The 138248-nt window shown below is 39.2% G+C and overlaps 1 protein-coding gene and 1 long non-coding RNA gene across 2 annotated transcripts; both read right to left on the bottom strand.

The window, feature by feature from the left end:
- Positions 1-15792: 15792 nt before the first annotated feature.
- SLC15A5 (solute carrier family 15 member 5) lies at positions 15793-105186 on the bottom strand. Its single transcript, XM_043882313.1, has 9 exons — positions 104826-105186; positions 101947-102169; positions 91548-91717; positions 79100-79320; positions 73126-73312; positions 58441-58629; positions 49149-49277; positions 22807-22915; positions 15793-15950 (listed from the first exon to the last, which is right to left on the bottom strand). Exons 1-9 carry the CDS (start codon positions 105184-105186, stop codon positions 15803-15805), a joined length of 1737 nt encoding a protein of 578 aa, XP_043738248.1. The 3' UTR covers positions 15793-15802.
- On the bottom strand, positions 26434-35863 carry LOC122680687. The gene is made up of 3 exons (XR_006336754.1): positions 35731-35863; positions 32992-32997; positions 26434-26446 (listed from the first exon to the last, which is right to left on the bottom strand). It is a non-coding gene; the product is annotated as an uncharacterized LOC122680687 (long non-coding RNA).
- Positions 105187-138248: the final 33062 nt, after the last annotated feature.

Here is a 138248-nt window from a genome sequence, read left to right on the forward strand (position 1 = left end):
TTGAAACTAATCCTAGAATGAGAGTGGAGAGAAGAACATGAGGCCCCTTCTAAGAGACTTTGTAAAAATAATTCTAGATCTCCAAGGACTTACTGTATGAACACAGTCACTTGAGGGCTGCCAAGTGTCCCCCTTGTTTGATTAAGTTATATTCATCTTTCAGCTTCCCTGATAGCTCAGTTGGTAAAGAATCCACCTGCAATGCTGGAGATGCTGGTTCAATTCCTGGGTCAGGAAGATCTGCTGGAGAAGGGATAGGCTACCCCACTCCAGTATTCTTGGGCTTCCTTTGTGGCTCAGCTGGTAAAGAATCCTGCAGTGTGGGAGACCTGGTTTTAATCCCTGGGTTGGGAAGATCCCCTGGAGGAGGGAAAGGCTACCCACTTCAGTATTCTGGCCTGGAGAATTCCATGGACTGGATAGTCCATGGGGTTGCAAAGAGTCAGACACGACTGAGCGACTTTGATTTCACTACATGTCTTTCAGCATTTAGATGAAATCTACCTCTTGATTCTTCCCTAGACCGTTTGCCCTGTGAGGAATCTTCTCTGTCTTCCTCACCTTTGTATTACTAGGTACTATACAGGCAGAGCAGCAGCCAATACATATCTTTGAAATAATTAATGTGAGCATGAACAGTCGAACAATTTGAACCAGGCTATTTTGACATTTCAGAGGGTTGCTGGTGTTTTCTAGATTTTACTAGTTGTTATCTCAGAAGAATTGAAGCATTCTTTTAGCCCTGGCTGCACTTTTGCAAATCTGGATATAGTGGGTTAAGAGGGAAATGTTACTGTTCTCAAGTAAGCATCCCTTACACAGCCCCAAATTTAAGGAAATAGTTGGCTTTTAAAATGTTATTTATCTAAATTTTCAGATAGTTGGTTAAAAATTTTTTTTTTTTTGCGCATTCTTTAAGGTCTTATTAGAGTGCTTTGGGACAACTTGAGATCTGACAAAGTCAGTAATCACATGTAAAATTTTGGTTATATGATGAACAGTCCCTTTCTTACCATTCAGACTCCTCAGTGACCATAAATGACTTTGAAAGGAAGAATAATTCTCACCAACTAGTACAGGGAAATCTCCCAAGGACACTTTGCATAGCGAAGATTAGGAATGGCTGGTAAATCTTTAATGGACAATTGGCTCCACTTTTCATGGGTTTATGAGAACAGCTGCACCAAACTTACTAAATTGAAATGTTCTGCACTCTGTGGAGAAGGGTCAACTTCTCTCTTCCTTCCTTCTTTCCTCCCTCTCCCTCCCCTTCCCCTTTCTCCTTATTTCATTTCATCCTTTCTTTCCATTACATTTATAGCTACCATGTCTTTAGTTAACTAGTTCTGCGCAGAAGTAACTTTACTTATGATCGGCACATGTGAGGGTGAGAAGAGTGTGCCTTTCCACTTGTTTTTTTCTCATTCATATCCAATTCAGCTGTACATAGGAGCTAAATTGTTTTTAGCGATGAATAATAAAGTCCAAGGAAGATACTAGCTGTTTGGGATTTTCTTTGGACATATGCCTTCTTATATCAGATACCAAAGACAGAGAGTTATTGTATATCCTCAAAGTCAAGACAAAAATTTAGCATGTCTGTGATATCTGATCTTTATTAACTTGGGTTCATCACAAGGAGTGGCACAGCCAATGGGAAGGTGGGAGTTAGAAGATGTTAGTCCTTTTCTTAGATTTAGGGCAAACTGTTTAACCATAGCTTTGAAATTTTAAATTTTAGATAGATTGCCTTTTCATTTTGTTGTTCATTCCTTTGGTGTGCAGACACTTTTTAGTTTTATGTAGTCTTACTTGTATATTTGTGTGTTTGTTGCTTCTGCTTTTGATGTTGTATCCATACAATTATTGCCAAGAGCAATGTCATGAAGCATTTTTTGTTTTATGCTAGGAATTTTACAGACAGGTCTTATGTTTAAAATGTTTAATCCATTTTGAGTTGATATTTGTGTATAGGGTAAGACAAGGGTCCAGCTTCATTCTTTTCTATGTGGAGATCCAGTTTTTCCAACACTGTTTTCTGAACAGACTACCTTTTATCCATGTGTGTTCTTGGCATCTTTATTGAGGATCAGTTAACCCAATAAGTGTGAGCTTATTTCTGGGCTTTCTACTCCACTTCATTGGTCTCTTTGACTTTATGCCAAAACCATACTGTTTTGGATACTACAGCTTTGTATTATATTTTAAAATCAGGAGATTTGATTCCGTCAGCTTTGTTCTTTCTCAAGATTGATTTGGCTATTCATGGTCTTTTGTGGTTTCAATGAATTCTAGGTTTTTAAAAATTTCTGTAAAAATTGCTGTTGGGATTTTGATATGGATGAAATTGAATCTGCAGATTGCTTTGGGCAGGCAGTATGGATATTTTTAAAATATTAAATCTTTCTATCCATGAACATGGAATGTCTTTTATTTGATTTTTTTCTAATAAATAAATGTTTTTGTCTATTTAGAAAAATTTCTTCCATCAATGATTTGTAGTTTTAAGTGTGCAAATTTTTCACCTGTTTGGTTATTCCTAAGTATTTTATTATTTTCCATGCCAGACAGTAAATGGATTTTCCTAATTTTGGATAGTCCATTCTTTTTGTATAGAAATGCAGCTGATTTTTATATGTTGATTGTATATCCTGAAATTTAATGAATTTATTTATTAGTTCTAAAATTAGAAAAAATGGAGTTGTTGGGGTTTTCCATATACAAGATCATGCCATTTGCAAAGAAGGACAGTTTTACTTCTTTCTGATTGGGATGCCTTTTATTTTTTCTTATCATTTTGTTCTGGTGAGGATGTCCAATGCCATGTTGAATAGAAGGGGTGAGACTGGACATCCTTGCTTTGTTCTGATCTTAGAGGAAAAGTTTTCACTTTTTCACCATTGAGTTGATGTTATCTGTGGGCTTTTCATATATAGTCTAGGGCTTCACTGATAGCTCAGTGGGTAAAGAATCTGCCTGCAATGCGGGAGACCCTGTTTCAATTCCTGGGTCGGGAAGATCTGCTGCAGAAGGATAGGCTACCCACTCCAGTATTCTTGGGCTTCCCTTGTGGCTCAGCTGGTAAAGAATCAGTCTGCAATGCGGGAGACCTGAGTTTGATCCCTGGGTTAGGAAGATCCCTTGGAGGAGGGAAGGGCTACCCACTCCAGTATGCTGGCTTGAAGAATTTCATGGACTGTATAGTCCATGGAATTTTCAAATATAGTCTTAATTATATTAAAAAAGACTTTTCATATATAGTCTTAATTGTGTTGGGATGATTTCTTTCTATTCCTACTTTGTTGAGGATTTTTATCATGATATGGTGTTGAATTCTGTCAAATACTTTTTTCTGCATCTACTGAGATAATCACGTGATTTTTTCATCATTTATTCTATAATGTGTTGTATCAAATTAACTCATTTTCATTGAATAATCCTGACATCCTAGGAGTAAATTCCATTTGGTTATGGTAATCCCTTTAATGTGCTGTTGGGTTTCAGTGTTTGTGTCAAACCTACAGTGAGTTTCTTATAGATAGCATAATGTTTGATTTTTTTTTCAGTCCATTCAGCCACTCTATGTGTTTTGATTGGGGAATTCAAACCATTTACACTAAAAAAAATTACTGATTGGGAAGGATTTATTTTTGCCACTTTTTTGTTACCTGTTAGTTTTATAGTTACTTGGTCCCTCCTTTCTTTTCTTGCTGTCTTCTTTTGTATTTTGTTGGTATTTTTTTTTTATTGATACCTGTCCTTTTCACAGGTCAAATAGGAGACTTAAATGAGGTTTGATGGAAATCACCAGACCTGCATCTTTCAAGCTCTTGATGGTGGTACTAACTTCTGTAATCTCTCCAGAAATACAGTATTGCTTTTGGTTTACTGTTTTCCTATGTAGAGGCTATTCTAATGTGTTCCAGTGGCCTTTCCAACCATAATACATTAAGTTCCCTACATATGAACAAGTTCCATTCTGACAGTGCATTCATAAATCCAACAATGTTAACCTAGCTACTCAACACCATTGGCTATACAGTACAGTCCCAGTTACATCACCACTGCTTTTATGCTTGCTTCCAGACGTCCTGGGCTGGAATAAAGATACTCCACTACTGTACTCATTCAGTACTACAGAGTACTGTGAAATACACGAACGCATAAGCGCTTGTAGCGGATGCACACACGTGACAATGTATGTCAGATAGCTGAACCAACTTGTGTGACTGGACATGTGAACACCCAATCACATCTTTGAAAGTTCACAACTTGAAGGTTCTTCTGTAGGGGTCTTACTGTTACCCTCAGTCTACAAGGAGAGGGAGTCAATGTGGAAACTGTGCCAGCTGCTAAGTATGTCTATTCCAATTACACATTCTGGAACTAGAGAAATAACCACAAGGCGGGTCTGGGAACATACTGGGCCCACTGTGAATTAGACTTAAGCCAGAACTCCACTGGTCATCTGGTCTTTATAAGTCCCTACTCTAACCTGTGTACCATAGTGATGTTCCGGGTCTCATGGAATCAGTGTCAGTTCAGAGCCTGAATCCAGTAATTCCCAAATGGTATGATCGTTTCCTTATGCACAGTGTACAGATACTCTAGTAAAAGGCAGTAGGTCCCTTTTGGGGAGGCCTGGGAGAAAAAATTGACAGTATATTTTTGCAGTGTACTGGGGTGTTTTCTCAAGGGGACCTGGTTCCCTTTCATCCAAATTGTTCTGGAAGGAGGCTCAAAATTGATTAAGCAGCTGCAACTCTCTATTTTTATGATCAGGTTAAACTTGCCTTCATTTGATCTAGAACTTTTTCTGCCAGTACAGATTAAATAAGAATTTAGCATCTTACTTCTGGGAACACCATGGTCAACTAGTCAGTGCTATAGGTCTGCATGAGTCAGGCTATTCTGCTTTGATTCTGCTGTCCAGTATAGTAAGAAGGCTCACTTTGCCTTTGGTGGTTGAGTGCTGCCATTGGCCTCTGCCACTCTGGGGTCCAATCACTCCCATTGCATTTAGGTTTCCCAATTCAGTGACTGCCATTCCCACTGTAAGGTCTGGCCTACAGAGAACCTACCAGCATCTCTGATGTACAGCAAAGAATATCAGTGCTGAGAAGTATTCTCTGAGTAAAGGACTGAGTGGTCACATGAATTTAGAAAACACTAAATAGCAAATCCATTTCTTAGAAATTCCCAGTATATATAATAAAACTTCTGAGAAGTCCTGAAGACATCAAACTAAATTGCTTGTTAAATCCAGCATTTGATGATGGACACTTCTTCCCTAATAATTCTTTTGAGAATTTATATTCTACTGAGCCAGACTGAGTGTCAGAACTCTTGGAAGCTTTCACAATGAAATAGGGGTTTCTATATGGGCAAATTGCATCACCTCTCTGAGCCTAGATTTCTTCATTTATAAAATAAAAAACTTGATTAGATGTTCCTTAAGGTCCTTTTCAAGTATAACTGCTTGATGATTCAGATTCATTTTTATGTGAACAAAATCCATTATGCCTTGTATAGATCACCAACAGGGTTTTAGAAATTTCCACTCAATTCGCTCAGTTGTGTCCAACTCTTTGCCACCCCATAGACTACAGCACATCAGCCTTCTCTGTCCATCACCAATTCCTGGAGCTTGCTCAAACTCATGTCTGCCCAATTGGTGATGCCATCCAAGCATCTCATCCTCTGTTGCGCCCTTCTCCTCCTGCTTTCAGTCTTGCCCAGCATCAGGGTCTTTTCCAGTGAGTCACTTCTTTGCATCAGGTGGTCAAATTACTGTAGCGTACAGCTTCAGCATCACTCCTTCTGATGAATATTCAGGATTGATTTCCTTTAGGATTGACTGGTTTGATCTCCTTGCATTCCAAGGGACTCTCAAGAGTCTTCTCCAACACCACAGTTCAAAAGCATCAATTCTTTGGCACTCAGCCTTCTTTATGGTCCAACTCCCACATCTATTGACTAGACATTGACATTGACATCCATTGACTAGATGGACCTTTGCTGGCAAAGTAACCTCTCTGCTTTTTAATATGCTGTCTAGGTTGGTCAATTCCCTACAGATACCTCAAACTCATTTTGTACAAACACGTTTGCATCCTTTCCACTATCTTGGTCCCCCATCCTCCTGTATTTCTTTCTTTAGACGAGTGGCATCAACACTTTGTTGTTTGAATCAGAAACCTGGTGATGATCTTGAACTCTTTTTCCTTTGTCCCCACCACATCCAATTAGTATAGCTTAGTGATTAAATGTATGGGATTCCATGTTGGACTCTATGATCCAAGTCCTAATTGTGCGGAAAATGGGCAAGCAGCTTGGCTTCTCTCTGTTTCAGTTTCTTTATGTACAAAATGAAGACAAGAACAATTCCTAGATCATAGAGAGGTTGTGAGAGTTACATAAGATTATTCAGTCCCAGTGGAAATCCAATAGTTTCTTCCTATTATTCTGCCTTTGAATCTCTGATATTCTTCCCATCTCCCATCCACATCTTGCTACTCTAACCTCAGGTCTCTTTATCTTTTATAAAAAATTAATTTATTTTTCATTGCTCTGAGTCTTCATTTCTGGGCATGAGTTTTCTCTAGTTGCGGCGAGCAGGGGCTGCGTTTTGTTGCAGTTCACTGGTTTCTCATTGCGGTGGCTTTTCTTGTTGTGGCTCCCAGGCTCGAGGCTTGTGAACTCAGTAGTTGTGGCAGACAGGTTTCATTGCTCTGCAGCATGCTGGATCTTCCCGGACCAGGGATCGAACCTGTGTCCCCCGCATTGGCAGGTGGAGTCTTAACCACCGGACCACCAGGGAAGTCTGGATCTCATTATCTCTTACCAATATTCACTTACACATAATGACTATCCTGAGTTAACTTTTGTCTAGCCCCTACCAATTGATCCTCTACATTTTTGGACTGAGTGTTCTTTTTGAAGCACAAATCTGTCATGTTATTCTGCCCTCGAATCTTGTGCTCCAAACAACTGCTCTTGTCAAAAGTCCAAATGACTTGCAGTTTTCAGAATAAGCTGTGCTGTTTTGTACTTTTCCATGTTGCTTATGTTACTTCCCAATGTTACCTGAAATGCTCCTGCTTCTGCCCTTTGTCTAATAGATATCTGTTCCTCTGTAGACAAAAAAATGTCCATATTGACATTTGGGGTCCCATGTGCATTTCTAGAATCTTGCTACTTCTTCTGAAGAGTTGGATCCAGTTTCCCCTCTTCACATCTAGACAGGGTTCTCTGATTACTTCAACAAACAGAAAGCAGTAGAAGTGATGCTGTGTAGCCCCTGGCAAGGTCAAAAAAGATGATACTGTTTCTGCCTGGCTTTATTTCTTTTTGGCGATACTTGCCATAGGCCACCAGCCATCAGCTTTCAAAGAAGTCCAAAGGAGCCCCATGTAGAAAGACATGGAGAAGCCGACATGGAGAGGCACAGTAGCATCAGCTACTAACTGGAATGCTCCTTCTGTACATGGGTGTAACTATATGTATTTGCGTATAATTGCTCAGTTGTGTCCTACTCTTTGCAACTCCGTGGACTATAGCCTGCCAGGCTCCTCTGTCCATGGGATTTCCCAGGCAATAATACTGGAGTGGTTTGCCATTTTCTACTCCAGAGGATCTTCCCAACCTAGGGACTAAGCCCACTTCTCCTGCTTGAAAGGCAGATTCTTTACCACTGAGCCACCTGGGAAGCAAGAATATGTATATGTATATGTATATGTATATGTATATGTATGTGTATGTGTATGTGGAAGTATATGTATATGTATAAGTATGTGTATACGTATGTGTATATGTATATGTATGTGTGTAAGTATATGTATATGTATGTGTATGTGTATATGTATATGTGTATGTATATGTGTATATGTATAAGTATGTGTATGTGTATATGTGTGTATGTGTATAAGTATATATGTGTGTGTATGTGTATATGTATGTGTATGTGTATATGTATATGTGTGTGTATATAAGTATATGTGTGTGTATGTATGTGTATGTGTATATGTATATGTATAAGTATGTGTATGTGTATATGTATATGTGTGTATATGTATATGTATGTGTATATGTGTGTATGTGTATATGTATATGTATGTGCATGTGTATATGTGTGTATGTGTATATGTATATGTATGTGTATATGTATATGTATGCACATGTGTATATGTGTGTATGAATATGTGTAAAAGTATGTGTATGTGTATATGTATGTGTGTATATGTATATGTATGTGTATATGTGTGTATGTGTATAAGTATATGTGTGTGTATATGTATAAGTATATGTGTGTGTATGTGTATATGTGTGTATATGTATATGTATGTGTATGTGTATATATGTGTGTGTACATGCATGTGTATATGTGTGTATATGTATGTGTATGTGTATGTGTGTGTATATGTATGTGTATACATGTGTGTATATGTATATGTATGTGTATATGTATATGTGTATGTATGTATATATGTATGTGTATATGTGTGTATATGTATGTGTATGTGTATATGTGTGTGTATGTGTATATGTATGTGTATATGTCTGTGTATAAGTATATGTATGTGTGCTCAGTCTCTTCACTTGTGTCTGACTCTTTGTGACCCTGTGGACCACAGCCCACCAGGCTCCTCTGTCCCTGGGACTCTCCAGGCAAGAATACTGGAGTGGACTGCCATGCCTTCCTCTAGGGGATCTTCCTGACTCAAGGACTGAACCTGCATCTCCTGTGGCTCCTGCACTGCGGGCAGATTCTTTATCACTGAGCCACCGGGGAAGCCCATGTGAATATGTGTATGTATATGTATGGGTGGAGATGCAGTTCTCCACAAACATTTCTGTTTTCATGGACCACATATTCTCTATAATCTTATGGCCACATGTAGAAAATAAAGATCTTGTAATAAAATAGGTATCTTCAATGAGGCAAATACCCTTTTAGCTAGACTAACTCATTAATGTGAAAAATCATTTACGATGTAGCATGGATTAGCAGAGAAAGCTGGAAGGAGAGAAGCCCTTGGATTTTTTGCACCTGCTCATCTAGCCAGTGAACTTCATGGACAGTTACGCACGTCAGCTCCTTGGTAATTTAAGCCTGCTCTTGTGTGCTGCACACGGTGATCTGGGCCGGCCGTCTGGGATGTGACTCCTGCTTTGAGAGTGATGATAACGTTTCTAGCACTCACTGTTGTTGTGGGAGGCAGACTGTCGTGGAAGTGTTATTATTAATGAGCATTACTACTGGACAGCTTGAATGAGGGGATAATTTATTCTCCGTGAACTTCTAATTGCAGTAAAACGGTTCATTCACTGCCACACTTGTCCATCTTGTTTGTTCCCGTCTTTCAGGCACGGTTGGCTGCAAAGAAAGTAGGCAGAACTGTGCAAGCTGCATGAAGACAGAAGTCTGCATTTCTGGAGATACCGTAGAAACCAGTCAGGAAGGTTTAACCCATGTGAGTGAGGCGTGGGAATGCATTAAGAAGCATTCTGTTATGTTCAAGGGGGCCCTCATCAATTCAGGGAAATTAAGGCACTTACCCTGTGCAATGCATCCCACCCCCGAATGGAAGTTCAAGTTTTCCAGTAGTAATGCTCATTAATAATAACACTTCCATGACAGTCTGCCTCCCACAACAACAGTGAGTGCTAGAAACGTTATCATCACTCTCAAAGCAGGAGTCACATCCCAGACGGCCGGCCCAGATCACCGTGTGCAGCACACAAGAGAAGACTTAAATTACCAGGAAGCTTACGTGCATAACTGTCCATGAAGTTCACAGGCTAGATGAGCAGGTGCAGAAAATCTAAGGGCTTCTCTCCTTCCAGCTTTCTCTGCTAATCCATGCTACATTGTAAATGATTTTTCACATTAATGAGTTAGTCTAGCTAAAAGGGTATTTGCCTCATTGAAGATACCTGTTTTATTACACAGGGAAATCAGTGTCTTCAGATGATGTCTTACTGCTCTGGCTTCTAAAGCTCACCCTTTCTCTCCAGCATTTCTGACTGAGAGCTCTTTCTCTTCCTTAAAAATCCAGCATGGTCTCTTGACTCTCATTTTGTTTACAGAGATGGCTTTGGGAAGATGAAAACTGTTCATGATGATGGCGCGTGTGATTTCCTGATAGTTTCTTCGATGTTCTGGTGACTTCCCCCTGCTTCTTGCCAAATTTCTGCCTCCCACTGATTCCATTTTTTTTTTTTTTGCCTTCTTTTATCCCTATTAGCAGTGTTGTCTCGCTCTCGGCATCAGTGTCTTGAAATGTGATTCCGACTTGCTGCTCCCATGGTAATAGACACTTGTCATCAGCTATTGACTCGTTAGTCTGTTTAGACAAGGTTTGGTCACTTGTAGTTTAGCAGGCTTAAGTATTATAACAATGTGATTCCCAGCCAGTACGTGGATTCAAACCTGTCTAAGGTGGATGATAGATTAAAGTTTGGGTGCTGTTATGTTATTTAATAATTAGTAAGGTCTCTGAGTAGACTTATGACAATGTATCACTTGGGGAGAAGATCTTGGCTGTCAAATAGCATACATTCAACCATAGACAATGGATGCTAGACCACAGACCATAGTCCACCTCAGTTGAACACACAGCCAGAGACAGGGAGCAAGATAGATACAGAGAGAGAGAATGAGTGTGTGTGTGTGTGTGTGTGTGTGTGTGTGTGTGTGTGTGTGTGTGTGTGTGTATGAGAGAGAGATAGGCAGAGTGAGACAGAGAGACTGGGTCTTGACATCACAGTGCTCGATTATCTTTGACACTTTTACTAAATTTACTGGAGGAATCCCAGGAATGTCCTGTAGAGGCTAAGGAAGTGGAGACTAGTTGGCCTAACGTTCCATCTTGATCTAACAATGACTGTCAATTGAGGAACTGACAGCTTATGTTATAAATCAAGGAACACCACAAAAGGACCCCTACAGCGATTGCCACAGAGCCCGAAATTCTGCCCTTAGAGTCAAACCTTTGGGTTTAAGTGGAAGAACAATAATTATTCACAAAAGAGAGGGAGGGGCATTCCCTGGGGTTTCTAAGAGTTGATATTGTTTGCATCCAACAATTACTGATGGAAGAAGTCCTGTTCTTTTGTTCTGGGACAGAGGATACTGATGTGCCTTGGGCCAAGGCACTGTCTTCCCTGGAATTGCCCTTAGAATATATAAAAATCTACTGTAGGCAACAGCTTTACTGAGGGGCAGTTCCATATAAAGGGCTTGCCCCTGAAATTTGTAATCAGGCTCTGTGGGTCCAAATTTCCACTCTGTCCATGCCGCTTGTACAACCTCTGTAAAGTTATTAACTCCTCTGTTTCACGTTTTTTTTTTTTGTTTCACGTTTTATATCTGTAAAATGGGATTTACTGTTGTACTTATAGAGGTAATTGTACTTATAGAGTATTTATTGTGATGACCAAATGCTTGTGCACATCCTCAGTTGCTTCAGTCCTGTCTGATTCTTTGTGATCCTTTGGATGGAAGCCTTCCAGGCTTCTCTGTCCATGAGATTCTCCAGGCAGGAATAATGGAATGGGTTGCCATGCCCTCCTCCAGGGGATCTTCCCAACCTAGGGATCAAACCCACCTCTCTTATTTCTCCTGCATTGGCAGGTAGGTTGTTTACCACTAATGCCATGTGGGAAGCTGATGATTAAATGAACTAATATTTTTAAAAAACACAACAGAGCCTTGTATTTAGCAGTACTACAGGAGTCTTCACCATTATTAATAATATTTTGGAGGGTACATTTGCTTTCCTTAACCTGTTCTTTCCAAAGGCAGTTTGGAATTGACTATAGCACATCTGAGGGCATTTTGTTGCAAGGGGAAGGAAAGGATGCTTTTGAGCCCAAGACCCTCTTTCCCAACCCCAGGGTGGCCAGTCTGGGGGCGTCTTTTCAGTGCATTGCTCCTGAAAGCCTAAGATCCACACAAGGACAGTGGCTGGCTCCATAGAGGGAGCTAAGGGCTGGGGAAGAGATGTTAGAACAATACTGTTCTGGGTAACCATTCTGTCAGGGCCTCTAACCCCAGTGGGGCTTCCCAGGTGGCTCCATGGTAAAGAATCTGTCTGCCTATACAGGAGACATGAGTTCAATCCCTGGGTCAGGAAGATCCCCTGGAGAAGGAAATGGCAGCACAATCCAGTGTTCCTGCCTGGAAAATCCCATAGATGGAGGAGCCTGGCGGGCTACAGTCTACGGGGTCACAAAAGCGTTGGACACGACTTTGCGACTAAACAACAGCAAACCCCCATGTGGTCTTTCCTTTCATTCTTGTTCCCTTTGGAATGATGTGGAGAGTGTTTCACCCAAGTGGCTGGGAATCATCTGGTGTTGGTGACTATTTATGAGTGTCTTTTGTAGAAAGGGCTGGCACTTTAAAAACAGACAGACCAAATGAACGTCTTGAGACATCCACTGTCTCTGGGACTCTCGATTGCTCGCTATGTCTCAGAGCTGCAATGTCTCCTGTATGAAATGGGCTTGCCAAAATGTGTCTACTTCCCAGGGTGGTGCCAACCAAACGTGATGATACATGTGACAGCAGCTTGTAAGCTACAAAGGGTGACACAGATATGAGCTGTTGTTGTGAGTGGTTCCTCTCATTTCCCCGCTCTCTACAAGCAGACCTGAATGGTAGCGGCACCTGTGTGCTGTCCTCACTCAGCTGCGGGTTTCATTTAAGGACCTTATTTATGAGTCTGTGGCTGGTGACTTACGCCAGCTTTTCGAGCAGTGGTGATGGGCTATGCCCACCACCGGACTGGTTCAAGATGCTAAGGCTGCAGCTCTTTTGTCATACAGCAAAGGGATCCTGTGGTTTTTAGTTGTCTCCCTCCTTCAATTTGTAAATCATGTAATATTAATAGGAAGCATTTTGGAATCATGAGCTGTTTTTTGGTGATACGGTTAACTCTGATAGTCGATAAAACGCTTTCAGAAACCAAGAGAATTAGATTTTGGCCAGGGTGGAATGAATGTTATAAATCAAGATTACCTGAAAGGGATATGAGAAAGGATTAAGGTGAGCCCAAGAGATAATGAGGGGAGGGACTTCCCTGGTAGTCCAGCGGCTAAGACTTAGGGGGCCCAGGTTCAATCCCTGGTAGGGCAACTAGATTCCACATAACCCAGCTAAAAATCTGGCATGATGCAACTAAAAACATCACGGGTTTTTAGCAACTAATACCTGATTGATTAATTAATTAACAATTAATTAATAAAAAACGAGAGAGACAATGAGGGGACTATCCAAGAAGCTTAAAAAATTTACCAACTTCCAGGAGCAGATTTCTAAGTGTTATTTAAAAAGTCACTGATGGGAACATTTTCACTGGCAGATTTTCGCATCATGAGAATGTGGTTTTCTTAATTTCGTATATTGTTCAATGCAGGGACTTTTGGCTGCATTGGATTGAAGTGCTACGAGAAGAAAAGAAAGAGGAAAGAGATGTAGCTGTCAGTTGTGGACAGAGTCAGCTGGTGTCAGCTGGGTGCTCTGCAGGTCACAGAAAACATTTTCAAGTACCTCACCTTTGCAGGTCTCGGTCGTGGACAGAAATAGAGCACAGAAGGTGATTCTTAGGAAACACTTCATCTTCCCGATCTTTTACAACTGAAAAATGGAACAAGCAAGTGTCTGGGTTCAGACCCTTGGCAACAAGTGACTGGGAGTCAATGCAACACGGCAGGGACACAGAACTTTGCCTGCCACTGAGCATATTACTGGAGAAATACTGTACCGAACCCAGCAGGCTTCTGCAAACAACACATCCCTTTAAGTTAATTGGTGTTATAGAGAAGCTGAAATGCTCTGCTTATTTACAAAGCTACAGATTTATGTAAAGCAAAACCAATTACACTTAATGCCTAAACTATTCCAGGTGCTCAGCGATAATGTTGCTAAGCACTAGACAAGAAACTAGTGTGTGAATGCCGCCTGTTTCCAATGCAAGTGTGTATAGTCCCCGCAATTTAGCTAATCACGAGTGTCATCCCCGTGTGAGAATTCTAAACTCTTTTGGTGTTTGCTTGGGGTCATCTTTATAATTCTGTAGATCTTTTTTCATCTCTAATGACGAGTGAAAGCATAATGAGCACTTCTTCCTCTCATGATGTAGAAATTAAGGAGACAAAGGCAAATTTGGAGGTGGGGGGAACAACAAAATAAAGCAGACCTTATTTCTAACAGTGAGAGGGACTGTTGGAGCTTCTGACTTGTTCTGAGATGAGGTGTGTTTAAGGTTTTTTGATTTTTGGAGCATTGATTAAACCCAAATCACAAACTCAGCCTTTAACCTTTTACAACAAAGAAAGATTCTAAGGCAGATCAGGGATCGGCCTCACTGCTTCATCAGAGAACAAATGCCAAAAAAATAGAAGGATTCGAAAAAGTTACAGGGCAAGAATTTTTGTCTGCAAGGGTTTGTCTTTTCACTGTCCTCAGAACAAATGAAAAATAGTTTGAGTAAGAGAAACACCTGGCGCTTTACAGCTGCTCTTTTGCAATTAAAAATGCATATCACACTTCATCAAGATGTAGAAATCTTTTATTCTGCAGATCTAAAACATTTTAGATATACACAAGGGAGGTGCTTTAATTGCAGAATCATTTCAATCAACTGATAAAACCTACCTCTCCTATCCAGCTTGAACTGTCCCAGAAAAGAGTGGTGCTCAGATTTGAGAAAGCATAATAATGGTTTGGGTGGGTTTGTTAGAACTGCCAATTCCTGCGAAAAGTTTTGCCTTAAAGCAGTCTGTGGTTGGGGCCAGAAAAATCTGCCTGAAACTAGGGGTCTTCAGCAAAACCTTGATAAGCACTACTACAAAGATGTGGGACCCTAGTTGTATTTGATTTTTTTTAATGAATTTCTTCACATTTATTTGCTTATACTGGTAAAATCTCTTTTGGAAAACAGTTTTCTGAATGCATCTGAACTGGTACCAGTGAAGACCAGGTTAGGGAATCTCTTTAAGCATCTCTTCGATTTGATCACTTGTCCTTCCCCCAACACTCATTTAACCTCCTTTATTTTCTTCTTTCCTTTAATCTCAATAATTCCACCACTTATATTTATTTTACAATTTCTTCAGTATGTGAATATTCATTCATTAAGGGTTAAGGGCCTCTATTTTTGTAATGCTGTTTTTATAAAAAAAATTTTTTTTAAGATTTTTTTTTAATGTGGACCATTTTTTTAAAGTTTTTATTAAATTTGTTACCATACTGCTTGTGTTTTGGCTTTTTGGCTGTGGCTGGGATCTTACTTAGCTCCTTAACCAGGGATCAAACCTGCACCCCCTGCGATGGAAGGCAAAGTCTTAATCACTGGACCCAGTAATGCTGCTGTTTAATTCAGAGAAAATTTCCTTCACTCATAACTTGATAGTGTAATAGCAAGATGAAGTACAGTAAAACTATATAGGCTTATTATTTATGTATAAGATATAGGTTATTTGTGTTTAGGTTTATTATTTGCTCTGACATAAACTGTGTATGATTATTATGCCTGGCATGTAATAAGTGCTCAATAAATGTACTGAAAGGAAGAATACAGACATACTATTATTTCAATTCTAAGGACTTAAAACTATGACAACTAACAAGTGTCATATACATTGCTTTAAACGGCTGAACCATTAAAGTACACAGATGGTGTTCATAAGGCCACTCTCATACTAATACATAGTAGCTCTTAAACTAACAGGCATAGCATCCAGCTGAAGAAAACAGTGAATATTCTGCTCATACGATGGGTTGAGTCGAATAGTTTCACAGGGCTGTTTCCCAAAGATCAATACTCGAAGAAAATTCCTGTGTACTGCCATAAAATTTCAGAGACTTTTCCTGGAGGGGAAGGGTTTCTTCGAGATTACTTCCACTGGTGTTCTGAGCATTAAAATGATTTAAATTACAATACCTAAAAAAGAAAGAAAGAAAGGTTTTTTTTTAAAGCCAGATGTAGATGACTTGATAAATCATTTGCTTTCTCCCCGTGCTTGCCTCCCTTTTATTACAGTCCCGTAGATACTGGCACAACGGTGATGATTATTTAAGAGCCCTGCTCCCCAGAAGAGTCTGGATAAAATGACAAAGGGAGTTTTAGGACATGTGAAGGTGTCTCACAAGGACCTTTAGATGGTGCTGTTTTACAGTCTGCCATGAGTCTGATGGTGAGAAACATTAAAGTCTGGAATTATCAACTTTGTAGATTTAATGGTGGTAGGACTGGAGAGATTTATCAGATGTACTGTGTGTGTTAAGTCACTTCAGTCATGTCCGACTCTCTGCAACCTTATGGTCTGTAGTCCGCTAGGCTCATCTGTCCATGAAATTTCTCAGGCAAGAATCCTGGAGTGGGTTTGCCATTTCCTTCTCCAGGGGATCTTCCTGACCCAGGGATCGAACCCGTGTCTCTTATGTCTCCTGCATTGGCAGGTGGGTTCTTTACCACCAGCGCCACTTTAGAGTGGTCAGATGCACTAGGGGTTTGTAGATTCAGTGCTGAGTCTGTGTGGAAAACACCACTGTCGAAGAAGAAATCCACAAGTGTGTTTCTAAAATGTGTCCCCTTATCCCTGACTTAACGCAAAATCTGGATTCCCCACCTTCTAAATGCCAGACAGTAAGCCAGGGCCCAGTATTCACCCTAACTTACCAAATTCTCCCTACAACTTGGGGAGGATGGGATGGAATCATTCCCATTTCACAGGCAAAAAGGTTGATGTTTTAAGAGGTTACATAACTTGCTTAGGTTCACATGAGTAATAGTTGACAGAGCTTGGGTTTGAAACCAGAACTCTCTGAGTCCTGATCGTTTTCCTCTATGCTGCCTTCAGAGACAAATTGTTTCCTAAACATTTTGAAGAAGCTCCAGGAGGAGAGGAATTTCAGGCTGTTTTATTCACTGCTGTATGCCTACTGCTTTGACCAGTGCCTGGTACATGTTGTTGTTTGGTCGCTAAGTCATGCTCGATCCTTTTGTGAATCCACGGACCGTAGCCAGCCACGCTCCTGTCTTTGGGATTTCCCAGGGAAGAATACTGGAGTGGGTTGCCATTTCCTTCTCCAGGGTACATAGCAGATGTCCAGTAAATATTGGTTCAATGAACAAATGAATAAGAACCATAAGTTCAATTTTATCAAAGACACATAAGTCTCCAAGGTTAGGCTTTTTCTTTTTTTTAAATTTGCGAAGGTTTCTGATGTTAACTTTGCCTTTTTTCCCTTCTCAACATTGCTAAAAATACTTGTAAGGATATGCTTTGAATAACTGGTCCTTTGTCTCTGATTTAGGTCTCTTTTGCTAATTGTTACAGGTTATGTACAAAAGATTACTGGCATCATTAACAAATTAAGCAAAATGATATTAACGTCATGTGTTTACAGTATTGGAGGGATGATGGTGTCAAGCTGTAGTAATAAATACCCTTCTATTCTTCAACCGCCATAAACATCCATGCTAAGTCGGTTCAGTCATGTCCAACTCTTCGACCCCATGGACTGTAGCCCGCCAGGCTCCTCTGTCCATGGGATTCTCCAGTCAAGAATACTGGAGTGGGTTACCATGCCCTCCTCCAGGGGATCTCCTCAACCCAGGGACTGAACCCATGTCTCTTATGTCTCCTGCATTGGCAGGGGAGTTCTTTACCACTAGTGCCACCTGGGAAGCCCAATAAACATCTATAATATCCTTTTATTAATATCTTAGCATCTGATGTAGGATGCATATTTATATTAAGGTGTATGGAGATATTCGTATAATACTTTCCAGCAAGGAAAAACATTTCACCCACCTACTTCCTTCATCCCCAACCTGGAGAGCCTCAGGTGCGTCATGTCACCAGGGCCCCATTTCAGATATGATTGAGGAGGACTCTAATACAGACAGAGGCAGGGGACTGTCAACTTTTGTTTCTTCTTAGAAATGGAAGGTACACCTGGTCTGACATTCTGCTGCTGCTTCTGCTGCTAAGTTTCTTCAGTCATGTCCAACTCTGTGCGACCCCATAGATGGAAGTCCACCAGGCTCCCCTGTCCCTGGGATTCTCCAGGCAAGAACACTGGAGTGGGTTGCCATTTCCTTCTCCAACACATGAAAGTGAAAAGTGAAAGGGAAGTCGCTCAGTCGTGTCCAACTCTTAGCGACCCCATGAACTGCAGCCCACCAGGCTCCTCTGTCCATGGGATTTTCCAGGCAAGAGTACTGGAGTGGGGTGCCATTGCCTTCTCCGTTGACATTCTGGAATATTCCTAACTATACTTAGCTAGGGCTTTCCTGGTGTTTCAGAAGTAAAGAATTCCCCTGCCATTGCAGAAGATACAGGTTCGATCTCCTTGGGTTGGGAAGATCCTCTGGAGAGGGAAATTGCAACCCACTCCAATATTCTTGCCTGGGAAATCCCACAGACGGAGGAGCCTGGTGGGCTACAGTCCATGGAATTGCAAAAGAGTTGGACACAACTTAGTGACTAAACAGCAACATACCCAGTTAAGTGATTTTCCACTGACCTTAACAAGATTAGTTTGGTTCTAGGACTTACACCAGGATTGTAGCACAGTAATATAAACTTGATGGTGGGGTGCCCTTGGATGCTAACACAGATCCAATTGCACTTGTATATTAGTGAGGGTACTATTTCATCATTAACCCACTGGCCTCAGGATTTTTAGGACAAGAATAACTTGGGACTCTCCTTGATACTTGTGACTGACATTGATAGATTTATCACCAATATCTGGCTCTGAAAAGATATACCTTTGGGTTTGGTAAGAACTAGATTGTGTTTAGAAGGGTACTGAGATAAAACATCATCTGTCTCATAAATAATACGTTTTAATAATACTATCCCTGGGACATCTGTTTTCTCCTGTTTCCATCCTTATTGTTTGTTGTTGTTTAGTTGCTAAGTCGTCTCTGAAAGTTTTGCAACCCAATGAAGTGTAGCCCACCAGGCTCCTCTGTCCATAGGATTGTCCAGGCAAGAATATTAGAGTAGGTTGCCATTTCCTACTCCAGGGGATCTTCCTGACCCAGGGATTGAACCCTTGTCTCCTGTTTGGCAGGCAGGTTCTTTATTACCAAGCCACCAGGGAAGCCCTTTATTGTTTGTCAGTGTTTGACAAAAGCAATGAGTATAGAAATAAGCTGGAATCCTGCACTTCTCACTGCAGACACTCATCTAATCACTTAGATTCTATGCAGTTTCTCACTTAATGGTTTTGGTTTGGCCTCTCCAATCCCAACTGGGAATAGATACCCAAGGCAATGTGTTCCTTTGAACTAATGTAGTTGGTTCTAGCTATTTAATCTCTATGGGCAAATTTTTCAGACTCTCCTTTCTTCTGAAATGGGACAGGCATTCTTTTCTTGTGGAGGCTGATCAACAGGCGGTGCTGAGTACAGTTACTTGAGCTGAAGGGACAGTTTCCATCCCTGTAGAATTAAGGGGTCATCAGAGCAGGAAGAGGGCTCCTCCATGGCCCTTAGAAGCAGCACAATTTACTCAACTAGGTTTTCACTTCAGTGTTCTCATGTATTCAGTTAGTTCAGTCACTCAGTCATGTCCGTGGACTGACACCCAGTCACTCTTTGTGACCCCATGGACTGCAGCACACCAGGCTTCCCTGTCCATCACCAACTCTCAGAGCTTGCTCAAACTTAGGTCCATTGAGTCAGTGATGACATCCAGCCATCTCATCCTCTGTTGTCCCCTTCTCCTCCTGCCTTTAATCTTTCCCAGCATCAGGATCTTTTCCAATGAGTCTCTTCTTCACATCAGGTGGCCAAAGTATTGGAGTTTCAGCTTTAGCATCAGTCCTTCCAACGAAGGACTTGAATTCCAATTCAGGGTTGATTTCCTTTAGGATTGACTGGTTTGATCTTGCAGTCCAAGGGACTCTCAGGAGTCTTCTCCAGCACCACAGTTCTCATGTACAGAGTGATAAGATCAGAGAGGTGGACAAACACGCTGCTTAAGATGGAAATGCTCAACATATGGAAAATTAATTTCTTCTCACCCTGTTTTATTTCATCCTTTCTGTGTTTCCTTCCCTCATAAAGGATGCAAGATGAAAGAAAGCATACAGGAGATGGAGAAGATTTGGTAAGAATCAGATTTCTTTCTAAATAAGCCCTATATTGGGGCTTCCTCGATGGCTCAGTGGTAAAGACTCTACTTGCAATGCAGGAGCCGCAGGAGACATGCCTGGGGTTTTGAAGATCCCCTGGAGGAGGGTATGGCGACCCACTCCAGTATTCTTGCCTGGAGAATCCCATGGACAGAGGAGCCTAGCGGGCTATAGGCCATAGTGTTGCAAAGAGTCAGACACGACTGAAGTGACTTAGCACACATGCACAAGCCCTGCCTACATTATCTCTTAGTCTTTTTCATCTCTGGTTCCTCCAATCTCTGGTGCTTTGTATATTTTTATTCCTGCCTCCTTCTCTGAACCCCGCTCTAGCATCTCTCACTTTATAGTAACTCACTTGTTCAACAATGGCAGAAGAATAATCACACTTAAATATTTTGAGTGCTAGATACTAGCTCCATGTAGACCAGTACTTTGCTTTCTTCAATTTTATTTTCCAAGTGCTTGGAACAATGCTTAACACATTGGTTGAATGAATGGATGAATGAATAAATGTGTGAGTCAGTCCCAGAGCTAATAGATTTTTGGTTCCTGTGCTAGTGCTACCTGAATTTAGCCCACAATCATGGTCATCTTGGCCATAGCTCAGCATGAGTCTAGGTGAAAAATAAACAGGAGGACGAAGGGAGCATAAAGCAATACACGAGGCCATTATTATTATTAACATTTTTGAGTATTTACTTATCCTCCCAATAATCTTATGGCACAGTTACCATTCTTATGGTTTCCTTTTGACAAAGAAGAAACTGAAGCTTAGCAAGGTTAAGTAACTTGCTGAGGTTTGTGCAGCTAAGCTGTGGGCCTGGATTCAACTGGGCTGCCTCTAAAGATTGCTTTTTTTCCCAACTATTGACATATATATATATATATATTTTAATTAAGGTATAGTTGCTTTACAATGTTGCATTAGTTTCTGTGGTACAAAAAAGTGAATCAACTATATGTGTGTATATATATATGTCCCCTCCCACCCCCGCCCATCCCACCCCCCAGGGCATCGCAGAGCACTGAGCTGAGCTCCCTGGGCTATCCAGCAGGTTCCCACTGGCTATACACACATGGTGGTGTATATATGTAAATTGCATTCTCCCAATTCAGCCTGCCCTTGCCTTCCTCACTGTGTGTCTACGCGTCCATTCCCTATGTCTGTCTCTATTCTTGCCTTGCAAATAGGTTCATCTCTACCGTTTTTCTAGATTCCACATTTATGTGTTAAGATATGATTTTGTTTCTCTTTCTGATTTCCTTCACTCTCTATGACAAACTCGAGGTCCATGCACGTCTCGACAAATGACCCAAACTACTTTTTGAAACACAGGGTCCAATCTCACAGTGGGAGAGTACGTGAAATTGAGAAACAACACAGGTTTGTGAGAACTAGCTGATGGGTGACACTCATGTGTTTGGAGGCAGTGACCAGAGGGGAAAGAAGCCTTGCCTTCAGTTTCAGTTTTTATTGTCGACTCTGTTTTGCTGCAAAGGCGGGGACATTGTTGTGGAATCCTTCTGCAAGAATCTGACTTTCTAATGTGGTGATCCATCTAAGAACCAGGCAGGCATTTTTAAGGAGATTTTACGGTACAGAGGGTCACTTTGATAACATGCACTTTGGAAGGTCAGAAATTTTAAAATTCAGGAAGCCCTTAAACTTCTAATTTTTTGTTTGTTTGTTTTTTGATTTTTGTCATTAATTCTGTCTCGCATGAGGTCTCAGTGCTTCTCTTAAGCTGGACCATAGGCCCCATGATAGCAAGGGCATAGGCGGCACTGAACATTGACTGGTACTGATTTCATGTCCTTCTAATTTACCACATCCTATGACTGATGTTCCAAAAGAGATTTATTAGAGGAATAAAAGAATGATTCAGGCAAGGAATAAGTGGTACTAGATCAGAGACTAAATGACTTAATAGATAAATGAATGGAAAGAAGTGAGAAAATAAAGACGTATTTAGTTCCTGCAACATGGCAGACATTGTGCTTGGTCTTTTATCAGAATTCATCTCCCCAAAAGCCCACAAAAGGTTGGAACTATTGTCCTTATTTTACATGTGTAAAGACAGAGGCTCAGAGAGGTGAGGCACTTTGATCAAAAGCACACAGCCATCCAAGAAGACATCACTGAGAGAGAGAGATAGGCTGGCAATGGATGGATGGTAGATGATACATATTAAGCCACTTGAATGGTCTCAGGTGACTGGCTAAACGGTTTTGCACGGTTTGTTATTGACCTTGAAATGGTCACTGCTGATTTAAAGGCCTGAATGGAATCCAAATCTTAAGCCTCATTAGATTTCTAGCTATTTGTTTAATGATATTTGCTTTTAATGATAATGACTCATTCATTCTTATTATCGATATGGTTATTTCTAATTCTAAAATGGCACTGTATGTTGGAGGAAAAATATCTTGTTTTAGAATTGAGCAAAGAACTTTTTTATTATAAGGACTGATGGAAAAGTGAAGTCTAAATGGAAATTTCTTGCTCTGAATAACTGTTAAATTTCTCTAATATGCTAATTTGTCCAGTCATGGAATACAAGATTCCCATTGGCTCAGTGATGGCTCCCAGATCAATATTTCATGGACTCAGAAATTGTTCATCTTACCACACACTTACTTACCTTTGTGAAGCACTCCAGAATCCCAGGACGTTCAACAATGTTAATGATGCCAAGAAGAAGAAGAAGTTTTCTAAATTGCCTTTGTTTAATGTGTTTGGAAACCAATTGCCTGTTTGGAACAAATGTAATTGTTATTCAACTGCAGAGTTGTAAGTTTCTGTGAATATTTTATCATTCCACAATTCATAGAGTTTTATTCGCTTGAATAGTATCTACAGAGCAAAAAAGCACATCTGAAACTCAGAGTTAAAATTCATTTAATTTCTGTAATTAACAGTAAAATAATAAGCAAAGCATGCCAAATGTTTTGAAGGTCAAAAAACTTGATTTGGATAGCACAATATAGGTATCAGAAGAACCTGATTATGCTTCTAATTTGGAACTATCACATTTTTTATTCATTCTTTTATGTTTAATATATAGAACAGTGCTTGGCATCCCCATAGGGATTGTTTGGTAAAATACATTGAAAGTATGAAAAATATGTGTCATCACCAGATAGCCCATTGCATGTGCTAATTGTAAGGTTGTGAATGTGAAAGTCACTCAGTTGTGTCTGACTCTGCAATCCCATGGACTGTAGCCTGCTAGGCTCCTCTGCCGATGGACTTCTTCAGCCAAGAATACTGGAGGGGATAGTCATTCTCTTCTCCAGGGGATCTTTCCAACCCAGGGATTGAACCCAGGTCTCCTGCATTGCTGGTGGATTCTTTACTGTCTGAGCCAGCAGAGAAACCCAAGAATACTGGAGTGGGTAGACTATCCCTTCTCCAGGGGATCTTCCCGACCCGGGGATCGAACTGGGATCTCCTGCATTGCAGGAAGATTCTTTACCAGCTAAGCTACCAGGGAAGCCCAGTTGTAAGGTTAGTGAGATAATACATGCAGATGCCAGATGTTACTTTATTTTGATAACTGAGATAGGATAAATCCAGTGTTACCTTATTATAATACCACAGACCCTATTGGTCATATCGCAGCCTGTGGTTCATGTGAAGATTTTCTTTTAACCTGATGAGAATTCCTCAATTTCATACCCTTAAGTAAGGAGTCTTCACCTCCTTTTGGTTCAAACTGAGCATGTGCTGTTCTGTGCTAAGTTGCTTCAGACATGTTTGACTCTGTGTAACCCCGTGGACAGAGGAGCCTGGCGGACTACAGTCCACGGGGTCGAAGGGTCAGGCTGTAGTCTGCCAGGCTCCTCTGTCCACGGAATTCTCCAGGCGAGAATACTGGAGTGGGTTGCCATTTCCTCCTCCAGGGGATCTTCCCGATGCAGGGAACAAACCCACATCTCTTATATCTCCTGCACTGGCAGGCGGGTTCTTTACCACTAGCATCATCTGGGAAGCCCCAAACTGAGTATAGAGGAAATTAATTAGGGTTCAAGGTCATTGCTTTTACTATGCTCTTAAGTTGTGATTTTTGCTTTGGCTCTTTGCTAGCACTCTCTTTTCATACCTAAATCTATATGTCTATATCCATATTATCACTATGACTTACACACACACTCAGTTCTTCTTCAGTGGGTGTTGAAATTTAATACTGAATATATTCTATGAGATACGATGTATTCTATCATATACATTATACATGTAGCACTTATTTTTATGCAACACTTTTAAAAACAGCAGTAGGATCTTAGTATTAATAATATATCACAGATATATAGCATTATGGAAGTTTAAAAGATTACTTAAAAGGCAAAATCTATCTTCAGAGAGAGAATTTAAATTCAATTGCAATTCTGAATGGGCAAAACAGTCTGTTCAGTTCAGTTCAGTCACTCAGTCACGTTCAACTATTTGTGACTCCACGGACTGCAGCATGCCAGACTTCCCTGTCCATCACCAACTCCCGGAACTTGCTCAAACTCATGTCCATCGAGTCAGTGATGCCATCCAACCATCTCATCCTCTGTTGTCCCCTTCTCCTCCTGCCTTCAATCTTTCCCATCATCAGCGTCTTTTCCAGTGAGTCAGTTCTTCCCATCAGGTGGCCACCCCACAAAATGTTATGCATTATGAGAGCAGGAAGAGATGATCTCTGAATAGTCAGCTCCTACATTGGGTTGTGAGCAATCTGTCTATGTTCCAGCTGACTTGATCTTTAGTGTCATCTCTGGCACATGGGTTATAGGTTGCTTCCTTAACTAGTGTATGATTTTTGGCCCCTCTCTTGACAGTATATACTTTTAAATGGGGTTTGAATTAAATGCTTTGTTCAAGGTTGATAGTCAGCAAGTGCACATGCATGACAGCTGTGAAGAATTGTGCCATTTCCCACTTAAAGCTGCTGCTCTTCTGTCATTTAACTTCCCAATGACTATTATTATGGATCAACCATGAAAATTATCTTGTGTCCATTATGGTCTAGGACCTATAATGAAATCTGGTATTGAGTTTAAAGCTATTTTCTAAGTTCTACTTCCCCATTTTATTAATTTGTGTTCCATTACAATAGAAATTTATGGTTTTATTGCTATATTGGCATGCTGCCTTTATCTGATATTTAGGAGAAATTTCACTGAATGTCTGTGTCTGTCTATTGGGTATTTTGTAACCCTCTTAATGTGTGTGTGTGTGTGTGTGTGTGTGTTTAGAAACTAAACATTTGACTATACCTGAATGGGGGAGTCAGGGTAGAGGTCAAGGTAAGTTGAGATAGCATCACACTTATTTTCAGGAAGAACTAAACCATCCTGCTAAGCCTATTCAAACAGTCCCATTTCTTTATTTCTCCTGAATTAATATCCCAATCATATTTCTGTCCTTTTCATTTCACATCAGCACTTTGCATGTCATGCGATTATACCATTTTATCACCGTGTTTCTCTGGCTAGAGTCAGAGGAGTTTGCAGAGAGTAGGCAAAGCCTCAGAATTAACATGACATTAATTCTTCTTGGAGCATGAATTTTACTCCATAATAAGTAATTGAAAAGACTATCTTTATTCCATAACAAAGTCAGATGAGGGAGAAGAATATAAATTTTGTAAGATCTTTAAAGGTAAAACATAATATTTCTAAGAAATTGTGCAATTACAGCAAATACCAGACTATCAGGGCTTCCTAGGTGGCGCTAATGGTAAAGAGTCTGCCTGCCAATACAGGAGACATAAGAGACAGGGGTTTGATCCCTGGGTCAGAAAGATCCCCTGGAGGAGGAAGGGCATGGGAACCTACTCCAGTATTCTTGCCTGGAGAATCCCATGGACAGAGGAGCCTGGCGGGCTATATACAGTTCATAAGGTCCCAAAGAGTTTGACACAACTGAGCGACTGAGCAGGCACACACGCGCCCGGTGTGGGGTTATCATTGGGGGTGCTGGGGTGGGCACACAGGAGAAACGCTGTCCCCTGGGATCATGTGCATGGGGCTGACAGGAGGATGTAATACTTGAAAAGTTAGAGAAAGGCAGTGGAAATTTACGAATAACACAAGATATTTTGTGACTGGAATTATTTTAAAAATGAAAGAGAACCATACCACCTAGTCAAACTCCTGATAATACTCCTTTCTTCTTTATTTTAAAATTTGTATTGGGGTACAGTTGATTTACAACTACATGTTTCTTAGTTTCTGCTGAACAGGAAAGTGAATCAGTTATACATATGCATATACCTACTCTTTTTTTAGATTCTCTTCCCATACAGGCCATTACAGAGTATTGAGTAGAGTTCCCTGTGCTATAACGGTAGGTTTTTATTAGTTTTCTATTTTATATATAGGAGTATTCTTTCTAAAATATGATTTTTAATGTTCATCTTTCTTCCTAATGCTGATCCCATTCTAGTTCCATAGTTTTGCCTTTCCTTCTTCAGGGGATCTTCCCAACTCAGGGATGGAACCCGGGTCTCCTGCATTGCAGGCAGATTCTTTACCATGGGACCACCAGGGAAGCCTTTGATTGTGTAGCTAATTTACATGGTGAGCTTCATGATCAAGAAAACCGTCACCTGAATTGATTACATGGAACAAACATTAGCATCAAGTTGGAGAGAGAGATTCTTTGTGAAGCTTAAATTTGCTTTATATATGAGATTACATGTCTATGTATGCTCTTTAGAGCTAGCATTGCCTATAGAAAGATATATAAAAAAATATAGAAAGAGCAATGCTGGAATCAGAGAGACTTTTGAAGTCTATTATTTAATGGTTTGATTGTTGGGGATTTGTCCCAATGGATCGCTTCAGCGTTGGTTTCTCCTCTCTAAAATGGTAGCAGTAACCCCTCTCACTGAGCTGGTATGAAAAGGAAAAGAGATAATAAATGTTGAGGGTTGGGCACAGAGGGGGTACCCCCCCATAAGCATTAAGCTATCCCTTCTTGCGCCCCACTTGAGAGGTGCTCATACAAACTCATGGAGCCTGAGCTTGATCTTGAGCCCATCTCCTGTCAGATATTTCTTCATGTTCTGTGTGCCATTTTTTTTTTTTTTATCATTATCCCAGGACTGGTTGTAAAATGTTCCATTTAACATTGTCAGTTGACTCAGCTCTTAGGTACTATAACTTTATTTTAGTAGCTTATAAACTTTTATTGTCGTAATTCACATTTGTGCCATTTTTCATCTGACATTTCTAGTAGCTGATTGAAATCAGGAGCATCCTTGCAAAAGGAGACAAAGTGAAGGCTTTAGGTCTCGAATGGGACTGATGAGACTTCTCTAGGTCTTAGCTGGGGTGGACAGGAAGGTTAACAACATGAGAAAAAAATAGCCACATGAAGAGTCTGCGGAATGACAAAGTGCTATTTGTTAATGCTGACAGTTAAGCCTTGGTGACGTATTTTGATATTGTAACCAGCTTGTTAGAAATGAGTGTTATACTACTGACTACTGGAATACTCACAAAATATTTGGCATTGTTCACCGTCCACTCAAATCATCTATCACTCAGCTAGATTTATTTGTTCATTTGAAAATCATTTAAGAGATTTTTATGTACCAGGAAATGGGCATTCCATTGCTTAAGCAAAGGAACTCATGGATTAGTAACATGAAACATACAAACAGGTACACCACATACTGTGTTTTATTGCACTTCACAGATACTGAATTTTTTACAAACTGAAGGTTTGTCGCAACTCTTGTCAAGCAAGACTACTGGTGCCATTTTTCCAACAGATTTTTTTTTTTTTTTTGGCCACACTGTGTGGCATGTGGGACCTTAGATCCCCAACCAGGGGAACTACGGGCCCCCAGCAGTGAAAGTGCAGGGTCCTAACCGGTGGACTACCAGGAAACTTCCCCCAAACAGAATCCTTTTTTAATTATGGTATGTACATTGTTTTTTTTAGACATATGTTATTGGACACTTAGTGGACTTACAGTGTAAACATGTTTTATGCTACACCATCTTAATAGACTATATAGTATCTTCATATACAATGTCTTTTACACATACTGTCTTACTAGACTGTATAGTGTAAACATCACTTTTATATACACAGGGAAACCAAAAAAATTCATGTGACCTGCTTTATTGCTGTATTGCTTTACAAACCTACAGTCTCTCTGAGGTATGCTGGTAATTATTCTCGAACATTAGACTTTATAGGCAGTAAATAAAATGCTTCTGTTTATCTTAAATTATCACGGTCATTTTAGAGATAAAAGGACCATAGTCTTATCTAAACTAATTCTTGTATTATATTAACGAGAAGATGAAGGCACAGAGAGGTAAAGGAAAGCTTCACTCAGTAGAACTCCTCATTTTCTTTTTTATTTTTAGCTTTTTATTTCTCTTTTTCTTAAATATTTATTTGTTTGACTGCATCAGTCTTAGTTGCTGCATGTGGGTTTAGTTGCCCTGCAGCCTGTGGGATCTAACTTCTCCAACTAGGGATCGAATCTGTGACCCCTGCATTGCAAGGCAGATTCTTAACCACTGGACCATAAGGGAATTTCCAGAACCTTCATTTTTTACTCTTAAAACTACACAACTACAGCTCCCTATTGGTGCTAATATAACTATTAATTATGATTTTCCTTAGCATCTTGTCAACAGTCTAAAAACATCTGGACAGCAGTCTTTGAAATAGGTTACTCCAAATAACATCCAAAATATCTTGGATGGTATCTCCACCTAAACCCTGGGATTGATATTCAACTTACTATAAGATTCAGAATAATTTACACTAAACTTAAGGTTTTAGGAATGGCCTTGAGAAATACATATAGTGACCCACACATGCTATGATGCTGTAAATAGCACAAAACTGCTGATGTGAAAGAAAATACTTTATTCCTATTGCATCTTATGCCCTGTGATGTGAAGCCTAACATTTCATGTATTGCCTTTGTGTCTTGAGTGTCTCAGAGCCCTAGAGGCCTGACCACACATTTCCCTGCTTCATCAGATATGTTCCCCACCCAGGGGGATATTGTCCCCTCCAGCTAGTTCACTATCAGCCAGACCAGCTACACTCCAACTGGTCCTCAACAGATTTCACTTCTCACCAGTCCTTCACCATGATTCAGCCCAGCAGTCGCATCCTCCTACGGGAAGCAGAGATCATATCACTGTTTGTTGCTATAAGTCTGTCGCTCACAGACCCTGCTTGCACGCTCTCTTCCCGGGTGCAGCCCCATAGGGCCGGGCACGGCATGCTCTCGTACGTACCCTAACGTGAGCACAGGTGATGGACAAACTGCTGTCAGTCTCATCTGCCCACGTGTTGTTCTTATGCTATTTAGGCAGGAGGATCCCTCCCTCGCCAGCATGGTGAATAGGGGGTGACTGGGATATGCCTCCATCCCAGAAATCAAGGTCAGTCCTAAACAGAAAGACGGTATTTGTTGAGCTAATGCACAATTACTCTTTGTTTTTTTTTGGTGATGGTGGGGGAAGCCCTTCCCTATACCCCTCTAGCCAGCACCCAGCACCAAGTACCTCTGCTTCTAAACTATTATATCAGGGAGTGGAACTTCCATAAACCATCAGACAAGAAGTAACGGGGGCACAGCACAGTCAGGGGACACTGCATCCCAGAAGTGTAGTCTTCAGAAGTATTATAGGTGAACATGAGGGAGTACCTGGAAGTCAAGTACGCTTGAGACTGAAGGTTATAATCATACTGTATGATCAGAGTGCTGAAGAACTAGAAAATGGGGGTAGAAAACGTTCTCAGGTCAGCCTGCTTATTGTCATAACTTGGGTTTTAATGGGGCTCTCTAACAAATGACTTTGGCAAAAATATGGAATGTGACTGTACGGTGCTCAGTTATTTCAGTTGTGTCCAACTCTTTGCAACACCATGGACTATAGCCAGCCAGGCTCCCCTGTTCATGGGTTTCTCCAGGCAGGAATACTGGGTGGGGTACCCATGCTATCCTCCAGAAGACCTTCCTGACCCAGGGATTGAACTCGTGTCTCTCACATCTCCTGCACTGGCAGGCAGGTTCTTTATCACTAGCGCCACCTGGGAATGTGACTGGAGGTAAGGAAATCCATATACATTCTCAGTTAGTAGATACTGCCTCTCAGTAAATCTGTTCCTTGAGCTTTCCTCAGTACATCTGTTCCTCAGTAAATCAGATAGTAAAGAATCTGCCTGTAACGCAGGAGACTCAGTTTCAATCCCTGGGTGGGGAAGATCCCCTGGAGAAGGAAATGGCAACCCACTCCAGTACTCTTGCCTGGAGAAGGCCATGGACAGAGGAGCCTGGTGGGCTGCGGTCCATGGGTTCACAAAGAGCCGGGCACAACTGAGTGACTAACACACTTTCATTTTCACTGAAGATGAGTAAATACAAAAAAATTCATATGAGGGAGGAAATGTGATGATAATACATATTATTACTGTTGTTACACCCCAACACAAAATGACAAAGGTTAAAATAATAATGATAAAATGAGAAATCCACACAGCAAATGTAAAAATAAAATAGCAGAAAAACTAGCTTCAGGAAAAACTGAATTCAAAGGAAAAACCATGTCAAAGGGACATCGAGGATCTTTTTATATTGATGAAAAGCTCAATTCAAATTGCAGATATGTCAATGAATATCTCTTAGGTAATGAAACATAACAAAATCTGTTGGAAATGCAGAGATAAAAAACAGATAAATAATTCTGCGGAATGATTACATCATAGTTTGATTCATTTTTTGATAGAATAGGCAAAAAGGAAAATAATGTAGGGGATTAGAATAATGTAATTGGCACTTTGCAGTACACCTGAAACTAATGCAATACTGTAAATCAACTATACTTCAATAAAAGGAATAATATGATTGGTAAGAGTTTAATTAAGATCACAATATTGTTGAGTACAAAGAAAAATGTTAGAGGACTTATAGAAGTTTAGATAACATTGATGACAAACCAAATTCCTGTAAATTGAAGATTCGGCTCCTAAATAACTAGCTAGTCAAAGAGGAAATGAAATTTACAATCATAATGTATTTAAAAAATAAAGAAAATGAGAAAATTGCATTTACAAATTTAAGCATACAGATTTAAATCCTATTAAGAGACATTTAAAGGCACACTGTTTTCACTTTTAGAGTAAGAATAAGCATACATGAATTAAACACTGAACATGAAAAATCAGAAAATAAGTAAAACAAATCTAAAGAAAGTAGGAGAAAAGAAATAGAATAGAAAGTCAATATTTTAAAGTATGTTAAACAGTTCTAAGAGCTGATTCATTGCAGGAAAATGTAACAACAACAACAAAAAACTTGACAAATTCAATAAAAATATACAACAAAAGAATCAGAAGATAACAGTGTTATGAGTATACTAGGTTAGTGTCAAAAAATCTTTTGGAAACAGGATGATTATCTAGGAAAATGTTATTTGCTAAAATAGAACCTAGAAGAAATGAAAAATCTTAATGGCAAGAAATAGCAGGGAAAGAAACATTGCAAACAATGATCCTCAAAGACATATTAGGTCTGAATGCACCTTTTCATTTTCATGGAAGAAGTGAGTCTTTCCACCGGATCTTACAGAGCAAAAGATCATCAAGTATTGATGCTACTGAGGATTGTTTATCCCATGTAGTTAAGATGATTTAATATTGAAAAATCTATTAATTAAATATACCATAATGTCAGGAGCAGTAAGAAAAATCAAAAGGTGATCTCAAGAACTGCTTAAGAAGCATTCAATAAAATTTAGCCTGCTTCATTTAAATCTTAGAGAACAAGAAACAGAAATGTTCTTATGATAACATCCTTTAAGATTCTCTTTATAAACGTATCTTGCTTGCTAAGTCACTTCAGTCACGTCCGACTCTTTGCAACCCCATAGACGGCAGCCTACCAGGCTCCGCCGTCCCTGGCATTTTCCAGGCAAGAACACTGGTGTGGGTTGCCATTTCCTTCTCCATTATAAACGTATAAATATGCTTAATAGAAAATTAAGAAAAATTCCTATTAAGGTCATGAGGAAGATAAAATGTGGCTGTATTCTGGTATTAATATTGCCCTGAAGTTCTGCATCCTGATGAGGATGCAAAGCAGAGGAGTTAATATTGAAAATAAGGATGAAAATTATATTTATCTTAAGATTAGAGAATTCAGCTGTAAACTTAAAAGGATCAACTAAAATGCCCTCATAAATTTACTAAGAAAGTTTAAGAAGTTAGATGCAAGATGAAGACATAAGCGTTAATAATCTCCCTATATAATAGTGATTATCTCAGTGAGTTGTAATGAGGGAAAATGACTCAGTTCATAATAGCAAAAAGAAAAAGAGCATAAAATGCCAACAATAACTCTAAGAATTGTTCAGGATATATGCAAAGAAAAAAATCTTACTGAACTGAATTTTTGAACACTAATAAATTAAAAATGTTACACACTTAGATGGAACACTATTATAAAAACTTCCCCCCCTAAAATTTGTTATTAACTTCTACTTATTTTTTTAAATAATAGGATTTGGGTAAAACTAATAAAATGACTTCAAAATTCATATGGAGGTACAAACCATAGGGAATATAATTTTTACATTTATTATATTTTTATAAATGAATCACCATGACAAGTATGATTAGTAATATCTGATATGCGTTGCATGTATGCATGCTTAGTTGCTCAGTCGTGTCTGAATCTTTGCAACCCATGGATTGTAGCCTGTCAGGCTCCTCTGTTCATGGGATTTTTTTCAAGCAAGAATACTGGAGTGGGTTGCCATTTCCTCCTCCAGGGGATCTGACCCAAGGATCGAACCTGCATCTCCTGTGTCTCCTACATTTGCAGGCAGGTTCTTTACCCATTGAGCCACTGGATGCATTATATATCATAAAACTGTATAATTAAAAAGAGGGTGATACTAAGCTAAAATCAAGAGGCACTGGAAAGGAACAAGACAGAAAGACATCCTTGAAAGAATGCTAAGACCACCTGAGAACTAAGTCTATATTAAAGTACACATCACTAACTAATTGGTTTCATTTCATTTATCCTATAGTTGTGGAATATTTTTGGCTTAACTAACTTTTCTCAATATATATCAAATTATGTTGTGAAACTTGTTTATTTGAATCAAATAAGTATTATCTTCACTTAATACAAAAATTAAGTCCACATGAATAAGTCTATTCTACTAGAATTCTGTAGGGCTTCCCTGGTAGCTCAGTGGTAAAGAATCTGCCTGCAATGCAGGAGACCCAGGTTGGGTTCATATCCCCTGGAGTAGGAAATGGCAACCCGCTCCAGTATTCTTGCCTGGAAAATCCCATGGACAGAGGAGCCTGGTGGGCTACAGTCCATGGCGTCGCAAAGAGTTGGACACGACTGGAGTGACTGAGCATGCAAAATTCCATAACCAAAGATAAATGTGATGAAGTTAATCACAATGAAAAGGTTGATAGATTTGATTATTAATTTGTATCAACAAAACACATGTAAAACACTCATCTATAAAATTAAATGTTTAGTTAAAACTGGGAAAATATTAGCAATAAATGGCAATGATATAATAATATCTCTAAAGTTTAAAGAACATGGAAAGCAATAAGAAAAAACACAGATAGACTAAAAGAAAAATGGGCAAAGAATATGATATGTCATTTTATGAAGAAAAAAAGCAATGTTCATCACATTAAAAATTTCAATTTCCTGTTCTTAAAAATACAAATTAAAGTAACAATGGAATATAATTTTTTGCTAATCAGATTGACAAAGATTAAAATAGTAATATGCTCAGGGCTGAAATTAATACATTGAGACAAGTATTATCCTACCACACTGGTGGCATAATTGATTAGCCTTTTAGAAAACAATTTGGCTTTACTTCTCAAGAGTCTTTAAAATATTTAACTTCATTGAAAGAGCAATCACATTTCCAAGATTCTATTCTAAGGGGACAATCCTTATCTGATGTACTTTAAGATTATATAAAATATGCACACCTTAGTAATATTTATAGCATTAGAAAATGGGGAAAATCTAAACATTCCTTAAGAAGGAAAAGGCAAATTAATATATATTATACATGTATATGATATATATTAAAATTAAATTAATGTATATCCCCATTCATGCCATAAAATATATCAAGTAATTATTAAAAGTAAGCTTTCCTTTTTTCTTTCAGAGAAGAATTTCAAATGACGTGGGACTACCTCTCAATATTTTTAAGGAAAGAACAAAAGGTAGGTACTTGATACAAATTTGTTTATTGAGCTTTCGGCAGGATTAATTCAGGCACTAATTTTGTTTAAAATAAATACCCATAGGGCTTCCCTGGTGGCTCAGTGGTAAAGAATTTGCCTGCCAATTCAAGAGAAACAGGTTTGATCCCGGACCTGGGAAGATCCCACATGCTGCGGAGTAACTAAGTCTGTGGGCCACAGTTATTGAGCCTGTACTCTAGGGCATGGGAACCACAACTACTGAGCCCGTGGGCCACAGCTTTTTCTCCATTCCTTTATACTTTGAATTTATTTCATCATATATGGCAGAATAATAATATTTTAAACCATATATGGGCACCTTTATGGGAGAAAAATATTTTAAACCACTTCATCAAACATACTTTTGAGGATATTTGACTTCTAAAAATCATTTCTGATTTATTATAAAAGACCAAAAATGGCTGGTTTTCCACTATAATCAACTCTTCTTCAGCAGTCAAAATCTGGATGACAACCTTGATATTGTAAGTTGCAAGTTATGTGCTATTTATGAACCTGTCTTAAGATTTTATTTTGGAAATTATAATACCCCGAGTGACAATAACCAGTCGAGTCTGAACCCTTCAGTGACATTTCACTATATTCTGTATTGAAATCCTAGATTTACCCAATGCCTCAGGTATACATGACACTATATTAAGTGCTAAAGCATATTGGATGTTTTTAAAATTTTATTTATTTTTTAATTGGTGGAAAATAGCCTTACAATTTTGTGTTGGTTTCTGCAGTACAAGACACACTACATATAATATATACATATATATGTATATATAATGACAAGCATATTATTTTTGATTCCAAGCATATTTCAATTATGACAAGCATATTGTTTTTGATTCAAGGCAGATTTCAACTATCTCTTTTTGGAGGAAGAGGTAATATTTTCTCTTTTTACTAACATTTTATTCTGAATGTTATGGAGCTGTGAAAATATTTAAAATTTTTTATTGAAGTATAGTTGATTTACAATGTTGTGTTAATTACTGACGTACAGCAAAGTGATTCAGTTGTACATATAAATATACACTGTTTTTAAAATGTTCTTTTTCACTATGATTTATCATAGGATATTGAACATAGTTCTCTGTGCCATACAATAGGACTCGCTGCTTACCCATTCCACATATAAAAGCCTACCTCTGCAAACCCCAATCTCCCACTCCGTCCCTCCCCTAACCCCTCTCCTCCTTGGCAGCCAGAAGTCTGTTCTCTACGTCTGTGATTCTGTTTCTGTTTCATAGATTCATTTGTGCCATATTTCAGATGCCACATAAGTGACATTATATGGTATTTATCTTCCTTTCTGATTTACTTCACTTAAAATGATAATCTCTATTTGCATCTAAGTTGTTGCAAATGGCATTATTTCATTCTTTTTTATGACTAAGTAATATTTCATTTTAACACACACAGATGTTCAGTAATTATTGCCAGCTTCCCTGGTGTCTGAGATGGTAAGAATCCACCTGCAATGCAGGAGACCTGGGTTCGACACCTAGGTCAGGAAGATCCCCTCGAGAAGGGAACGGCAAGGGAACCCACTCCAGTATTCTTGCCTGGAGAATTCCATGGATGGAGGAATCTGGCGGGCTACAGTCCATGTGGTCACAAAGAGTCAGACATGACTGAGTGACTCACACACACAATATTTCATTGCATATATATATATATATACCACATCTTCTTTATCCATTCACCTGTCAATGAACATTTAGGTTGTTTCCATGTCTTGGCTATTGTGAATACTGCTGCTGTGAACATAGGGTCGCATCCATCTTTTTGAATTACAGTTTTGTCTGGGTTTGTACCCAGGAGTGGGATCACTAGATCATGTGGCAATTTTATTTTTAGTTTTCTGAGGACCCTCCACACTGTTTTCTATAGTGGCTGTACCAACTAACATTCCCATCAACGGTGCAGGAGGGTTCCCTTTTCTCTCCTGCCTCCAGCATTTATTATTTGTGGACTTTTTAATGATGGCCATTCTGACTGGTGTGAGGTGGTACTTCATTATAGTTTTGATTTGTGTCTAACAATTAGCAGTGTTGAGCATCTTTTCAAGTAACTATTGGCCATCTGTATATCTTCTTTGGAGAAATGTCTATTTAGATCTCCTGCCCAATTTTGGATAGGGTTGTTTATTTTGTTGTTGTTGAGTTGTCTGAGCTGTTTATATATTTTGGAAATTAAGCCCTTGTTGATCATATCATTTGCTAATATTTTCTCCCATTCTGTAGGTTATATTTTCATTTTGTTTAGGGTTTCCTCTGGGTGTGCAAAAGCTTGTAAGTTTGATTAGGTCCTATTTGTTTATTTTTGTCTTTATCTAAAAGTCAAAAACCTTAAAATGTGCCTTTTGAAATTTTTCAAGGACTTCAGTTGGGCACAGGGAGAAATTATTTCCTTCAAACTTTGTAGATTTTTTAAAAAGTTATTTTATAATGGGAATGGTCTAGCAAACATCCAAAATGGTTGAGGCAAAACTGAAATGGGTTTTACACCTTACTTTATTTTAGGCACATGTATCACTTCACTGTGTGCTTTTGGCTTTGGAGCCAAGAAGTAGGCAATTAAAAAGATGTAACCATCATTCTCCAGGGTGTGTGTGCTTCTGCATCTCGAGAAATAAACCCTATGCAGTAAAGAGCTTTCCAATCAGGAATCCACCACTATAGGATTTGGGCAACTTGTGTAGCTTTCTGAGCTCATTTCCTTCTTATCCGTGATGGGGCTACAACTACCTACCCCCAAAGAATTGTTGTGAAGATTTAATGAAATAATATCCTTGTGAAATGCATGTAGCAAGGTCTGCATATAACTGACACTTAATAAATGTTAATTTCTTTCCTTCCTCCTTTCAGTAACCTGATTTAAATGCTTCATTTGAGATTCATAGCTCTCCTACCTGAGTTAATTTTTAAAACACATTAATTTTCATGATACCTGAAGGAAATAATACCTAACAACTATATTCTAACTTTGGCTTTTCTACCACTTTTTTCATATTTATCTAATAACTACTCAAATTATTATTACCCTCAATTTACAGACAAGGAAACAGAAGCACAGAGAGACTGAACTGTTTGCCTAAAGTCATGTAAAGGAGATAGAATAAGTATTTGTTGAATGAAGGGGTGGTTGGAGCTTGGGTCCTGAGTCTACACATGCTCAAAACTTCATTCTCATAACAATGTCTGCATGGAGACTTAAATTTGCATTTCTATTTCTTGGGAATTGTGGATAAAAATGAAATCAGCTTGCTGTTTCCTGGAAGGGACACAGTGTCTTTCAAAACTGTAGAGAAATCTCTATGCATTGTTCACTTGAACTGCAGGAGAACGGGGCCTGGGTACTATTTGGGATAACAAGCTTTCTTAGAAGGGTGAGTTCATTCTTTTGAAGAGCATTGGGAGGTAAAAACCCATCAAGATAGTGTGTTCTCATGATGATTTCAATGAATTATCATGGAAATGAGTTTTAGAAGAGAGGTAATGCTTTGTGATAATAGCCCGATAATGCCATTAGCTATGAACTGTAATTGTAATAGCATTAGTCAAATGAATATATCTGATATTAATTTGAGTGTCAAATATTTCTATAAGATTCTTCTTGTTAATTAAACATCAGCCTTGGTATTATTAATTCAGTATCTAGTCAGTACTTGCACATAGTAGGAACCTAATATGTTTTTGTGGACTGATTTAATAAATCCATCTCTAAGTGGAGCTGTTTCAAAGAGTGAAATATTGAATTTAAATAACATCATGGCTATAGCAGGAACTGATTTTTGTCCCAAATCTGCCTGTTTGTACAGTCTGTTCACTCATTTGCAGCTTCAATTAGCTAATGGTGCAGACATTAATTCCAGAATCTGAGAAGAAAGCTTTTCTCACCTTTTTCATATTTATAGGAAAATAGCCTATAAGATTTACCCCCAAAGTACTTCAAGTCATGAATAGAGTTTGTGCCTTGCTCCCTGTGTCTTGTGGTCCTTAGACCATTTTAAAATCTGCTGGACAGTTTCATGACTGCCTTGAGCACCTGAATATTACTGGGTAGAATTATGCTTTAGGTGGTTTGAAATCACCCTTCATGATCACCAGTGTCAACTACGCCTTCAACACAACTGCCCATCTTAACACTTTTCTTCTTTTTATTTATTTATTTCTTTATTTTCGGCTGTGCTGAGTCTTCATGCACATGGGCTTTCTCTAGTTGTGGTGCACAGGCTTCTCATTGTGGTGGTGTTTCTTGTTACAGAGCACAGGTTCTAGGCACATGGGCTCAGCAATTGTGGTCATGGACTTAGATGCCCTGTGGCATGTGGAATCTTCCTGGACCAGGGACTGAACCTGTGTCCCCTGCATTGGTGGGCAGATTCTTAACCACTGGACCACCAGGGAAGTCCAACACTTATCTTCTAAATCATCTTTTCTAGCTCTCGAAATAACATTCTCCTATCCCCCGTTCTTTTTGTTCTTCATTCTCATCCTAATTCCTTTTTGCTCTCATGAATGGTTTGCTGCTTTCTTTATGAAGAAAGTTGGAACCTTTGAAAGGAAGACTCCAGTATATTTCTAATATGAGAACTATACATCTGCTTGCACCTGCAAACCCACTCTCCTTTCTTCTGTTTCAGTAGAGGAAAGAAATATCCACCCTCTGATAAGAAGTCAATCTCCTTTTTTTCTTGCATCTTTTTTTTTTTTTTTCCGCTCACATATATCTCTTTCTTTTTTAAAAAAAAAAAAAAAACTTTTTATTTTTTATTGGAGTATAGCCCATTGATAACGTTTTGATAATTTCAGGGGCGCAGCAAAGTGACTCAGCCCTATGCATACGTGTATCCCTTCTCCATCATTCTCTTGCATTTTTAACTTCTCCACTTGTACCATATATTTTCATCAGTTAAACATGTTCAAGTATCTTTCAAAATTTAAAAAAAGTATCTTGAACTCACATCTCAGTTTCCCAGATAAAACACAGGACCCACAGTTAAATCTGATTTTGAGAACAACTTTGAAATTTTTTTTTTAGAAGGAGCATGTCCTGAATATTGCACTGGTAACTTTATAAAGCATAATTTATGCAAAGTACATCTATAATATTGCACGGGATATATTTATTCTAAAAAAAATTTAGTTTACTTGAAATTCAGATGTAACTGGGTGTCTTGTATTTTTATCTGCTAAAGTTGGCAAATCTACCCACAGCTTCCTCCAGCCACCACTTTATTTTTCATATCTTCAGAGAAAGTTCTTCAAAAGAGTTGTTTCAAATGTGATGCCTTTATTTCCTCACTTAGTAGATATTTTGACCTTGTTCCAATCTGGTTTCCTTTCCCTTTTCACTGCTAAAATGACTTGCTACAGTTATCAGGGATCATAATGTTGAAAATCTAAGGATACTTTCCACCCTTCATTCTATTATTTGATCTCACAGTAGCATTTTTTTGTACATAAACATATATTGTTTATATAAAATATAGGGAATATAAGGGAAAGGACTGCTCATTATCAAATGATGTTAATGACTATTTTGCTGCTGTTAAATAGAAATGTGTTCTATACAGGTATTTAATATCTGACTTCATTTACTTCATCATTGAGCAGCATTTCTGAAACTAAAAGATTGACAAATTTTCCGAGTTTTAAACTTTTTATTTCTTATTTTTTGGACCATTCCTTACATTACTTGTTTGAGCTATTTCACCTTCAGAACATCTTTAGAATTTTCTTTTTCATTTCTTACTGATCCTTGTTTTTTGTCAAACATTTTATTTTGTATTGGAGTGTAGCCGATTATCAATGTGGTGATAGTTTCAGATCTCACAGTAGCACTTAACACAATTTCCCATTTCTCATTTTCAGTGAACACACACCATGCAAACACGCGTGCATGCACATACACATACATGCATGAATGCATATATTTCCCCCTACCTCTCTGTCTGTCCTCTTACTTCTCTAGCCAGCCATTTCTCCTCCGCCCAACCTCTAATACTGAGGCTTTTCAGGTCTAGGTCCTTGTCTCCTTTTCTTCTCATTCTTAGTATTCACACTAGATAATTTTGTTCACTTCCATGGGTTCAAATGCAATTTTTGTGCCACAGATTGTCATATGTGTCTAACCCAGATCCTTTTTCTGAGCTCCAGGTATTTCCCTTTGGATGTCTCATAGATAGGTCAAACTTAATGTGTTAAAAAATGAACAGGTGACAAGTTTTTCAACCTATCTGTCTTCTAATGTTCTCCATTTGGTAAATACAATCTTTGCCCATCCAGGTGTCTTTTGGCAGAATTTGGAATACTTCCTTGACCCCACTTCTGTCTCCTGCATGCTACCACCTCCTGACCGTCAAAACCATCTCTAAATACTATCCACCCTAATTCTAAAATCAAGCTTACATTCATCCATTTCTCTCCATCTGCCTACTTTGTCACTAGTTCATCACTACTAGACTTGCCCGAGGTTTGCTTCATTTGAACCCATCCTGCTTCTCCCAAGCCATTCTTCTTTCCTTTTCAAATTACACTGCATCTGTGGTGATCTTAAAACACAAATAGATGTGACTTGCTTAATGCCTTTATAATTTCTTATTGCATATAGATTTTTTAAAATTAGAAACTGTTTTACAATGTTGTGTTGGTTTCTGCTGTACAACGTGAATCAGCCAAAAGGATACACAGATCCCCTCCCTCTTAAGCCTCCCTCCCACCTGCCCCATCCCACCGCATCCCACCGCATCCCACCGCATCCCACCCCTGTAGGTCTCACAGAGCACTGAGCTGGGCTCCCTGTACATCAGCTTCCCACTATCTATTTTACACATGGTAGCGTATATATGTCAATGCTACATTCTCAATTGGTCCCACCCTATCCTTCCCCCACTGTGTTCTTAAGACCATTTTCTAGGTCTCTGCCTCTATTTCTGCCCTGTAAATAGGTTCATCATTTTTCTAGATTCCATATATATTGCCTACAGCTTTTTAAAAAATATCTGTAAGCTAAAGTTCCTGCATGATTTTACTCCTACTCTCTTGACCCGACTTCACATGATTCTCCCTGAATATTTTCAGGCTACTGATCTCTGAGTTCCTCTGATGCACCAGGTGACTCCTTACTTCTAGGCTTTGGTATATGCCTGCTTCCCTGGTGGCTCAGTGGTAAAGAATCCACCAATGCAAGAGACGTGGGTTCGATCCCTGGGTTGGGAAGATCCCTTGGAAAAAGGCATAGCTACCCACTCCAGTACTCTTGCCTGGAGAATTCCATGGACAGAGGAGCCTGGCAGGCTATTGTTCATGGGGTCAAAAGGAGTTGGACATGACTGAGTGAATAACATTTTCACTTGTTATATATTCTCTCTACCAGAAATTCTGCACCCTTATGCTTACCAAGGCAAATATCATTCAGCTTTCTAGAGTCAACTTCGACACTGTTTGCAGGCAGGGACACAGATGTGCGTCTCACTCTATCTAGATGTGTAAGTTTGCCGTGCAAAGGGTGTACCACTAATGACATAAGTCCAAGAGGGCCAAGAAGAATCTCAGAACATAGCTTTATTTCATCTCATCCCAACCCAGTCCTAGAATTGAAGCTGACTAGGACTGCCTAGAGAATCCCAGGGACGGGGGAGCCTGGTGGGCTGCCATCTATGGGGTCGCACAGAGTCGGACACGACTGAAGTGATTCAGCAGCAGCAGCAGGACACCTAAGCTCTGCATTTATGGAACATATCCTTTCCTGAAGAATTATAAAAGTGCCAAACTAGAACATCATATCCATGATAATCCTAGCCCACTTGGAAAATATTGAGATCTCACTCAAATTACAATAACAACCACCCCAACAACACAAATCATTATTTTTTGTGTGCCTTTACTGATCTGGTGTTTTATATCTATTTCCTCTGGTTGTTCAAGGTATCTTGGAAGTTGTTAGTGACACCATTTAGAGAAGGAGAAATTGAGACTCAAAAAAGTTAAGTAATGTGCAGTCAGGGATGCAAAATCCTTTCTTCTGTCCCTCTAGGTTCTTCTGGCTGGTCTAAGAATGAAACAGACCTGAGACAGATAGACAGGAGAAAATAAAATTGAATCTTGTACTTGCAAGGAACCCCCCACACGACAGGTTCAAAGAGAGAAAGATACAATGAGGTATATATGCCATCATGATGTAAGAAATGGGATAGGGACCTGGAACTTCCAAGAAAGGAGGGTCATTCACAGGATAAGAAAGACAGCAGATGTTTGATAACTAGATGTCTGGCCTGCCATATAGATAAATATAATAACATAATAGTGTAAGAACCTTGTGGCTTCCTAGGTGGCTCAGCGGTAAAGAATCTGCCTGCCATTGTGGGAGATGTGGGTTTAATCCCTGGGTCAGGAAGATCCCCTGGAGAAGGGAATGGCTACCTATGCTGGTATTTTTGCCTGGAGAATCCCATGGACAGAGAAGTCTGGTGGGCTGAAGTCTAGAGGGTTGCAAAAAGTTGACACAACTGACCGACAGAGTACATAGGCCTAGATAAATACAGACCTTTGGTAATTAGATGTTTGCCCTGCCATCTTAGATAAAATGTATCTCTGATGAAAACTCTTTTTTTTTCTGGGGAAAAATGTCCAATTTAAATTTTTTCTAGGAAGCAAAGGGAGAGGCAGTAGGGTCCCCACTGCGTTTAGCTCAAAATAATCCACATGCCAAAGGAACTCATCTTGGGAAGACCTGTTCTGAACCCCTAGAGCTAAAAACTTCACAGCTTATTAAGGGTGGAGTTGAGTTTGAACGCAAGTGCTGTGACTCCAAATTCTGCCCTTTCTACCTCTCATGAGCCAACAGCACTGGATACTTGCTGTCCATGTCGGAAAGGTGTTTTGAGTTTTGACCTGATACTGTTGTGAAAACTCAAGGTCTCCGGGCAACTCCAAGGATCTCTGTGGAGCCAAATGTTGAGGATGTAGAATAAATTGTTTCTGGGACATAGAATCCCATTGGATGAGGGGGTCTCTGCACCTGACTCTGACTGAGGAAGAAGAGCAGGGTTTGCTTGTGGAGCACTGGGGGCCTGCCGTATTATCCACAGGAACGGTGGGACTGAACTACTTAACAATCAAATGTAGAATATGGCCTGGCTTCCCGGGTGGCACTAGTGGTAAAGAATCTGCTGCCAATGCAGGAGATGCAAGGGGCACAGGTTCGATCCCTGGGTCAGGAAGGTCCCCTGAGAAGGAAATGACAGCCCACTCCAGCATTCTTATCTAGAAAATCCCAGGGACAGAGGAGCCTGACAGAAAACAGTCCATGGGGTCACAAAGAGTTGGACACGACTTAGCGACTGAATAACAACAGCATAGGTGAATTACTGGGTAGCGAGCCACTTTTCCCCTCTGGGTCTGTCATTTCAAAACCCATATGAAGTTGGACCTTAGGCATTGACCTGAGTTTGAAGAAACCCATCTCTAAGAAAATAGGTGCAGACCTGTGAAATCCAGCTGAATAGGTTTCCAGATGCATAAATATTTTCTTCTTTCAAGTTTACTGCAACTGCAAATTCCCATTTCAAGAACAACTCAGTGATTCATGCCGACAAGGCTGTCAGTGGTCTCAATCATCAGAGAAATTTAAATGAGAATTTTAAAAGATCACAGTTTTATTTTAAAATGGCTCTTGATGGGTGTTAAACTGCTACGTTCTCTGCCCCTTTGCTGAACTCTGAAGAGGAAGGACTAACAGGGACAGGAAGATGTATACCTTGACCTCTTGATTCTGCCCAATTATCTTTTTCTTCTCTGAGACATTCTGCTTTGGATCTTTCAATCACCTCCACGTCCGTAACTAAGATGTCACTTTTCACTGAATTCCCATTTTGTTATTTTTGTCAGAAGGTAAGCTTGTGCTCACGCATGTGAGAAAATTGATCTGGTTGCTAATGGCACAGAGTCGAAATAAGCAGTTTGACTGACTTCTTCACTCCCTTTTTATTAGCATTGCTACTTTTAGATAAACTATTTCTGAAATGATTAGTGTAGGAGGATGGGTTTAGTCTTGTATCTACTCCTTTAAGGCACTTAGAGTTAGAGATCCCAGAAGCATCAGTTTTCTCACTTGTACTGAAAATGTCACTCTAACAGCTATCTGTCTGCACCGTCAAGTTTTGAGAAATCTTTTGAATTTACCGCATTCACACCATTCTCCATCATGGTGCTAAAAATGACTAATGCAGCTTGGAGACTGTGATAACTGATCATCTTTTCCAATCATACGCTAACACTCACACACACACACTCACATACACACATGCTCTGCTGACATGAATCCTTAAAGATTTAAAATATCCTATATGCTAAATGGAATGTGGAGGCTTGTGGGATGCTTAAACATAGAGCTATAGAGTTCTTTTTCATGATGTTCAGTTCTGTCAAAGAAATTGGTCTGGTTGTTTGATTAAACAGACTGATCTTATTTCTAACTGAATGGGCCACTATGGCTTTATTCTATATTTAAAATAATCTCTAACATTAAAATGCTCAAATACATTATTTAACTTTATCTTCTCATCATCTCTGAGAACAGTGAAGTGCAGCATTTCCTTTTTTTAAACATTCTTAACAAGATAGTGTCCTACCCGAAATCATGCACATAGTCTAAGGATAACTCTCTTTTAGGGGCCCTAATTAGTACCATAAGCCAGTTTAGGGTCACTAAAATCAAATCATCTAAATGAACTTCATTGCCTTTCTTGATGAATGCTAATCTGATGGCTAAAGTAACTGTCACAAACTCAGATGTATCTACCCCCAGAAAAAACCATGTGACAAAAGTCTCCTGTGATGTCATTCTGGGAATGATGGAGAAGCATGTGGGCTCAATGATAGTAACTAGGAGAAGAGGCAGCTAATTATATCCAAAAGGGGAGGATTAGTTGATTACCATTAACTTACAGTGAGGTCTCTAGGAATTTTCCACAAGGCTCTGCTTTTGTTCCTGTCCAATTCAACAATTTTATCAATTACCTGAAAGAAGTCTAGGAACTTGCTTACTAAATTTGCCAGTGACACAAGCTGGTAAAGAAGTAAAGATCAGTAATTCACCAGATGACAGAATCAAGTTTTTAAACTGTCTGTTATTTAGAATGATGGGCTGACATTTTTTAAGGATAAGAGATAAAGTCCTGCATTTAATTAGACAAAGAAATTGTGATAAGATGATTGGAACTGAACTGAGAGAAACTGCTAAAAATAAAAAAAGAAGCTTCAGGTTTTAATTGAACATAGGTGTGATGCAACTATTGAAAAAGTAACTACAATCTCTTTTGGCATTCTATTAAAAATGCCAACAGAGAGAGAGATTGAGAAGGTTGATAAAAGTAACATATCTATCTTGGATGTACCCATTTTGAGCCTTGTGATTGAGTCTGGAAACTATATTTTAAGAACGATACTGACAAATTGATATCTATCCATTAAGATAGAGGGATTTTGACAATGAAAAATCAGGGAATCATGTACTTTTAAAAAAATTGGAGTGGTTTGTCTATATATTAGAAGGGAGTCAAAATAGCTATCTTTATTGAATACTTATATGCATAATAATTACTTAATCCTCTCAGCAACATAATGAGTTATTTATTATTGCTATTGACATGAAAACTGAGGACACACAACTAGACTACCTGGATTGGAATCCATAGAGTTTGGACCCTACTCTTTTAACATTGTACATTATTGCCCCAAGTATTTATTGAATGTTTTGAAGAGTTGCCATGTGGACAGAAAAACTAGGTTTATTCTGGGAAATATATTTATCAACAGATGGGTTACTTCTCAAAGTAGAGAACATTTCCTGGGCACTAGAAGAAGATTGTGCATCTTCTAGTTTTTGGTACAGTGTTAGATTAGATGACCTCCACAGTGACATCCAATTGCAAGATTCTAACTGATTACGCTATGACTTGATGTAACACAGTATTAGTATGAACAGAAAAATATTTTAAAGAAGTAAATTAAATCAATTAGCAGTAATTTAAATGATGTTCTTTTCAATATTAGTTTAGAGACTGCTCCTCCCCTCTGCGTCACATCGCATGATGCTAAGATGTCCTCACTATGTGTTCTTGGTAGACCTCCTTTAATGGGCACCAATCTTTGCCAAAACTATATAAACTTTTGGGCTTTCATGGTGGCTCAGTGGTAAAGAATCAGCTTGCCAATGCAGGAAACGTGGGTTCCATACCTCATCCGGGAAGATCTCACATGCTGTAGGGCACCTAAGCCCATGTGCCACAACTATTGAGCCTGAGCTCTAGAGCCAGGAGCCACAGCTACTGAGTCCACGTGCTGCAGCTACTGAAGCCCATGCACCCTAGAGCCCCTGCTCTGCAAGGAGAGAAGCCGCTGCAATGAGAAGCCTGCCCACTGCAACTAGAGAGTAGCTGCTTTGTCAACTTTATAAGATTGTTGTAATAGACCCAGTAATGTTATATAACAGATCCTACCATACTATGCAGATTCTCAGTAAAAATAGATTTTCAGTAAAATATATTTGCAAGAACAATTGTATGTAATAAAGAAATTGTCTGGCCTTTCTTCCTGGTTCCTGGGAGGTAAACTCTAAAATCTCTGAATCTCCCAAGTGACTGAAGTGTCTTTGTTATTCATGGTTGGCTCGTTAAGCCCCACCTGATGGTATTTGTTAATGGCGTGACTTAGAATGGGAGCTGGCAAGCCTAGAAGACCAACTATAGGGTTAGAGGGTTGGGATTTTGAGCCACAGGGTAGGTATCAGCCCAGTCTCTGGAGAGAGAAGAGAGGCTGGAGACTGAGTTGAACTATATGGCCAATGGTTCAGTCAATCCTGCCCACATAAGAGAGAAGTGTTAGTCGTTCAGTCGTGTCTTTGTGAACTCAAGGACTGTAGCCCACCAAGCTCCTCTGTCCATGGGACTCTCTAGACAAGAATACTGGAGTGGGTAGCCATTCCCTTCTCCAGGGGATCTTCCTGACCCAGGGATCTAACCTGGGTCTTCCTGCATTGCAGGCAGATTCTTTACAGTCTGAGACACCAGGGAAGACCCTACCTCAATAAAAACTCTGCACACTGAAGCTCAGGTAAGCTTTCCTGGGTGACAGTGCTCTGTGTATTATCACACACTGATGTGCCAGTTGGGTACCACATCTCTGAGGATGAAACGAGCTTTGTTTCTGGAACCTTCCCAGACCTTGTTTCATTCATCTCTGCCTTTATCTCATTTTGATTTGTATTTTTTTACTATAATAAAGCGGTAATCACAAGTATTATGCTTACTAGCAAATTATCAGTTCTGAGGGGGAGTCTGTGGGGAATCTCCACATTTATAGCCAGCTTATCAAAAGATGTTTAGGTAGAGGTATTGGTAAGATTTTCCAAGCTATCTTATAAAATCCTAATACCAGTGTTCTAGACTTTGTTTACATTTAAAGACTCCGATCATCAGAGATGTCAACAAATTCTGTTGTTCACACTTAGTTATGACAGTTTGAATGTGAGCTCTTAAGAACTGGAACCATGTGTCACATAATTCCATGTATTAATAACGTAGAGCCTGGCACATGGTAATTACTCATTACATACTTTGGCTTAACTTTCACAGTTAACTAAGAACAGGGTTTGATCTTAACAATCAAAGACTGTAGATTTGTTCCTACTATACCTATCATTTAATTTGTTACTCAAGTTTATTGCTTCCCTACACCCCTGGAAATTTTGTGACAATCTGGAAGTTAATTTTTCTTGGCATGGTATCTCTAGTATCCAATATGGTACCTGGAACAGACTGGATCCTCCATAAGTATTTTTTGAATGGATACCTAGTGTTAATAGGAGTTTCTCATTCATAGAATTTATTTTTTCCGTAGTTGGAAAGTAGGTAAGTTAAATTTATTTGTAGAGAATATGAATATTTGTTTACATTTTTAAATGTATTTTTGAAAGGAGAGAACAATAAGCTTTCAGTATCTCATAAAATAAGCACAAGCAAATTTAATAAATTTTAAGGTGTATTAACATCTCAGAACAAATAAAAGAAAAAGTCTGTAGATTTAAAATATAGCCAAAGACATTTGTCATGACAGTTAATCTTTAATGTTATCCTGTTTGATTTTTCTACCAGCCCATGTAAGAATACTTTTTAATGTAGCATGTGACTTTTTCAGATTGGTTGTTTCTTCTGACTAAAATATCTACTGGGAAATGTTTCCAATTCGACTCACAATTTCTCTTTGGTTGCACAGACTATATTTCTGGATAAAGGATCATCCAGATACCCCCATCCTCCTATATTTACACAGGACTTACCTTTTCTGAGGGTTATCTATGACCCCTTATTGAATACAGCCCTGTTGAAAAACCTAATAAGAATATAATGACCAGTTTCCGTTAAAGTACAATAAAGAAAGACAGCAGACAGGGTCTCATGAGAAGTGACATTCTGTAATTACCTCCTCCTATCAAAAGAAAAACAATTCCCAGAAATTAATGAATACAGCGAGAGTCTATTTCCTATCTTAATTCTATCTTAATTGCAAAAGTGGATCAATTAAAAAAAAAAAAGACTGCACTGGCAAAGCCTCTCTTAAGGTTTTGTCTCTCAATTCTCTAGTCATCAAATCAATATATATATAAGCAAACCATGGAACTATTTTTTACCTTCTGAGATGAGGTAGACCAACTCCAACAGCAGGGCCCCCATGAAACAAGCAAATCCACTGATCAGTGTCAAGCAATTCATAAAGGTTCCTCTGATGGTACTTGGAACAAATCTGTATATTACAGAGACTGAGAAGACAAAAGTTCAGAATATAGAACATTATTTCTTTTTTTAAACTTTTTATTTTATATTGGAGTATAGCCAATTAGCAGTGTCATGATAGCTTTAGATGAACAGCAAAGGGACTCAGCCATACATATACATGCATCCATTCTCCCCTAAATTCCCCTCCCGTTCAGGCTGCCACATAACATTGGGCCAAGTTCCCTGTGCTACACAGTAAGTCCTTGTGGTTTATCTATTTTAAATACAGGAGTGTGTATATATTGATCCCAAACTCCCTAACTATCCCTTCCCTCCATTCTTCCTCTCAGCAACCATAAGTTCATAGAAAATTCTCTCTAAAGTAAAAGTATAGATATTCTTCAAATCGGTATTGATCATACCTCAAAGAAAGTTTACTGATGCAGGTAAAATTTCTGTTGGGCCTTGTTAACATTGGGCTTCCCTTGTGGCTCAGCTGGTAAAGAATCCACCTGCAATGCAGGAGACCTGGGTTTGATCCCTGGGTTGGGAAGATTCCCTGGAGAAGGGAAAGGCTACCCACTCTAGTATTCTGACCTGGAGAATTGCATGGACTGTACAGTCCATGGATTGCAAAGAGTCAGACATGACTGAGTGACTTTCACTTCACTTTTGTTAACATTACTAGAGTAACATATATTATGATGTTAAAAAATGCTTGCTCCTTGGAAGAAAAACTCTGACAAACCTACACAGTGTGTTAAAAAGCAGAGACATTACTTTTCCGACAAAGGTCTGTATAGTCAAAGCTATGGTTTTTCCAGTAGTCATGTGTGGATGTGAGAGTCGGACCATAAAGAAAGCTGAGTGCCAAAGAACTGATGCTTTTGAATTGTGGTGTTGGAGAGACTCTTGAAAGTCCCTTGGACTGCAAGGAGATCCACTCAGTCAATCCTAAAGGAAATCAGTCCTGAATATTCATTGGAAGGACTGATGCTGAAGCTGAAACTCCAAAACTTTTGCCACCTGATGCAAAGAACTGACTCATTGGAAAAGACTCTGATGCTGGAAAAGACTGAAGGCAGGAGGAGAAGGGGACAACAGAGGATGAGATGGTTGGATGGCATCACCGACTTGATGGATATGAGTTTGAGCAAGCTCCAGGAGTTGGTGATGGACAGGGAGGCCTGGAGTTATGCAGTCCATGGGGTCGCAAAGAATCAGACACGACTTGAGTGACTGAACTGAACTGATATTATGATGTTACAGTTTACAGATATCTACAAGGAATAAAATGTGGCAAAATACACTCCTATATAGCTATAAGGAAAATTTAATTGCTAGGTGGTTGAGTGTCCCAAAATATTCACCAAAGTTATACATCAATTTGAATATTTCTTATGGATTTTGGATTGAGCTAAGGCTTGTACTAGAGAGTATCATGCGTGCATGCTAAGTTGCTTCGGTTGTATTAGACCCTTTGTGACCCCATGGACTGAAGTCCGCTAGGCTCCTCTGTCCATGGGATTCTCCAGAGAAGAATACTGGAGTGGGTTGCTGTGCCTGCCTCGAGAGGATCTTCCTGACCCAGGGATTGATCCATCCTGTGCCTCTTACATCTCCTGCATTGGCAGGTGGATTCTTTACCACTAGCACCACCTAGGAAGCCTTGTACTGGATAGTATCATGATGATATCAGTAAGTTCTATGATTCTGTTGTCCTATATACATCATTAGATTCCCCGTGGAAATCTCAGTCTATCATAGAAAACTAGCATGGTGGAGAACAGCATGAGCTCTGGACTTAGATAAGCTTATGATAAAATCCTGGTTCAGATATTTATTACCTCTGTGATTTTAGGTTGTTGTTTAGTCGCTGTCATGTCCAACTCTTTGCAACCCTATGGACTGTTGCCCGCCAGGCTCCTCTGTCCATGGCATTCTCCAGGCAAGAATACTGGAGTGGGTTGCCATTTCCTTCTCCAGGGGATCTTTCCGACCCAGGGATTAAACCCATGTCTCCTGCTTGGTAGGCAGATTCTTTACTTAAACTTCTCAAGCCTCAGTCTTCTTCTCTATGAAATGGTAGTCAGATCATTCATTATGCACTTGTTTGAGGTGTATGACTGTTATTTGCTATAATGTATACAAGAACTGAGTAAGGTTAGCTATTTGTAACAATATTAATTTTACCAAATCAAATATCCCCAATTTGTGCAAGGCACTGTGCAAATCCTTTTATATGCATTACAAAATTTGTTTTTTGGCTGCACCTCATGGTCTGCGGGATCCTAGCTCCCCAACCAGGGATTGACCCAGACCCTCATCAGTCAAAGTGTGGACTCTAAACCACTGGACTGCCAGGGAATTCCCTTTTTATTTATTTATTTTTACATGCATTTAAATATCCCATTTAAGGAGAGGCAGTAGCTTAAGCATTGGGTTTCCAGAATGGTTATCTTTTTCCTCCCAAGTCATTGTTGGAATAGTAGTAATGATGGTGGTAAGGTGTGAAAAGAAAATTATGGAGGAAAGTTTTTATTTTAAATTTCAGTTAAACATAATTTTTTGATATCAGAAATAAATGAAGTAAGCATATATAATTGTATACATTCCATATCAACATAACTATGAATAGCCATCTTAGGGATACAAACTAAAATCTTTATAGTATTATTATAATTTGATACCTGTTGTTTGCTTCGTAATTATATCATGAAGAGGAAGACATTATGTGAATGAAGGTAGATATGAGACAGTTTGGGCCATGTGTAGAAAATTATTAGAGCAGGAATGTGAATACATGGGAGTTTATTGTACTAATCTCTCTCTTTTGTATATAAGTGGCAAAAAATTGTAAAGAAACACATTAAATAATATGAACGGTTTTAGCTCTGAGTGGCTGAATGATTGGATTTTTAATTTTTCTCCCTACTCTTTTGTACTCAGCAAATTTTTCTGCAATGAGAGAATGCAAATAAATATTGAAGTTCTTTTTGAAAAGAAAGGTGGTGATAGAAAACTGATATGCCATGAACACTAAACTTTTAGTTTCACTGTCTCTACAAAGAATGAAATTTAATTATCTTCCCCCTTCCCTTTCAGGAAGACTTCACTCCTAGTTTCCCAGTAAAACTCTGCATTTGTCCAGCACTTTTAAAAAATTTTAATTTACTTTTATTGTTGGCTGCCTGGGTCTTCGTTGTGGTGAATGGACTTAGCCATCCCGAGGCGTGTAGGATCTTAGTTCCCAGACCAGGGGTTGAACTTGCATCCCTGCATCAGAAGGCAAATTCTTATCCGCTGGACCACCAGGGAAGTCCCTTGACCAGCACTTTTAAATGAACTTACTAATACTTAATGTAAATGTATTACTCTTCCTTCCTGTATTTATTTAATGTTTTCACTTTGCTTTCAATGTGTTCTCCATGTGTTTTTATTTATCATTCAATAAACATTTAAAGGAATCTCTGTGCTTCAGATGTGCTGAAGTACTAAGGCTGAGGGTGGAAGAAAGCATCAGTATATCTTCCCTGGATTTTAAACTCTGGAAGAGCAGAGAGCAGAGATATGCATAATACTAAGGGCAGCACTAACTAGGTGCTTAATATCCCAAATATTATTGGACATTAAGGTAATGATGATGATAAAATACTATGAAGAAAGGCTTCAAATATTGGCAGCAGGAGACGTGGGTTCCAGAGCTGTCTTGGGCCCTGCAAATTATCTGCAGGAGTTTGAGGCCAAGCTTGCAAGTTTTCTCTGGAAGATCCAAAGGAAAGTGCAAGAGAAACGCTGAAGAGGCTTTGGGCAGGAAGGACTCAGTTACAAAAAGGATTTGGCTGATGAACTTTCCTCTTTCTAAATACGAGGAGACAAACAATGGGCAGGAAGATGAAGTAGGACGATTTCTTTCAGTGAGAAAAAGCGGAACGTTCGGGCCCATTATTACTTTGCTAGTTAATTATTAATCCTGCGCTTTTCTCTTGCTAGAACTTCTGGTGCGGTATATAATTCATGAGCACACTTTGCCAGCTCTCCGCCTGCTGGTTAATCTCTCTTTGGTGTCATTTTCCTCGTTTTGAAAACCTCTGGTTCCCTTTTATAGGACTCTGCTTTTCAAGTCCTCCGATCTCCAATTTCAGGCATCTACTTGCGTGTTCTGATCTTTTTTGACTTTGGTGATCATCGACTTGATTTTTTTAGGTTCCATGATATTTCTTTGAGCATACTGTAGTATAGATGTAATCAACAAGTCTGCCACTATTCTAAAATCCTCATTTTACTGTGAAAAGTGTTAGTCGCTCAGTCGTGTCTAACTCTTTGCTACCTCATGGACTTTATAGCCCAACAGGCTCCTCTGTCCGTGGAATTCTCCGGGCAAGAATAGTTGGAAAGGTAGCCATTCCCTTCTCCAGGGAATCTTCCAGATCCAGGGATCGAACCTGGGTCACCAGCATTGCAGGCAGATTTTTTACTGCTTGAGCCACCAGGGAAGATCATTTTACTGAGAAGACACAGTAAAAAATATACAGTGTACAGGAAAACTGGTCTTGTTGCCAAAGAGCGAGTTGAAATGTGCAAACTGTAGTGTTTGCAGAGATGCCCCATCACAGTTTATGTGGAATCTATGAACTACAGAGCCATAACTGCCTTCCTCAGGCAGCTGGTACTGGAGACTCATTCCTGGAAATTTCTTTTACTTCAGTTGTTCTTAAACAGTTAAAATGTGTTTATTGCATTTGGTGAGGGGTTTGTTTTGAACATGTGGAGAAGTATGGCAGAACTAGAAAATGGAACTTTATGCTATTACCATTTTCAGATCATTATTCTTCCCTCATCTCTACAAAATCTTCCAACTTTGAATCTCATGTTACCTGGTTTGATCACCTAATATTTCTTTTCTTTGCTGTCAGCTGCCGATCTTTGTGACACTTTCTTGTATTTTTCAAACTCATCAGCTCCCCTCTCATGGTTACATTCTCTGGTTCCACTTCTGCCTTAATTCTTGGCAGCTTTTAAAAAATACATGTTTTTTTGATGCAGACTATTTCTGTCTTTATTGAATTTGTTATACAATATTGCTTCTGTTTTATTTTTTGGCTTCAACACATGTGGGATTTTAGTTTGCCAATGAACTCAACCCTCCTGAATTGGAAAGTGAAGTCTTAACCACTGGACCTCCAGAGAAGTCCCCTGGCAATTTTAACACACACATACATGTAGATCATCTTTCCAACTTTCCATTCTGTCATATCTTGGTTTTTCAGTTCCATGGCCCCCTTTCCAATGTCCTTGTCCCCCACTTGACCTTAGCACTCACACCTATGGGCACATGCTGAATCTTGTACCTCAGACCAGGGGTTGGTGAACTATGGCCAGGTAAGGTCCAGCTACCACCTATTTATAAATAAAGTTTTATTGGGACACAGCCACGCCCATTCATTGTATGTCATCTCTGATGGCTTATATACCACAATGACAGAGTTCAGTAGTTGCACCAGAAATGAGTGCAAAACCAAACCACTTACTATCTGAAAATTTTAAGAAAAAGTTTGCCAACGCATGCCCCAGAGTAGTAATTGTCACTGATCCATAATCTCAACTTTGTGCACTAGCCTCTGGTGACCACCTTCCATCTTCCCAGTTTACTCTCGATGACTCAACCATCAAAATGCTTGTCCTCCTTCAGGGCCTCCACTCCATTACTCCTTTCATTATTTTCACCTCTTTCATACCCTACATGTTCTCACTTCTCTTTTTATCCAAGCTAAGTTCCACAGTCAACTATTAGAATCATATTCTTCCACGTTCCCTCATTTCTTTGCCTCTCTCTTGCCTTCTGGAAACTGACTGGCAAGACAATTCACTATCTGCTCCTAGAACCACGCAGTCTGATGGAGCTAGAGAAAACCACATAACCCTGTTGACCAATTCATTAAAAAATTTATTTTATTTTATTTATTTATTTGGCTGGGCCAGGTCTCATTGCAGCATGGTGGTGGTGGTTCAGTCTCTAAGTTGTGTCCGACTCTTTGCGACCCCATGGACTGTAGCCTGCCAGACTCATCTGTCCATGGGATTTCCCAGGCAAGAATACTGGAATGGGCTGCCATTTCCTTCTTTTGTTGTGGCATGCAGGATTTTTTAGCTGTGGCATGTGAATTCTTAGTTGTGGCATGTGGGATCCAGTTTCCCAAACAAATGATCGAACCTGGGCCCCCCAGAGCAAAAATAAGTTTGACACCTTACCAGTTTATCTCTTCCTCACTCCTCCAACTGCATGAGACTCCTTGCATTTTCTTGCCAGACACACTCCCACCTGTGCATTTACATACTGTTTTTCCAGCAATGATGTTTATTAAAAATATTTTAAACAACTCACACCTAAATCCACTATATCCCTGGAATATTAAATCTTTTCTTTTCTTTTTTTAATAAGAAGTGTACATGGGGAAAAAAAAAACTGGGGTTAGAGACCAGGTGAATAGAAAAGGAGATGATGAGTTCGGACCAGATTTAAATTATATTTCAGAGTTAAGACTAAGACTTGCTGTTGGATTGGAGGTGAGAAGTAAGAAGAAAAAAGGGACTTTGAATGACTGGTAACAAAGACACGATACTGCTCCCACTATCAGATCTGATGTTCAAGTTGTGGGAGGTGTGGTTTTCTACTATGACCTGTGAGCCAGACATCTGGGCTTGAGCCCTGAGTCTGGGACTATTAATTTACCTGAAGCATAGTAACAATAATAACAGCACACATGTGCTGTGCTATGCTTAGTCACTCAGTCGTGTCCAACTCTTTGCGACCTCATGGACTGTAGCCCACCAGGCGCCTCTGTCCTTGGGGATTCTCCAGGCAAGAATACTGGAGTGGGTTGCCATGCCCTCCACCAGGGGATCTTCCCAACCCAAGGATCAAATCCAGACCTCCCCCACTGCAGGCAGATTCTTACCATCTGAGCCACCAGGAAAGCTATACAATTGTTAATGGTGAGTGCAGTCTATCCTATATATTGTCTGTGTTCACTCTGCTTTTTCCTTTACATGAAATATTTCACTTAGTCCTTACAACATCCCTTCCTCATTTTACAGATGATGAGAAAGGCTCAGAAATGCAGAATAATTTTGCCAAGGTCACACAACTAGTCAGTGGCTGAACTGGGTTTGAATTCAGTTCTGCCTGACTTTAAGATTCATGGATATTAACAACTATGCCATACTGCCTTCCAGAAGAATGATTCTTGATTTCATAGTTCAAAACACCCTCTCACATTTTATGTCATTTAATTCTCAGGAGTAGGTTTCATTCCCATTGACTGTTACACCGATGCTGTGATATGAGGAAGAATTATAAGTATTTCCATTTTAAAGGTCTAAAAGGTGAAGCTTAGTGGTTAAGTGGATTTTTAAGGTCACATGTGTAGTTAATAACAAGTCTGGAAATTAAAATGAAATCTTCTGCTCCCTGTCCCATGAGCTCTATAGAGGAAAAGTCAGTGGACTTAGTTGGACCTCAGTTTTCAGATGGGAAATCAGGGATGGATGGACTAAGTGCTTAATATGACATGATCTGCCGTTTTAACTCTCTGGTTAAAAGTACCTCTCTGGCTTTCAAATGTTGAACCACAATTGCTTAGCTGGCTGGGAATTTCCTGATTGTATTCACTCATCACCTTCATTGATTCCTTGATGACTCAAGCAGTAATGAGTTCACCTGCATTGCAGGAGACAGGAGATTCGGGTTTGATCCCTGGGTCAGGAAGATCCCCTGGAGGAGGAAATAGCAACCCACTCCAGTATTCTTGCTTGGAAAACCCCATGGACAGAGGAACCTGGCAGGCTATAGTCCACTGGGTCGCAAAAGAGCTGGACATGACTTAACAACTGAGCACATGAGCATTCACTCATCACCTTCATTCAGCCCAGAAAATGTCAGCTGACTACTTCCAACAATTTTCTGGAAACATCAGGGAAGTCACAAACATCTGTGTGGTGACATTCTTTTCTATTTTTTTTGGTATTCTCTCTAGTGTCAAACAGTGATAGCCACATCTTAGAATCTCATAAAATTATTTATTTCATGTGAATGAAATGAGTTAAAATTATAAAAAAGAAGTCTAACGTATACATATGGCTGTAATTACACAATTAATTTTATTTTGATTTTTTTAAAAAGAATTACCTTGATGTCATATATATGTATGTGTGCATATATATTAAATACATATATATATATGTATATTGCTTTGAGGAATTTAAGGATAATTGAAGATAATAGAATAATTGAAGATTTTAGACAAGAGAATTAGTTAGAATTGTCATCTATGAAAATTGCTCAAAAGGTTGAGTTGAGCAGATAGAATGGGAGAGACATTAGAGGCAGGAAGAGAGTCAGGAAGTTTTAAAAGTAATTTTGGTAAAGTATAATTGGCTTGTGTTACAATCAGGATTCTCTGTGTGGGGAACTTATAAGGAAGACAGAAACATACAATGCAGTAGATCACACTGGTAAGTATATACACATACACACTCACACATACATATTGCAGTTTTGTAAGAAGTCACTGAAATACTTAGATGAATTTTGAAGTGGCCAGTTTAATTAATATCAGCATCTAGATGATACAGAAAACCCTTGATACTTAATAAAGTTATTTTGAACCTGTCTTATGAAACATTAGTGATCACACTTAATTTAGTGTCATTTAATTTAAAGACTGAGTTGTCTGGAAAACTGCCTTAAACTTATTTCATTTGCATGTTTATATACTCTCAACGTACACTACACATGTCATTTTGGGAGGGAGTATATAAGTGAGTTTATCTATGAATGAGAGGGAGAGGGTGGGAAGAGGGAAGGGAGAAGATCAGAGGAAAGGTTACATATCGCTCTTGTCTTCTAGGTTTTAGCAGAATTTTCTCCTGTTGTGTATCTGACCAAATGATTGCTACCTTTAACCGGATTAGTAAATCTTCCATTCCATCCTATCAACATTCAGGTAGAATTAATCATTGTCTGTATGTGGCAAAGGAACAAAGAGAAATTGTAATTTCTTTTTAAATGGGGGTGAGGCATAAGCGTGTTCTGAAGCATTGTGGGGAATCTCTGGGGCAGGATCAGATTTCCGACCACGTGAGGCGATGTGCTCCGAGTGAAGACTCAGTATGTTCCAACAGGAGGTGAAAAAAATTATTACTCACAGGCTGGGTTGACCAGGGTTTCAGCCACTCCGAGTAAAACGTATTGAAGAACCAGGTGGGACCAGGGCATGGAGGAGACGGTGACAGCTTTGCCGGAAAGAGGTTGCTCCACTAGAGGGAAGTGCTTCCTGTATATTTCAAAGAAGCCGGCTACCAACACTGACAAGGCAGCAGAAAGATTGCCAGCGACTGAAGAAAAAGAATGCAAAGGAAAAAAACAAATTTTAAAAAGGCACTAAAATGGAGTATCTCCTGCCATATCTAATAAACAAGGATGTCACAGCCATCTATGATTCTGGCCCTCCAAATGGGAATTTCTCAACCCGGAGGGCCCCCAAAAGGAAGAGCAATCCCTGTGAGATAGCTGCCGACACGACACTCCCTACAGACAAGAGTGAGGGGGTGGGCAGCTGGGGATGTGAAAACGCAGGGTTACTGGCCCCAGATAGCCGAGGTGCATATGAAAGGAATGAATTCAGTGAGTCCAGATGCTTGCATCTTCCCAGACAGGCATGTGTGCCTGCTAAGTCACATCAGTCATGTCCGACTCTTTGCAACTCCATGGACTGTAGCCTGCCAAGGCTCCTCTCTCCATGGGATTCTCCAGGCATGAAATCTGGAGTGGGCTGTCATGCCCTCTTCTCCCATACATAGAAGAGGACTAAATTCCTTACCTTGAGATCTCTGGTTTTCCTTAATTATCAGTAATCTTCAATGTTCAGACTATCTGCTCCCTTTTTTTGCAAACTTTTATATAATCTGACTCCCTCCTTCTCAGAGCAGTTTCTCAGGGCTACTTGAGATGCTGCCTCCCTAGCTTGAAGTCCTAAAAATCCCCATCAAATGGAACAGCTCTCTACTTTCAGGTTGTGACTATACATTTTAAGTCAACACCCCCAATCAGGATAATAGGCCACAGTATTTCTTACACACTGACACTAGAGGATGTTTCCTCAACATTTTGTTGTTGTTCTGGGGATGTTCAGATGTCAGCTGACCGTGTTGTGTGATTTTCCTATACTTAGGCTTTGGTCTCTCAGAAATGGCTGCTTTAGTTCCCTGTCTCCTGACTGACTGTCCATATGGCCTCAGTTATTTAACCTTATTATTTTCTTTGGCTCTGTGTGTGTGTATTTAGTTGGTGAGTCGTGTCTGACTCTTTGCAACCCTTGGACTATAGCCCACCAGGCTCCTCTGTCCATGGGATTCTCCAGGCAAGAATACTGGAGTGGGTTGCCATGCCCTCCTCTAGAGGATCCTCCCCAGCCAGGACTGAACCCAGGTCTCCCACATTGCAGACAGATTCTTTACCATCTGAGCCACCAGGGAAGCCCTTCCTTGGCTCTAAAAGGTGGTTACTTTGTAGGATGGCTATGAGATTTAAATAAGATCACATACAGGTAATATTGGGCTTCCTTGGTGGCTCAGAGGGAAAGAATCCGCCTGCAATGCAGAAGACGCAGGAGACATGGGTTCAATTCCTGGGTCGGGAAGATCCCCTGGAGAAGGGCATGGGAATCCGCTCCAGTATTCTTGCCTGGAGAATCCATGGACAGAGGAGCCTGGTGGGCTACAGTCCATGAGGTGGCAAAAAGTCGGACATGATGAGGTGACTAAGCATGTGCACACGCACGTCCAGGTATTATTGTAACAGTGGTAGCAATCAGTAGCAATTACTGTTGAAGCTAAAGCAATGGTTTTGAACTTTTATCCTCAGATAAAATGTATTCTTCTGAAAAAATTTAAAATCTACATCTGAGTAAAAAATGATTTGGGAAAATTTAAAATAAATGATCTCTTCAAAAGATTGTAACTATTTTTTTAAAAAAGGTTATGAAATAAACTGTAAGCATTCTCAGTCCTTGGTTTTCTGACATTTCTCTAATCTTTGCAGAAAAAGTAAAGTAGCTATGACAGAATTAAAGATTAGGAACTTTTGCTTAGGAAAAAATATTAAATGTAATTAAGTAGGTAGAGAATATAAATGGAACTAATTATTCAGATATCAGTTCAACTCTTCTCTTATTTTTAAGGAATTGCCTAGGAAATTTTGGTTGAAAATGAGAAGAGATTTTGTTACAGTTTATATCTACTGCAACCATTTCATTTCTCAATTTATCATTCATATTGCTGGACTTAATCCCATTGTTGGAGCAGAGTCAAACTTTAACTTGATGGAATTTACTTGAAATTTAGAGACAGTCACCTTTTGCTAACTTGCATAAAATTTCAGATAAGGCAAACTTTCAATTCAGAAAAATCAATCTAATGTTTAAATAGCTTAGTGTTTGTTTTAGTTGATAGAGAAACTGGTAGGTAAATTTTTTGATTGTATCTCAACATTTAAATGTATCCATAAAGTCTGCTCTTTCTGAGACCTCAAGAAACAGAAGATATAAAAAGGAGGAACTCTGAATAACAGAAAATTTAAGGAATTTTAAAACATATTATTACTTTAAATTAGATTCCATGAAGGCCCATTCATAATGAAGTAGAGATTTTGGTTCTGTTAATAGCTCAGATTGAAAAAAGGAATTTTAATATTACCTATCTTGAAGATGTGACTCTGCCTGCAATGCAGTAGACCTGGGTTCGATCCCTGGGTCAAGAAGATCCCCTGGAGAAGGGAATGGCAACCCGCTCCAGTATTCCTGCCTGGAAAATCCCATGGACAGAGGAGTCTGAAGGGCTACAGTCCATGGGGTTGCAGGGTTGAACACAACTGAGCGACTAACACGCACACACCTTGAAGATAAAATTCGTCACAGAATTTATCTATACTTGGCACACTAAAACTCACTAGAAAGAGACCTAAAATGTCAATTTGATTTCATATTTACCCTATTACTGCTATACGTAAAGTTGTCTGTTAGGGCAGTTGGGGAGGTAAGATTAAAAAAAATTGTTCTCAGTTTTTGTGGACTTATAATGCTATTCTAAAAGGAGAAGAATCTACTTCCAGCTGGAAAAGTGAGAGAAATCATTCTATGATTTAAAGAAAGAAGGACTGAACTTCCCTGGTGGTCCAGTGGTTAAGAATCCTCCTGCCAGTTGAGGAGATATGGTTCAATCCCTGGTCAGGGAAAATCTCACATGCCTTGGAGCAACTAAGCCCATGAGCCACAATTACTGAACCCACGTCATAGAGCCTGTGCTCTGCAACAAGAGAAAAGTGAAAGTGAAGTCGCTCAGTCCTGTCCAACTCTTTGTGAGTCCATGAACTGTAGCCTACCAGGCTCCTCCCTCCATGGGATTCTCCAGGCGAGAGTATTGGAGTGGGTTGCCATTTCCTTCTCCAGGGGATCTTCCCAACTCAGGGATCGAACTGGCGTCTCCGGCATTCCAGGCAGATGCTTTAACCTCTAAGCCACCAGGGAAGAAGCCACCACAAAGAGAAGCCCTCGCAGTGCAACCAGAGTAGCCACTGCCTGCTGCAACTAGAAAAAGCCTTTATGCGCCAATTAAGACCCAGGGCAGCCAATAAATAAATAAATACTAAGAAAGAAAGAAAGAAGGGTTTCAGTAGGAAGGGTGAGGGCGGCACGAATGGCCTGAGCAAAAGCACAAAGTCGTGACAGTATCAGAAAAAATTTCAGAATAGTGAGAAACTCAAGTTATTTAGGTATCAGGGGAGAAGACAGATTGAGGTCAGATCATAAGAGGCATTTAATAAATTTTTAAGGAATTTTCAAATTATTCTGAAGAAAATGGAATCACTGAAGGTGTCAGACACAAGTGAAAAGATTAGAATTGGCATTTAGGATGATAACTCTAAGGACCAGGTGCTAGTTGATAGAATGGGAGTGATACTGAAGGTAGGAAGACAGGAAGTTAAAGGCTAAAGTATGGGCTTCCCAGGTGGCGCTGCTGCTAAATCGCCTCAGTCGTGTCCGACTCTGTGTGACCCCATAGACGGCAGCCCACCAGACTCCCCCGTCCCTGGGATTCTCCAGGCAAGAATATTGGAGTGGGTTGCCATTTCCTTCTCCAGTGCATGGAAGTGAAAAGTGAAAGCGAAGCCGCTCAGTCATGTCCGACTCGCAGAGACCCCACGGACTGCAGCCCACCAGGCTCCTCCGTCCATGAGATTTTCCAGGCAAGAGTACTGGAGTGGGTTGCCATTGCCTTCTCCGCAGGTGGCGCTAGAGGTAAAGAATTCCTCTGCTAAGGCAAGAGACAGTCCTGGGTTTGATCTCTTGGTCGGGAGGATCCCCTGGAGAAGGAGCTGGCACCCCACTCCAGTATTCTTGTCTGGAAAATCCCATGGACAGAGGAGCCTGATGGGCTACAGTCCGTGGGGTCGCAAAGAGTTGGACACGACTGAGCAACTGTGCAGAAAACAACCTATTTACAGAAAAATAAATTATTTCAGAAAAATGATTTTTTATAGAAAAATAAATTATTTCTTTGGTTTTGCAATGACATACATATTATTATTGTTTAAAAATGTTTTCTATAATCATATTATTAGACAATATTAGACAAATGACACCTAAAGATTTTTAAAAATGATCTGCCTCTGGGAATTATGACTGACTGGATGTAAAGAAAGCAGCAGCTGGAGACTGTTACTTACTGTTAAAAAACTTTCAGAACTATTTATTTTCTCACCTACCACGCTTTCCTGAATCTAAGATTAATTTAGCTATATGAGGAAACATTCTTTCACATCACTGAGAAAGGGAAAAAATGCTGCCAATCTAGCATAATATGCAACCCAATTTCATGCACACATACAATGGACTGAATTGTGTTCCTTCAAAATTCATACATTTGAAGCCATAACCTCCAAAGTCATTACTTGAAGACAGAGCTTTCAAGGAGGCGATTAAGGTTAAATGAGGTCATAAGAGTGGGACACTAATCTAATATGGTGCTCAGCTGCTTCAGTCACGTCCAACACTTGCAATACCATGGACTGTAGCCTGCCAGGCTGCCCTATCCATGGGTTTTCCCAGGCAAGAATACTGGAGTGGCTTGTCACTTCCTTCTCCAGGGAATCTTCCCGACCAAGCAATTGAACCTGGGTCTCCTACACTGGCAGGCAAATTCTTTACCGCCTGAGCCACCAGGGAAGCCCTATATGACTGTTATCTTTGTAAGAAGAAGAGAAGATACTATGTCTATACAGACACAGAGGAAAAGAAGGGTGAAGACAGCAAGAAGTTGACCATCTACAATCCAAGGATAGAGGTCTTAGGGGAAATTAAACCTGCCAACACCTTGATCTTGGATTTTTAGCCTCCAGAACTGTAAGAAATAAACTTGTGAAAGCCACCTAGTGTATGATATCTCATTCTGGTAGCACTAGCCAACTGATTACAGCTATGTTCAGGTATTACGTGAAAATTAAGTTGTTTAAGAACCTCCCTGGCAGTCCAGTGGTTAAGACTCTGAGCTCCCCAATGCAAAGGGCATGGGTTCGATCCCTGGTCAGGGAACTAAGATCCTTCATGCAAAAAATTAAGTTGTTCAAATATTGTGCAATTAAGTTGTAGGATACTCCCATGAACCTTTAAAGAAAGGGTGGAGGTAGATAGATTTTCAAAATTCCTTGGCTTTCTTGTTTTAGAATTTGAGTTCTCTATGTATCTTTTATAATACGTCTCATTCTAACTTAGTATAATTTAGATACAGATATCATGTCCACTCCCCCTCCACCACCTGTTTTTTTTGTTGTTGTTATTACCTGTTTTTTTATAAAAAGGCTTATATTGTATTTTATCCAGGAAAGTTTATAGCTTTAGAGGCAATAGATTAGACAAGAGATGGGCAAATTTTTTTTGTAAAAAACCAGTAGTAAGTATTTTTGGTTTTATGTGACAAAAGGCAATATTTTGAAGCTATATAAGTATTACATAACAAAAAAATAGAATACATTTTCTACAAATTTTTTATTGATAAGATTCAAACTAATAATGCTTTTTTGGGAGTGTGATGTAATTTCACTTAATTGGTATTCAAAGTTACCATTTCTTATAAAATCAATTGCAAATGTCCATCAGTGAAAACAACTTTTAGCTTGCAGATAATGTAAAAGCAAATGGCAGGCCAGATTTGGCCCATGAGTGTAGTGGTTGGCCAAATCTTGGTTGACTTGTCAGCTTTTATTGCCTACTGCTGAATTTTAGCTCTGACCTGATGCAAAATTGTGGCATTTTTTAATCTAAGCCTCTGCTGGCAGTATACAAGCATGAAATGTGAGAGAGCAGTCTCTTGGCTTTTTGCTCTGTCCTTGAAACTTAAAGTCTAGTCTTTGATCAACAGCATAGGAATCACCTGGCAGCTTGCTAGACAGAATTTTAGGCTCCATCCTAGAAGGTTTGATCAGACCTACATTCAACCAGATCCAAGAAGCTCTGAGACCTGTTCTAGGAAAATCAACGAAAAACAGTTCCCAAACAATTTCAAGCAAAGTACAAATATTTAGTTCATCTACCTAGATATTTTAGGGCAAAGCATATTTTACCTGAAACATCAAACTAACTGCATTTGCTTTTTATTTGCTACTGCACTCCAGTGCAAAACAAAGCTGGATTCCAACCTAAATTAAATCTGCTTCAATTTTATCCTTAACACCTATGAGATCATAACTTGTCCAAAGCAGAGCGTAGTTTATCAGAAAGCACATATTTTAAACCTCTAGCAGATCTGTATTTACAAGAGAAAGCACATGGTTCCAAAAGAGATCTTATATTCAGATAAATAATACATGCTTTAACATTGGCTATGTGATTGTAGGGGCTTCACTGGTGGCTCAAACGGTAAAGAATCTGCCTGCAATGCGGGAAACCTGGGTTTGACCCTGCGTTGGGAAGATCCCCTGGAGGAGGTAACAGCAACCCACCCCAGTATTCTTGCCTGGAGAATCCCATGGACAAAGGAGCCTGGTGGGCTATAGCCCATAGGGTTGGAAAGATTTGGACATGACTGAAGGGGCTGAACACACATATGGTTGTAGACAACTCTCTAAAAGTCTTAAATCTCTTAGAGTTTATTCTATTATCCCACCATGTAATAATTTTTCAAATCAGACCACAGTGAATTTTTTAAGCCAGAATTCATTCAAACATTTTGGTTGTACTTGCCATTTCCTGTTGAAGCAAAATCTAACACTACAATATAAATATGTAAAGATGTTTCCAACAATGGATAAATTTGCCTCACTGAGAAAACTATGGATTTTTTAAAATGTATCATTTGATGTATGAGTCTCTGATATATAACACAACTGAAAGGATGAAACTCTTGAGCCCTTGAGAAATTGTCCTCAGTTCCATGATTTTGGCAAATTCCAAGAACAGGAAACTGGCTAATGTAAGAACACACTGGTGTCCATAAAACACTCTTATAGAGACAGCTGTGACTTTATCATCACATATATTTCTGCCTTTGTGGAAGATCTTTCTCACCTGCTACTTGGCATATGGTTTTTGCTTAGTTTCTCTTGTTAGTGGTATGTTCCTGTGTTTGAATTGAGCTATCCATATTCTGTCTTTTGTTTCTCTTTAGACCACTGGGAACTCATTTCAGGAGGTTCAGCCTCAGTTTGTGTTTTAACTTCTGAATCTGGAATAGGTCATTCATTTGCATGGAGATCAGTTACACAAACATATCTGTAAGGCATAAAATATTGCTTCAGTTGACTTACTAGATGGTCTAATTTAGGGGTCCCCAACCTCAGAGATCTAATGTCTGATGATCTGAGATGGAATTGATACAACAATAATAGAAATAAAGTACACAATAAATGTAACACACTTGAATCATTCAGAAACCATCCCTCCCTCCAACCCATGGAAAAATTATTTCCCTGGAAAAAACTATTATCCTTCTGCTCTACTTTACCTCAAATTTAATTCCAGTGTTGACGTCAACTTTAAAAGTAAGAACCTAAGAACATCAATGTGCTTTTATTAAACAAATGAACAACTGAATGAACAAGTTATTCAGGCTAGATATTTGCATGTTACTTTTTTTAATGTTTACAAAACTTCCTGCCAGGTATTTTGCAGAAGGTATACACCGTGATGTTTCTTGGTGTCACAGTTCTGAAAACTATGCTAGAGAAAAAGGAGTTTTAATGAAATAATCCTACTTTCAATGAAGGTAACTGGATCCCTGGCTTGGATTTTAATTTATCAAGCACTTTGAATCCAACCAAAAAGAAACTCTGTCAATTATTAGAACTAGTAGAAGGTACTGGTTATATAAAAAGGGACCAGCATCTTGGCTGTACCTGAATCGTAAAGAACTTTGAATTAGGATTTGAATTTTCAAGTTTTATTTTAAAGAGGAAGGCTTGGAAGGTATTTGAATATACTTCATCTGCATTTCAACATCAATGTTACTTAAAAGCCAAGATAACAGCTACCTCCTGCGTTGTGCACTTCTGCTTTGTATAAGGCTTAATAACAATCTTAATTAGGCTAATTTTAGTCAGATTAATACTGGTGTGTGTCAGCACTAGCTACTAAATGCCACATACTGGATTTTAACTAATGGTAGGAGAGGAAATACTCATGGTGTAAACATTTTTGAACTGAAAAAAGCTAAAACAAAGTATATCTAACTATGACAGAGGATACATCATAATATCACTGACTCTAGATTTTTGGTGTATGAAAGCTGACTTTTAAATAGATACATCTGTCTCGTGTAATGTTAGGAAAATACAGTCTTGATGAAACACTCTGTGTATCAAACCTTTGTCTTCCAAGTTCTAAAAGATTCAGAGATTTTTTTATCATTGGTACGGTCATATACTTGTTAATTTCTTTAGCTGATAAACTCAAGAATGTCCTATCTTCAATCAGAAACCCCTCTTTCCTTGCATTGTTATGAGCTAGATAAAGAAAAGCAAACTCATTTTTTTTTCTTTGTTAAATTTCTACTTTGACCAACAAATGAGAGTGCTCTATCCCTCACTCTTGGCCTGGGCTGTCATTATCCTTGTCAAACCCTAGGCATCGCAGCATCAGCACCAGCTGCCTCCTTAAACATGACAGTCCTTGGACAGGGAGTGACTGACTGTGAAAGGGAGTTGGGAAACCTTAAAGACCAACTCATTGTGATGGCAGAAGGATTTTTCATTTACTTCATAGCCTTGATTAGAAATAGCAGTAAGGATTCCAAATTAACATTGATAATGTCTATAATTGAAATGTTCAAAACAGCACTATTTACAATAGCCAGGACATGGAAGCAACCCAGACAGCCATTGACAGATGAATGGATAAAGAACATATGATACATATATATAATGGAATATTACTCAACCATATAAAGGAACGAAATGGAGTCAGTTGTAGTGATGTGAATGAACCTAGAGCCTGTCATATAAAGTAAATGTGAAAGAGAAAAACGAATATTGTGTATTAATGTATATATGTGGAGTCTAGAAAAATGGTTCTGATTAATCTATTTGCAGGTCGGGAATAGGGGAATAGAGGAATGTAGGTACAGAAGTAGAAAACAGACTTTTGGACACAGTGGGGGAAGGAAAGAGGGTGACGAATTGAGAGTAACATCAACATATATACACTACCACATGTGAAACACGTACCTCGTGGGAAGCTGCTTATAGCACAGGGAACTCAGCTTGGTGCTCTGTGATGACCGACCTAGAGGGGTGGAATCGGGGTACGGGGGGGAAACTCGAGAGAGAGTATGTGGGTATTCATATGACTGATTCACGCTGTCATAGACCAGAAACTAACACAACATTGTAAAACTTTTATACTCCAGTAAAAAAGAACTATAGATAGCTAGTAAGTGGAATAATAATAATAATAAATAATAAAACCACAGCCTTAGAATTAGAAGGTCTGAATTCAAATAAGACATTACCTTAGAGAACCTTGACCTAGTAAATGATGATTTATCATGAGATTAAGTGGGATATGCATAGGAAGGTGTCTAGGTTCAAATGAGGAATTCATAAATATTTGTTTGTTCATAATTTATTTACTTACATACTTCACTCACATTTTCAAGGCACTTAGGTTCAAAGCGAAAGTAAATTTTAATGTTAGATTAATTCAGTTATGTAAATTACTATCAAAAAGTACCCTAGGTTTATGCTTCTATGTCCTGATAAAACTTATTAATCTTCCATAATCACAAGCAAGATATGGAAAACTTAAGCAAACATCTAGTTAAAAAGATGCATATCATCACACCTCTTTATTTCCCCAGAGCAAAGTATTATGCAAATAAGTGAGCAAGTATGTAAATGAACAAATAAATGGAGTCTGGCTTAGAAACAATTGAATTCAGTAATTTGTGCTCAGAAGGATATAGCTCAGGTTTTTTAGATGAATCTAGTTTTTTTCCTTTTCTTCCTGCCCACTAAGTCTGTTACCAACCTTCACAGGGAATATTTAGTTCATTAACATCAAATAATATATTAGATAACTCTATCTAACTTTTCTCTCTCCAGAAAAACACATACACTTCTTTTAAGAATAGACATGCTTTCAAATATGTGAGACTGGAGAATTGTCCAAGGGAAAGTGATCATATTTCAAGTGAATTTAAGATTTCTTATACTCAGGAAATCTGGTCCCATCACCTCATGGGAAATAGATGGGGAAACAGTGGAAACAGTGTCAGACTTTATTTTTTTGGGCTCCAAAATCACTGCAGATGGTGACTGCGGCCATGAAATTAAAAGATGCTTACTCCTTGGAAGGAAAGTTATGAGCAACCTAGATAGCATATTAAAAAGCAGAGACATTACTTTGCCAACAAAGGTCCATCTAGTCAAGGCTATGGTTTTTCCAGTGGTCATGTATGGAGGTGAGACTTGGAACTGTGAAGAAAGCTGAGCGCTGAAAAATTGATGCTTTTGAACTGTGGTGTTGGAGAAGACTCTTGAGAGTCCCTAGGACTGCAAGGAGATCCAACCAGTCCATCCTAAAGGAGATCAGTCCTGGGTATTCACTGGAAGGACTGATGCTGAAGCTGAAACTCCAATACTTTGGCCACCTCATGCGAAGAGTTGACTCATTTGAAAAGACCCTGATGCTGGGAGGGATTGGGGGCAGGAGGAGAAGGGGACAACAGAGGATGAGATGGCTGGATGGCATCACCGACTCAATGGGCATGAGTTTGAGTAAACTCCGGGAGTTGATGATGGACAGGGAGGCCTGGTGTGCTGCGATTCATGGGGTCGCAAAGAGTCGGACACAACTGAGCGACTGAGCTGAACTGATACTCAGGAAGGATTTTACTTTTTTTTGGCCACGCCTCGTGGCTTGCAAGATCCTAGTTTCCCAACCAGAGAATGTAGCTGAGTCCTCACCCGGGCCCTCATTAGTGAAAGCTAACCATTGGACTGCCAGGAAACTCACAGGAAGGATTTTAAAGAGTAGTTCTTTCATCCATATTGTATACCATATTTCTCTAAAGTAACCTAATTTTAAAAATTTTTTAGTAATAAAGCATAATTCAGAAGCTTAGACTGAATTTTCATGATTCTGTACAAGACTGCCAAGAGTTTTGGCATTTTGCAATATAAATTTACCCCGATGTTGTTCTGCATTCATTATATTTTAATAGTATACTCTCTGAGAGTATGTACAAAGCCTTACTTTTCTTTTCTATCCTCAAACAGTGCTGGGCATTCACTAAATACTGGTTTGGATTTCTATACTAGCAGACAAAAAAAAAAAAAAAGCAGTTTGTAAGATTTAAGGATTATTAAAACCTATTAAGTTTTATAGTTTGTCTAAACCTATAACAATAAATAATGTCAGGGTTACTGGCTTACAGAATAAATCAAAAAATATTTTGTACTGAAGACCTCTACAATTGAAGATAAACTGAGTTTAGTCACTTTGAGTTCTTTCTAAAAACAAATCTACTCTGTGATGTGATCTGGAGTGATCTTGTTGATGGCTCTGGTAAATAACAGGAGGCACATATGCTAAAATGTAACTTCTATAAACAGAGAAACAGCAAAAAAAAAATATAATAATGGGTTGCCAGAAGACTGTGTTGTCTTCACAGATCTCTACAAAGGAGGTTTTAAGAATAACAACAGATTAACCAAGAGAAAAGAAACTTCCAGATGCCTGGCCTTGACTCTCAATGAAATTATTTCTCAAGTAGATGATAAGACATAATGTTGCCATTGCATGCTATTTATTAAGAGTTTCAAACTTCCTCTGCTTTCTGTTTATCCTCACCAAACAATTAGACCTGCCCTTGCAAATGATGACTCAGTATCAGCTAATATTTATAGAGCTTCCACTCTGTGCCCCAACTGTGCTCTGGGCACTATTATCACCTTGAATGATTTCAAACGTTTTGCAGGACAAAGGGTTCCAACATTTATCTCAGGTATGGCCCTCAGTTAAAAAAGTGAACTAGAAGACAAAATTAAGTGGCTTTCCCCAGTCACCCAGGAGCAGCTCAGCAGCAGAGCAGGGGCTGAGACCCCAATCTCTGGTCATTAGATGAGCTTGGTTTTCCTGCTCCAATGCTTGTCCTCTTGTTCCATGGCAGTGCCTGGGGGACCACAGAGAGACAGAGGAGAACGTCACCAGAATGCTCCTCCTCTCCCATTTCATTGGCAGAAATTTTACTTTATGCTCTATTACTTTAAGTGAAAAGTAATTTTACTTTACTTTACTCAGATTGTGTTCTGAGTAAGAAGTAAGTCCTATATTTTTTTTTTTCACTTTAAAAAATGGAGAGTAGACCATATCAACAACAACAAAAAGGTAATAATATGAGGTCAGTGTTCAGTTGTGTCCAACTCTTTGCCGCCCTATGAACTGTAGCCCACCAGGCTCCTTTGTCCATGGAATTTTCCAGGCAAGAATGCTGGAGTGGGTTGCCATTTCCTTCTCCAGAGGATCTGCCTGATTCAGGGATGGGATCTGTGTAAGATGTCCTAAATTTTTTTCACTTTAAAAATTAAGACAGGACCATAACAACAACAAGGAGAAGGCAATGGCACCCCACTCCAGTATTCTTGCCTGGAAAATCCCATGGACAGAGGAGCCTGGTAGGCTGCGGTCCATGAGGTCACTAAGAGTCGGACACGACTGAGCGACTCCATTTCACTTTTCACATTGGAGAAGGAAATGGCAACCCACTCCAGTGTTCTTGCCTGGAGAATCCCAGGGATGGCAGAGCCTGGTGGGCTGCCGTCTACGGGGTCACACAGAGTCAGACACGACTGCAGTGACTTAGCAGCAGCAGCAGCATAACAACAACAAAGTAGCCATTATATGAGGTCAAGGATGTGTTAACTAACCTTATTGTCATAAATATTTTGCAATATAGAATGGTATCAATTTATAACATTGTGTACTTTAAACTTACACATTTGATGCTTTTGAATTATGGTGTTGGAGAAGACTCTTGAGAGTCCCTTGGTCAGCAAGGAGATCAAACCAGTCAATCCTAAAAGAAATCAACCCTGAATATTCACTGGAAGGATTGATGCTGAAGCTGAAGCTCAATACTTTGGCCTCCTGATGTGAAGAGCCAATTCATTGGAAAAGACCCTGATACTGGGAAAGACTGAGAGCAGGAGGAGAAGGGATGACAGAAGATGCAATGGTTGGATATCATGGCCGATTCAATGGACATGAGTTTGAGCAAACTCTGGGATATAATGAATGACAGGAAAACCTGGCGTGCTCCAGTCCATGGGCTTTCAAAGAGCTGGACACAACTGAGCAACTGAATCTTTATTTTAAAAATGGGAGGATAATTCTTTAAGAATATGTAAATGGACACCCAAAGGAATAGAGAGAATATATGAACATAAGTTGACCTTATTTGTATATTAAATTTTAGATCCATGAAGCTATTTATGATTTTTAAAAAATTAAAATTTTAAATGAAGGACAGGGAAGCTTGGCGTGCTGTAGTCCATGAAATCCCAAAGAGTCGGACATGACTTAGCAACTGGACAACAACGTCTATCTCAAGGTGGAAAAACTGTTTGAAAATTATTGTTGCACACTTTACTCTTGGAAGAAGTACTGTACTGAAACTGAGTCACAGTACTAACTTGTAATAATTTTTTTTGCTGGCTCAGAAGTTAATTCCTCCCAAGTATTATTGCTTACCTGTGTTAATTTTTAAAAACATTCTCAGCATCAACTTAGGAGTAGAGACTGCTTTACATGAAGAAGGAGAGGCCATTTGGTGGTACTGAACATTTCACCAAGTCTTTATATCAGGTGTGTCTTCTGAGAAGCATAAAAGGATAGGAAGAAAACGGAACACTGATGTCCATATAGAGACTTGAGAAACTGGACATCAATACTTTTGAATGTACCTTCTTCCTAATTTGTCAAAATCAGACTCTACTCCAGAGCACATAGCTAACTTAGAGCCTTGTACAGGGCTTCTTATTTTAGTGTGGGATGGAGAGGGTGGGACGAATTGAGAGAGTAGCACGGAAACATATAATTTACCATACGTAAAACAGACAGCCGGTGGGAATTTGCCGTGGGACACAGGGAGTTCAACCCAGTGCTCTGTGGCCACGGACAGTGGTGTGGAAGATGTCAGGGAGCATTAAGAGGGAGGGGACATATGTATACCTGTAGCTCATTCATGATGGTGTATGGCAGAAATCAACACAATATTGTAAAGTAACTGCCCTCCAATTAAAAAAAAGTTGCAAACCACTGACTAGAAATGGTAAGTTGTACTTACGAATGCATGCTGACAGAAAAGAGCCATCTCTCTTAGAGGGAAGCAGGCAGGTGCTGAAATAGCCCATGAAAGGAGCCAGAATGAGTAGTGGTAGGATACTGACGACATTCATGACTGAAACTGGCAGAAGCGATCCACGCAGATTAAGATTGGAATTCACGGTCTGCAGATAATATCCTGAAGGAATCTGCTTTTCAACAGGGAAAGAGCCATGCATTAATACAGTGGTTTAAGACTTCCCTGGTGGTCCAGTGGTTAATGCTCTGAGCTTCCAGTGCAGGGAGTGTCTGTGGGTTTGGTCTCTGGTTGGGGAACTAGGATCCCACATGCCCCATGGTGAAGCCAAAATAAATGAATAAATAAATAAAATGATTTTAAAAAGAAAAAAAGACAGTGGTTTAACTTTAGAGGAAGATTCCTGTGGCAGATGCCATGTCCCTGGCCTGTACTCTGTAACAGATAAGCTGGATGTTCCCTATGTCTTCGAGGTCATGATTATGAGCTGACAGAGGTCAGTAGGAGCCCTGTTTAGTCCATCAACAATGCTACTGATTCTTTATGATGAATCTTTGGTCATCTAGTCTTTCCTCTTAATTTTCCTTGGAAAAGTAACAGAGACCCTAATTTTGTGCTTCAGATGACACATAAGAAATCAAGTAACAAATACTGCATATAAGCAAGTAAAGTTTTTTGTTTTTCCCAACAATAAAGCAAAAGCCAGCAGAAAGTATTAAGACTTTTCTTTTCACTCACAAACAATAGATTGTGGCTAGTATATCCTTTAAATAGCATTGAGTTTGATAGCAAAATAAGTAAGAATGATTTTTCCCTAAGAAGAGGGGCCCAGTGTAGAAACCCCTTACTTGATGTAGGCTATCCTTATAGGCTCCCTGGATTGGTCTCATTTTTAATATGTCAATTAAAATGAAAAAAAAAGAGAGAAAACAGACTTGTGTCTATACTCTCCTTTCAAACTAACTGTGAAGCACTAGAGGACCAAAAAGGGAACTCCAAGAAAAAAGTTGCACAATAAAGTAGAAGAAATTAAAAACAAACCTACAAAAACCTACAACAACTAACAATACCTCTGCCCCATTGCAAACCCTCAACATAGTGCCAGGATTTCATTTTAAAAATAAATCCTAATACTAACTAAAACTCTGACATTAACTTGGAGTCTCTTCAAGTGCTCTAAACCTTTTGTTAGGTTACAACTGTTAGGTCAGACCTAAAGCACCGTGTCACAGGAAAGGTGTATCGTCTCACTTTTATAGTTCATGAGCTTTGTTGCAACAATCACATCTTTGTCATTATCATTAGCAGCACAGAGTATTTCTTTAATTCCCAGTGGCACACAAAGCTACTAATTGGCTTGGCGAGAAAGTCAACCCAAGTTTTGTCCTTAAGGAATGGGTTCTCCATTTTTTTTTTCTTACAGTGTGGGAACTTCATTAGGCTTCCTGCTTTACTCCCATCCTGGGAGAGCAACCTGGCTCAAACACCGAGATGATAACTTCTTGTTTGAAACCTTCACTATCTCCTCCTCTAATTATCAGTTGTGCAACTTGAGAAGCATAAGGAGAAGCAGAGTCATAAGTCAGTGTAGTTGCTAACAAGCCCACCGATTATAAAATGAGCCTATCTCTCTGTTAACTGCCTCCACCCAGGGACGGACTACATTTTCACTGAGATTTTTTTTTTGATCTATATAAAATATGTCCTGGTGATAATTTATCTTCCGATCTTGAATATGACCCTTGGGATAGTAAACCGGATTGTTATAGTTGGGTAAAGACAGCAAGAGAGAAGGGAACATTAGCTAGTTCTGCCCTAGTTCCATCAAAATATTAAGTTCCTTCCTTAATCAGAGGAAAATGAATGATTTTTTTAAAGAAAAAGTGCTGGCAGCAGAGCTCCTCTAAGACTGAGAGGCTCACAGCACAACTTGGAAGTTTCCGTTACTGATTTCAAACGAGAATTATTGTTAATAGGAATAAAGTTATTATCAGCATGAATCACAGACACAGAAACCTGTTAACTTAATAATGTGGCAAATGTATGATTAATCTTTAGTGAAGCAATATTCATATATTGCCTAATGTAAGAAAAGGCTCCGATGTCTTGAAAGCTTGAAATCATTTCTGCTTCTGCCTCAAGTTCTGAAATCATCTCCTTTTAAAATTTTAAATACTCTTATTTCATACAAGCCTCTGAGTATTCAGGAATAATTGCTGTCAATAGAGATTCATTTTCACCTCTGAATGGCCAGTAATGTCAAATGGCAACATCATCGGCCTTAATATCAACATATTTTAAATGTGTGTCTTGGAACTGAAGGTCAATAATTGCTACTAAATTTAAAATATGGCATGCTATGATGTTTTATTCTTGGTGCTTTGATCTCCTTTATACTGGTGATTATTTCATCTGGAGGCAAAAATCTAACACCAGCCTATCCCAGCGGAAGTTTCATTTGCCTCCCTTGAGAAGTATATTCTAACCATTTTCTCTGGAGTTTCTGGTATAACATTACTGTATATGATTTTGGAACCTGTATAGTCTGTACAGGGTTTTTTTTTTTTTTTTTTAATTAATTTTTGGCTGCACTGCTTGGCATGCAGGATCTTAGTTCCTTGACCAGGGATCAAACCCATGACTCCTGCAGTTGAAACACAGAGTCTTAACCACTGGACAGCCTAGGGAGTTCGGTGTACAGGGATTTAAAAAAATATAATTTTAACTATTTATTTATTATATTTTTGGCTGCTCTGGGTCTTTGTTGCTTTCTTGCTTTTCTCTAGCTGCCACGAGCAGGGGCTACTCTCTAGTTGCGGTGCTCGGGCTTCTCATTGCAGTGGTTTCTCTTGTTGTGGAGCCCGGGCTCTAAGGCACCCAGGCTTCCGTAGTTGAGGCATGTGGGCTCAGTAGCTGTGGCTCCCGGCTCTAGAGAACAGGCTCAATAGTTGTGGTGCATGGGCTTAGTTGCCCTGAGGCATGCGGGATCTTCCCTGATCAGAGGTCGAATCCATGTCTCCTGTATTGGCAGGCAGATTCTTCACCACTGAACCATCAGGGAAGCCCTGTATAAGGGTTTTTAACCCAGATGCAAGAGAGGCATAGTTGGTAACAGCAAAGTGTGGGCACGGATACCCGCCCTGGGTTGGGACAGCCATGCTGCCATATTGCTAGTAAGGCATCCAAGAGCAACTTGCAAGTCACTTAATGTCTCTGAGACTCAGATTTAGGATAACAAAATCGGTCCTGGGGCATGCTCTAGGGGTTGACTTAGAACACTGTGAAGTCCTCCTTTAAAGGCTATGCCACATATAGGTGGTCAATGATATTAGTGTTTGTTCTTTGCAACAGAGTAGGCATCTAGATTTGGTGATATGCTTAAAAATTAGTTTATCAAAGTTTATTATAATTTATGCCAAATTTTAAAATATATGACAGTTTGCAGAGAAGGGCTGGATTTAGTCAAAAGAAACAGTAGGAATCACTACATTATGAGGGTAAGAATCAAGAATTTGTGCTATTTACACAGAAGGTTCAAGGCTGCCCATGGGTCAGTTAGCAATTTTGTACTCATGATTAATTTCTTCATTCTAAGATTTTTTTATAATATTAATGCTTATATACAGAGGTGGTATTTTTGTATTTTTGCACCATGTACTATTGTGGAGTCAAGAGAGAGGTTGAATCTACTAAACCAGCCTAGTTTTCATGCATTGTTTAGAACAAGGGTCAGCAAACTTTTCTGTAAAAGGCCAGATAGACAATATTTCCACATGTGGATTCTGTTGCAACTACTCAACTCTGCTGCTTGCATGCATAAACAGACATATTATTACAAACAAACATAAGACTGTGTTCCAATAAAACTGTATTTATGAATGCCTAACCAAAGAGAAATCCTATGCTTATTTTTTTCTAACAATTGTACTTTCTTTTTTTTTTTTAATCAAAGTAGAGTTAATTTATAACGTTGTGCTACTTTCAGGTGGGGCTCTCTGATATGGGGGCTCCCTGATATGGGGGCTCTCTGATAGCTCAGTTGGTAAAGAATCTGCCTGCAATGCAGGAGACCTCAGTTTGATTCCTGGGTCAGGAAGATATGCTGGAGAAGGGACAGGCTACCCACTCCAGTATTCTTGGGCTTCTCTTGTGGCTTAGCAGGCAAAGAATCTGCCTGTAATGTGGGGGATCTGGGTTCGATCCCTGGGTTGGGAAGATCCTGTGGAGAAGGGAAAGGCTACTCATTCCAGTATTCTGGCCTGGAGAATTCCATGGACTGTATAGTCCATGGGGTTGCAAAGAGTCAGACATGACCGAGCGACTTTCTTTACTTCATCCTCTCTCTCTCTCTATATATATATATATTGGATTGGCCAAAGTTCATTCAGGTTTTCCCATAAGATGTTATAAAGAACCCAAATGAACTTTTTGGCCAACCCAACACTTGTTCAGATTCTTTTCCCTTATAGGTTACTACAAAATACTGAATGTAGTTCCTTGTGTTAGATAAGGCCTTGTTAGTTATCTATAGTATTGCATGCATGCTAAGTCACTTCAGCAGTGTCCGACTCTGTGCGACCCTATGGACTATACCCTGCCTGGCTCCTCTGTCCATGGGATTTCCCAGGTAAGAATACTGGAGTGGGTTGCCATGCTGTCCTGTAGGGGATCTTCCCGAGCCAGGGATTGAACCCACGTCTCTTACATCTCCTGCACTGGCAGGCAGGTTCTTTACCACTAGTGCCACCCAGTAGAGTGTATATGTTAATCCCAAGCTCCTGATTTATCCTTACTGCCCTTTCCCTTTGGTAATCATAAATTTGTTGTTTGTTTTTTATGGACACCTCGTTTTGAATTTCATACAATTTATAATTATAATTGTGCACCTAATTATAACTATAATGTGCTGCAAAATATTTTTTTTTAATTTTTAAAAATCATATGAAAATGCAAAAACCTTCTTACCTTACAGGATATGTGAAAAAGGCAGTAGGCTGGATTTGGTTTGCAGGCAGTAATTTGCTGACCCCTGGTTTAGAGGAACAAGCATTGTACTAAGAGTCAGAAGATAAGATTCTGCCTTTTCTTTCACTACTATTCACTGTTGGACCTACTTACCCCAAATCACTTAATTTTTTTCAAGCCTCAGTTTCCTCTTCAACAAATGAAGGAATTGAGTAAGTTAATCTCTAAGATTTTTTTCTAGATCTATAGATCATAGAATCTACTATTCTATGATTTAGCTCACTCATTAGCCATCTAATTCCAAGTGAAATGTTAGCAATGAAGAGTTTCAAATTTCTTCAAAGATTTTTATAATCATTTATATTTCTTCATAACTGAATCAGCCAATTTACCTACTTGTTAATACCAATTTTTAAAGGCTTGGTCAAGGAGGAAAGCAAAGTTAATTTATCTCCATTTTTGTTGCTCACTCAGTCATGTCTGACTCTTTGTGACCCCATGGCCTATAGCCCACCAGGCTCCTCTGTCCATGGGATTCTCCAGGCAAGAATACTAGGGTGGGAGGCCATGCCCTTCTCCAGGGGAACTCTCTGACCCAGGGATCGAACTCTTTATCTCTTACATCTCCCACACTGGCAGGTGAATTCTTTACCACTAGCACCACCTGAGAAGCCCATAGATCTCATATTTTTCTGAGTTACTCACAAGCCTTGGAAATTCTGTAAAGTACTGTCTGCCATGTCCGTACCTACTGACAGACACTTGCAGTTCTACAGGAAAAATGCCACACTCAGATCCTCCTCTGGCATGCTTATACCTGACGCCACTTAGTCCTTAAAAGCTAGAGCCTGTAATGATTAGAAGCACTTATAGGTTAACATCCTAACAAAGTATATGGGAAGCACTTGTTGGGGTGAAAAGAAATGTCTACTTGTAATGTTATCACGCAATCATTTTACTGTTACTGTGGGTAGTCTTAATTATCTTTCCTCACCTGCATAATGCATGTTTTGTAGAGGAGATGAAAAATAAAGAGTTGCAGAAGGTTGAAGAAAAATTTTGTGTCTTCCACAAGGAGCTCACTGTAGCGACCACCATTTTTTTCCTTGGCATGGTCCAACCAGCTTGTCACACCTCCACCAAGGTGGCAATACTGCAGACAACATGTTTTCCGTGCATTAACAAACACCCTGAATGTTGTCAGGAGGGAGCAACCTGCAGATAGTTGGAAATACTATGTATTTAGTAAAGGAATATTTTTCAGTTTTCCAAAATATCTATCAGAAAGATGACAATGGTAAGGATGAAGGGCAGTGGTGAGAAGATTTTAGCACCCAAGGGGCTGAATTCAAAGGAACAAGCTTCTGACGAGGGTTCTGGCATCCTGGTGACCAGCCCAAGGTGGCGCCTGACAGCCGATGTAAAAAATGAAAAAGGTAAGATCAATGGAAGCATATTAAAAAGGGAAGAAAGGTGACAAAATATAGCACCAAAGTAAAAGATTTCAGAATCTCTCAGAAGCCTCTAACTTTAACACATTAATGAATGAGACAACCTGAACTTTCTTTTACAGTCTTAACACAAAGAACTGGTACTACTTTTTTTTTTTAATATAAATTGCCATATAAATAATCCTCACTTTCCTTGTCAGGTAGAAGGTGGTTTCTTATTTTGACATGTAGATGAAAGGAAATATATTCTCTGCTTTGGCTTTATCCTTGAATTTCAGACATAAGGTTAAACTTTGAACTCTTCAAATGACTTTATATATGTTGATAGTGTCACCAAAAGTTCAGATTAGATTAGCTGGCTTTTGACTTTTCCAGTAGTTTCCTCTGGGTTTATATGGCTGTCCCTTAGCATCAGAAGCATTTTATTGCTTTAGATATTTGCAATCACTTAACTGCTAGTGATTTGCAACCTCACTGTTGGTTCTTTTATGATCTTTCAAATTTCACCTTTTCATTGACTCAGTTAGGACTTCCTGATCCAATGACAGATAAGAGATCCTGGTTTAGTTAGCAGTTCAGAGGTGCCATCATGATTGTTACAATGTTTCACAGCACTCCTTTGGACCAGATAAACCCTGCCTCAAATTACAAAGACATCAAACCATGGTTGCAGGATAAACAGTGAAATAAACAGGAAAATGCTTGAGTTTCTCCAAAGAAGGCTGCTTTAGAAACTCAGAGTATATAGTTTGACCATCATTTTAAATAAGTTCAAGTTTCCCATAGTAAAATTCTAGATGAAATGCATTGTAACCAAGTTCATTTAAATGCCACAGTGTTGGTTTTCAGATTTAAATAAAGAATATTAATTTCTTTTTATAGTTATAGAGTGATGATATTGATTGGATCTGGTCTTTTCTTTAAGAGTTGTAATAGACCTATTATGTCAGTCTTTGATTAATTGAGGAAGCTGGGGGCCTGGTAATTGAATATGGAGCCTTTCACCTCTAAGTCACTGAATCAAATCCAACCCAAATTGGTAGTGACCAAGAATGATTACAGCAGAGGCTCTTTGGCGGCCTCTGGGAAGTGTGTTGAGGTCAAGTGGAAGTATGTCGGGATAATTGCTGACAGGAGACAGGCTCATATCTACTGTCACTCTTGTCTCATAGTCACTGTGGCCAGACTTGGATGAAAGGCTCCCAGAACTGAGAAGTCCAAAGGAGACAGACATCCCTGTGAGTGGCCAAGGTTTGTGTCTCTTAACAACGGAATAATTGGGACATCTCTTTACTACTGGAGGAAGAACTGCTCTATTAGGAAACTTTCTCAGCTATTTCAATTAGTTTACTTAAGGTTTTGGTAAGATGAGAACTGAAAATGTCTTGATGAATAGTCTAGAGACTGAATTTGAACAGGTCGGGGCTTGGAGGCTTAGCTTCCTGACATTTCCTTCTGATCCTGCTTCAGTTGCTCATCAACCTGTTCTCTGCTCAACTCTTGTGAAACAGTACCGAGTAGTCAGAAGGGTTATTATTGGTATTGATCCAGCTTACTCTGTGCTTTCAAATAGGCTTTATTATTAAATGATAACTATTTGAAGGGTAAAAGATTATTTCCAGAGGCATTTTCCCTAATTTCCTTCCTATGTTTTAAATTCAGGATTTTATTGAATATAATGTTTTAAATTCACTATTTCTTCTTCACATAAACAAATCACTATGTCTCAAGGAAAACTGGGATCTACTTTTATGTGTGATAAATTGGTATCTCCAATCTTATTAAATAGTTAATATTGCTATCTTATTATTTCTAAAGAAAGGGAGTTTGAATTAGTGCTTCTGAAATTAGCTGTGTTAAAAGTTAAAAGTTTTTAAAGGAAACTATAAGCAAGGTGAAAAGACAGCCCTCAGAATGGGAGAAAATAATAGCAAATGAAGCAACAGACAAAGGATTAATCTCAAAAATATACAAGCAGCTCCTGCAGCTCAATTCCAGAAAAATAAATGACCCAATCAAAAAATGGGCCAAAAAACTAAACAGACATTTCTCCAAAGAAGACATACAGATGGCTAACAAACACATGAAAAGATGCTCAACATCACTCATTATCAGAGAAATGCAAATCAAAACCACAACAAGGTGTCATTACACGCCAGTCAGGATGGCTGCTATCCAAAAGTCTACAGGCAATAAATGCTGGAGAGGGTGTGGAGAAAAGGGAACCCTCTTACACTGTTGGTGGGAATGCAAACTAGTACAGCCACTATGGAGAACAGCGTGGAGATTTCTTAAAAAACTGGAAGTAGAACTGCCATATGACCCAGCAATCCCACTCCTGGGCATATACACCGAGGAAACCAGATCTGAAAGAGACACATGTACCCCAATGTTCATCTCAGCACTGTTTATAATAGCCAGGACATGGAAGCAACCTAGATGCCCATTAGCAGACGAATGGATAAGGAAGCTGTGGTACGTATACACCATGGAATATTACTCAGCCATTAAAAAGAATTCATTTGAATCAGTTCTAATGAGATGGATGAAACTGGAGCCCATTATACAGAGTGAAGTAAGCCAGAAAGATAAAGACCTGTACAGTATACTAACGCATATATATGAAATTTTAAAAGATGGTAATGATAACCCTATATGCAAAACAGAAAAAGAGACACAGATGTATAGAACAGAATTTTGGACTCTGTGGGAGAAGGCGAGGGTGGGATGTTCTGAGAGAACAGCATTGAAACAAATATATTATCAAGGGTGAAATAGATCACCAGCCCAGGTTGGATGCATGAGACAAGTGCTCAGGGCTGGTGCACTGGGAAGACCCCGAGGGATGGGATGGGGAGGGAGGTGGGAGAGGGGATCGGGATGGGGAACACATGTAAATCCATGGCTGATTCATGTCAATGTATGGCAAAAACCACTACATTATTGTAAAGTAATTAGCCTCCAACTAATAAAAATAAATAAAAAAAATTTAAAAGTTTTTTAAAAAAATTTCTCAACTATAATAGTCAATACATTTGTGAAGTATGATAAAATGAAATACTTAAGAAATAACATAAAAACAAAGATACAAAATACAAAACGTGATCATGAGTATTAAATTCAACAGATATATGATGTAACTTTCCATAATACTTCTACATGTTTTCTCCCAGTGACTTTTTTTGTTTGTTTTTTGTTTGTTTGTTTGCTTTTTCTTTGTTTCACACTAGTAACAATTTATGATAAGCATTGGTTGATGGACCAAGTTTTGAGTAGCCTACCTTGAATACACACTTTGAAAAATGAATTTATTTAAACAAATAAAATTGTATCTGATATAGTGATATGAAACAATAAAAACAAAATGATTAAGAGCAAGAAATGATTAAGTATGAACGAGGTCTAAAATTTTAGCTAGCCCTTGAAGTGTGCACAAGTGATGCCAAACAGATGTGAATGCCAACATTCATTCATTCATTTAACATATTTATTACATACCTACTGTGTGCCAGTAACTTTTCTGGTCCTTAAGAATATAGTAGTGAAGAAAGATCTATAGGTCCCTGAGAAGACACTACACACACTGGGAAATACTAGGTGAGTTCAGTGGTGAAGACAAAGTGAAGTTATAAGATAGAGACTGGAGAAGAAAGGTGTGTGTGTTCCTGCTCAGTCATGTCAGACTCTTTGTGATCCCATGGACTGTGGCCCACCAGGCTCTTCCATTCATGGCATTTCCCAGGCAAGAATACTGGAGTGATTTGCCATTTCCTACTCCAGGGGATCTTCTCGACCCAAAAGTCAAACCTGCATCTCCAGTGTCTCTTGCATTGACAGGCGGATTCTATACCACTGATCTACCCGGGAAGCCTGGGGTTGGGTGTAGACGACACCTAAAGAGTTGAAATTTGAATTGAGAGTTGAATAGACTGGAAATAGGCAAAATGACCCAGAGGGAGCATATACCAAGCGTGTCATGAAGTAGAAATGAGCTGGGAGAGGCTCAGAAACAGTAAAGGTCAATGAAGCTGTAGCTCAGAATGTTGGAAGGAAATAAGGTCTAAGAGTTGGTCAGGGTCAGACTTTACGGGCCAAAGTAAGGAACCTGGAATTTATTTTTCATGTTATGAGAAACCATTAAGAAATTTTACACAGAGTATACATAAGATATGATGTACGTTTTAGAAAAGTTACTCTGGAACTCGTAGTTGCGTGCATAATGGATTTTAAGGAACAAGAGACAAAGATGGAAGACAGTTAACAGGTAGTGATGACTTGACCAGAGAGCAGCAAGAAGAGAAGTGAATAGAACAGGATGTGTTTACAAGTCAATGACAAACCCCTAACTACCCACCCCCCCAATTCCTTCCTCCCTGCTAACCATAAATTCACTAAGTTTGTTAGTCTGTTTCTGTTTTATAAATAAGTTCATTTGTATCTTTTTTAGATTCATATAAGTGATATCATTATGATAACTGCCTTTCTCTTCTGATTTATTTCACTCAGTATATACTGACAATGACTAAGTCCATCCACGCTGCCATAAATGGCATTATTTCATTCTTCTTAATGGCTGAGTTTTCATCACATATAATGTATACACTGCTATATTTAAAATGGATAACCAACAAAGACCTACTCTATAGCACAGGGAACTCTACTCAATATTGTATAACTACCTAAATGGGAAAAGAATTTCAAAAAGAATAGATACTTGTATAACTAAATCACTTCACTGTACATATGTAATACAACATTGTTAATCACCTATCACCTAATCACCTATACTTCATTATAAAATAAGATGTTAAAAAAAGACTAAGATGTGTTGTTGAAGAATCAACAGGATATTTTGACATGGGGAGAGGCTGAAGAAATGAGAAGATTTGAGGATGCTACTTCTGTTCCCCTTACAGGAGATGGAAAAGACAAGCACATTTGCAGTTGGATGAATTAAGAGTTGAGGTTTGGTCAGCTTAAATTTGAGATGACCCCTAGATAACCAAATAAAAATGGTGAATAGGAAGTCAGAAATGTGAGTTTCAAGATGAGGAGAGAGGTTAAATGAAATGGAGTGTTTGGTGTGGGTCACTTAAGGAAACAGGGCGAAGAGAGAAGAATGGGGTCCTGGAATAAATCCCAGGGCTGTGTTTCAATACTTTGGCCATCTGATGTGAAGAGCTCACTCAAGACCCCGATGCTGGGAAAGACTGAGGGCAGGAGGAGAAGAGGACGACAGAGGATGAGATGGTTGGATGGCATCAATGGACATAAGTCTGAGCAAACTTTGCGAGATAATAAAGGACAGGGAAACCTGGAATGCTGCAGTCCATGGGGTTGCAAAGAGTTGGACGCAACTGAGTGACTGATCAACAACTCCATTCTCATAAGAATGAGAAAAGGTGGCCAAGGAGAAAGAGTGGACAATAAACTAGATGGACTGTTAGTCAGAGGAAAGAGGAAGTAATAAACCTAATTGATAAGGTGAACTGAGAGGGAGCCAGTAAGGAGGAGAGAAAAAGAGCTATGCTGTACTCTGTCTATGCAGAGGGAGCATCCATTATCCATTCAAACTGTAACTATCCCTACGTGTCAGGAGGGAAGTCTCACTGAAAACATCTGTATCCAAACATCATACCACATTCTTGGATTAATCTATTAGGCTTAATGGGAAACTCAAGCCTTCTGTACAAATAATATTGTGTGTCTTGTAGACTCAGCCTTTAAAAAAATCCATTGTCATTATAATCCTCAAATTGCTTTTCTACACCAGGAGCAGAAACTGGGAAGGTGAAAAAAAAAAAAAGCCTGAAATGAAAATGCAACTGAGACTTCAAGCTCCAGTTTAAACGTGCGTGGCAAACACACCAGGTGTGCACATTTTCAAATTAAACAGACGAGCTATTTTAAATGCTTATTGCCAAACTTAAAAGATCGTAACCATTACTATTTTTTTAAAAAAACTTTAGAAAGCAATTTTTTAATTCTTTGTACCTTTAAGTCCTTGGCTCTGATGGTCTGCTCCTCTGACCTTGATCTAATCATGAATATCTATGCCACTTAATTATAATAAAAAATCCTACATTGCACTCTAGATGGTAGATGCACTTTTTTTCCCCCTTCTTTGGTCACCTGCCAGTTCTCAAAATTACAGCAGTGGGAAGAAATGCAAATGAAGACTGTGCTTGACAGCTAAACATAATGGAATGCATGGTCCACATTTGAAAAGTTACCTTAAAATAAAAGGTAGCATATAAAAAATCATTTCTTTAAGGTCACCCATGGCTTTGAATTACAGCTTTGAGGAAGTTCCAATTTAGTTATCAGAGAGGAAGAAGCCAAAATAAGGATGATATACTTTCCTAGAGGGAGGACAGAGTTTTACTTCACCATAGTTGGGTGATTGTATAACTTTGAAAAAGAAAACAAAACAAAGCAAAACAACTCAAAAATATTCATTTTATAGAGTACTGTGTAAAGTAAACCACTGGTGAACATTTTATAATTTTACCTGCAGCTAATACAATTTTTTTTCTTGTAACTGTCCAAAGAAAGGTTACCTTATCACATGTTAAAATATGTAGCATGTGAACTACAGTAGTCTGGCAGTAAACAGAGCTGACCAAATAGATTTGTATGAAGAACTGTAGTTCTTTATTCAGATGAATATATACTTTCAAATAGGAGATTAGGAAGCAAATGGTTGGATGCTGAATATTTAGAAAATCTGAATGTAAAAATTATGTATGAGCTTCCCTGTTGGCTTAGAAAGTAAAGAATCTGCCTGCAATGCAGGAGACCCAGGTTTGATCCCTGGCTTAGGAAGAAGCCCTGGACTAGGAAATGGCAACCTGCTCCAGTATTCTTGTCTGGAAAATCCCATGGACATAAGAGCCTGTACGCTGCAGGCCATGGGTTGCAAACAGTCAGACACGACTGAGTGACTAACACATTCACAAAAGAAGAATTATGTGAGAATTACATACTCCAGAATATGCCAAAGTGGTCTTTTGACAAAAGTTTATACTTCCTTTACATTTTCCTCTTTTTTGCCTTTTGGGGCTGACAGAGAGGATCCCTTAGACATCTTTTTGCATAATGAACCCATTCCACAGGCTGCCAGGAGGCTGTGTATTGCCCAGCTGTGACTGACAGAACACAGAACTTGGAGAAACAAGGCCGAGGCTTCCAGGGTGATGTTTTCCCTGTCTCACTGCCTCAGTACGTGGTGTAAAAAAAAACAAGCTCTAGCCTGAGAAAAATAAGATCTGGGTTCTGGTTCCACATCAGCCACTGCCTGTGACATCTTGGGCAACTCATTAAATTCAATTATGTCTCATCTTCTGCACTCAGTTTAACAATAACAAACACTAAGCATTTACTATATTCCAAGTATGTATACGACTCAGGAATTTTCTTTTATAATTAAATTTATTTATTTTTAATTGGGGCTTCCCTTGTGTCTCAGGTGGTAAAGAATCCGCCTGAAGTGCGGGAGACCTGGGTTTGATCCCTGGGCTGGGAAGATCCTCTGGAGAAGGTAAAGGCTACCCACTCCAGTATTCTGGCCTGGAGAATTCCATGGACTGTATAATCCATGGGGTCACAGAGTCAGACACGACTGAGCGACTTTCACTGATTTTTAATTGAAGGACAATTGCTTTATATTATTGTGTTGATTTCTGCCAAACTGACACATGAATTTTTAACTGTATTCAGAAATAGATCATTTCAACACAACGTGCTAGGTGAAAAAGTAAAGCTCGGAATGGTACAAGAACAGAAACAAAGTCCATGGAGTATAGTCTGTAAAAGGGAACACTGTGCCTTTCTTGCCCACCTCACTGGTATGGGGTGAAATGAAGTACAAGTGGTGAATGTGCTTAATTTTAAAAAATATAACTTCTTGCATTGTTATTAGTGGTAGCTGTATAGATAAGGGGTAGAAATAGTGGTAACAGTGAAGGTACTACTGAAAGTAAAATATGTTAGAAATTAAGATCAGAGTTTTTATAAACAAGAGAGATAATATGAACAGAGTGACTGATCAAATAAAGAGAACAGAAATTCCAGAAATCCAAGTGGTGGTATACAGGAAGGTGGCACCTCAAAGCAGTGAAAAAATACACTTTTTAATATGAGGCTGGATAATAAACAGTCATATGGAAAAAGATAAAATTGAGTTCACTTTTAAAGCTTATTCTAATACAATTTCCTAATGGGTCACAGATATAAAGGTAAATATATATATATGCCAAAAGAAATATGAATGAATTCTTTTATAATCTGGGAGTGAGGAAAACTTTTTCACCATAATTCAAAATCTAGAAACATAAAGAAGATAGGTAAATTTGATTTCAAACATAAACTATGCAAAGACAAAGCAAATAGACAAAAGTCTTGTGCATGGAAGGGCTCTTCAAGTGGCTCAAGGGCAAAGAATCCACTTGCAATGCAGGAGGTGTGGGTTCAATCCCTGGGTCGGGAAGACCTTCTGGAGAAGGAAATGGCGACTCACTCTAGTATTCTTGCCTGGGAAATCCCATGGACAGAGGAGCCTGGTGGGCTACAGTCCACAGGGTCACAAAGAGTCAGACATGACTTAGCAACTCAACAACAGCAACAACTTGTAGTGCTGTTCGTCACAGCACTATTTACAGTAGTAGACCATGGAAGCAACCTAGATGTCCATTGACAGATGAATGGATGAAGAAATTGTAGTACATATATAAAATGGAATATTACTCACCTATAAGAAGGAATGAATTTGAGTCAGTTCTAATGCAGGGGATGAACCTAAAGCCTATTATAAAGAGTGAAGTAAGACAGAAATATTGTATATTAATGCACATATATGGAATCTATGGGCTTCCCAGGTGACAATAGTGGTAAAGAACCCACCTGCCAATGTAGGAGACATAAGATACGCGGGTTGAATTCCTGGGTTGGGAAGATCCCCTGGAGGAGGGAATGGTAACCCACTCCAGTATTCTTGCTGGGTGAATCCCGTGGACAGAGAAGACAGGTGGGCTACAGCCCAGTCCACAGGGTCACTAATAGATGACCTGTTAGTTGTTTTTAATAATAGGTTAAAAACAACTAATAGATCATCGTTGGAAGACACTGAAGTTCACCTCATTAATTTGAAAATCTAAAAATAGAGGGAAAAAAAATAAATAAATACATTTCTATATCTGTTAAAAAAAATAAAAATAAATAAAAATAGAGGGAAAGAATTAGACACTTATAATCTTTTCCCTCAAGAAAATTAGAGATACCAAGGGAACATTTAATGCAAAGATGGGCTCAATAAAGGACAGAAATGGTAGAGACCTAACTGAAGCAGAAAATATTAAGAAGAGGTGGCAAGAATACACAGAAAAACTGTACAAAAAAGATCTTCACGACCCAGATAATCATGATGGTGTGATCACTCACCTAGAGCCAGACATCCTGGAATGTGAAGTCAAGTGGGCCTTAGGAAGCATCTATGACAAAGCTAGTGGAGGTGATGGAATTCCAGTCGAGCTATTTCAAATCCTGAAAGATGATGCTGTGAAAGTGCTGCTCTCAATATGCCAGCAAATTTGGAAAACTCAGCAGTGGCCACAGGACTGGAAAAGGTCAGTTTTCATTCCAATTCCAAAGAAAGGCAATGCCAAAGAATACTCAAACTACCCCACAATTGCACTCATCTCACACACTAGTAAAGTAATGCTCAAAATTCTCCAAGCCAGGCTTCAGCAATATGCGAACCGTGAACTTCCAGATGTTCAAGCTGGTTTTAGAAAAGGCAGAGGAACCAGAGATCAAATGCCAACATCCGCTGGATCATCAAAAAAGCAAGAGAGTTCCAGAAAAACATCTATTTCTGCTTTATTGATTATACCAAAGCCTTTGACTGTGTGGATCACAATAAACTGTGGAAAATTCTGAAAGAGATGGGGATACCAGACCACCTGACCTGCCTCTTGAGAAACCTGTATGCAGGTCAGGAAGCAACAGTTAGAACTGGACATGGAACAACAGACTGGTTCCAAATAGGAAAAGGAGTACGTCAAGGCTGTATATTGTCACCCTGTTTATTCAACTTACATGCAGAGTACATCATGAGAAATGCTGGGCCAGAAGAAGCACAAGCTGGAATCAAGATTGCTGGGAGAAATATCAATAACTTCAGATATGCAGATGACACCACCCTTATGGCAGAAAGGGAAGAAGAACTAAAGAGCCTCTTGATGAAAGTGAAAGAGGAGAGTGAAAAAGTTGGCTTAGAGCTCAACATTCAGAAAACTAAGATCATGGCATCTGGTCCCATCACTTCATGGCAAATAGATGGGGAATCAGTGGAAACAGTGGCTGACTTTATTTTTCTGGGCTCCAAAATCACTGCAGATGGTGACTGCAGCCATGAAATTAAGAGGCGCTTACTCCCTGGAAGAAAAGTTATGACCAACCTAGACAGCATATTAAAAAGCAGAGACATTACTTTGCCCACAAAGGTCCGTCTAGTCAAGGCTATGGTTTTTCCAGTAGTCATGTATGGATGTGAAAGTTGGACTATAAAGAAAACTGAGCTTTGAAGAATTGATGCTTTTGAACTGTGGTGTTGGAGAAGACTCTTGAGAGTCCCTTGGACTGCAAGGAGATCCAACCAGTCCATCCTAAAGGAGATCAGTCCTGGCTGTTCATTCGTAGGACTGATGTTGAAGCTGGAACTCCAATAATTTGGCCACCTGATGTGAAGAGCCGACTCATTTGAAAAGCCCCTGATGTTGGGAAAGATTGAGGGCAGGAGGAGAAGGGGATGACAGAGGATGAGATGGTTGGATGGCATCACTGACTTGATGGACATGGGTTTGTGTGGACTCTGGGAGTTGGTGATGAACAGGGAGGCCTGACGTGCTGTGGTTCATGGGGTCACAAATAGTCGGACATGACTGAGCAACTGAACTGAACTGAACTTCCTTTCCTTACACAAACTGTACTTCTGTGTAATGAAATAGTTATTAAGAATATATTTGAGCTAATAAAACTTCTCTTTATAGAAATTCTTTATAGAATTATTTCAGCTAATAAAAGAGGAAGAAATATAGAATATCACCAACCTGCAACCCCCAATGGGATCTTAGATTTAGACAAAAATTATCAATGGGTACTGACCCTGAAAAAGCAGATAACGAGACAGTGTGAAGTACCTAACACCATCTGTGAAGGAATTTTGCCAAAAATGAAAAATCTGAATCTGATCAACGATCTATGTTTGTCAGATGTTTTAGGGGAAATAAAAAGGGAAAACCTTTGGATGACATTAAATGGATGTAATCAGCAAAATTCAGGTTGTGTGAGATGTTCAGATTTCTTAAGGATAAAAATATTGAAAGGAGAGAAATAGAGATGAAGGGGAAATATATATGGTTTAAGGGACATAGCTGCCATTTGGAATATATGGGCCTTATTTGGATTTTATTTGAATAAATTATTAAAAAAAACAAAATAAACAGATTTTAAAAGGGAAACAGATTTTTTTTTGACCATCTTAAGAAATTCTCTGTGTGCATTAATGACATTGTGATTATATTTTTCAAGTATTGAGCATATATATAGGTTCTTTTTATACACACACATACAAAGCACTGTAATATTTAGTTCTTGCTTCAGAACTACCAGTAGGGATGGGGAAAAAATGAGTAGAAATGAATTGAGAATCGTTGAAGCTGAGAGCTAGATAGAAGGGTTCATATATGATTTTTTTCTACTTTTGTTTATGCTTAAAATATTCCATTAGTAAAACTTTATTAACAAGGGGAAAATAAGATAGAGATTATTGATATTCTTATAGATTCTGTTGCTCTCAAGTGAAGTAAGTGACAGACTCTACAAATTCTCTGAGTTGAAAGTGAAATTATAGGGAATCTAAGAGGAAGAAGATGTGTTAAGAAAACCATAAAAACCAAAAAAAAAAAAAAAAGTAAAGTGAGATTTACTTACATTTTTCTGGCTGATAAATCAGGTTATAGTGCATCATATAAAGAGTTATCAGAGCCATAAGTGTGGACATAAAAGGAATAAGTAAAACCAGGGCCCAGGCCCCTGAGTGCTGGATATAAGATATTCCCAGAAAGACCACAGTTGCACTCAGGTTCATGATCCAATAAAACCTGGGAATCAGAAACAAAAATAAAATTGCCATTGAGTAGCTTCATATAATAATTGCTAATTTTAATTCTTTTAATAAACATAAGCTATAAAGTAGTAGTATATGAGCCAAACTAGATTTTGCAAATATTGTTTATTAGCTTTTTTTTTCAAATTCCATTTTTAAAATTTTTATAAAAATTTTCAAGGCTATTCTCCATTTATAGCTGTTACAAAACAGTGGCTCTATTCCCCATGTTGTACAAATACATCCTTGTAGGCTATCTTACATACAACAGTTTGTACCTCCCACTCCCCTAGCCTCTATAGTCCCCCACCCCATAACCACTAGTTCATTCTCTATATCTGTGAATCTGCTTCTCTTTTGTCATATTCACTAGTTTGTTGCATTTTTTAGATTCTATATATAAGTAAAATCATACAGTATTTGTCTTTCTCTATCTGACTTATTTCACTTGACAAAATACCCTCCAATTCCATCCATGTTGCTGCAAATGGCAAAATTTCTTTCTTTTTTATGCCGAGTAGTGTTCTATTGTATGTATATGCCACATCTCCTTTATTCATTCATCTATTGATGGACACAGGCTGTTTCCATATCTTGGAAACTGTAAATAATGTTTCTCTGAATATTGGGGTGCATGATTCTTTTAAAAATTAGTGGGTTTTTTTTGTTTTTTCAGATATATATATCCAGAAGTGGAACTGCTGGGCTATATGGTAGTTCTATTTTTGGTTTTTTGAGAAACCTCCACGCTGTTTTCCACAGTGGCTGTACCAATTTACATTCCCACCCCCAGTGCACAAGGGTTCCCTTTCTTCCACATCCCCACCAATATTTGTTATTTGTGTTCTGTTTGATGATAGATGTTCTGATGGGTGTGAAGTGATAGTAATATCTCATTGTGGTTTTGATTTGCATTTCCTTAATGATTAGACATGTTGAGCATCTTTTCATATGCCCGTTAGCCATCTGCATCTCTGTTTATTAGCTTTCTTATTAAATACATACTTATTAAGTGGGGTCTGGTTGCTCACTGCTCAAAAGCCAATAAAGAGGCAAAGTTGGTAGGAAGAAAAAATTGGTTTGTTTTGGGTGCCAGCAACTAGGGCAGGGGGCTTCCTTGGTGGCTCAGTTGGTAAAGAATCCGCCTGCAGTGCAGGAGACCCGGGTTTGATCCCTGGGTCGGGAAGATCACCTGGAGATGGAAATGGCAACCCACTCCAGTATTCTTGCCTGGGAAATCAGAGGAGTCTGGTGGGCTAAGTCCATGGGGTCACAATGAGCTGGACATGATAACCGGGGCAAGGGGAGAGCAGACTCCTGTCCAAAGGCTGACTCTCTTCCACTGACAATCAATAGGCAAGAGCTTTTATCGGCAGAGGAAGGGGGCTACATATAGAAACAGTACAGTGAGTCTGACGGCCATCTTGAAATTGGTCATATGGTGGTCTGACCAATGTCATCTTGTCAATTTAAGTTTTGAATATGTATGCACCCATGAAATGATCACCCCGTTCAAAATCTTGAACATCTACTCTCCATAACTGACAGGAAAGTAATCAAATGACAAGCACTGTCATGCCGAGTAAGCTGACTGACTATAATCTACTAATAGTGATTTATTTATCACCATGCAGGGGAGGTACAAAGTTAGAATCTTCTAGGACAATGGGATAGAGTCCCTTGGCTCTACCTCAGGTCATCTTTAATGCTTCTGCAAGCCGCACACTTGAACTGCGGCTGGTAGTAACAAAGAGAAGCTGGAGCTGCAAGCAATGTTATAGTCCTTTTTAATCTTTAAGAAACCCTGTTTCAAATGCTAAGTATTGCGGAGAAATCCAAGAGGACACCGTGAGACTCTTCAGTACACCACTGGGGAATGTAAACGGAATTACTCTAAAGAGGGTCAAGGAAAATTACAATTCTTCCAAGACTTACATCTTGTGAAATATAGTTATAAACCAAAGAATTATAGTGCTGAGTATCTCTGTATAGGAAGAGATTTCACATAAAGTACTAAGTGTATTTTAACAAATGTCACCCGACCTATTTGATTGTGTAATTTTCTAAAAGAATTGCCTAGTACAATCACGCTTTATATACGTCTTTGTTGATCCATGGACAGGACAAGCCATAGATAATTAAGGGTGAAATTATATATGTATCAACTGTAAAAAAAATAAAAGAAATAAAAATCCACAGTCTTCAAATTCACCATTAAGACTCCTTTCATCTCATAGCTCACTAGCAAATTGAATATATAAAGCACCTCTCACACAGAAAGTCAGAGAGCAAAGCACTAAAGCAAAATAAATACCAGTGATTAAGGAAAATTGAAAGCAGCAGTAAAAATATGTTTCTTTAGTCTACTTTTAAACACGGACTGGGAACTGCAAATAATTGGGAGTATATATAAATGGTAATTTTTTTTTTTTTTTTGGTCTTCATGATTCCACAGTGTTGAATACAAATAAAGGGGAAAAACCTTATTGCTGCAAAATTTAGCAAACCTTTTGGGATTAATAATTTTAAAGTTCGCCATAATTTATTTAGTAATAATTTTTAAAGTCACTCAAACGTTTTATCATTTTTTAGATTGACCAATTTTGACATGCTTCAGACTTATTTTAAGTTATTATAAGAGACACAGTTTGAAATGGGCTTTCCATCCTACTTGAGAACATAATGAAAGAGGGGAGGAAAACTTCCAGGCATCCCAAGCCTCAGCGGACAATTTTAGGAGTTCAGAGAGAATATGTTATTCTTCATGGAATGATACGGAGATAATTCACCAGGATTATGGTGGCTCTTCACCGGGATTTGTGGCTCTTCAATGGGTTAAAATTGAACTGTTTAGAAGAGTCAGTGTAACACTTGGGCGCTGATTTCATGGTGGATGCGGCTGTCAGTCACTGCTCCTTCTAGCATAACCACTGGCCCATTCAGTTCAGTTCAGTTCAGTCACTCAGTCATGTCCAACTCTTTGTGACCCCATGAATCGCAGCGCACCAGGCCTCCCTGTCCATCACCAACTCCCGGAGTTTACCCAAACCCATGTCCATTGAGTCAGTGATGCCATCTAACCATCTCATCCTCTGTTGTCCCCTTCTCCTCCTGCCCTCAATCTTTCCCAGCATCAGGGTCTTTTCCAATGAGTCAGCTCTTTGCATTTGGTGGCCAAAGTATTGGTGTTTCAGCTTCAACATCAGTCCTTCCAATGAATACCCAGGACTGATTTCCTTTAGGATGGACTGGTTGGATTTCCTTGCAGTCCAAGGGACTCTCAAGAGTCTTCTCCAACACCAGAGTTCAAAAGCATCAATTCTTTGGCGCTCAGCTTTCTTTATAGCCCAACTCTCATATACATACATGACCACTGGAAAAACCATAGCCTTGACTAGACGGACCTTTGTTGGCAAAGTAATGTCTGCTTTTTTTGAAGTACTTCAAATAATCATCTAGCTGATATGAACTTGGAGAAAGACAGACCAGAGGCAGTTTTGCAGTTTCTACTTAAAATTATTGGATTATAATTGATTTACAATGCTTGTGTTGGTTTCAAGTATACAGTATAGTGAATCTGTTAAATAGTACATATATCTATTCTTTTTCAGATTCTTTTCCCACATGAGTTATTACAGGATATTGAGTAGTATTCCCTGTGCTATACAATAGGTCCTTGTTGATTATCTATGTTATAAATATAGTAGTGTGGGCTTCCCAGGTGGCTCAGTGTTAAAGGACCTGCCTGCCAATGCAGGATCCAGGTTCGAGCCTTGGTCAGGGAGATCCCTTGGAGAAGGAAATGGCAAGCCACTCCAGTATTCTTGCTTGGGAAATCCCATGAACAGAGGAGCCTGAAGGGCTACAGTCCATGGGGTTGCAGAAGAGTAGGACATGACTGACCAGTTAAACAACAGTAATATAGTAGTATCTGTGTGTTCATCCCAAGCTCCTAATTTATTCCTCCCTGCTAAGTTCCCCTCTTTAACTGTAAGTTTGTTTCCAAAATTAATGAGTCTGTTTTTGTTTTGTAAATAAATTCATTTATATAACTTTTTTCTACTTTTCATTTGTAAGTATTTTTCAACAATGCTATTAAAGAAAAGACAGCTTAATAAAAGACGATCATTGATTCTGGTGGACAGGCAGCACGATTAAAGTAAAAGGTTTATTTTTAATTAAGAAATTCGGGGGAATGCTTCATCCTCTTTCTTTGCTGTCCCTGCCTCTCACTCTTCTAACTTGCTCTCATTCCCTTTCTGTCTTTATTTTCCTTTCTTCTGTCAACATCCCAATTTTAACAGTTGTTAATGTTGCTGAAGAGAAAACCAGGCCCAAAATAATGTCACTTGGGCTAAAGTTCATGATATCAAACCTAGACTTAGATACATGACTTACTTGAAGTTTTGAGCCTCCCCAGAAATGTAATCAACCAGTCTGGAATGCTCTGGTCAGCATCAATGAAGTCATCTGTCTTGTGAACCTCTCCATCCCTCAGGAGAAAAAGCAGCAACCTATGTACTATAACCCTTGCCATTCCCTTCCCAACAACCACCCGCAAAAGAAGATATCCTGGCCCCAAAGTAATGCTTTCTTTTCTTTTGCTAATAGCTCTCTTGCCCCACCCTTCTTCCTACAAAAGCCTTCCATTTTGTACAACCCTTCAAAGCACTCTTTCGGTTGTTACAAGAGATGCTCCCCAATTCATGAATGACGTAATAAAGCCCACTAGGTCTTCAAATTTACTCTGTTGCTTTTTTGAAAAAAAAAAAAAAAGGTGTATCATTTTCTGAGTTCAAGATATTTGAACCACTGCGTGTTTATTGATGACAATAAGTCACTATTGATGCATCTACAGCTTAAAAGCCACCACACAGGCCTTAAGAAAAAGCTGGAAGCTGCAGGATCAGTAAGAAATGTAAGAAATGTATTTTTTTCCTTTTCTCAATACTGTTTAGTTTGTCATTGCATGTTAGAGAGGAATTCTGAATGTATTTTCTGAATGTTGACAATTTTGGCAACGATAACAGAGGAGGTGCCTGTTGTTACTATGGTGAGTGGGCACATTTGTTAAACTTGGCTGGAGCCCAGGCAAATAGAATTTTGGAAGGTCTACTGGTTTTTTTAAAAAACTGTTTACAAAAAAAAAAAAAAAAACTGTTTACAAGCTATTCCTCAGTATTCAACTTAGAAGATATTCTGAGTGCAAGCATACCTTGAAGATATCAATACAACGGGTCTAGTTTTAGACCGCTAAGATATAACCTGGGGCATGAAGTTTTTGGTGCAAAAACTTCTTGGTTTCCCAATGTATATAAAAGTTATGTTTACACTACGCATTAAACTATGCATTAAACATGCAACAGCATTATGCCTAAAAAAATAATGTGCTTACCTTAATTTAAAAATATTTTATTGTTAAATAATACTAACCATCATCTGAGCCTTGAGTGCACGGTGGTAGTAACATCAAGGGTCACTGATCACAGATCACCATAATAAATAAAATAATAATAATGAAGTTTACATACTGTGAGAATTATCAGATGCTTCAGAGACACAAAGTCAGCAAAGGCTGTTGGAAAAAATGGCACCAATAGACTCGCTACACACAAGGTTGCCATTAACTTGCAATTTGTAAATTTTATAAAATTTACAATTCATAAAAATTTATAAATTTTTGAACTTAAAAATTCTATTCCCTGTGAAGCACAGTAAAGCAAAGCAATAAAAAGAGTTATGTCTATGTTAATGAGTACTAATAAGAAATGAGTTCTAATAAGACTATGCCAAGAGCTGTTTTGATTTTGTTAGCTGAAATGTATCTTGCAAATTATGATTTTACCATTGCAAAATTGTGTAATTTCATATTTTGTTTTTCTCCTCAAGGATTAGGTAGGATTTCTCAATCAGGTAGATTTCTGGAGTGGTAAAGAAAAACTGTTATGAATCATCAAAATTTTCTGAAGCATCTTGGTACAAAATAAGTGCTTCCATTAGTGTTTAGCTCCATTTCTTTTCAAGAATCCAGACCACATGTGGAATTCTCTTTTCTTAAGTCTCTGGAACTATTTTCAAAATTCTGAGGCACTTGGTAAAAATGCACATTCCCCAGCTATGCTCCCAGGAAATTCTGATCTGAGAAGTTGGAGGTAGGGACATGGGCAATGTTTTTTATTTGTTTTGTTTTTTAATTAATTCTTATCGGCGTATAGTTACTTTACAATGTTGTGTTAATTACTACTGTACAGCAAAATGAATCAACCATACACATACATGTACCTTCTCCCTTTTGAATTTCCTTCCCATTGAAGTCATCACACTGCATTAAGTAGGGTTATGGGAAACACTTTTTAACAAAATCCTCAAGTGGTTCTTAAAATCAGGCAACACTGCTTGAGAGCAGTGGTTCTCAAACCTAACTACTTAGGCAGCTTTAAAAAAAAGCCTCGTCTCTGGTTCCCACCTCAAATTAACACAATCAGAATTTCTGGTGGCAGGGTCCAGGCATCAGTATTTTTAAGCTTTCCCGGACATCTAGGTTTGAGAATCACTTCTCTCAGACAATACTCTAATACTCCCTGGTGGCTTGGCTGGTAAAGAATCCATCTGAAATACAGGAGACCCAGGTTTGATCCCTGGGTTGGGAAGATGCCCTGGAGAAGGGAATGGCAACTCACTCCAGTATTCTTGTCTGGAGAATCCCATGGACAGCGGAGTCTGGTGGGCTACAGTCCATGGGGTTACAAAGAGTCAGACACAACTAGGTGACTAATTTCACTTTCTGTCAGACTATACTTTAGTAAAATATTACAACAGGTTTGAAAAAAAAGGCTGTGGGATAATAATTTTTTACCTCTAGTGTTTTCCTAGGAAAAAAAAATATTAAATTTGAGTATTTTAAATCAGAACACTTAGTAGGAGACATATATTATGTAGAGTCAAACTGAGTACCAGATAATCAAAATTTCAGGGATGGAATAATTCAGTCTCTAAACTTTTACAAGAAATTTACCAATATACTATTTGAGCCTTTACAGCATGTAGAATTCACTCTGGTAACTGGTTCACAAGAGACTATGCTATGCAGACGGGATGCAAATTATCAGGTGAAGTAAGTAGAGATATGAATGAGTGAATGTTAGTTGCTCAGTCATGTCTGACTCTTTGCGATCTCATAAACTGTAGCCCACCAGGCTTGTCTGTCCATGGAATTCTCCAGGCAAGAATACTGGAGTGGGTTGTTATTCTTCTCTAGGGATCTTCCCAACCCAGAGATCGAACCTGGGTCTCCTGCATTGTGGACAGAATCTTTACCATCTGAGCCACCAGGGAAACCCAAAGTAGAGATGTGAGGGAGCAAGATTTAAGTTTAACTGTGGTAGGATTTAAAAAGTACAGTCATGAACAGACTTAATTATTCACCATTCAGTTCGCTTCCGGAAAAGATTCTGCACAGGTGTATTTGTTTATATGATCTCCAGTATGGTAACTCTTATACCTCAGAGTTTGGAAAACGCTGAAAGAGCCAGGTTCAGTTCTGGATGATGGCACAAGGAGAAGTTGGCAGATTATTATGCCTCTTGATTTCAGGGAGCTTAGCTTTATTCTTTCAATGAGGTACATATTTGAGGATGATCCAGTACCAGATGGTGATGTTGGCTGGGAGAGGTTTTCTCACCTACATTTGGCAGCTCCACTCGGAAGTGGTGCTTTCAAGGCCTGAGACTTCCAGTCTCCACTATTTCACATGATCATTGGGAAGCGTTAGGTGGTAGAGATGCAATGACACATCTCATTAAGGGCCTCGTAACTATGAACATCTGACATCTGTGCTGAAACCGGAACTGGATGCAACCTTCAAGTGGTGGATTCAAGTGGTGTGTTGCTTTTTCAAAAGCCACTACTGAAATTTATTATATTAACCAGGCTTGTAATTTCTAGGGGCATTTTGATTTGAAGAAATAGATGATAAATCAATAGACTGCTCATTTTAAAGATGACCTTCTCCTAAATGGCCTTCCTCTTTCCCAGAAGTTGGAAGATGACTTTAGCTGACGACTGATTTGTCATTGAATAACACTGGTCATAGCTACCCTGATTTGAATACCTATAATGTGCCATGGTATTTTGCGTAAAAAACTCCACAATAGCACTCCAAGGCATCCACATTCTGTGGTTGAGGGACCCGGGGCTTTGAGAGGTGAAGAAACTTGCCGAAAACCGTAAGACACCTAAGTGACACATCCAGGTTCCTGCCAGCTGTCTGGCTGCCCAGCAAGAGTTCTATCCATTTTGCCACCAACCCCTGCAGTACGTACAAGAGTAGAATGAACATTCATTTCTATAAACTGCAACAAGCAGCTGTTCATAAAAGTTTTTCCACAGTTTAGTATTTGAACTGAGAAAGAAAAAACAACTATCTTCAGCCTTCGAGGAGCTTATTATTTCTACAGTCTTTCATCATGTTAAAGAATAACACTCTATGATTCTTTATATCTCTTTCTCAGCGCCCTTAATTTAAAAAAATGTTGCATGATCCCTTTATCGGAGATTTTAATGAAATCAGAAAATAATAAGTAACCCAATCTAAAGGTGTTCATCTTAAATGTGGCCTGGCTGCAGAAATTCATTTTCACCCCATCCCTCATCCCCCTTTCCAATGTCCTAAAGCACAAACCCATTGGGTGTCCCCTCCGTTTCCCTGAGGAAATATTTCATTCATATAATGTCTCCTTTGTAATCAACGCTGAGAAATGTCACTTTGATTAAACACAACTCTGAATGACTAAGACCACAGTACAATAAATTCTCCAGAGCTATCTTTCAGAACAACTGATTGCTCTCTAGTCTTAATCCTCCAGAGTCTTATTTAATCAAAATGATGTTGCTAATTAAGGATTAAAACCTCTGAATAGAATAAAAAAGAAAGATTTTTCTTTCTCCTTTGGGCAGGTCAAGGAGGCAGAATTTGCTGTAAGGAAGTAAAGAGTTCCTTCCACCTTTGGTAAAATAGCATTATTCTCTTTCATCTGGACTTAATCCAAAATAGGCCTGAGTGCTTTGTAATATTAATATAATATAGCAGGAGGGTGGGGAGAAGGAAAGGAAGGAAGAAAGAAAGACAGAAAGAAAAAAATGAACTGTCTCAGATAGCTACATGTAACAATATCTAAATAATATGTATTATAATTTTTTCATTTATTGCTTTAATATGAGTTCTCTTTAGACATTTTGTCTGATGCTATTTCTACTTTGTTTTTATCTATTGCTAACACTGGTGAAAAAGACAATATTTTAGAAAAATGTTGCTAGCTCATTTCACAGAGAAGAGGAAGAAAGACAACATATCTCAGATATATCTGATATCCACTGATGAATGACAGTAACAACGAAGTTCTCTACTAATTGTTGAACTACTTTTTCTTAAGATCAAAATTTCAATTTTTTCTTGAATTTGCATTTGATAATTAAAATTGGTTCCTTAGAAATCCATAACATTGTAAAAGAACTCACTGGGAGAGAAAGACTCATAGAAATGTGGTTTGATTTCTAGGGACTAGAAATTCTGTCAGGTGCTGGGGGTGAAGTGAATGTGAAATAGAGATGCTGGTTGATGCTTTAATGGATATTTAAGAAGTAAAATTCTTCTTCCATCCTTCTCATCTTCTTGCTGAATTTATAATCCCTGCTGAATTAGTCTATTACAATGTAGACATAACTGAGAAAAACAACTTATTGATTACTTATTGATTAGTACTATGTGCCATGTTCTCTGCCAGCAATATACATATTATTACCTCTAAGAAAATCCAAGGAGAGGTATTATGATAACCCTTTAGAAATGGTTAAACTCATAAAGAATAAATGGCATGACTAAGATCAGGCAATTGTGTAGAGATGAGATTTCCAACCAAGGCCTGTTTGGCTCCAAAACCATCTTCTATTCAATATGACACACCATCTCACACTTGTTTACGTGGAGGACAAATTCATCAATGTGTTTCCAAAAGGTGCCGGTAAGCTGTATTGGTCTATACCTGACTCACAGGCCCCCAGGACTACTGGCTTAATCACAGGTATTATCTCACTGGTACCCAGCCCAGTCAATGGCAAAGACTGAATGACTGCCATCAAAATGGAACCAGAGAGCAAACAGTGAGAAATGCACAAAGGGAAAAGGATGTCATAAGCCTGTTTTCTCTCCTAGCTAGTGCTACTTACCAGTTAAAAAGGGATGTTCGTTTCTGGGATCCACACTCCTGAAGGCTGTAAGCACCCAATGGACAGACTATAGCTCTGATTCCTCCTGTGCCGAGACAGACGGCCAACAGTGCTACGTGAAACAGCCTCCTCTGCTCTTGTTTGGGTACGTTGTTAATCAGATGGTGAGTGCCTATGTAGAAATCCTCCAAGGGAAAGGCAGCCACAGATAATAAAGCAGAGCCTGTAGATGGAGGAAAAGATAAATAAATATGCATAGACCACTGACTCACCAAAGCACACCAGAAATAAAGTTTTTCTGCTGAATGTAGCCTCGTCTTGTGACAATCTTGTTAAAATATTAATCATGGCAATTCTGGAGGTAATATAATTTTCCTAAAAGTAAATATTTCCCTCAATATGTGTTTTTAATGAATCCAGAGTCCTAAGTTTATTTTTCCCTCAAACTCAAACCACCTCTCAGAATGTATAAACAAATCATGTCCATTTTGGAGGAACTTTTTATTTTGTATTGGGGTATAACCAATTAACAATGTTGTGAGAGTTTTAGGTGAATAGCAAAGGGACTCAGCCATACATATACACACACTGCTATGTTTAAAATAGATAATCAACAAAGACCTATTGTATAGCACATGGAACTCTGCTCAGGGTTATGTGGCAGCCTGGATGGGAGAAAGGTTTTTGGGAGAACAAATCAAGTCCATTTTAACAAAATTAAAACAATTCAGAAACACTTGATGTGAGATACTAAAGATGTCTGCACTCCCACCCCTCAAAGAAAACCACCTTTCCCAAGGGTTATTTGTTCTTAATCAATAGAGAGAGAAAACGCTATGATCTTAGGCAACTCAGAAGCCTGTTAAAGAAAACTTTTTTTGGGTTTTTTTTTTTTTAGCATGAATTGCTTATATTTTTCTTTTTAAAATTTTTTATTGGAGTATAGTTACTTTACAATATTGTGTTAGTTTCCACTGTATAGCAAAGTGAATCAGCTCTAAGTATACATATACATATATTCCCTGTTTTTTGGATTTCCAAATGTCCATCAACAGAAGAACAGATAAAGAACATGTGGTACATATATACAATGGAGTTATTACTCAGCCATATAAAGGAATGAAATTGGGTCATTTGTAGAGGCACGTATGAACCTAGAGACTATCATACAGGGTGAAGTAAGTCAGAAAGAGAAAAACAAATAACATATATCAACACATATATGTGGAATCTAGAAAAATGATATAGATGATCTTATCTGCAAAGGTGATTGGCGTTGATGTATATGTACACTACTATGTAGTCTGTTACCAAGTAAAAAAGAGTAAATCATGCTTAAATGCCTCCTCATCAGAAAATACTCCCTGATACAGAAGAGCAGTCTTGTCACTACCTAGTCTGTCCTGTCCACTTCCCCAGCTTTATTTTTCATCATTGTACATTGCTTCTGCTGCTGCTAGGTCGCTTCAGTCCTGTCCGACTCTGTGCGACCCCATAGACGGCAGCCCACCAGGCTCCCCCATCCCTGGCATTCTCCAGGCAAGAACACTGGAGTGGGTTCATTGTACATTACCACCCAACAAAATAGCTATTTCTTGATTTTCTCCTGTCACATTTGAGAAAGTTAGCTTCATAAGAAAAGAGACTGCCTTCTTCTCTGTTACATTCCAGAACCTGGAACAATGCCTAGTAGTCAATGAGAAACATTTGTGGAATGGTGAATGAATATTTGCCATGCAGTGACTTAGTTTATGTTTCACAGAACTGAAGCAGTTTCCAAGTTTGAATCACACTCTGATTGATTCAGTGACTGGTACTTGACCATCTGATGGAAATGTGCACAGGCTGAATACCTGCTACCCATCACTTCCTCATCATCTTCCCCGTCACCCAAAACTGCATTTCTGCTGCCCTGGTTGGTTTTGATGAACTACCTTCCTAAGTTCCTCAACTCAGAACTTGGAGTTAATTTCTGTCCTTCCATCATATTTGTGCCTTTGTTAATGAGTTTTTTTATGGTTTTATGTTCTTTCCTGGATTGATACTTCTCCATCACCTAGCCCAGCATCCTGAGATTTTCTGTTCTCTCTCTAACCTCTCACTGTGATTGTTTATTGAAAGATTTCCCAAATATATTCATCTTATCTTCAATAACTCCTTTGTGTCTAGAAGACCACCTTGAGCTTCACAGTCTAAATTTCTAAACTGTTCATCCACTTGGTCTCTATACCTTATCAAACAAACTTGATATTTTCCCAACATTGCTTGCAATCACTTCGCTTCCCAAATTTTAAGGATATATTTCTTTCTTTGCTATGTAAAGTAGCACAGGATAGTGTTAAATTCACTCATTTTTTTAGCAGGTAACCATAGCTCATAACATGGAAATCATGTATTCAAATGCAATCTTAATTACTATATGACTAATTAAAAGACCTTTTTTCATGAAAATGTTTCACAGTTATTCTACATGAACTTCAAAACACCTTTTTAGCACATTTCATTTTAATTGTGAAGCAAATGAACGTCACATTTCACATAGAATTTGTCACAAATTTGGGCTTGTGATAGAAAGGGGAAAAGGAGGGCATTCTATAGAAGGCAGACATTTGAAGATATAATTAATATAAAATATAATCACTGCAATGATAAAGGTATCAAAGCAACTTCTAACACACACATAGAGACACACATACATACATACATACTTACGAGTATCTCTCAAATTATACAGAGAATAAAATAAATGGAAACAACATTCTAGGCTCATTTATTACACTTTATACTAAAAACAAGGTGGGAATAACATAAATCAAGCATTCTAATAAAAATCCACTAAAATAAGTTGTAAAACAATCCAGTCAGAAGTGGACACTCACCTAGAAAATGCAGAAATAAGCAAATATGGACCAGTTTGTTTCTTCCTAGGCAGACATCAGCAAGCCAACCTGCAAACACCCGGGTAAGGATTGATGCTCCAATAAAACACAGGTTCAAAATGGCGGCCTGGTAATTGCGATAACCAAGCTTGACAGTACAGAAGGGAATCATATTGCAGACGACTTCGAAGAAAACGAACCTCTCACACAGCTCTACTAGAAGCAAACAGATTCCAACTTGAATTTTTTGCACAGAGTATGAGGAAAACAAATAACCAATATGTCTCACAGTTTTCTCCTTCTCGATGCTGTGATTTAAGGGTACCCTCTCATCGGTGTTTTTAAAGCCTGTAACAGACATGACTACCCTCCTTGAATACTACTTACGTTAGTGGTTTGAACTTGGTGATTTTTGCCCCCATCCCTCTAATGAAAAAATAAATAAGATCTTTGCTTTGAATTTCACAACTCCATGCTAAAGTTTCATAAGGCTTTTTTTGCACGTTAATGTTCATTTTGATGATCCAAGAGAACATGAGAAGAGACATGAGTAGTTAAACCATGGTGCTCAGTGTGACCACATCTGATTTGTTTGTCTAATTACTTAGAGGCTAAATTAGGCTTTTCCTCCAAAATTTATATTGAATTACATGAATCCAGTTGCAAACATGTGGAAACTCATCTGCCTCAGGCTGATAAAGGTTTAAATACGGAGGCAGAAGGAGCAGTTTTTCAGGAGAATTTGAGCACTAGATCAAGAAATAATTTGAGCCTAATAATTTCTGATACTTTAATTAAAACAAGCCAGAACAGTACCTAGAGATAAAGCGCGAAAGGAAATCTGTTTGGAGGGGGCAGGATACCTTATCATTATTACATTTCTTGTTATTTTTGGTTGGAATTCTGATAAGAAAGCTAATTAGGTAACAAAAGTGCTAGTACATTTAGGTAACAAGCAGAGTTTGCAAGAAAGTAATTTAAGTGCGCTAATGAAAGGAGAAATTTTTACACAAAAACCCTGTTCCTTTAAGTTGACCCCATGCCTGTAGAACAGCCTCTCAGAGGAAATCAGAATGAAAAGGCGCTATTTGATTCATTATTAGTCAGCAAGAGGGGTACAGCAGCTATCCTACACATGCTTTGGGGAATGTCGACTCTGGTATCACCCCGACCCTCCACCTGGGTGAATGGATGTTAACATTCTATTTTGGAAAGCAGAAGAGCACAAATTAAGCTAAAAAAGCAGCAGTAAAAAGAGAACATTTTAACAGTTAGGAGTTAGTTTAGCAGAAGGACATAGGAAGACAAGGGAATAGAATTATTGGGTCAAAGTCATAATAATTCAAAACATAGGGGGAGAGTACAGGTATGTTATTTTCATGTTGGAGTCGAAAGCAGAAGACTGACAAAGACTTTTGACTGTGATTCTTTGACCTGAGAGATTGGGTGCAAAACACTTTGTGTTGACCTCCTCTAAGAGTCTCATTGGAATGGTGGGCACCAGCTCAGCACTACTTTCCCCGCTTTGGCTAACAATGCCCTGTTTTTCCTTTGTGTGGAGTGATCATGCAATTTCTTATCCAAACTTACACATGTTTGTGAGTGAAACTGATGCTATTTATAGTTATTCCTGAGAAACAGGTACACATTGGGATTGTCTAGAGCAAACCCCAATGTGTGGTCCTCCTATCTTTGAGGAACGAGATCCTGGTGGGGCTTTCTTCTGGCCAAGGGAGATCAGCCCATGGTCTAAGATGGTCCTTTAGCTGTTTCTCAACAAGGAATTTTAGTCATAAGTGGACTGATAAGATTAGACCTGGTGGAAGCTGAGTCTGATAGTACTACCCAATAGGGATTGTCCATATGCCCCTGATGGAGAGTTCTGGTTCATATTCTTCAGGAGGACATGGTTAGTTTTTCCTTCTGTAAATGACTCAATTTCTTTTCTTAAGAAAAATCTTTATTGAATTGTTATGATACTGCTTCTGTTTTATGCCTTGGTTCTTTGGAGTGCCGTGTTGGGTATTAGCTCCCCGACCAGGACTTGAATTCACACCCCCTGCACTGAAGGCAAAGTCTTAACCACTGGACCACCAGGGAAGTCCCAGGACTCAACTTACAATCAACTTTGGTTTAAATTAGCCCCCTTTGATTTCTGTGGTTTACAAAGAACCCTCAGTGATACTGTTGTCTTTTTTTTTCTTTTCCATCGCAGATGGAAGGGAAAGATGGTCCCCAGCCACTGGTTGATGTATTAATATTTAGCCAGTACCTGACAAGGAACTCCTGAAGTGTGATTTCACAAGCAGGGTAGCACCGCCTCTTACCGGGGCCTGGTGATGATTGTGTTTGAATTCTTTGGCTCCTCTTGCCAAAGAATTGCATTCTTTGCCCATTCTTTGTCCTTGCATTCTTGCCCAAGGACATGACTCGGGTGGTGGGAACCTGTCACCAGGGGATGGTTACCAGGGAGTGTGCAGTGTGTGCTCTGTCGCTAAGTCATGTCTGACTCTTGGCGACCCCATGGACGGTAGCCCGCCAGACTCCTCAGTCCATGGGATTCTCCAGGTAAGAACCCTGGAGCTGGTTGCCATTCCTTCTCCAGAGGATCTTCCTAACCCAAGGATTGAATCCTTGTCTCCTGCATTGGCAGGTGGATTATTTACCACGGAACCACCTGGGCTTCCTCAAAGCAACAGTATTTGCTGAGTAGGGTTGAAACAATAGGAAAGCACTTCTCAATACTGAGCTCAGAATGAACTTAAAGGACAAGTCCCAACTCCACTTGAGAATAACACTTGGCGGGAAATATTGAATACTGTCGTTATGAATACACTTGAGTCCTTAAGTGGGAATTTAGGCATACTTTAGCTTTATACAACCCTATCCTAACACCAACACTCTCAGGCTTGTTTTCTGTCCTTCCCCCTCCTTGCCACCCTTAATAAAGTGACATTTTCCCCCATTATAGAGATAGGTATGCACATTAGATACAATTTGGAAAATGTCTAAAAATAGAAGAAAAAAGAGTGAATCTTTTTGAAGCATTTCCTTTAATGTTGTCCCCTCATGGCTAGTTTTTATTAGCAAGCTTTAAATATTTCAGTTGTATAATTGTATACAATTACTGTATAATATGTTTTCTACTCCTTTTGTAGGTAATGTTATAAGCAGTTTAACATGCCATTGTGAACTCCTTGTAAACATGAATTTTTATGGTTGCGTTAATAGACAGATACATGACTCACTTAACTATTCCTCCATTTTGGGTTAGTTACATTTGTCTCAGATCAGTTACATCAATCTTTCTTTAACTTTGGACCATGAACCCACATTTAAAAGAAAAAGCACTTTTATTAGCAAAAATTTAATGAATATTTGTGCATAAAAGTTCTCATTCCCTGATTACTTAGGCTAGTTTCTCAGAAATAACACCACTGGGTTATTAAAGTGTGGGAAAGTTTTTAGGCATCTTGATACTTAATGTCAAATTATAATACAAACCAGACATGTTTTACAATTAAAGAATCTGTATCATTTTTGGAATGTAAAACTTTACTTATCATATTTAAAGAGGAAATTTATTATAATATATATTTATTATAGATATTTATATTATATATTTATAATATATATTATACATATAATACATATTTAATATATCTTATCTAATAGAAGAAACTAGTCAAAGCCCTATTTGACAACCTCCTGACCACCCGTGATTTTTACTGAGCACCCAGAGCCTGAATGTATCAGATTCCACAAGGGTTTCATTGGAAATGTGCCAGAAATGTAGGCCCTACTTTTAAAGAGAATATTTTTAACAATGCAGGGTTAAAAAGCATTTCTACAAAATATCCCCAAGTTGATTATAAATTCTGAGAAAGCTGTATTGTCTTTCAAAATGATTTTACAGTATGTTGATGTAATAATTTCAAATTTGATATGTACTTATGGAATAATTTTTCATAAGTCCTCTCTAAGCACTTAAATTTTTTTTTTAATTGAAGGATAATTGCTTTACAATGTAGTGTTAGAATAAGCATTTTTAAGGGAATGGTGGGAATGTAAATTGGTACAACCACTATGGAGGACAGTACAACGTTGCATTTAAAAAACTAAGAATAAACCTATCACATGACTCACCGATCCTACTACTGGGTATATACCCTGAGAAAACCATAATTCAAAAAGACACACGTACCCCCAATGTTCATAGAAGTACTATTTACAGTAACCAAGACATGGAAGCAAACTAAATGTTCATTGACAGATGAATAAATAAAGCTGTGATATATATACATATGCATGCGTGGATGCTAAGTTGTTTCTGTCATGTCTAACTCTTTGAGACTCTATACTCTGGTGGGACTATAGCCCACCAGGCTCCTCTGTCCAGGGGAATCTCCAGGCAAGAATACTGGAATGGGTTGCCATGCCCTCCTCCAAGGGATCTTTCTGATCCAGGAATGGGACCCAAGTCTCTTGTATCTCCTGCATTGGCAGATGGGCTGTTTACCAACAGTGCCACCTGGGAAGCCACATATATATCTATTTTGTATATATAAAATACACACACACACAGTGAAATACTACTTGGCCATAAAAAACAAAAATAATGCCATTTGAAGCAATATGAAGGCAACCAGAGATTATCATACTAAGTGAAGTAAGTCTGAAAGAGAAAGACAAATACCATATGTATCTCTCATATGTGGAATCTAAAATACAATACAAATTAACTTATTTATAAGACAGAAACAGATTCATAGACATAAAAAACAATTTATGGTTACCAAAGGGCAAAGAAAGAGGGGTAAATTAGGTGTTTTGGATTAGCAGATACAAACTGCTGCTTGCTGCTAAGTCACTTCAGTCGTGTCCGACTCTGTGCGACCCCATAGAGGGCAGCCCACCAGGCTCCCCCGCCTCTGGGATTCTCCAGGCAAGAACACTGGAGTGGGTTGCCATTTCCTTCTCCAATGCGTGAAAGTGAAAAGTGAGAGTGAAGTTGCTCAGTCGTGTCCGACCCTTAATGACCCCATGGACCGCAGCCTACCAGGCTCCTCCATCCATGGGATTTTCCAGGCAAGAGTACTGGAGTGGGGTGCCATTGCCTTCTCCAGCAGATACAAACTACTATATATAAAATAAATAAGCAACAAGGTCCTACTGCATAGCAAAAGGAACTATATTTAATATCCTTTAATAAATCATAACAGAAAAGAATAAGAAAAAGAGTATATATATAAAGGTATAACTGAATCACTTTGCTGTACATCAGAAACGGATACAGCCTTGAGAATCACCTATGCTTCAATAAAAAATACTCCTTTGATTCTCAAGGATAGTTTTCTCTGTGTTCTTAAGACATTGTGCACATCTGTCTTAAAAAATAGTTTTTAATTAGTTTGCATTTTCTTCACTGACCATGTGTTGAGAATAGGGGCAGTTTCATGTTTATCTTTATACCTCACTGCCTAGAACAGTGCATGGAATGTTATTTCACTTTGTGTCTAGTGGCTAACAGTGAGTGCGACATACTAGACAGAAATAACATTTACTCATGAGGTGTTCTACAAGATGTGCTGCTTATTTATTTGTTTTTTAAAATCTGCTACCAGATCTTGACTCTAGTAATTGGGCAGAATCCACTTGATGTTTATATATGAATCCATGACTAGTTGACTTCCTGAGTGAATAAATGAAAAAACAGTTTAAGATGAGATATTCTTAAGATGTTTTGAAGGAAACAAAGGCATTGTTATGCACCTAATGAACCCTATCTGACCACTATCAATATTTATTAAGCACCGAGTAGCTACCAGGCCCTGGGGAGCCCATGATGACAAAATAGCAAACTTGGCTGGATAGGGGTAACCATACAGTGAGGAATATCAACAACTAAGCAAGAACTACACTCCAGAGAGTTATGTGTTGTGGTGGAGGAAGAAGACTTGTAGCAGCACTAGCTGTCGGGGAGCAGGGGGGCAGTATGTGTATACATATGGTTGATTCACTTTTCTGTACAGCAGAAACTAACAACATTGTAAAGCAATTACATTCCCAAAAAAATAAAGTCCACAGAAAAATTTCCATGGAAGTGATACCTATGCTTGAATCCCCTGTGTGCATGCTCAGTCACTTCAGTTGGGTCCACCTCTTTGTGACTCTTTGTACTGTGGCCTGCCAGGCTCCTCTGTCCATGGGATTCTCCAGGCAAGAATACTGGAGTGGATTGCCATTTCCTCCTCCAGGGGATCGTCCCAATTCAGGGATCCAACCCGTGTCTCCTGTGTCTCCTGCCTTGCGGGTGGATTCTTTACCACTATCACCATCTGGGAAGTCCTTGAATCCCTTGGAAAGATAAAATTCACCCTTGGGAAAATGTATAAGATGAGGCTTGTTCTTAACAGAGGGCATGCTCTCCATAATACAGATCACTTTATTTTTTTTTAATTAATTTTTACTGGAGTATAGTTGATTTACAAGGTTGTGTTACCCTTTGCTGTGTAGCAAAGTGAATCAGTTGTACCTGTATATATATATATATATATATATATATATATATATTCACTCTTCTTTAGATTCTTTTCCCATACAGGTCATTACAAAGCATTGAGTAGAGTTCCTTGTGCTACACAGTAGGTCCTTGTTAGTTATCTATTTTATATTTATTAATAGTAGTTTGTATATGTCAATCACAGTCTCCCCACTTTCTTCACTGACCATGTGTTGAGAATAGGGGCATTTTCATGGTTATCTTTATACCTTTTTTCCTAGAACAGGGCCTGGAATATTATTTCAGTTTGTGTCCAGTGGCTGAGAGTGGAAAAGAATCCCCTCTCCCTTTTTCCCCTTGGTAACTAAGTTTGCTTTCTACATCTGCGACTCTATTTTTGTTTTGTAAATAAGTTTATTTGTACTATTTTTTTAGATTCCACATATGTGATACATGATATTTATCTTTCCCTATCTGACTTACCTCACTCAGTATGACAATCTCTGGGTCCATTTTGACACTGCAAATGGCATTATTTCATTCTTATTTTATGACTGAGGAATATTCCATTGTATATATGTACCACATCTTCTTTATCCATTCATCCATTGATGGACATTTAGATTGCTTCCATGTCTTGGCTATTGTAAATAGTGCTGCAATGAACATTGGGCACTATCTATTGGGCATGTATCTTTTTGAATTATGGTTTTCTCAAGGTATATGCCCAGGAGTGGGATTGCTGGATCATAGGATAGCTCTGTTTTTAGTTTTTCAAGGATTCAAAAGGCTTAGATTGGGGAGCTCCAAGGTCGGGGAGAAAAGAGTCAGGAAGCTAAGAGATAAGAAAAAAATGAGATCATAAATGATTTTATAATATTGAATTTGGACTGGGTCTTGAAGTCATCCCTCTTTTATATGTTGAACCCATTGAATAGAACAAATTTCTACAATAAAGCAGGATACAAAAGACAAAAATCTTTCATACCAAATCATTTTTTTTCCACTCACGATCAGAAGTATGGACCCCAGTTAAAAGGTATTGACAAAACTCAGTAATTCTAACTACTTCTTTTTCTACCACCACTACCTAGAATACTAGCATAGTAATCTAGGCAAAAATGAATGAAAAAAAGAAATGCCAGGAATTGCTAGAAAATTGAAGGTAGAGTCTTTAGTACTAATTGGATATGTGTCATGATGAAGTAAGAGTGTCAAGGATGATGAGTCCATTACACTGCAGACATTGATGTGGATAGCAGTACTGTTCAACATTAAGGAACAGAAAGAAAGTGAAGTGAAATAGAAAGTGGCTCAGTCATGTCTGACTCTTTGCAGCTTCATGGACTGTATCGTCCATGGAATTCTCCAGGCCAGAATACTGGTGTGGGTAGCCTTTCCCTTCTTCAGGGGATCTTCCCAACCCAGGGATGGGACCCAGGTCTCCCACATTGCAGGCAGATTCTTTACCAGCTGAGCCACAAGGGAAGTTCAAGAATACTGGAGTGGTCGTTATCAGAGAAATGCAAATCAAAACCTCAATGAGGTACCATTACATGCCAGTCAGAATGGCTGCTATTCAAAAGTCTACAAGCAATAAACGCTGGAGAGGGTGTGGAGAAAAGGGAACCCTCTTACACTGTTGGTGGAAATGCAGACTAGTACAGCCACTATGGAGAACAGTGTGGAGATTCCTTAAAAAACTGGAAATAGAACTGCCATATGACCCAGCAATCCCACTCCTGGGCATACACACCGAGGAAACCAGATCTGAAAGAGACACGTGCACCCCAATGTTCATCACAGCACTGTTTATAATAGCCAGGACATGGAAGTAACCTAGATGCCCATTAGCAGACGAATGGATAAGGAAGCTGTGGTACATATACACCATGGAATATTACTCAACCATTAAAAAGAATTCATTTGAATCAGTTCTAATGAGATGGATGAAACTGGAGCCCATTATACAGAGTGAAGTAAGCCAGAAAGATAAAGACGTATACAGTATACTAATGCATATATATGGAATTTAAAAAGATGGTAATGATAACCCTATATGCAAAACAGAAAAAGAGACACAGAAGTACAGAACAGACTTTTAGACTCTGTGGGAGAAGGCGAGGGTGGGATGTTCTGAGAGAACAGCATTGAAACAAGTATACTATCAAGGGTGAAACAGATCACCAGCCCAGGTTGGATGCATGAGACAAGTGCTCAGGGCTGGTGCACTGGGAAGACCCAGAGGGATGGGATTGGGAGGGAGGTGGGAGGGGGGATCGGAATGGGGAACACATGTAAATCCATGGCTGATTCCTGTCAATGTATGGCAAAAACCACTACAATATTATAAAGTAATTAGCCTCCAACTAATAAAAATAGATGGGAAAAAAAAAAAAAAGAATACTGGAGTGGGTAACCTATCCCTTCTCCAGTGGATCTTCCTGATGCAGGAATCAAACCAGGGTCTCCTGCATTAGCATGCAAATTCTTTACCAACTGAGCTATCAGGGAAGCCCACTAAGAAACAGAGCTGGAGTCAAACTGTCTCTACCATTTAACATATTGGGGCACCTGCAGAATATCCAATTGATGATGAAAGAGGGAAATGTAGCCCCTTTGTGTGTATGTGGGAAGTGTTACTTCCTGCTTTGAGTGGAAGTGAAACATAACCCTGATGACATTTTCTGTAATGATGTTAAATATTCCAAGGCAAAAGTATTTCAGAATATTGTTGTTTAATCACCTCTACTGAATAATACGTGTATTTCATGGAAATTTATGGAGCACCATGTCATACCTTTGAAAAGCACCTAAAGAAGAATATAGGAGACTATAGCCTCTGCAAAACATATGCCAGGATGATAACCTTAAGAAAAAGTTAACACTTTTATTCAAGGAAGAAAATGGATTTGTTTTAGTTGTTTTGAAATTCATCACAAGATGTAATCTATTTTAAAATTTTAATTTTTTGAGTCACTATTTTAAAAATTTTGCCAAGTCTGCTAAACAATTTGTTATTTTTAATACTAGATTATATCTTCACTAAAAGAAAATTGTAAGCAGTTGAATCATGTACTGTGTTAATCAGTATGAAGGTAAAGCTAATTTCTTGTCATTCACCTCAGATTTGGGTTTTGCCAATTTTAGAGAAGATCTGTAAGAGGAAATTATTACTCTCTATGGTACTTAACTTGAAAACTTAAAATGTTGATGAATGTTAAAGCTCCCTCTTAAAAAACATTTTCTTTGGCCATGCTGCAAGTCATGTGGAATCTTAGTTTCCCAACCGGAGGTTGAACCTATGCCTCCTACAGTAGAAGTGCAGTCTTAACCACTGAACCACCAGGGAAGTCCCAGCCCCCAGTTTTAATCCAATCATTTGCTTAGAATATGGATTTGGTCTTAAGTTAATAGGCATGTTTTGAAACAATGATGCCTTGCTTAAGGAAAGCATCTTACCCTAGGAGGAGGAAGGATTAGAAATATAGATACGGGAGTAGGACTGGTGGCATCTGGTTTTTAAAATTTATAATTTTAGATAGACTGGCACCTAACATCAAAATTATGCAGTCTTAAATCTGGAAGAGGGTATTTGTGCCCAGTGGACAGAAGAGCCTGGTGGGTTACAGCCCATGGGGAAGCAAGCGTCAGACACGACTTAGTGGCTAAACCACCATCATCACCTTGTTTTACAGCTGAAGGTCTGGGAGGTGAAGTGATTTGTCTAAGCTTACTTAACTAATTGATAGCTTGTCCTGTGATAAAACTCATGCCACTTTGTTGCCAATCCAATTTTATTTCTATAGCATTGTAGTTGGGTAAAATAATCCGTCTTAGAGCTCTGAAGGTTGAGTATCTTGAAAATTAGAAATTGACCCAGACCAATAAAGTTTATACTTAATCGAGTTCATAACATTGTAGAAATGCCTTTAGACCCAGTTCTCTTGTTATCTACACACATTTGTACAATAAACTTAACTTCTCAGGACCTCGGTTTCCTTTCATGGTGACTAATGCCGTTGGATTACATGATATTTAAAGCCTTTTCTAGTTTTCAGATTCTAATTTCCCTTGCTAAAAGACCCTGGAAATTTACAAGAAATATATCCTTTTCACAGTAGTAATAGAGTTGCCTTTCTATAAATTTTGCTTTTCATATATGTAAACTCTGAACAAGGCATAAGTAAGATTTAACTATTTTAAAAGATGCAATTACCATGGTTATAGCTAGATTTCTATCTTTGTAGTACTGTCCCTGTGGATCCAATTTGAGAGGTGAGAAGGTAAAAAGCAAAGGAAGAGCTCCTCATCTCTCTCCCACTCCCTGGACCCCAGAGTTAGAAAAGCGTCCCTGTCCTCTCAAAATTTATGCAGGAGAAAAAACAGAAAATTTAAAAATATATAGTTATAAATAGCACTTTGATACTGATTTCATTGTTTCTTCAAACTCTGCAAATTTTATTCTCGGGACTTTATTCAAACACATGTAATTACCTAAGCTAAGCAGTTTTTCATACTTTCAAAGCTCTTGCGTTATTGCACCTGTACGACGGCTTTATAATTCAGTAGTAATTGAACAGCAATTATTTTTCATGATGCATGTACATTTTTATATCAGATTGTTGGCAGATATTCTTTATGATGATGTCGTTTTCACTAATGAGGAAATTAGAGCGAGTTATCTCATAGAGTGAGATGTCTTTTTCTGACTCATTTCCTAGCTCTTAACATGGATTTTAGAAAGTTGTATTGTGAAGCTACATATACAAATGGGAACAATGTTATTTCTGAACCCACAGAATCCAGGGGCAGTGGTGAGCTGTTATATAAGGCTGGTGAGATCCTTCCTATCTTGTCCATGTGATAGACTCTGATATTAAACTTACATATGTATCTACCTATATATTTAGATTGTAAAAATTTCAAGAGAACATAAATCAAACCTTCTAAGTTTTCACAGTGCTCTGCTCAAAGTGTGTGCTTGTGCGTGTGTATGCTCAGCGGTGTCTGACTCTTCGCAACCCCATGGACTGTAGCCTCCCAGGAGCTTCTGTCCATGGCATTCTCCAGACAAGAAGACTGGAGTGGATTGCTGTGCCCTCCTCCAGGGGATCTTCCAGATCTAGAATCGAACCCATATCTCTTAAATCGCCTGCATCGGCAGGCAGGTTCTTTACCACTAGAGCCACCTGGAAACCTCATTTTGATAATTCTAGAGCACAGTATGAAGAGGAGCGGTGAGAGATGAGCAAGATGGGGCAAGATTGTGCAGGGTCTTGTTTCATGATACAGAGCTTAGATTTTATGCTGAACTTATGAGAAAGCCATGAAGTTTTCTAGTTGTAGGTTGATGGAGTCAGAACTATATTCTAAAGAGCCAGAAGGAGTATCCTTCCAGCATCAATGGGAAGAATGGCTAGGAGGCCATAGAAACTGGCTAGCGAAGACAAAAACTGGGAGATGAGTGATCACAGCCTATTTGTGGGTGTTTTAATGAGGGTGGAAGGCAGGGGTTAGTGATTCATGAAGGAGGAAAACATGACAAAAATTTCCGACTGATTTAAATATAGATGATAGGGAAGGGGAAATCAATCTTGACTCCCAGGTTTCTGACTACAGAGATTTCATAGTACTATTTGCTGAGACACAGATGGGTGGGAGGGTTTTGAAGTAGGAGTATATGTGGGGATGAGGAACATCATGGACTAGGTTTTGATATGTTGCTTTTGAGAAGCCTGAGGAACATACTGAAACAGATGTCCAGAATATCTGTATCTGAAGTTGAGGAGACAACCTGGACCAGAAATACAAATTGAGTCACGTGCTTACTGACACTCAGTAGAACCATGAGTGGTTGAAGCCATTCAAAAAGGGTGAGGAGAGTAAAACAAAAACAAAACAAGGCCTGGTGGAGGATTTCAATATTTAAGTCAGAAAAAGAGTTGTGTTTGTGGGAATGCAGGATAGAAAAGGAGTGGATGCCGGGGTGGGATTGCCCGGTAGATTTTGGAAGAACTGAATAGTCAAATAAAATGTATCTAAATAATTTAATAATAAATAAAGTAATGATATCTTTGGGCTTCCCAAGTGGTTCAGTGGTAGAGAATCCATCTGCCAATGCCGGAGACTCAGTTTCAATCCCTTGGTCAGGAAGATCCCCTGAAAGAGGAAATGGCAACCCACCCCAGTGTTCTAGCCTGGAAAATTCCATGGACAGGGGAGCCTGGAGGGCTACAGTCCATGGGGTCACAAAGAGAGACACGACTGAGCGACTGAGCACACACACACACATTGATATCTTGGATGAGGGACCAATTTCACTGCCACACTAAATGCTGTACTTAACGTGTTTTCAAAGTGCTCAGAGCATGTTCCTGGATTCTTATGTAAGATGCCTGTATAAAAGGGGAGGATTAATTCCCCTGAGTTAAGGAGACCATCAGATAATATTTGAACTGACCATGAAGAAAATGGGAATCTGCCTTATGGAAAGGGTAAAAAAGTGAATTCTATTTAGGGCAACGGTATGGACAAAATCCTGCAGCCTGGTAAACATAGAATATTTGGGTCCCTATGTGACTGGGTCCCTGTGTGACTGGGTCCTGATGGTCCCCCTTCTCCAGGCCTCCAAGTTTCCACTTGTGCACACCCCCCACCTATGGATCAAAATGACATAGAATCCAACTGGTAAGAGAGCTTCAGAAACAGTTTTCAGAGGTCAATCTCCAGTGATACAGAACAAAGTAAGCAAAAGGCCCAGAATGAACCTGAGAAAAAATAATACTGGAAATGGACAGGAAGAGGTAAAAGGGAATAAAGAAGTCTTAGGTATTTATGCCTATGGGCTTCCGCAGTGACTCAGCAGGTAAAGACTCCTTGCAATGCAGGAGACACAGGTTCAGTCCCTGGAGCGGGAAGACACCCTGGAGGAGGAAATGGCAATCCTTTCCAGTATTCCTGCCTGAAAAACCCCATGGAGAGAGGAGGAGCCCCGAGGGCTACAGTCCATGGGGTTGCAGAGTCAGACACAACTGAGCATACATTGATGCCTAACTGTACTCATTGTATGGAATGGGTCAGGGATACTGGACCCAGAGAGATTATGGAAGTCGACTGCATCCCCGCCTGACCCGGGTCCCCATACACATTTGGGTGAATGAATGACATTTAACTGGAGTGGAAGATACAGAAGAAAAACCTTGTTTAGCTTGAATTTAGGTGTATGGTTGAAGTTCCCAAGAAATGTAAGGATATTCAGATATAGAAATGTGGACCTGGGACACAAGAATGCGAGCCATAATGAAGTTGACCTGGGAATCATCAATGTATAGATAATCATTACAGCCAATAAAATAGATGAGTTCATAAGGCGTGTATAGCAAGATGAGAAGCCCACCAAGGAAGGACTCAGTCCTGTGAGGACTTGACAGTTCTGGATTAGATTTGATAATATTTGTTTTTTTTCACTCATCCTCCTAGATTCTGATGTCATTCTCTCCAAAGGTATCTATGGTAAGTAGGTGAGCAAAATGGAAAATTGAGGTTATTCTAAATATTGGTAAGTATTTCAATATTTCTTTTTAAAAGAACATCTACCACTCAGAGGAAGAAAGAGTCTGGATTGTTTCAGTCTTTATTTGCCTGCATTTTTACTCTTTTTAACAACACCATAAAAAAAACCACACTGGTGATTTGGGTTGACTCATTTCTTTTTATCTTTTAATTTTCAAATTCCTTCTTTTTGGGATTTTTCCTTATAGTCATACCCAATTAATCTGCTTTAAAAAAAAAAAAAAACCTACTTTGTGCCTTACTCTGACCACCTCTACTGAGAGAAATCAGCAACTATTTCCTGAATCTCTTTGTGCTGTGCTGATGGTCTTCATTTAACACCCAGAGAGCACAGAACATTTAGCTGTTGCCTTCCCTTACATTTGCAATTCATACTCTGTGTCAATTCATGTGGTTGATATTATAAAAATCATTTTAAACCTAGTTTAACTTTTCTTTTTTAACGTTTGGCTTATTCATAATTTTATGAGCTATAAATTTTATTGCATTGTGAATTGCCTTTCCCATCTGCAGATAACTCTGAGGAAGTCCTTGGAGAAATTGCTTAGGATGTGGTAAAAAAATGAAAAGAAAGGGACTTCTGTTGTGATGTGGTGTTAGGTCAAAATGTATCCTTGAGTAGAAAATGACCTGGGGGGAAGGATTTGGGTTCTCTCTATAAGTTCAGTTTTATTTGAAGGGTTCACTCTACCTGAACAAGTAAATTCTGCTCACAACATGCAAAATGAACGTGAAATTGGATGCAATTGCATGGTTTACGGAAACAATAGTTCTAATGAATCCACATAAAGTCCTTCTGAGCAAAAATGTTCTTCAGTGTGATTATTCAGATACGCTGTCAATAAGAATGAAAATAAGGAGAAGATGCAAATTCCTATTTTTCTTGTGAAATGCAGATGTAGTCTTGGTATGGATTAAATCTGGGATTATTATGGTTCTACCAAAAGGAGAAGGGAGCGGCAGAGGATGAGATGGTTGGATAGCATCACCAACTCAATGGATATGAAGTGGAGCAAACTTCGGGAGATAGTGGAGGACAGGGAAGCCTGGCATGCCGCAGTCCATGGGGTCACAAAGAGTCAGACATGACTTAGCAACTAAACAACAGTGATAACAACCAAATATTTATTGAATGTTTTAGGATTCCCACAACCACGTTTTATTATTAAGGCAAAGCTGAAATATGCAGAAGAAAAATTTTTACATTGATTGTTTTCATGTTGGGTTTTTTTATATTGACAAACACTAAATGACTGTAAGGATATTAAAGAACAGCTATAACGAATTGGGGGTTCAAGTTCTTCTGGCTTGTTAATTCAGCACAAATCTAGTTTTATTTATTCACTAGCTATTTAAAACTAGTGATTTTATATTTCCAATAATGTGAAATATTTTCCTAGAGAGTTTGGAGAGGTCCACTATCAGAGTGTTAAGAAGTAGAAGATACTGCATTTGAGTACTGTTTGTTGGAATTAAACTTCACTTTTAAAATTTTGCTTTCTGGAATACATATTTTTACTATGTCCATGTACACCAAACGTGTCCTCATGGAAGGACCTCTTCCTCAGCCCCTTCTTCTGTCTAAATAGAATGCTTTTATCCCAGATAACCACATATCCATCTTCCTCACATCCATCAAGACGTTGGTCAGTTACCATTTTCTCAGTTAGGTCTACACTGAGTTTCCTCTTTAAAATTGCTCGCTGACCCCTCACTGGCAGCTTCCCTGGTGGCTCAGTGGCAAAAAGTCTGCCTGCTAATGCAGGAGATGAAGCAGGTTGGATCCCTGAGTTGGGAAGATCCCCTGGAGGAGGACATGGCAACCCACTCCAGTATTCTTGCCTGGAGAATCCCATGGACAGAGGAGCCTGGTGGGCCACAGTCCACGGGGTCTCAAAGAGTCGGACACGACTGAGCACACTCTGGGGACCAGCTTGTCCTGCTTCGCCTGGAACTTCCCTTGTTTTAACACTGTAAGTCCCACATCCCAAAAACCTCCTCCTCTGGTACCCCTTACTCTGTCCAAGTTGTTAGTTTATGTGTATATGTGTGTATGTGCTAGAAAAATGCCGCGGGAGGAAAAAAGCCGCCTCTAAGGACCGTTGGTGAAGGCCTTTATTGAGCGGTCGCTCTCGGGCAGAACTCCTGGGGGCGGGTGAGTGAGGAGACAAAGGGAGTCTGCGAGGTATGAGGGGTGGGGAGGGGTTTTATAGCCAGGGCTGGCGTCCAAGCCAGGTCTTTTCATATAAGGAAGAAAGCGAGGGCTACAGCGGCGGTCACTGTCCGAGGGCTCCGGGTCGGTACCTGATTGGACCAGGCTGCAGGGGGTCGGTCCCCGGAAGTTTAGCCAGCCTCCGGAATTTGCCTTGTGGCACTTTTCTGGGGCATGTCTCAACATACCCGACCTTTCAGTATGTATGTATCCATCCATCTTCATATACACCACACACACATATACATACACACACTTATTTGAATGTTTCCCTATAGAAGAATTGTTTTATAATAGCTGGACTTTTCACTGTCTTTCCCTCCATCCCCACAGAAACATCCAAAGGCCTCAAAGTAGCACCCAATAAATACTCATTAAATGAATGAAAAAAATTTATATGTCAAGGCAGATTAGTAAAAACTAGAATAGAAAAGCCATGCCGATGTCCCACCTATCAAATTGGTGTTTTGATTTTTATCATTTTTCTCACTCATGCTGCTGCTGCTAAGTTGCTTCAGTCATGCCTGACTCTGTGTGACCCCATAGAAGGCAGCCCACCAGGTTCCTCTGTCCCTGGGATTCTCCAGGCAAGAATACTGGAGTGGGTTGCCATTTCCTTCTCCTTTCTCACTCATACTTACAGGTAAATGCTGCATGCCTCAGAGATTGCAAATGGCAGGAAAGGCAATGCCTTATACTGGTCATCTGGGCTTCCCTGGTGTCTCAGAGGTTAAAGCGTCTGCCTGCAACATGGGAGACCTGGGTTCGATCCCTGGGTTGGGAAGATCCCCCACTACAGTATTCTTGCCTGGAGAATCCCATGGACAGAGGAGCCTGGTGGGCTACAGTCCATGGGGTGGTGAAGAGTCGGACACGACTGAGTGACTTCACTCAGTCACTCACGGGTCATTTGGATGGGAAATTGAGATTTAAGTAATGAAAATGTTTATTCATATCAGAATTGTGCTGCTGGATGATAAGGTTGGATAGTAACTGTCAGCTGTGCCTGTTAGAGACACTGATAGAAAATAAAGAGGAGGCAATGGTGGGCCTGGAAGAGCAATCTAGAACTAACTTGGCATCTTTTTTTAAAAGAAGGCAAGGGTACAGGCAGATTTAGATTCAAATTCAGTCTATCAAAATGTGCATGGGTGCTTTTACATGTTGTATATAGATACATGTATCTAATGGAAAAAAATCCCAAACCAAAAGCCAAATATAATAGACCTGGTGCAGTGCTTAGTCACTCAGTCATGTCCAGCTCTTTGTGCCCCCGTGGACTGTGGCCCACCAGGCTCCTCCGTGCATGGGATTCTCCAGGCAAGAATACTGGAGTGTGCTGCCATTTCCTTCTCCAAGGGATCTTCCCCACCCAGGAATGGAATCAGGGTCTCCTGCATTGCAGGTGGATTCTTTACCAGCTGAGCCACCAGGGAAGCCCATAATAGACCTGGATGTGTTATTAAATGACATTAAACCAATATCTCAAGTAGAAATGAGGATATTAGCCCAGGAAAATGGCACCATTCACCAGAATCACTCAGGTACTCAAGATGAGTCCCTACAAGTCTTTATAATAGTTTCTTTCAGCCTATGCCCTGACTGATGGCTAAATCTTGTTACCTTCCATTATCCCTCCTTCTCCTTTGTCATTTAAGCTTCTGAGTTTTTGGAGATTTCTGTCTTCTTTCCTAGCTTTTCATCCATTCAAACGACTGCACTTGTTTTATTTTCAGATACTTTTCAGCTTGTCTCCTCTTTTCTACCCTTAGTGTCCCTTATTTGCTGTTCCCTCATGATCCCTTGCCATAATTATTGTAAAAGACTCTCTCCACTTTAGTGATATTACAATTCCTTCTCTGTCCAGCTGCCATAATCCTCTATCTGCTGTGTCACTCTCCCGAATAAAGCACTTGCTCCTCTGGAAGATGCTGTGCTCACCATCCTCTGACCTCTGTTTTTCATTCTTCAGCAGCTCTTTCTGCTTCGTCAACACCAAACTACCTATGCGTGCATGCTCAGTTGCTTCACTCATGTCTGACTCTGCAGCCCCATGGACTGTAGCCCACCCATCTGCTCTATCCATGGGATTCTCCAGGCAAGAATATTGGAGTGGGTTGCTGTGCCCTCCTGCAGGGGAGTCTTCTCTATGCGGGGATCAAACCCTCCAACCCTCTCTCAAGTCTCTTGCATAGGCGAGCAGGATCTTTACCACTAGTACTACCTGGGAAACCCACCAATATTTCCCACCACAACTCTGGCCTTAGTTTCTTTTGGCCCATGCTGTCTCTTCTTTGATGAATACTATCCTCTCCAGTTGGCTAAGTTTTATTCGTATTTCAAGATTTATGTCAGATTTCCTGTCCTCTCAGAAGCTGTACCCACATTTCAGTCCATGGAAGGTGACATGTCCTGTCTCTGTGCTGCTCCAACACTGTGCTTCAAATATCACATTACCATTATCTATTTTTAGTCTCTTTTCCCCATTTTGTCCTTCCATCTCGCAGATATGGATGAAGTCTTATTCCTTTTCAGATTGACAGCATTCAGCAAAGTACTTGGTGATGAAACAACTGCTTGTTGAAAGAGTGAATAAATGAATGAATGAATGCTCATATGACTTCACTGTTACCAGCACTGAATCGATGTTCACACTCAAGTCATTTATTGGTCAGCGAAGGACTTCCTTTCAACTCCTTTTCCAAGGTATCTCTTTTGTTTCTCTCATGGAGAATACTCTTTTCCTTCGACACCTGACAAATGAGTCACACCTCAGCTGTAATGAAATTTTCCTTCCACTGCCAATTCTCTGTTCCTGATGGAAGGATCCATGTTAAAACTTTTTATTTTATTCCCTTCAGACTATTGTAATGGTCTTTTGGCTGGTGTCCCAGCACTTATAATTAACAGACTTCAGTTGGTATGAAATGTTGCTGCTGGAATCCAACCCAACACTGGATCAAATAAGCACATAACTCTGGTTTCCGTGTTGTCAAAATTAGAGATGGAAAATTATTATTAGTTCCACATAGACTCTGATCCTCTCGGGAGTTATGGCAAAATTGCTCCCCTCTGGTGTTTTGTCCACTGAGTTTAAGTGAATCAAGCAACAGGTTTTCTGCTATTTCCCTTGGGAGATTCTTTCACTGTCAAATAGAAGTGATTAAAAAAAAAAAGAAGGGGAAAAAGAGAAGGAAAAAAAAAACCTCTTCAACTTATATTAGGTTTTCTTGACTGTTTTCTTTCTAGCCTTTGCTCAGTGGAATTCCGAAGCATCTATACCTGATGGAGTGTATCCTTTTGGCCGAGAGGTTTATTTTCTTCTGTGATGCTAGTTGAAGGCATTGCCTTTATAATGACCCATTTAATCCCAGTCACTTGGAAATGAGTTAAATACTACCTCCTTCACACAATCTAAATTGGTTTAACATCTTTCAGTGCAAGTTATTTGTGTAATTTCCTGCCCATGCTAATGTATACATCTCAATCTGACTACAAAGACTTCAGGTCTAAACAAATGATGTCAGGGGCCCAGGAGCGAATTACTGTATTGATCTATTAAATGGACCTAAAATGCTTGTTTGGATTTGGAAGTCACTTGCAATCAGTAGCATTTTAGTGAAAAGCTTAGACTGTGAATGACTTAGGAGGAGGAGGCAAAGCCACATTGTCTAACTACCCTAGGGACTGGTATTCCAACAAGTTTTCCCAAAGGCTTTCACTACTGACAGGCTTTGCTATGAGACATGATGTCAGTTTCTCCATTAAATGCATCCTTTTTATTAGATTATGGTATGAGGGAGGAAGAAAATTTCCTCCACCCTTCTCGGTTCTTCTAATTGGTCTAAGAATTAAATTGACATGAGACAGATTAACAGGAGAAAAATCTGTCAAAAGTTTAATAACATTTATACCTAAGAGGAACTTCCCAGGTGGCTCAGTGGTAAGGAATCTTCCTGCCAAACTGGAGACATGGGTTTGATCTGTGGGTTGGGAAGATCCCCTGGGGAAGGAAATGGCAACCCACTCCAGTATTCTTGTCTGAAAAATCCCTTGGATAGAGGAGCCTGGCAGTCCAAAGGGTTGCTAATGGACACAATTTAGCGACTAGAAAACAACAAACAGCAGCAATACTCGAGAAAGACTCAAGAAAACTGAGTAACTCATCAAAGAGGCAGAAGTGCTGAGTCACTCAGTCCTGTCCGACTCTTTGTGACCCTTTGGACTGCAGCCTATAGGCTCCTCTCTGTCACTGGGATTTTTCAGAAAGGAATGTTGGAGTGGGTTGCCATTTTCCTCTTCCAGGGGATCTTCCCAACCCCGGGATCAAACCCCTGTCTCCTGCACAGCAAGCAGATTCTTTACCCCCAACCTTCACCATAAATACTATCTTCAGTTAAAGACAAAAGAAGATGTTGGGAGTAATGGGATTTCAAAGGGAAGGAAGGCAATTGACATGGATATGGAAAAGTCAGCATTTGATAAACAAATGTTCCATGGGCCACTCAGAGACTGTGGGACACAGAGAGGAATTTTAACAGACTTTGCTAGGTTCTTCTATGTCTCCATACCAAGTTCATATTTTAGTGACCTAAGTGGATACTCCCTTCCTGGAACGTGTCTTTTGCATTCTTTTAGGCACCTGGGGGGAAGGTCAACAGTTCTTGAGTCTTTTGGGTCTTAAAAATAATCAAATTAAAATTATACTTGATGCCAGAGCTATGCAATTTGGGGTGGCAAATTTTGCTCCCCTATAGTGAGTGGACATAGGGGAAATTTCTCTCATTCTACCTCTTCACAAATACGTACTGCATCCATTATGAAGGATTTTAATAGGGGAAGAAAGCTTGCTGGGATCTGAAGCCAGATGGACTTCCATTCAAATGCTGATTCTTCTACCTTCTAGCTGTGAAATGTTTAAAAAGTTGTTTGCCTTTCTAAATCTCTGATTTCTCATTTATAAATTAAGAATAGGAATATGATACTCATATAATTGCTGTGGGGATGAAATGAAATAATGTATGTAATATATGTTGGCATATGGTAGACACTCAGTGAAATTCCCCTTCTCTTTTTCTAAGAAGACTATTCTACTACATAAATTAATGAGAGTGTGTTGGAAAAAGTAGGTAAATATCTGATATGAATTTAATGTGCATTTTGTGGAGATAGGAAATCAAGGTATACTTTACGTTTAGTTATTAATAAAGTGCCACAAAGACATTAAATAATAAGTTCCATGTAAGTTCAAGATACTACTGCCACTGCTAATATTTTTATCCACTTAGTGATAGGTCATATCCTTTAATAGCTCTTTCTTGACCTATAAAACACTTTAAGCTTATTTTCTTTTCCAAAGCATCTTTCTATATCCTCAAATATTTGGGACACCTCAGTCTTGCCTATTTGTGTCAATATTAAGTAAATGTATCATACTAAGAAGTTCGTTCTTTCTTTTTTTAAACATTTATTTCTTTACTTTTGGCAATGCTGGGTCTTCATTGCTCTATATAGGCTTTCTCTAGTTGCGACAAATGGGGTCTACTTTCTAGTTGTGGTATGTGGGCTTCTCATTGCAGTATCTTCTTTTGCTGCGAAGCACAGGTTCTAGGTAAGCAGGCTCAGTAGTTGTGGTATGTGGGCTTAGTTGTTCCACAGTATGTGGGATATTTCCAGACCAGGGATCAAGCCCGTGTCCCCTCCACTGGCAGGTAGATTCTTAACTACTGGGACCACCAGGTAAATCCCCAAATTTATTCATATTCTGGAAACCTTTTTTCTCCCTCTTGTTTACAATCAATTGATTAATAATATTAATGAACTTCTTAGAGCAAGCAAAGTATGATGTGTGTATTTGTGTGTATGTTGGGGGTGGGCAGGAGTGTTGAGCAAAAACTGAAAGAAGCTTTGTGTCATTTGAATAGAGCCAGTCTCCCAAGCTTCCATCTTCTTCCAGGCTAACTTTTGAGGTCCCAAACCTTTATCATTTGTCTTGTGTTACTGTACATCTTCCTTTGTTGTCTGTGTATCAATAACAAAGGCTGTAGAGTCTTTGGATATAGATGTGATATGAGGGTTGAGCAGGAGGGTGCCTGCCTCACACCACCAGGTGGATTTTTTGCTAGTCCTGGTTAAACCTGTGGGGAACCTGGGGGAAGACTGAGTGCTGCATGGCTTGCAGTCTTGAGCAGATTAGCCGGAAAAAGGTTGGTGTTGAAAAGTGTTTCTAGATTGTGCTTCAAGCTATGGTTTGATTCAGTAAAAATAATCTATTTTTTGTTCTCTGATATTTTAAAATTCTTTGTCATCTTAGCATTTAACTTGTTGTGTTAAAAACTAAAAAATTAGTAATTTCTGTGGATACACACATAGGAATGGGGGTGATAAAGAGTAAATTCACAACAGAGGTTATCTCTAGGGAGAGAGTGAAGAGAATAGAATTAGGTAGACGTTGATATGGGGGGCTACACCTCTATCTGCAATGTTACATTACTTCCTTTCTTTACTGTTGGAATAGAACTTTCACCTGAGTTTAAAAGGGCATATGGTTGTCTAGCTAGAGATTATGTTTTCCAGTCTTGCAGCGGTTGTATAGTTATGTGACTAAATTCTTGCCAAAGTTCAGTTCAGTTCAGTTCAGTCGCTCAGTCATGTCTGACTCTTTGCGACCCCATGAACCACAGCATGCCAAGCCTCCCTGTCCATCACCAACTCCCGGAGTCCACCCAAACCCATGTCCATCAAGTTGGTGATGCCGTGCAACCATCTCATCCTCTGTTATCCCCTTCTCTTGCCCTCAATCTTTCCCAGCATTAGGGTCTTTTCCAATGAGTCAGCTCTTCTCATCAGGTGGCCAAAGTATCGCAGTTTCAGCTTCAACATCAGTCCTTCCAGTGAACACCCAGGACTGATCTCCTTTAGGATGGACTGGTTAGATCTGCTTGGGACTGACTCTCAAGAGTCTTCTCCAACACCACAGTTCAAAAGCATCAATTCTTCAGTGTTCAGCTTTCTTTAGTGTGACTAGAATTGATGTGTGTTATTTTGTCACTTCCTTAGAGGAAATTGCTTGTTTTTTCCTCTTCTCCTTTTCTGCATGCTGGAGTATGGTGCAATACCTGCTAATCTAGTCTAAACTGGAGGACATGTATGGTACTTGGGGCAGGTGTCATGGGCCTTGGGCCAGTGGTCTCGTGTGATGTATATAATAGTAATTCATAACTTTCACTCCTATGTCTTATTGTGTAAATACACAATGGTTCATCCATGATCTTATTGATGGACATTAAGATCACTTCTTTTTGGGGGCTGTAAAGAATATTATTATACAATTTTCCTTACCTTACAGGTTAGAGTTTCTCTATGGTATTTTCTGTCTTAGTCTATTTCAGCCACTATAACAACAAAAACAAAAATACAATAAACTGACTGGCTTGTAAATAAACATTTATTTCTCACTGTTCTGAGGCCCAAGATCAAGGCAGCAACAGAGGACTGATAAAGTGGCATATGAAGACCCACTCCTCGATGGCCATGTTTTCTCTATGTTCTTACATGGCAGACGGGATAAGGGAAAGAAGCATGCCAAGGTTGTATATTGTCACCCTGCTTATCTAACTTATATGCAGAGTACATAATGCAAAATGCCAGGCTGGATGAAGCACAAGCTGGAATCAAGATTGCGGGGAGAAATATCAATAACCTCAGATACGCAGATGACACCACCCTTATGGCAGAAAGTGAAGAATGAAAGAGCCTCTTGATGAAAGTGAAAGAGGAGAGGAAAAAGCTGGCTTAAAACTCAACATTCAGAAAACTAAGACCATAGCATCTGGTCCCAACACTTCATGGCAAATAGATGGGGAAACAATGGAAACAGTGAGAGATTTTATTTTGGGGGACTCCAAAATCACTGCAGATGGTGACTGCAGCCATGAAATTAAAAGACGCTTACTCCTTGGAAGAAAAGCTATGACAAACCTAGACAGCATATTAAAAAGCAGAGACATCACTTTACCAACAAAGGTCCGTCTAGTCAAAGCTATGGTTTTTCCAGTAGTCAGAGTTGGACAATAAAGAAAGCTGAGCACTGAAGAATTGATGCTTTTGAACTATGGTGTTGAAGAAGACTCTTGAGAGTCCCTTGGACTGCAAGGAGATCCAACCAGTCCATCCTAAAGGAGATCAGTCCTGGGTGTTCATTCGAAGGACTGATGTTGAAGCTGAAACTCCAATACTTTGACCACCTGATGCGAAGAGCTGACTCCTTGGAAAAGACCCTGATGCTGGGCAAGATTGAGGGCAGGAGGAGAAGGGGACGACAGAGGATGAGAAGGTTAGATGGCATCACGGACTCGATGGACATGAGTTTGAGCAAGCTTCAGGAGCTCGTGATGGACAGGGAAGCCTGGGGTACTACAGTCCACGGGGTCGCAAAGAATCGGACACGACTGAGCGATTGAATCGAACTGAACTGAATCCCCGAGGGCTCCACTCTCATGACTGAATCACCTCTCAAGGACCCCCAACTCCTAATCTTAGGGGTTGGGCTTCATCACATACATTTTTGGAGGGGGGACAAAAACATTCAGTCCACAGCATAGGAATGAAATTGCTGAACCTAGTCCAATTCACATGCCACATTGTCTTATTAGAACTTCAATAAAAATGTTGGACAAATCTCCCATTCCTCCTTGCTCTTTTTATCCAAGATTATCTTGGGGAGTCCTATTTTTTTGGTTGATAGATCTTAACTTCAGGAAAATGTCATGTTTTTCCACTGTGTTTGTGCATTGTCTTGCTTTTATCAATTAATCTAGGAGAGAATTTTGTCTTTAGTTTTTTATTTGTTTTTCAGTTGACTTAAACAATTCTTTTATGTAAGTTTCCCATAAGCTTAACTTTTAAGCTTTCTTATTTTCTATCTAGAGTTGCCCTTCTGGTTCAAAATTAAACAAGGAAAGAAAAGAGGTCCTCAATAAAGAATTGTTTAAAAAAGAAACAAAAAGAGTTTTTGTTGTGGCTCATAGGAAAAATGCATACATTCAGAAAAAATTCCTTAGATGGAAACAATGAAAGTGAAAGTCATAAAGGATAGGCATGAGAACAAACCTTGTACCTGAACTTGAAGAATGAAGCGGGAGAAGTGGAGGCCAGGCTCTCTACCAGCTGGCCCAGGCTGGCCTAGGATGGCTCAGCTGCTTTCTGGAACATTCCCTGAGGGAGACCGCAGAGGATCCAGAGGTAAATATTGAGGGTGGGAAAGAATGAGTGCATTATGTAAATAATAGTTTCGAGCCAGATGTTCAGAACTAGTATACCTTCCTTGCCTCAGGCGGTTGTACAATGCATTTTGAGAGAGTTTTCATATCCTCAGGGGCCTTGCTATTAAATTCCAAAATTACTCCCTCTCCTCAGACAGCTTCCTTCACAACTGCTGAAAAAAAAGGAAACTATTAGAAAGGTCTCACGTTGAGGAAATTTCAGTAAAGTGTGTTACATGCAAACAGGAAGGGAGCAAGAATTAAACAATTCGGATAATTACTGTCCTGAATGCTGGCTTGTGTAGAAAAGAAGAGATTCTGCTTTTCAGTGTTTATACCGAAGTACATAAAGTGAAAAAAAAAAAAAGAATTTCATGGAGCTAATTAAAAAAAAACAAAAAACAAAGCAGGCTTTTAGCTGCTCAGATCCTATAAAAATCAAAAGGATGGATATGACATAAACTTGCTTTACTGAAGCAAATTTTCACAAGCTGACATTTCAATTGAGCTATGGGGTACCGAAATAATCCCACGGGTATATAAAATCAGATACTATATCTGCATGTAAGTATTCTGCTTGGGGATTTGGAATTCCCAACTGACAACCTGGGAAAACCACATTACTTACACTTGCTCAAATAGTCCCTAATTAGCCCTTTTGACCCTCTTGTATACTACTAAATGGCCCATTATAGAATGTTAAAATGGAATTCTTTCCATTAAAAATGATTTTCTTGCTAGTGAACATGATCTAGGTTTAATGGACGATGTCGGTTACCACCAGGTTGTCCTAATGCACAGTGGATGCTTTCCAGACCAATGGGATGGGAATGGGCATTAGGCTGTCTGGTTCAGTCAGAGAGCTGAGAGAGGCAGGAGTCTTCCTACAGTGGTCCAAATATGCTTATGTGCTTAGTTTGTTCTGGGTCTATGCCTTTTTGATCTAAAGAGCTGAAAACTCTAATGCGAAATTGTGTAACGAGCCTTGAAAATGATCAGTCAAAAGAGGCGTTTAGATCAACTCTTCAGGTCAGTTTCTGAGTTTTATTTGGTTAGTGGGACAAACAGGCTGATGTGGTGGGAACTTCTTCTGAGATTCTGGCATAGTCCATCCTCAGTTCCTTGGACATCCATACGGTGCCTCACATAGTAGGTGTCCAATGACTGTTAGATCAATGCTGTACAACGCTTCTGAGAGGCCTATAATTAGGCACGTTTTCTAAAATGTATATTTAAGAAATCAATAAACGCATATTTATTGGTTAACTACATGTGCCCAGTATTGTGTCTGGCCAGCTCTAAGGAAAATTTAAAAGATGCATTAGAAATAGTGACACAGATGTAGAGAACAAATGTTGGGGTGCCAAGGGGGAAGGAGAGGTGGGCAGGATGAATTGAGAGATTGGGATTTACATACAAACATGCTATTGATACTATGTACAAAATAGGTAACTAACAGAGAATTTACTGTATAAGGGAACTCTACTTAGTGCTCTATGGTGACCTAAATGGGAAGGAAATCCAAAAAAGAGGGGATACATGTATGTGTATATGCTAAGCTGCTTCAGTCCTGTCCATCTCTCTGCAACCCCATGGACTGTAGCTCGCCAGGCTCCTCTATCCATAGAATTTTCCTGGCAAGAATACTGGAGTAGGTTGCCATAAACATAGCTAATTTACTTTACTGTACAGCAGAAATTAATACAACATCATAAAGTAACTATATACCAATAAAAGTTAATAAAAAACAAAAGATGCATTAAATGTTCTTCTAGGAGACAGATCATAAGGGAAACATTAAATAATGTCTCTGAGATTCTCATATTTACTCCAATCCACACCAGGAGGAAGTATCCTTTTTTGCTCAGCTGGTTTTAGAGAGGAATATTGGGTAAGCTGAGAGTGACTGAGTTATTTTACTTAAGAGGGACAGGAAAGTGCAGTGGAATTTGTTCTGGTCTCTAGGATGTATCCAAGAGGATTCCAAGCCTTGTGAAAATTGCTCTGCTTTCTAGAGGGTGGAATGTGACCCTGCAACTTCAGAAGCACAATCATTTAATAATTTTTACAAAAGCATCCTGTCTACCCACAACAGGCTATTCTGGTGGCTCAGTCAGTAGAGAATCCGCCTGCAATGGAGGAGACTTGGGACTGATCCCTGGGTCAAGAAAATCCCCTGGAGAAGGAAGTGGCAACCCACTCCAGTATTCTTGCCCGGAGAATTCCATGGACAGACAAGCCTGGTGGGCTACAGTCCATGAGGTCGCAAGAGTTGGGCATAAGTTAGTGACTAAACCACCACCACCTACCCACAGTAGAGACATCAATAGGTTCCAGGAATGAAATACATCTCTTTATAATCTAGAGCATGTTCAGTTTTTGAAAACCGTGTTTTGATGGTTTCCTTAATACCTTTCTTGTGTGGAGCTCCTTCTCCCAAATTTTAGCTTCTCTTTGGGCAGACTCCAGGGGGATGGTCAGGAACAGGGAAGCCTGGCTTACTGCAGTTTGTGGGGTCTCAAAGAGTCGGACACAACTGAGCGAGTGAAGAATAACAACAAGCAGTGAAGAGAGGTGGACGCACTCTGTGAGCTGTTTCTTGTCTCTCTAGACTGACTCACCGGGAACACCCGCAGGTCCTATGTCTGTCTGTGTGGTGTCCTCAGCGCTCCAGCCACACAGATGGGCTCATGAAGCAATCGAATTACAAAATACTAATTTTTTTTCAAAATTTAATGTTTTCCATAACATCTGTTGGCAAAACCCCTTCTCCTTTCCCATCTAAATTCTTTAATTTTTACTTGTTTTTTTCTTTTGGAATTTTTTTCCTCTTCATATCCAGAAACAGCACAGATACATTCTGATATTGAGTAAAATAGCACATTACAATAGGTGATACTGTCCCTCGGATTCCTGTTAGTGAGTTTTAAAAGAGGGTATGAAGACAGTGAACTACTTCAGTTCACTTTGGCTATGACTGCATGACAACCCACGTTTGACAGGGAATAACGTCATGTCCAGGGTCATGCGTGTTGGTGTGCCCCTCCCCCTTCAGTGTTGGTGCCAAATCTCCCTTGCTTTTTAAGTTTGGGGGGCAGGGGGCATCCCGTCAGCAGCAATCATCAACCCACCAATGGGATCTGTGTGTGTGTGTGTGCATTAGTTGCTCAGTTGTGTCCAACTTTTTGTGACCCTGTGGACTATAGCCCACCAGGCTCCTCTGTCCATGGGATTCTCCAGACAACTGGAGTGGGTTGCCATTTCCTTCTCTAGGGTATCTTCCTGACCCAGGGATTGAACCTGGGTCTTCCATATTACAGGTAGAGTCTTTACCTTCTTGGCCACTAGGAAAGCCCCCCAGTGGGATCTACTTGGTGGTAAATGGATTAGCAGTTTAAATGTTAAGCATCACAGGCCTGACCACACCACAGCATGGCCACTTGGGTTCCTGCAGAGATGGCCTCAGTTTCCACTTTTGTCCCAAATGTTTACTTCTTGCCTGACTGAGGAGGAGGGTCTCAAGACCTTGGATTGGAAGCCACTGAGCTCTCACTCTGCCTCACCATGTAGGTAGATGATGGAAGTGGTGGGATTTTCCTGGTGGTCCAGTGGTTATTACCCCACGCTCCTACTGTAGGGGACACAGGTTCAATTCCTGGTCAAGAAGCTAAGATCCCTCTTGCTGTAGGGCAAAAAAGAAAAGAAAGAAGAAGAAGTGGGGGTCGGGGGGCCAATGGGCTCTTAATGTCGTTCAGAGATTCTTGGCTCTTGTAGATCCAAGCTTAATGTTTTTCTGACATCCTAGTGATAGCATACTCTGTGCAAAGTGGTATCAGAGTTAATACTGTGAGGAGACAAAGTAATGAGAAAAATTTTACCAAAGATAATGAAATATTGCATAATGTCTGCATTTTACCATTGATTTGAGTGCATCCTTAGAAAACTGAATGTAACAAAAACCCAGGACATTTTTGGAAGTGGTATGCTCTCTAGCAACTTTGTGTGAATTTTTATACAAGCACTGTTTTATGAGTTATATAAAATGATATAAAAATAGGGAAAAAATAAGAGGGGAAAACTGTAGAAAAAGTTTCTAAACATAGGGTAGGAGGCTGAGAAAAATGGCCTGAGAATGGAGTGAGAAAACCCAGAATGACTGAGTCTTGTATGAGAGGGTTGAGGGTGGGGTAAAAAAGAGAGAAGTTGCTTTAAGGGGTGGATCTTTGGGTTCAAAAATTTTTTCAGAGATATCAATTAGGTCTAGCTGGTCCATTGTGTCAAGGAAACCAGATCTGAAAGAGACACGTGCACTCCAATGTTTATCGCAGCACTGTTTATAATAGCCAGGAATGGAAGCAACCTAGATGCCCATCAGCAGACGAATGGATAAGGAAGCTGTGGTACATATACACAATGGAATATTACTCAGCCATTAAAAAGAATTCATTTGAATCAGTTCTAATGATATGGATGAAACTAGAGCCCATTATACAGAGTGAAGTAAGCCAGAAAGATAAAGACCTGTACAGTATACTAACACATATATATGGAATTTAGAAAGATGGTAATGATAACCCTATATGCAAAACAGAAAAAGAGACACAGATGTACAGAACAGACTTTTGGACTCTGTGGGGGAAGGCGAGGGTGGGATGTCTCGAGAGAACAGCATCGAAACATGTATATTATCTATGGTGAAACAGATCACCAGCCCAGGTTGGATGCATGAGACAAGTGCTCGGGCCTGGTGCACTGGGAAGACCCAGAGGGATGGGGTGGAGAGGGAGGTGGGAGGGGGGATCGGGATGGGGAATACATGTAAATCCATGGCTGATTCATGTCAATGTATGACAAAAACCACTACAATACTGTAAAGTAATTAGCCTCCAACCAATAAAAATAAATGAAAAAAAAAAACTCAAAAAAAAAAAAGTTTTTCAGAAACTCCTGCTCTGTAATATGTAAAGTAACAAATCTTGTTTTTCGAGCAAACTTTCAGTAAAATTATCTCTCATCAAAGTTTTGGAGTCAAATTTGTTGGAAGATTTGCAAACAAGGCTTAGACTGGTCTTAAGATCTAGAACTGGTTGCATTCACATTTCAAGAATGTTGAAAGAAACATGCCACTAGATATCTAAGTTCTTATTTATATAGAATAAATATAGTACTTGCTTTTGACACCAAAGTAGGACATATGGTTTGAAAAATATGACTGACTTATTTAGTTGATTGATAATTAAAATTTCTGAAATGTTTCAAAATTTTGGGCACCTATGTGTGACCAAAATTGCACTTGATAAACCCAAAGGAAAATTGAAAAAAATGCATTAAATATGGCTCTCTGAAATGATATCATAGGCATTAAATTATTTCAGAAAATTATATCAACTATCTTGGTTTGGGGATATCCCAGAAAACCCAGGTTATAGGCTCGAAAACTCTTGGCATGCTATTCAGAATATTAAGTTGTAGGTCATGAAAAATTTCAATATAGCAACCACTTTCCCCCTAAGTTGAAATGGTAGAAATTTTATTTATGGAATTATATTTATGGGGCAGCTGGTGTATGCCAGCTGCCTGGCTAAGCCCTAGGCACATGCATAAAGCATTAGCATTGCCCTTCAGAAGAGCATGGTCAAATGGGAAAGAGAGAGACTTGCAAACATATACGATGGTAGAATGGAATAAGCATCGTTGTAGCGGTAACTGCAAGTTTAGACAGATGGACCCTATCTTCCTGCTGAGCTGGGCTTTTTCTAATCAGATGGAGAGGCAAGAATCCTCATGGCTGGACAGGGGCAGACGGTGGGGCCAAAGGATTTGGTGAGGATATTGACTAAATAAGAATGTACAGGAGATAGAAAAAAAAATTGCAGGAAAAAGGAGATATTTGTTGAATGACATGAAGTCTGGTGGAGGTTTGAGGACTTAGCTGGTACCCACCATTGTGAAAGCTTCCCAGCTCTTCCTAATTTCAACTTGAGCTCAAATTATCAAGGGACTCTTCTATAAAACAGTGCACATTTCTGCTTTCCTCTTAAAGATCTCCCAATGTTTGAGAAAAGAGACTCCTCATTCTGACTTTCAGAATTTTCTTGAGTTTGGCCCCCACATACAATTTTGACTTCTAAAAACAGCATTTTAACATATTTCAGCCACATAACACTCCCTAATCCACAAACACAGTCAACTTGGCTCCTTTACTGTTTTAGTATCTTTTCTAAAAACATTGCTCATTGCTAAAAGCCCTTTTCAAATACTGCTCCTCTGTGACTCTGCCTGGTCCTCCTTCACTCTTATCTACAATAGGATTTTGTTTTCCCTCATCTGAATACACATCGACATTTATTTCTACAGTGTCTTCTGTCTTACTTAGGAATTTATTTATGTATATGTGTGTGTGCTAAGTCACTTCAGTCTGTGCCTATGTACTTTAGCCCACCAGGCTCCTCTGTCCATGGAATTTTCACAGGCAAGACTACCAAGTGGGAAATTCTGGTGCCATTTACTCCTTCAAGGGATTTTCCTGACCCAGGAGTCAAACCTGCATCCCTTATGTCTCCTGAATTGGCAGTCAGGTTACTTAGCACTAGCACCACCTGGGAAGCTGCATTGATGTACATATATGTTTTCAATCTCTTTGCTTATAAGAGATTCAAGAAATTCTTATTGTATCAACTTCAGGTCTTTCCTCGAACTCCTCTTACATCAACTAGCATAAAGTAAAGCCATAAATAATGATTACAAAGAACAAAATTGAGTGGTTCATGGAGTTGATAGTGAGAGACTTGAAAACGCAAGGTGGAAGTGAAGTGTGGAGAGATGTTGAGTTGTGATCCTCTGGAGGACTGTTGGAAGAATCTCTTTCTTATTCTCTTCGACGCGCCTGCATGCATGTGTGTGTGTGTGTGTGTGTGTGTGTGTGTGCGCACACCCATCTGAGGGTCTCCTAAATATTTAAATCAAGATCAGAAATTCTCTGCTAAAAGCATTAGTAGCTGCGACTATGCAAAAACCATTATAACCTCCTTATTTACTGTGTGATGAGATTGACAGCCTCATTTAAACATTGTGAATAATGCAAAATGCCTTTGTTGGGGATTCCAATGTACAATTTTTCCAACAGTTTCGATGAATGAATACAAAGTATTTTCAATGCCAACGATTTCTGAGAACTAATTTGACTCAAGGTTTTTGTCCCCTACTCGCATAATAAAAATGTTACAAAGAAATATTATTTTTCTTTAAAAAAAAAAAAAAGAAATTACTTAGGAGTCCAGAAGACTATCTATGGATACTGGTAGGAAATCTGAATTCAGTGCTTGTATAATGAAAAAAAAGCATGAAAAATATAGAATGTTATCTGCTTAAACATAGCATCAATAGTGTGTATATGTCAACCCCAATCTCCCAATTCATCCTGCTCCCCATTTTCCCCTGTGGTGTTCATATGTTTGTTCTCTACATCTGTGTTCCTATTTCTGCTTTGTAAAAGATTGGTATAGTTGATCTTATTTTTCTCCCCTCACTATTTAAAGAAAAACTCCTTATCATTAAAGAATGTATTACTCTATACTCTTCAGATATCTCAGGGGCTTCCCAGGTGGTGCTAGTGGTTAAGAATCCACCTGCCAATGCAGGAGATGCAAGAGACACGGATTCAATCCCTGGGTCAGGAAGATCTCTTCAAGTAGGAAATGGCACCACACCCCAGTATTCTTGCCTGGGAAACTCCACGGACAGAGAAGCCTTGTGGGCTACAGTCCACGAGGTCACAAAGAATCAGACATGACTGAATGATTGAGCACACACACACTTCAGGTATCTCCTTGCTCTATTGTTCTGCTGGCTATCCTACTCTAAAATGGAAA

The sequence above is a fragment of the Cervus elaphus genome, chromosome 22 (genome assembly GCF_910594005.1).
Source record: "Cervus elaphus chromosome 22, mCerEla1.1, whole genome shotgun sequence".
Lineage (NCBI taxonomy): Eukaryota > Metazoa > Chordata > Mammalia > Artiodactyla > Cervidae > Cervus > Cervus elaphus.

Coding starts and splice junctions, on each gene's coding strand:
- SLC15A5 (XM_043882313.1), bottom strand. CDS start 105,186: ATGTCTGTTACAGGCTTTAAAAACACCGATGAGAGGGTACCCTTAAAT. Junction 49,278..58,440: donor AACCCTGGTCAACCCAGCCT/GTGAGTAATAAT, acceptor TTGTCTTCTCAG/TCTCTGTAATATACAGATTT. Junction 15,951..22,806: donor TTCTGGAGTGCTTCACAAAG/GTAAGTAAGTGT, acceptor TTTCTTTTTTAG/GTATTGTAATTTAAATCATT.